The 104,803-nt window shown below is 46.3% G+C and overlaps 4 protein-coding genes and 2 long non-coding RNA genes across 9 annotated transcripts; 2 read left to right on the top strand and 4 right to left on the bottom strand.

The window, feature by feature from the left end:
• Positions 1–5,883: 5,883 nt before the first annotated feature.
• Positions 5,884–6,953, bottom strand: LOC112947061. Its single transcript, XR_003249324.1, has 3 exons — positions 6,911–6,953; positions 6,556–6,745; positions 5,884–6,379 (listed from the first exon to the last, which is right to left on the bottom strand). It is a non-coding gene; the product is annotated as an uncharacterized LOC112947061 (long non-coding RNA).
• A 2,903-nt stretch (positions 6,954–9,856) lies between these two features.
• LOC112946952 (wiskott-Aldrich syndrome protein family member 3-like) lies at positions 9,857–22,669 on the top strand. The gene is made up of 8 exons (XM_026038924.1): positions 9,857–10,005; positions 11,158–11,288; positions 11,665–11,818; positions 12,386–12,503; positions 13,539–13,714; positions 14,227–14,490; positions 15,137–15,528; positions 16,167–22,669. Exons 1-8 carry the CDS (start codon positions 9,869–9,871, stop codon positions 16,322–16,324), a joined length of 1,530 nt encoding a protein of 509 aa, XP_025894709.1. The 5' UTR covers positions 9,857–9,868; the 3' UTR covers positions 16,325–22,669.
• A 9,221-nt stretch (positions 22,670–31,890) lies between these two features.
• On the bottom strand, positions 31,891–33,018 carry LOC112947102 (G-protein coupled receptor 12-like). Its single transcript, XM_026039115.1, has one exon. It carries the CDS (start codon positions 33,016–33,018, stop codon positions 32,017–32,019), a length of 1,002 nt encoding a protein of 333 aa, XP_025894900.1. The 3' UTR covers positions 31,891–32,016.
• Positions 33,019–37,781: 4,763 nt separating this feature from the next.
• On the bottom strand, positions 37,782–74,300 carry LOC112947098 (ubiquitin carboxyl-terminal hydrolase 12-like). Of its 4 annotated transcripts, none has more exons than XM_026039112.1 (9): positions 74,284–74,300; positions 52,865–52,945; positions 49,402–49,475; positions 48,241–48,467; positions 46,971–47,047; positions 45,996–46,079; positions 45,177–45,374; positions 43,469–43,547; positions 37,782–39,295 (listed from the first exon to the last, which is right to left on the bottom strand). In XM_026039112.1, the coding sequence occupies exons 2-9, from the start codon at positions 52,888–52,890 to the stop codon at positions 39,194–39,196; spliced, it is 867 nt and encodes a 288-aa protein (XP_025894897.1). In that variant the 5' UTR covers positions 52,891–52,945; positions 74,284–74,300; the 3' UTR covers positions 37,782–39,193. The 4 variants fall into 4 exon arrangements, with proteins under 4 accessions (XP_025894897.1, XP_025894896.1, XP_025894895.1 ...); XM_026039111.1 differs by lacking the exon at positions 74,284–74,300 and adding an exon at positions 63,503–63,595; XM_026039110.1 differs by lacking the exon at positions 74,284–74,300 and adding an exon at positions 63,503–63,555 and having other exon boundaries at positions 49,402–49,615.
• On the top strand, positions 66,673–75,114 carry LOC112947099 (ras-like protein family member 11A-like). The gene is made up of 4 exons (XM_026039114.1): positions 66,673–67,002; positions 68,356–68,412; positions 70,353–70,435; positions 74,026–75,114. The coding sequence occupies exons 1-4, from the start codon at positions 66,858–66,860 to the stop codon at positions 74,491–74,493; spliced, it is 753 nt and encodes a 250-aa protein (XP_025894899.1). The 5' UTR covers positions 66,673–66,857; the 3' UTR covers positions 74,494–75,114.
• A 1,290-nt stretch (positions 75,115–76,404) lies between these two features.
• Positions 76,405–82,388, bottom strand: LOC112947101. The gene is made up of 3 exons (XR_003249337.1): positions 82,335–82,388; positions 81,853–82,039; positions 76,405–77,216 (listed from the first exon to the last, which is right to left on the bottom strand). It is a non-coding gene; the product is annotated as an uncharacterized LOC112947101 (long non-coding RNA).
• Between the last annotated feature and the right edge of the window lie 22,415 nt (positions 82,389–104,803).

Here is a 104,803-nt window from a genome sequence, read left to right as displayed (position 1 = left end):
GGGGGGGGCTGCGGAGAGGGGGGCGCGCCGGGGTGTGTGTGTGTGTGGGGGGGGGGTCACCGCTGCCTGGCACCTGGGCATCGGGTCGTCTCCCCCCCCCAGCTTTACACTCTTGCATCGGGGGGGGCTCCCCTGCCCCTATGCAACCTTGCATGGGGGGTGGCCCCCGCTGCTTTGCACCTGTGCATCCGGGGGTGCCCCCCCCACACTATGCAGTCTTGCATGGGGGTGGCCCCCTCCGCTTTGCACACTTGCATCGGGGTCCCCTCCACTGGGGTCCCCCCCACACCTCTGCATTCTTGCACCGGGGTGGGGGGGCTGCCTCCCACTGCTTTGGACCTTTGCATCGGTGGGGGGGAGCACCGCTTACGGTGCTTGCAGGGAGGGGGTGTCTCCCACCACCTCAGAGGAACCCCTGCCCCTTGGCACCCTCATATAGGGGGGTGTCCCCCACTTGGCATCTTGCTTGTGAGGGGAGGGTCTCCTGGGGCTTTGCATCAGGGGGGATTTCTGCCCCTCTGCACCCACGCATTGGGGGCTAAGGGGGGCACTGTTTGACATCTTGCATGGCAGTGATGGGGGGGGGTCTCCCTTCACTTTTCACTTTTGTACTAGGGGGTCCCCACCACTTGGTACCCTTGCATGCAAGGGAGGGTCTCCCACTACTTTGCACAGGGGACACTTGCTGCATGGCACCTTTGCACATGGTGTGAGGGGTGCATCCAGTGGCATCTGGCTGGGGTGGGGTCCCTCCCACCACTTTTTTTTTTACTTAGCATCAAGGCAGAAGTCTCCTTTGCTTTATGCTTTTGCATCAAAAGGGAGCCCCCCCTCTCCAAGCACCCTTTGTAGCCTTGCACAGGGCGTTCCTCCTACCACTTCCCAGCTTTACATCAGGCCCCCCTCACCACTTGGCCCCCTCATATGTTGGGGTCCCCACTACTTGGCATCATGCCTGTAGGCAGGGGCCTTCCCCACCACTGTCCAGCTCTGCACAGCCCTCCATCCCCCCCTATCCCTCCACCCCAGCATCCTTGCAGAGAGCGGTCCCCAGTGCTGGGTGTTGCGTTTGCAGGGGTGGCTCCTTTGCCTCAGGGGGACCCTCACTCCTTGGCAACCTCATATGGGGGGTTCCCTACCGCCCAACAGCTTTGGGGGTTTGGGGGGGAAGTGTGGGTCTACCATCACTGCCATTTGCAGGGGAAATTCCCACTGTTTATGCTCCTGCGTGGGGAGGGGATGCATCTCCAACCACTTTGTACCTTTGCATGAGGGGTAGGTGTCTCTGCCACTCTACATCCTCATGTAAGGAGCATCACCCACCTGCCCCAAACTCCCCACCCCAGGGCACCCCCCAGGCCGTGCACACCAGCACCCCAGGTGTGGAGCCCAGTCCCACGCAATGTGATTGAGCTACTTGCCAGAGCTTTAATTCCATCGCTTAAAAGCCTCCCGAGCTCTGCCTGCCTTGTGGTTGTGTCGGTGCCGTAAAATTCTTGTGGATTAAGAGCCAGGAACGGTGCAGTTGAGCGTAGTTTGTGCCTGCGTCGCGTGCGGCTGCCTCACATCTGGCAGCTCCACTAGCTGCTCCTCGGCCGGACACAACCCCTAGATAGAGGAGCAGGATGAGTAACTCATCTCCTAAACTTTGGGATGCCAAGGCACAGCCCCCCTTTACTCACTTGCTGCTGGTGGCTTCCTTCAGGCTGAAATCGAAGTGTTGGGGCAGTATCTCTGGATCTTCTTGATGTGCAGATCTGGACCAGCAACTGGATGCTTAGGGCAGGTTGAAGAGGGCATGGGCCCAGCAAAGCTCCACATGGCATCTGGAGGGTTAACATGTTCAGTGCTTTTCTATAAAAAACCCAGGGCACATGGAGCTGGGCTCACCTACAGCTTGTGGAGGGGCTGAGTCTCCCCATAGCTGCTTCTTCCTCAGGGAGCTGAGGAAGAGGAAGCTCAAGCTGGAGCACATTTCCCTTGGAGCCATCACCTCCCTTAGCCGAGTTCTGAGCTGGAGATGCTCAGCCTCCATTTTAGGGGAGCCAACACATGAGCAGGGCACACCAAGATCCTCACAAGTTACAGACAGGCTCACAGCCCCCCCAAAACAAGGATTTTGTTTTAGCTGTTCCTCCAGATAAGGACAGCTGGAAGCTTGACCCTCCCAGGTGCCTCCCCACGAGCTGTGGCACCGGGCAGGGAGCAGCTGGCTCAGGAGATGCCACTGAGGGGTCCCACCAGCCCATGGCAGGGGCAGCCAGGCTGCATGTGCAGGTAATACAAGCCTCAGGAGACCCCCATGACTCACCTGCTCTTGTGGTGGCCCTGCTGCGACACTGGTGGGGAAACCCATCCACAAACCCCATCCTGCAAGGCCAGACCAGCTTTCCCGAAACACACTGAATTTGCTCCGCTGCTTTCACCGCCCATCCTATAGCTCCTTTCATGTACTTGAAGATTAAGGAAGATGTAATTCTTCTCCAGGGCATTTGTAGGAAAAAAAAGGCAGGCATGGAGAAAATAAGAGACAGAGAAGATAGATCACAGCACCAAGTTCCATCCACCTCCACGCACGGTAGTTCAGACCTGGGGCCACAGACCTGAGGCATCACCGACACTGGATGCTCCCCATTTCTAAGGGCCCAGATAGCAGAACAAGAAAATCAAAATAAATCAAAATCATTGGAAATTAGCTGCTGGGAAGCCCCTTGCTAATTATTGCATAGCTTCTGATAGTCACCTCTCTGTTCAAAAACATATAGTTTAGAAAAAGAAACATATTAAGGTCTCCATTTTGAAACACAGGAACAGCAAGGCTGGCTTTTTATACTAACCATAAGGTTAAGAGGCAGTTGCATTTATGGCAGCCTCCTAGGAGCAGAGCTTTTGGCAAAGGTTTCTGTTGCAGAGTCTTCAAAGGTATCCATGATTTAGAGGCAATTTAGTCAAGTGCTGATACATTTTGCAGTGGAAGGGAGGGAGGAAAAAAAAAGGTACCATGGCATTTATTAATAAAACTCTTTGGGAATATTTTTAGCCACGATTTAATGTTATGTTGCGCTTCACAAGAAGATTTTTCCACTTGCTGCAGCCTGCTCTCAGTTCTCAGCAAGGGGAGAGCTGCTGTTGCTGAAGCGGGGAGGAGAGGTGCAGATGGCCCGTGGGAGAGCTGCGGGAGCGTCGCTCCGCGCCGGGGCGGCCACGCGGCCCCGCTCGCTCCAGCTGGGCCCTCTCACCCCTTTGGCTGCAAACCCTGAGCTTTTTACCCTTGGATCAGCCTGGTCAGCCCGCACTGACAGCGAGCAGGACAGGAGCTGAGACATCTCGGCATGTTTCGTACGTGCTGCAGAAGCAGCGACTCCCCATCGCGCCTGGGCCAGTAGCCTTTAAATCGGAGACTGAGAAGCAGCACCTCTGCGTCCTGTAGCTCCTCACCTTGGCTTTTTAGTCCACCATAGCATCTTGCCGCCTGACACGCTGCCAGAAAATGTGTTAAGGTTTCTCCTGCAGCCTGGGAAGCTTCTCCACAGCCTGCAGCGAGCAGCAGGCCCTTGTAGACAAGGACACAGCAACAGCGGGAGGAAGGCAGGCCATCATCACCACTTCTGCATCCATCACCTCTCCACTTTATTTTAAGCAAGGAGAAGGGGGGCATTTGCAATCCGGCAGTATTTAATTAACCTTTGGACAGCAGTTCTGGATTATCGGCTTTACATGAAGCAACGGCACGTGTTGTTAATGTTCATGGCCATCTCTGCCAGCAACACATTAAGCTATCACAGATGCATTTCATAAATAAGACCAAGGCCCCCTGTGTGGATCACACTCCATTTTGTGTGAAATCAGTCGATCTGGGTCTGGCTCCTTGCAAGCAAGTTCCCCTGCACTGCAGAGCGGCCTCCACGCTTGGTACCAGCTGGTGCTTCGGTCCCCATGGGACAGACTCCGCTCCTGCGTGTGGTCCTGACAGCCCAAACTTGAGACTGAGACCCATGAGGCCAGGCCTAGTTGAGCCACGTTACCTCTCTGCCACCAGATGCTGCTGAACTTGTTCACCATGAATTCATCTTGTCCCTTCTTGAACCCTCCTGAACTCATGATTTCCACAACATCCAAGGGAGGCAGTTCTACTTTTTTTGGGGGGGAAGCTATACATTGCTCCTTATGTTTGATAGTTATTTCATTGGCTGCGTTTAATCCTTGCGTAATTATGAATAACCATCCCCTGCTCATGTTCTTGGCACCATTCATGGCTTTAAATCCTCTCGGGTTGCTGCTCTCTACCAGTTGCCCCCATCTTAAGTAAAATGCCCTATTTAGTGTCTGCTTGAGCTCACAGATCAGCACCTCAGAAGTCTGATCTTGTTACACTGCTTCCCTTGACTCTTCTTGATGAGAAGCATGCTGAAAGGCTGTTGGGCAGGTTTGGTTCCCACCTCTGCTGCAGCTGAAGCACTTGGACACTTCACCCCACCAGGATCCATCCTGGCCTGTTCCTCAATGCATCACCTTCCCTGCCACCTGCCTTAAGATGAGTTCCTCCAGGCACCTCAGAGCCCAGCTGAGTCTCATCCCCACCTCTTGTACTTTTCCCAGTTCTTGGGTCTGCTTCTTTAAATATGTAAGGACTGCCTTGTGTTTCCTCTGATCCCACGAGCCCTTCTCACTTGTTTGTTCCCAGGATGTCTGCACCCAAAGGGCTTTTGACCTGAGCAGAGATTCCAGCATATTTTGTTCCCTTGATATTCACTTGCAAATATTTTTGTCTTTTGCCATTCAAGGATTATAGATTTTCAGTATACTACTTTAATAATTTTTTGTACTACTTTGGCTTCTGGCATCCATCCAATGCTTTCGTTTCCTTGCAAAATACTCTGACTCTGCCAGGAACTGGAGTAGTGAGTGCTGCCAGGAACCAGGGAGTCAGCAGGACTCTGGTGAGTTTGTGTCGGACACTCATCTAGGGGGCTGAGCAAAAGGATTGAAGTGAGTCCTGCTGAATGGACCCAACTAGGAAGTTGTATAAGTTGCGAGCAGAAACAAGATCAGTGCTTTATAGAGAGGCTAGCACTGGATGAAAGTGTCCCAGCGGGGCAAGGCAGGAAAGGTTCTCTGAGAAGTTTTGTTTGATGCTCAGGGCTTTACTCAAGATGTAGGTCACCAAAAGTGATGGTTGGTGAGATGAAGGCAGGCAGCCCAACATCTCCTTGTCAGCACCAACAGCTGGAAGGAGCCAGAAGAGAGTCACCTCTGTGCTGTACCCCTGCAGAAACCACTGTGCTCATGGCCAAGCCTGGTCTGCAGGGGCCACAGGGTGGCAGTTGTTGGGCATTCCTTATTCCGTGCCTCCTGTGGTGCTTTCCTGTATGGCCTAGGGAAGCAAGGGCAGGTCCTTCAGCAGCATCCATTGACAAGGGTTACTGCAGATAAGCTTCCTAGTTTTCCTTTGGGATAAGGCAGCCTTCTGGGCAGAACTTAAAGCTGTTGCTCATTTTCTGTGTTATGCTCTTCCCTGCCCAGGCATCACTGACTTGCAGCCAGTCTTTGCTTGGGCAGCAGTGAAGTAGATGCAGTTTTCCAAGCTCTTTAGCACTGTTTGGAAGGCAGCTGATAGAGAGGAGATGCAGGAGTCAATGCTACCTTGTCTGCAAGCTGGTGCCCAACCTAAGTGCAGGTGTGGTAGGCACTGGCATATCCATGGCCCTGAAGAATGCCAAGGTGCCCTGTATCCTTAGAGGAAGGCCCAAATCCAGTAAAGGGGCTGGCATTTGCAGCAGTGAGCACACTAGATTTAGCAAATGCAGCGAACTGGGCTGAGACAAACCAATTCATCTCCAGAACATACACAGCCTGGGGAGGTCAACACAAGTGCCACAGCCAAAATGCCAAGGATGTTTGACAGATGTAGTTTGGAAACTGAAACGCGCTACCGGAGGAGGCAGTGATGCACTGCTGAGCAGCAGACGGTTTCCAGTCAGCATCAGCAGCAATGAGTCTCTTCTCACGTTGACAGCTCCACAAGGGTTGTCACAGCGCCTTTCACCAGGGAGACTTTCCAATATGGCAAGTTTTAGTATTATTCATTCTAATGTTATCCCACAATCAGCAGAGAAGAGACAGTTGATGAGACCTCAGTGTGGAGATGGCCCCACACAGCAGCTGCTCCCCCAAAAGTCCATCTTTTCTCTCTCAAAAAATTGCTCCCAAGATCATTTTGAGTCTCATCCTCCAATTTGACACCAGTTATTCCACCAAGGACTCTGAATCTGCACTGAAAGATAAACCTCGTAGATTTTAATCCTCATGAGTGATACCAGAATCTGCCTCAGCTTCACATAGCCATTAAAAGAGGTTAACCCTGCAGTGTCCCACAGACCTGCAGAGGAAGCAGAAGGCTCTGTACAACACCTGAGGAGGAAAGCAAGAGCCCTGAAGGGGGACACTTCCTCTCCACCTCCCTCTCCCCACAAAATGCATCCCCAGGCAAGGGCATACCCTTGGGAGCTGCTGCACCAAGAGGCAGAAGTTTTAAAAGCTCCTTTTCCCACCTACCATTCTCCAGAAAACGGATACCAGGCAAGTACTGCTTGCAGGGTACTCGCCCAGCAATTCCTTTTCACATCCTTGTCCACATCAACAGGGCTGGAGCACAGCAGGCAGGAACAGGTGCTGGTAACAAGATCCATCACTGGTCCCAGGCAAGGCAAATATCCACAGCCCATTGATCAGGGCCAGCATCCACCTAGAGATTCCAAACAGGAGTGAAAGGAGATGGAGCCAAAGACAGGGCTGTAGAAAAGGCTGCAACACAAATTCAAAGTCCACCCAAAAGATGGGACTTGAAGCAGAGCTCAAGCCAATCTACAACACCCTTCAAAGGGGTCTATCCCAGAGAGAAACCACCTACAGTGTAGATCCAAGGTTTGTCCAGGAAACAGGACCAGGGCTTAGGACAGGCTTCCTCACAACATGGTTCAGGAAAGGCCTAACAGCTCTGGGCTGAGCTTAAATAGAGCCCTTGAGCAGGGTGTGGGAGGAAACCCCAGGTGAAGTTAATCAGAGCTGTGTCACTGTTGATTAGTGCCATCAGGGGCTAGAAGAAGAGCAACTCCATGAAGGGACTCAGGTCCCTTCCCTATGTGTCAGTTCCCAGATGGATTCAATTAGGTGTTAAAAAGCAACAAAAAAAAAAAAAAAAAAAAAAAAAAAAAAAAAAAAAAAAACCACAAAAACCATTTTGACTCCTCTTAGTCCTGCAGCACTGAGGCAGCTGTGGGAATGGGGGCAAGTCCTGCTCATGCACAGCGTGCAGCAGCGCTCGGGAGGGGGGAGCAGGCTGGTTTTCATGAGCAGCAGCAGGATCTGCATGCAGCATCTTCATGTGCATGAGCATGATGTGCCTGCAAGGACAGAGTGACGCTGGCACCAGTGCGGTCATGCACAGCTCATCCCTTGGGCAAATGCGTTTTACATCAGAAGTCAAGCTTTAAGCCCCAGAATCAGAGGCCCGAGTCATGATGCCTTGCATGCACTAGGGATGTTACACTACAAACACGCTTATATTGCACTTAGGACAAGAGATAAGCAATTGTGTTCTTTTAAAAAATATTACCCCATTCCCTCAAGTTTCCCTTTGTGACCAAGTGACCGTCAGAAAAGTAGGGAGGAACCTGGAAACTGCTCCCATGTCCGTAGAGCCTCCGCTCACTGGGCGCAGACTGCACGTACTGCTGGGCAAACGCTGCGAATCGCTCTTTGTGCCCAGTTCTAATTGCTGGGCCCTGACAGCTCGTTAGCTGCTCCCCTGCTTGGCCTGCCTGTCCCCTGGCTGGCCACCGGCCCAGCCAGGCCACTGGACAACGGGAACTGAAGGGCCTGTGTTGACCATGGTGAATTATGCAACCCCCAGTGAGTTTTGAGTGACAGCCTTGGCCGGCGCAGTCGTTTCCAGGGATTCTCCCTGGGCTCCAGGCGCCATTTTCAGGGATGTCACATAAGGGCAATTGTATTTCCCTGCAGGTCGGTGGGAGCGTATGAACAGAGTGAGCGAGGAAGCTGGGGAAGTTACATCGCTTAGATCAGTTATCTGAATTATCCATGGCATTTGCGTGGTCCTCCAAGCAGGAAGTGGAGCATAGCAAAATTCCATGGAGCTCTCCACCCCTTTCCCCTGCAAATGCCGTGGAGATGGCTCCAGGTGGGAAGGGCTCTGACCCCCTTGCCACGAGCGGAGGGATGCCACGTAGCTTCAGGACACATGCACAGGCCTGCTGGTCTCTGAGCACTCACAGGGGGTTGCCAGGGCATGTAGGCTGGCCTGGGTGGGAAGAGGAATGTCTGGAAGGAGTACTGGTATCTGGCAAAACAGACATCTGGGTACAGGTAGCAAGAGACTCCACTGGAATCGGCTTCCCAAGGCCTCATCTCTGTACGCTTGCAGCTCTGGGAGGAGCTGGAGGAAATTTGTGTTTACAGAGGCCACAACGGGCCCTCTGGAAGCTCCGCTTAGGAGTTAGGGACAATATTGTGCTGCTTGGTTGCCCTCGGCCTGGATTTGCATTTGAAAAGCGGAGGGCGCACTGCAGAGCACAGCCGGATTTTGGACAGCGCTGGGCTGTATCAATAGGAAACTGTTCTGCTCCACCATGGCCAGGCGAAAAACATCTGATGTCTGCAGCTCTCTGCACCCGCGGGAGCCGGGCCGGCGGCTCCGGGCCGGTGCCCGGCTGCCCCGGCGTCACTGCCCTAAGCTGGTTTTCCTTGGCGGCCAGAGCGTAACAGGATTGTGTTAAAGCCAGGGTGGACGGGGGGAGCAGGGATTGCCGGGCAGGCAAAGAAGGGAGATTTAGCTGCCGCTTCGTAGCCAGGGCAATCCTATTGACAGGCCCCGTGTAACGGAGGAGGGAATTTGGGCCATATGCTGGAGGCGGCTAAGCTGCCCGCGGAGTGTTAATCACCGCTCACGCGGCTCCCGCCTGCTGCTGGGCTCCTCTCCGGGCACACGTCTCCTCCGGCCCCTTTGAGCAGCCTCATGCTCCTTGAGATCCAGTTTCCTGCTGAAAGGAAAGGAAGGCCTGGAAAATATGGAAAGCAGCAGTCCTCAGCCCACGGCACGCGCCAACTGCGCGTGCAGAGCAGCCCCACGTCACGCTCGGCTGCGTCGACTCCGCACGGTGCTGCCCGGTCCCGCGGCCTGGGTCTGCTTCAGCAACCACTTCTGTGTCCTTTCTGCTCACTGGGGTGTACATATAGATATATAACACGTATATCACAGCCTTGGGGACCTCAGCCGTGACCCGTACCACCTCGTGGGCTGCCCAGTGCAGGTGGCCATGGGGAGCATCGCCCTGCAAAGCCAAGGGGAATGTGGTGGTGCTAGGCGGCGTGGGGGCTGCACGGGCACACGCCGGCGGGAGAAGAAAACCCGGCGCGCTCTGCGTTCAGCTGGAAATAATGGGATTACAAGCGGCTGCGGGTTTCCGCCTGCTATTTTGGGTGCACGGGGCTTTTTGTGAGCGCCGACCGGCCGAGCGGCCAGGGAGACGCAGGGGGCTCGACACGGAGGCTGCCTTCAGGCCCGGGGAAGGTAAGTGGCAAACGTGTCCCCGTGCGCATGGCTCCGGCTGCTCGGGTGGCCCCGGGCGGCTGTGCGTGCGGCCGATGCGAGGCCGCCATGAAAAGCGCCCTTGTTCGGCAGCGTCCCGGCGCCGGGCTGCCGGCGGGAGGGCGGCCGCGGGATGGATCCGTGGGGCTGTGGATTTCCCGGGAGAAAGGAGGGCAGGGGATCCTCCCCCCCGCCCCGGCTGCGGGCGCTGACCGCTGTCTCTCGCCGCGCACAGGGGCACCGTGAGGGCTCGCCGCCGCGATGCCGCTCGTGAAGAGGAGCATCGAGCCCCGGCACCTGTGCCGGGGGGCTCTGCCCGAGGGGGTGACGAGCGAGCTCGAGTGCGTCACCAACAGCACGCTGGCCGCCATCATCAAGCAGCTGGGCAGCCTCAGTAAGTGCGGCGGCGCGGCGAGCCCGGCCAGCTCGCTCCCCGGCGGCGCCGGAGCATCCAGCATGGGAGCGGGATGCGGCGGCGTGGGATGAGCCGGCGCGCCTGGTCTGTCCTGGACAGCTCTGTGCTGCCGGGCTCGAGGCTTTGGGAAATAGGCAGGTCCAGGTGCTTGCTAAGAGAAAACCCCTTCCCAGGGCGATCTTGCAGCCAAACCCCTCTTTTCCATGGGAAATATCAATCCCTAGAAAGAGCAGGAAAGCTTGGGCAGTAATTTTTGTAATTCTGTAAAAATCCTCCCACAAGAGGAAGGAAATGTTAATTATGGGGAGGAGGGGGGGAGTCAGCGTCTGCTGACCTGAGTCTTGATTAAACATAAGAAGCAGTGAAGCCGCTTGCATGCAGGAAAGGAAAGGCGGGAGAGTGACGTGTTGGGGCAGCCCTGGCCAAGGTGACATCCTTAGTGCATCTTCAGAACCGCTTTGAATGGGATAATCCAAGATCTCATGAGTCACCTGGAGTCTTTAATAGGAAACCTCCTTGTGGGTTTATGCCCTGCCCTTCCCAGGCCCCAGCTAAGTTCACTGCTCTGGTGGTCAAAATGTCCAGGGAGCTCTGGGGAGGCATGTGGGATCAGGGAGGCTTCACCCCCCAAAGGGCTGAGGCTCCAGAAGAAGAGAACATGGCTGGAGAGGTGACATCCAAGGGGAAAGGAAATCAAACCCATGCCAGATGAGCAGGCAACAGGCCATGTGCCCCTGTTCCTCCTCTGTCTGCTTGTCCGGGCATGTGCAGCAACCATGTCCACCTGTATCCAAAGCACCTTGATCTTGGGAACATTTCGATATAATGTTTTGGAGGAAACCCCTAATAGCTCCAGTAGCACCGTTGTGCTAAAGCCGTTTCTTGGTGAAGCAGAGCTCAGCACACACGGCTGTAGCCTGCAGGTGTCAGCAATGCAAAGGGAAGCGCTGTTATCCGCCCTTCCCACGGGGAAAAGCAGTGATGAAATGCACTGTGATCTGCAGGAAATATCTGGGAAATGCAACTGGGAAGAGATGGGGAGGTTGGGCCCCTCCTGGAACGTGCTCATGTGGGCTCTGCGGGCTCTGCGGCTTTGCTGATGCCGCGTCCCCTTCGCGCTCGGCCCGGCAGGCAGGCATGCTGAGGACATCTTTGGGGAGCTCTTCAATGAAGCCAACAGTTTCTACATGCGGATGAACTCGCTGCAGGAGAGGGTGGACCTGCTGGTGATCAAGGTGACACAGCTGGACTCCACCGTGGAGGAAGGTGAGGAGCCGCTGAGCGGATCTTGGCCAGGCGGGTAAGGCCGTGCTGGGCAGCAGTTGCATTTTAACTTTGCCCTGCGGAGGCAGAGGAGGACGTGGTGAAAAGCACATTCCCGTTTACACGGGCAGTGTGAGTCCTGCATGGTGCTTGGTTCTGTTTTGAGAGGACACTTTTGGGTTAGAAATAATGGGTATTGGCCTTGGCTCTGCGTGGTGAGAGGGAGGACACTGTGCACCCAGGCTTCCAGCGGTGTGTGGGTGCTGTGGGCTCAGCTGGGGTCAGGGGTTGGTGCTACACCCATGAGCGGTGCCCAGACGTGGCACCGTGTTAAAGCCACGGTGCACCTGTTGACCAGGTCTCCTTCCCATGTCCCCAGTTTCGCTGCAAGACATCAACATGCGCAAAGCATTCAAGAGCTCCACGGTGCAGAACCAGCAGGTCGTGTCCCGCAACTCCATCCCCAACCCAGTGATGGAGATGTACCAGAGGTGTGACAAGCCCCCGCCGCTCAACATCCTCACGCCTTACAGGTAAGGGCAGGCCACAGCACTGCTCAGCCTCCCCACGCTCCCCTGGCTGTGCTTGCTCCAGCAAGGTGGTGACAGGGAGCCGTGGGGCATCTGCAGAGCCATTTCTAGGAGAGACATTTTCACCTTGGTTTCATGTTGCTGTGTCACAGCCTCTGCTGTATAACAAGTGACCCTGCATTCGTGGGTGCCTCACAGCTTATAGTCCTGATTGTATCCAAACCTTGCTCCTCAGGGTTCTCCAGGAAACGATGGGGTCTTCTTGGTTACTGGATCAGCTGGTGAGCCTATAATGCCCAGTAATCCTCTCTGATGTCCCTCCGGTGGCCTGTGTGTAAAGCCTGGGCTCGGCCACGTTGCAGGAGAGGAAATGAGTGTAGTGTACAGGGGGAAGAGCTAGTGGCGTGGGCTGTGGTTGACAGTGGTAACAACTGGGGAGGGCAAGGAACTGGGCTGCTGAATTTCCCAAATACTGGATCTATTGTGCATCTCTATAGATAGCACTGAAATTCCCCTGAGATTTCCTCCTGTGGCTAATAACTCCCTCTGTCCCTCCTTAAATACCTCCAGAGATGACAAGAAGGATGGCCTCAAATTCTATACTGATCCCTCCTATTTCTTCAACTTATGGAAAGAGAAGATGCTGCAGGCAACTGAGGATAAGAGAAAGGAGAAGCGCAGACAGAAGGTAAAGGGCACAGAGGGTCCTCACAATGACTGGAAATTAGGCTAACCATGAATTAGTTTATTCTACTTGGAGTTTCTCCTGTGCTCTCCCAGCTGCTGAGGTGGGTCCATCTCCATGGTGCCTCTGTCACTACAAACCCTGTGCTGCCAGACTGGCTCTGAAGGGTCATTTACTAGTGCTGAGGGTTGCAACCCCTGCATTAGTCATGGTCTGAAGGAGCTGAATGGAGGTGGAGCTCCAAAAATGCTGTTTGTGATTTCCCTAATGACCAGTCCAGGCCTGAAGGTTTCTATGAAGTGTTTCCTGGTTTATTCCTACCACCTGTTTCTCATAGTGCTGAATCTCATGATATCCCACTGACACCTGCAGTGCTCCTCCTTCTTGGATTTATGCCCACTGCCTGGCATACCCCTGACTAAAGGAGTCAGAAGGACTTGGGCCCTGAGCAGACATGAGGGAGGAAATCTGAAGTTTCTGTTCAAACTATCAAGGTCCTCTCATACACAGGTATATTGCAGGGTGTTTAAGGAGCCCAGGGATGTGTTCAAAGATACTTTCCTTCTGAACAGTTTCCCCACATGTGATGTTCCTACTTCTTGTCCCATTTTGCCTGGTTAGGGCCCACCTGAGGTCCCTATGGGTGAGGTGTAGGCTCAAGTCTGCAGACAAGAAATAGCATGGCAGCAGTATAACCCAAGCTCCCAAATCTGCAGGTGGGTTTGACCCCTGCGTGGGCTGTAGTAGGTCTCTGGGTGTATCCAGAGCAACAAATCCATCACAGCGTGTAAGGCCGATGAGATATCTACTTGATCTTTGCCAACTCCCAGATATCTGTGGTTCCAGCTTTCCCATGCCAGCTTTACAGCTCTGCTCCTGCCCCATCCCATCTAGAGAACACATTCTGAGCAGATGCTGGTGGTGCCCATGGGCTCAGTGTCTGGTCAAGGAGCATTCCTGATGCTCTTTGTCATGTCCAGTGACCAGCTTGGCCTGCGTGGCTGCAGGTATGCTAATGGACTTGTTGTCTGCTTCCAGGAACAGCGGTTAGTAGAAGACTCCACCCGGGAGGTGAAGAAAGTGAGGAAAGCCCGTAACCGGCGCCTGGAGTGGAACATGATGGCGTATGATAAAGAGTTTCGACCGGATAACAGGTTCTCACCATCCCCATATCACATGGCCTCATCGGAAGGATCACTGTCCCCAGATAATAGGCAGGTTTTACCTATTACACATTTAGCTCACTGGATTTTCTTTGCTTTTCTTCACTTTTCTTTTTTCTTCTCAGTCTTTGGGTGGTCATGGAGTCCAGATCAGGGAAGGGCTCATAGGTTAGCAAACAAGGCTAGGGCAATAAGCCTTAGGTCCATGCAGTTGCATATCCAGCACCCTGACTCCCAGGACGGTGTCCTGGCCTCAGGAGCCAGCCTTGGTGCTGAGATCTCCATGGAGAGAAGGTCAAAGCACTTTTCATTTAGGAGCATGGGAAGATGTCAACCCAGATTCGCAACAGCGAGAGACTAGTCCAGCTCTGTTGGTGTGCTCCTGCCCTCTGCTCTCTCAGTGCTTTCTTGCATGTCTGTATTTCTGTGGCCTCCCCCTGTGTTTCACTGCCCTGGTCCCAGATGCCAGCTGGTGCCATCATGTCACCCCGTGCTCTCCACACCTCTCCTCCCAGCCAACCTTCCCTCCAGGGAACAACCCGTGGTGTTTCTGTGTGCTGCAGATCTTACGCGTCCGACGCTGCTGATCACTCCTATCCCGCCAGCCCTAACCACCCCGCGCAGCAGATGCTCGCCCCGGCCTCCCACCTGGCGGCGGACACCAAGGAGGCCGCGCTCGTGGCTAACCAGGCCCAGGAGCACGTCTACAGGCCCTCGGCGGCGGGAAGCCGCCAGAACAGCCTCAACCGTGTCCAGCAGCCGAGCGTGCCGCCGCCTCCGGAGGCTATATTAAATGGACCAAGGCCTCACTTAGTCAAGGATTACGGGTATGGACATTTACCTCTTTTGTTCTGAGCCTTGTCCTTCCGCTTTCAGTGGTCTGCAGAGCTAATGGGTTGGCAGGCTAGAGAGGCAGCAGTGCCCATCTCAGCCCTCCTGCAGAAGACAAGCAGGCTGAATCCTCCCAGTCCCACCAGTGCTCCGTGCACCATGCCCAGCAAACCCAGCGGCCACCCCAGAGGGGCAAGGCGGGAGGGGGCCCATTCCTTGTAGGGCACCCAAAGAGTTTGGCTCATGGCAGCAATAGGACTCGCCCAGTGCAGGTCCCAGCAGCTGCTCGAGGCCTGATCTGCAGCTGGCACCGTCTGAAACTGTTGGTAGGGTGAGGCAGAGCGGTGGGAGTGGGGGCAGATCGGTGGGCATTGCTCTCTTGGGTGGCTGCATGTCTGGGGCAGAGCCAAGGGGAGCGCTTCACCCGGATAAGATGAGGGCAAGGCAGGTAGCAGGGAGTGTTTTTCTCCGGGACATTGGTGTCCACATGGTGTCCCATAGCCCTGTGTGCTGGCATGTCCCCTCCCAGGGTTCAGATACAATCCATGGCAGCAGGAGGGCCTGTGCAGGTGCATAGCACTTGCTTCTGGCCACCATTAGCAGAAGCCACCGCTGATGCTCCCGCTGCCCCTTCCCTTGCAGGCAGCAGCAGGCGCCGATGGCCGAATACTTCGTGCCACCAGCGCCGCCGCCCCCGCCGCCCGTCATCCCCTCCGCCCAGACCGCCTTCGACAGCCCCATCTCTGCGCCCCCCGCGCTGGCCGCTGGCGCGGCTGCCTCGGCGCCTCATGCCGCCTACGCGCCCTCGCCGCCCCCCGCGCCGCCCTGCCCCTACTCCGCCTCCCCGCCGCACGCCGGTCCCATGGGGCCCCCCGTGGCGCCCCCGCCGCCGCCGCCGGGCCCCCCTGCCGTGGCCGCCTCGCCAGCGCACTCGGCTTCACCCCCGGCTGTCACCGTGGAGCCCCGGAAAGCCCAGATCCCGCTGATCCCCATGAGTGACGCCAGGAGCGACCTGCTGGCTGCCATCCGCAGGGGTGAGTTGTGGCCACAGGGCCGGCAGGGTTGGGTGACAGGTAGCATGTGAAGACAGGGACACACGGGTGGGACTCTGTGTAGGAAAAGAGGTATTAGGAGGGTGAAAACAGTGCTAGGATGGGCTCTCCAGGGAGACAGGAGTTATCTGAAGACACGAGAAGCAGCAGAGAGAGGCTGCACTGGGCTAATGTGAATGTCAGGAAACACCGCACTGAAGTGCGTTCATTTATCATTATTACAGACTCTTCATAGAATCGTAGAATCATTATGGTTGGAAAAGACCTTCAAGGTCATCGAGTCCAACCACAAGCCATTCACCACCATGTCTGCTAAAGCATGTACCTAAGTGCCTCCTCTATGCATTACTTGAACACTGCCAAGGATGGAGACTCCACCACTTCCTTGGGCAGCCTATTCCAATGTTTGGCCACTCTTTCTATGTAGAAATTTTACCTAATATCTAACCTGAACCTCCCCAGCACAACTTGAGGCCATTTCCTCTTGTCCTCCAAATTTCTGGGAATATGGAGAAATTTACCACTGGAGACCCTTTTATCTTAACGGGCTGCCAGTTCAGTATGGTTGCATGCGTGATAGATGTGCTAGCCCTAAAAATTTCCCACATTTTCTCATGCAGGAATTCAGCTCCGGAAAGTCCAGGAGCAGTGGGAGCAAGAGGCCAAGAAAGAGCCTGTGGGCAATGACGTGGCAACGATCCTCTCCCGACGGATCGCGGTGGAGTACAGTGAGTCCGATGATGACTCAGAACTGGACGATAACGAGTGGTCTGATTGAGAGAGCCTGGGATGCTGTGTTGGATGGTAGCTCCTCCACTCTATGCACCACTTTTCCACACCAGGTGCGTATAGACGCCTTCCTCAAAACTCAATGCCAACCATGGTCTGCAGTTAGCCCCACTTATTCAGGAGCTTTGCTTTTACACTATGTCAAAAAAAATTCTGGCAGCATTACCGCTGGAGGGTATGCATTGGTAGGATACACCTCTGAAGCAATGATAATAATTAGCAATTAGCAGCACCTTCATGTTTAGCAACGTCGAAAACACTATGAAGCCCCAGTAAATAGAATTACTCAGATTTACACCTGTGTAAACAAGATCAGAGACTGGCCTGCAATATATTTTTTAGAGAAAATTGAGACACAACAGTGCTTTTTCAGCTAGATGTTAAATTTGTAATGAGAATCTACTGGAAAAGAAACCTTTTTTGGTAGCTGATATCACCAGCTGATCATCGGCATTTAGACCGTCAGGCACTTGTTTGCGTTTTGCTCTAGTGTCCAAAGTTGTGGCTTGGGGCTGCATGAGCCAGGGCCAGTCCCGTTTGCTGCTCTGAAAGTTGCACATAGGCACATACTCCTTTTCCCTTGGAGTTAAGCACCGTGTTTCACAGCAGTGGGACAGTGGGAGGCTGTCACTGTGTGCTGGTGTCACTCGCTGGTGGACTCCAGGAGAAGATCAAGACCTTTCTGATGTGTTTCCATCCTTGGGACCACTTTTCTCGGGGAAAAGAGTGTGAGGCAAGGGCAGCAAAAACCACCTTGAGAGCTGCTCTTTCACAACTAGCAAGAAACAAGGCATTTGTCACTCCTTGGAGAGGTGCCATGCGTGGTCTCCTTGGAGTGGGGAAGTGGGCTACCTACAAGGAGCAGGAGGGCTGCATTGCCTAGGGTGTTTTCCTCGAGCCCAACTATTATTGGCCTTAGCACTATATGATTTTATTTTTGTTTGAAAATATATTAACTAGATGAAATGCTGCTTGTAGGTAAACTTAAACCCGGGAGAGGAAGTGAGAACAAAGTTTATTCTTGTTCTCTTGATTTGCACTTTGTAGTTCCACAAGCTGTGCTGGTACGGTTGAGATTAACTCCGATCTGGAGCACTGATTCCTGCAGGCCTGATTCTCCCGCTTCCTCTTCCTCCCAGAGGGTCCTGGGGGTGGCCTGCAGCAAAGCAAGGCACTGACGGGGGAGCCTGGCAGAATCAGGCCTCAGCCACGATGCTGAAAATACCAGCGCGTGTTCGGTGGTTGGTTCTTCAAAATAGAGAGTGTGATTCATAGAAGCGTCTCCATGCAGCTATTATAGGAGAATTCATGGGAAGCCGGAATGAATGGGTGTGAAACACCGAAAATATCACAGTCAGGAGTAAGAATTTGCAGAGAACTGGAAATGCTTTCTGAACAGCCGAAAATGGGCCAGTGTCATCCGTAAACCTGTCCGGCTGACACGTCTGGCCATGCAAGGGCCCACCCCAGCAGGAGACCTATGCAGCTCACCAGCTGAAGTATTCCTATTTACTGTGAGCCCCTGAATGGGAGGAAACTGCATCTCCACATCGTGTCTCTTCTGGTGAGGGTTTTGCCTTTGGCCCATCTCCCTGGCTTTCGCAAAGGCCAGGTAGGTGAGCATCAAAGAGCCAAGGGATGCAAAATGTGTTTTCAATACCTAGAAGTGAATAGACCTAGAAAAGAGATGGAAGGAATTGTCTAGGACTCAAAAGATTCATAAAGACATCATTTGGCTGATGTTTCAGTTCACCCTGAGAAATATTTGTATTGAATGATGCCTCCGAGTATCTATTTGTTTTCCCGTTAGAAAGAAACCTTTCTTGGTGAGGTGAACTGAACACAACCCTCCTCTTCCTTCCCCTCCTTGTGCTGAAAGCAAATATCACCATAAGCCATCATTTACCCTGACTAAAGCAAAATATTCTCCATCCTTTAGATTTGACACTTCCCATATCTCTGCATCCCACTGACTCCTTCAGGTGAGATATGGGCAGTTCTTAGAAGCACACAACATTTCTCCCCACCCACGGCAAGCCTCTGAGTCAGTCTTGGGAGTGATATATTTGGCAGTGGTGGGCAGCCTGAGTGGATGCTGCCATGTGAATGTGCGTGGAAGTGGGAGTGAGGGATAAATAAATCTCAGGAGGGTCTAGGGGAGAAGGATGCTCTCCTGCAAGCAGGGCACAGGATTTTGTCTGAGTTGCAGGGCTGAGTTTGGGAGCTTGAACTAGGAAGTAGCACTGAATATGGGAGAGAATAAAGGTGAGTTTGAAAAGGATTTAGGGTGGGAAGCAAAGCTTGCTACGCTGTCAATGAATCTTCAGTTCTCTGCACTGTCTTTGGCCTTCTCCCTGTGGCATTACTAGGTCTGATTTTCCCTTTACTTAGGTAAAATTCACATTGACTTCAATGTGGCTAATAGCCAGCGTAGTAAGTGTACAGAAAATCCTTAATTTAACCTCAGAATTTATTATTTTAGTAGTTCTGCTGCCTCCTTGAGTGTTCATTGACTCAGCTTATAAAAAGATGGGCACTTTGAACTTCAGAGAAAGACCTTAGAATATGAGATTGGCCAGAGCAGGTCAAACCCAACTTCTGCTTCAGCCTGCACAGATGAAGCCTCTTGCTTCTGGCATCAACCCTCTCTTCAGAGCTAGAGGAGACCCAGAAGTGACAACATAAACTCTTGGCCAAGGCCTGATGTCTTTAATCAGGCAAATAGCCACTGCAATGCCCGTGAGGGGCTTTTCTCATCAAAGCAGATGGGGTTTGACCTGGTGCAAGTTCAAAAGAGAAACTTGTAAAAGTTCAGAATAACATCCAACTGGTAACTTCCTCATATGTATGGTGAAATATTGTTAATATAGATGTGACTGCGATGTGGTGTGTGTATGGTAAAAAAAAAAAAAAAAAGTGGTTTTGTTTGGAAAATTTGGGAAAAGTAATAATGCTTTGTGCACTTGTGAGAGAGAGAAGACTAGTGAAGGACATAGCATGAGCTATGGCTGTAGTAGGGCTTCCCACATTGGAACACGGTGAGTCAGGATTGACCCTGTAGCCTCCCACTTCCCTGTAGTGAACTTGGCTCTGTTTGGGATTGACAGCAGTCAGTCAGATCATTTAACCCTGTTGTTGTCAGGGTCAGTGCCAATTACATGGCAAAGTGCTCGACAATCACACAAATCAAACCTTGTCTGCCTGGGTCACGTCTGCAGAGCAGAGGTGAAGCCAGGAACCGTGTGACTGCAGGAGGAGCAGAGTGCACCGTCATTCCCTGGCTCATTTATGCTCTCACACCACTTTCTCCTCCCTCTGGCCTTCCAGCACATCAATGCTATTTGCACTCTGCTTAAGGGAATTCCCTCTACCTAATAAAGAGCCCGTTTCATAGGCCAAACTCCAAAGCAAGTCAGCAGGATCATAACCTCCCTATGTTGCCCACTGCATGTGACGATTCAGTTCTTCCAGTGATATAGTCTGCCTTTGGTCCTTTGACTTCATCAGACGTAGACACCTGATGAGCTGACCCCATTCCTGTAAGGCCAGCTCTGCTAACAGGCTTGAACACCCTCATTTCTCTTTGGTTGAGGGACTTGGTCACCTTTGAGGCTGACCATCTTTAATTTAGGAGCATTCATCGTTCTTGCCCGAGTCACTTACAAAATCAAATGTGAGTAACATCAGCTCCTTGGGTCATCTGGATCAGGCTAGCTCTGATGCAGTCGGTTGTGTTATCCTAATTAACACTGGCTGAGTATTTGACCCATATGCTGCATGCTTGGTATTTTGTACATATGTGCCTATTTCCGTATACTCTTCCAAAAGTAGGCCACGCTCTGTTATACAACCTGAAACACTCAAATCCCCATGTGTGCTGATATAAAAGTGAATATTTAAATATTTTATCTAGCCTGGCAGCCATTAAAAATACAATTCAGGTCACAGATGATTGAATTGCTCCTCTCTCTCAAGTGTACCAAAAGTAGGCTGAGGAGATTCTCCTCTACATTAAAGTATCATGTTCCACGTTAAAATATAGCAACAGCCTTTTATTGCCAGAAGATAATCACAGAGTGCCAAACATTTAATGAGCCCAACCTCTCTCTTGAGAGATCCCCTTCCATTTTATCTGCCTTTCCCTACTTGCCAATTTATGGGCGTAGATTAAAAATAATAAATAAAAGATTGCCGACAGTGGGAAGTGTATTCTACGTGCATACAAATGAATTAGGCCAGAGTCAGTGACAAAATAAATAAGCTATTTTGATTCTGCTTGTAGATAGCTAGGGAAGCCTCTACTCTGTGAGGTCCATCAGAGATCTCTTACGCACATCCAATTTACCTGGACAGGTAAATCTCTAGGGAAGAGTGACCATCACCTCCTGTGATGTCTCCTGCTTTTGCAGCTATTTTGTCCTCTGAAGGTTTCATACTGCTGATAAACATTATGCTGAACATGGGGTAACTTCTGAGCGTAAACACCCTCAAACTTCCTCCCTGCAGCTCATCTGCCTCTATCTCTTAACACACTCAGTCTAAACTATGTGTTTTAGCAAAGAGACAACTTCTCCTATTTTAGGTCTTCTCTCGCTTTTCCACTTGGATGCAGTAATTTCTGTAACACAGGTGACAATTCGGGTCACTGGGGACGAAGCGCTGTGCAGTGGTGGCTCAGGCTCTGCAGACCTCACAGCGATCCCTGGCCACAGAGCCCCAACTAATACTTTAGCTTTAACAGTGAATGCCCCACAGCTTCACAGTTTGTAGTTTTGGAGATGAACATTCTGGCAGGTATTTTTCAGAGCTCTATCTCTCACCATGATGTGTCCCTGAACACTGAGCATGGGGAGCCCAGGGAGGACTGTCCGGTCATGGTGTGCCATGGGAAGAGACTTACTCATTACCAGGCCTCTTCTGAGGAAAGCTCTCCCACGGGAAAGTCCCAGCAAAGAGGTCAATGTCCTTTGGCACTAGATGTTGGCAAGGGCATCGTATGTTGTTGTTCTCACCACGTTTACTGCTTTTCTGTAGTTGTTGTTGTTGTCTTTAGGGGTAAGGTATTATAGGTTGGCATGTCACTTTACAGACAAAAATAAAAGTAAGGGCAAGGACTCTGTCCTGAGGAGCTTACAGTTTACAGCAAAGACCATTTAACCTGCACTGCACTTTAGAAGACACAACTGCTCAATCACTTACATACCCATGAACTTACCCTCCCCGTGATGGTCATTGCAGGAGAGACTTGCTGGGGCAATGGGACCTTGAAGACGGTGCCCCTGCGGTAGCAATGGCAGCCCCTAGATGGGTGCCCCCCATCAGCACCATGCCTGTGTTCCCACTGATGTCCTCCTGCCCCTACACTTTATGCAGAAGTGCCTGAGCAAAGCACAGGAGCAGCAGGGCCACCCAGCTGCCCATCACCAAGGTGAAGTTGGTGGCCCACGTTGCTGTAAGACTGGGTTCCCCAGGGAGACGTGCTGAATTTTTCTTCAAAAGGGCAGCTATTCCCTAGGATGGTCCTTTCCCCACTTACCTGCATGCAGGATGGGGCAGTTCTGATTCGTGGTGACCATAGTACGTCATGTATGAGAGGAAACATACCCAGGAATGCTATTGTGATTATGTGCTAGGAATTGAAATTGCTCCGTGCAATTTGTGTGGTGCCCTGTAAGCTTATAGAACTAGTTTTCCTGCAGGCATTTGCACAAAGCCTAGGCTTTGATACACTTCAGTCTTTTTGAGACCTGGAAGGTGAATCTGATGATCCTTTATCAAGCCCCAGTTTTTTTTTAGGATCACTTGCTCAGGCTTTGCTTTCTGTAGGTGAAAATTGTACCTGAGGACAAGTGGTCATGGAGTTCAGTGGATGATTTGCCCCAAAGACTTCAGGCTAGCACGCTCACAAACTGCACAGGGGCAGGCACGCTGTGGTCCACCCTCATGGGGTTCTTCTTTGGTGGGAAAAGTTCTGGCTTGGTCACAGGCACCCAAGACTAAAGGGGACTGTGCAGCAGCAGGAGCGAGAGGATGCACCGTCCCTGCAGGAACCGTGCAGTTAACACCCACATGGCCCCTGCTTGGCCAAGGTGTCCTTGAAGACAATGTAGCCTCAAATACAACAAAGGTTATAGTTACTGCAGAATAAACCTGAGAGGGAAAGATGTGAAACTGCTGCAGGGAAGTGAGGCTGTGGGGCTGCTCCTAGAGTGTCTCAATAGCAACAAGTTCCAGGTCTCAGGCAGCCTGTTCCTCACAGGCCCTTCTTTGATGGTTCATAGTTTGCAAACTGCTCTTCTTTCAGCTTAAGGCCAATATCTTTGAAAATTATCCACTGATTAGCTCCACTGTCCCTAAAGTTTACACATAATCTCCAGAAGGACCGAGCTGTTTGATCTCCTTCAACTACTGCTAAGAGTCTCCACCCAGAAGAAAAACCTGACCCAATGGTATTGCCCAGGCAGCCACTGAAAAATAGAGCAGCTTTCACCATAACCCCTTTCAAAAACTGGTTTACAAGCATCAGGGAAATAAGACTCGAGCAAGCAGCACATCAGACCATAATTCAGCAGGTAGATTGGCCTCCTGCCATCTTAGGAGGTGCTTTTTCTCGGAAGACCCATCCCACCTCACTGTCTTCAACCCCCCTTGCTTTTCACCCATTACCTGTGTCTGCATTGTGCTGGTACTTCAGGTCGGAGCACCTGTGAAAGCAAATCACTTACCGTGAAAAAAGAAAAAAAAATCTCAAAAATCTTCTTCTAAATCAAAGTGGACTTGGAGCCTGCTGAAGCTACCGTATTGCACCCTGAGGACTTATTGATTTCAATTGAGGTGAGACTTGAGGGTGAAAGGTGCTATTGCTCTAAATCAGAGGTTGGAAATAAGGAGTGTGTCAGCATTTCTCCTTATACAGAGGGGAGCCTTTATCTACATGTGTATTTCCCTCCTTTTGTGCTACAGGGGTTTTCTTACACTGCAGGGAAGATATTTCCGGAGCACTTTACATGCAATTAGTTTTCTACTGATTGCAGGGACAAGCATTAAAAATTACTTGAAGAGCCAAAAAAAAAAAAAAAAGAAATCATCTTTTCTGGGTGGATGAGACTCTTCCCAAGGTCTGAGCAGCTGCTGCCTTGGAGAGGCTGGTGAGGGGCAGCGAGAGGGAAAGCAGGGAGAGCAGAAGTCAGACAGATCCTTGTGTTATGTTGCTCCTCAAAACAGGGCTCACTCGAGGCAGGAGTAACGGTCAGGCTTGTGCTGGCTCTGCTCTGCTTAGTACCTGTCCTGGGCTCCCTGAAAACAGCTCCTGGGGGAGCCCCAGGCTTCCCAGAGGTTCATTTCCTTGCTTGGAAAGCGGATGGGAAGGAAGCCGGTGAGCACGTGCGAGTAGAGGGGATCGCAGGGGTGGGCAGCAGGACGTGTGAACGCTGTGTCGCGCTACATCACCTGTGCTCCCAGCCCTGCCGAACGGGAGAACATCCCTGGTGGTGGGTAGCACCTACACAGGCTCCTCTTGCCCTTGCTGCATCTCCTTGGGTTGCTGCTGGGCCACACGTGGAGCCACCCAGCATGTTTGTCCGGAGCAGGAGCCCACGGGGACACTTCTGTATCCCCAGTAGCTGCAAGGGAACAAAAGCCAGGGTGAAAATGTGCCAAGGGGAGAAATCTGGTGCTCCCAGCAAGACCAGGGCACTACTGGTTCTCCCTAGCTCAAGCTTTGCAGATATGGTGGTGCTGGGAGAGGTGACTTCAGCAAGTCCCTCCATGTCTCCAAAGATCACACTGTTACAAGCATTGATCCCTCCTCCTCTAAAATATTTTTACACCGAAACATTTCAGACCTACATTTTGTTCCAGCCAGTTTCTTGCAAATGAGCCTCTCTTTGCGCTGCCTTTCATCCCAGATTGGAGCAGATCAAATCAAACGAGCAAACCAACAAACCGAGCATGCCAACAAGAAAGCGCTCACTCCGAGATGCTCTTGTGGGAGGGTTTCAAGTCTGATAGCTCTTAATAGAGCCAAATTAATAGGCTCCCTTCGTTTTTAGGCGGCTTGACGTGCCCAGGGAAATCTGAAACAAAGTATTCCCACAGCGTGCGTTTGAGTTGATTATGAAACATCATTCTTGGAATTTGTTGGGTTTTTTTCTCCCTCGTGACAAGAGGCTGCTCTGTGTCACACGCGCGGGGGCTCAGCTCCTGTGTCTCAGCAGGAAGGAGGGTGGAAACGCAGCTGTATTGGAATCCAGGATTGATACAAGTGCCTTTTACAGACATCTCCATTGCATCCCCAAGGAGCACAAGCTCCTCCGGCCAGTGCAGACGTGCCTGGTGCTGCTGCGTTTCTCTGTGAGGGCTGGCCTGGGTGGAGAAGGGAGAGGGGCAGCGATCTGAGCATTTCAGATACAATTTTGGGGTGCCCTCACCTAGGGGAAGAGGCACCCCTCTGCACCCCCAAGCTGGTACCACTCAGGTATCAATGGGGTTCATCCTTTGCTGCAGGCTGCGACTGCACAGCGACGGCGTGGCCAGTGGCCACCACTGAGCTTGGCCCAAGAAAAACCTGCTTTGGCAGCTGTACATCTTAAGGCAAATATTTACACCTGTGTAGGGCAGGTGCGGTGTGCTGGAGGTGCCCTTTTTGGCAGGAGAGCCTTGCTCCACCTCGTCTTCCTCCTCTCAAGACCACAGGGGTGATGCTAAACACCGTAACGGGACAGGGTGTCCTCAGGCTGCTCTGTGCTACTGGGTTATCATCTCCTGTCCATGTCAACACTGCTGCCTCTGCACAAAGCAGGGAGCTATGAGAGCCTTAATTTGGGGGGATAGTAAAGCCAGATGAGGGTCCTCTCAGGGTCCCTGCTGCCTGCGGCTAGCCCAGGCTGGGCAGGGAGCCAGTCAGGCACCCCAAAAAGCAGTTTGTGCACCCAAACTCACCCGCCACGAGCTGGGGGCTCTGGTCCCAAAGACAGGGCAGGGAAAGAGGGGCCAGGTCGGCCTCCCCCCCCAAAAAAAAAGGGGGGATTCATCCCCCTGTAGCCAGGTCCGGAGCTGGGAGAGGTTCAGCAGCTCCATCACCTTGAGCTGCCCTCCCCAAGGGTACGAGCCACACGCTCCTCTACTCGCACGACATACTCATCTGCTCACACCAAATGAGAGATTATCCCAATTCCCATTGACTTGTCATTCGGGAGAAGCAACTGACAGGAGGGAGAGGCGTCTCTCCCACACAAGGGAGCACACGTCACATGATACGACTCAGTTTCCATTATTATATAGTTGATATTAAAAGAAAAAAGTTAAAAGTGTTCACTGTCTAATGGGGTCTTTTAACCATGTGCACTTAGTCAATAGGTGAGTATATGTTGCTGCTTGTATCTATCTACTGTACACAGTTGCTAAATGTGAAGAAGTGTTATTTCTCCCCGGTGTTGTGGGTTCTGCCTGTCTTGACACTAGGAAAGCAAGGTAGGAACAGTTTTGGTGGCCAAGTGAACTTCCTTCTGTACAGGGTAGAGAGGAAGCCTGAAAAGGTCAGAAACACTGCTCGTAACTACATTTGTTGAAAAATGTTATACAACATAATCCCAAACTGTTGACACTTTATGCATGTGCTAAGAAAAAGAAAAATAAAGATTTTAAGAGGTTAACGTATATTACATTTTGGCTTGCTGTCAGTTTGCTCTTGGTGAGTCCATTTGCGTTGAGTAAAAACAGAAGAATTGACAGCCCTGTGCTACCCAATTATTGCTCCCAGAAGAGAGAGAGAGGAGGTTGTAAAACCCTGATCCCTATAACCCTGATCCCTATAACCCTGAGCTCATTGAAACAGCTCTCCAAGAGCAGTTAACTTCCACATGCATCTAATCCCTGCCTATTGGGGCAATTAGGTAGCAGAGGATTGCTTTTGGGGAGAAAAACTGCTGCCCTGGACATTTTGCATGAAGGCTCCAGACTGATCCATGACCAACCAAGCCTGGGGACACCCTGAGCCTGCTCACACACCTGTGAACCCTTTGTAATTGCCCCAACCTGCCAGAGTTTTACTTTCCTCTTCAAGCAAGTTGCTTGGGTAGACTAGTCCCTCCAGGCTACACTTTCTCCTCCAAGATCAACCTTACCAGGAGCCTGAAAGCATGAAAGCAGACTCAACACCAAGCTGCAGCAGTGGGGGAAGCCAGGTCCAAGCCAGCACCAACCTCAGGTCAGGGGAAAACCACAGGCAACGGGCCAGGCAGATGCATTAGCGACCTCTCCCACTTCCTTTGCCTGGGGATTGGTTTCCTCCCCATCTCCTGGGGATTTGCTCTGTCACCAAGCTTTTCTCCCCTTTCCTGCTGAACTGATTGGGGCTGTCCAATATCTGGTTTTCCCTCCTCTTCCTCCCTCTGGTAGATAGAAGAAGATCTCCAGGCTACTAAAAGCATGTCTAAGCATCACAGTAACATACCTGTGTGGCCACACGGCACAGTAGAAGTGCTCCTCATGCCCAGCATCCAGTTGGGGAGCAGGAGGCTGCATGGTGAGTACTCATTCACAACAGGACACACCAACAGAGCTGCCAAGAAGCCCATTCCTGGCTCTAGGCCACACAGAGGCCCCATAGCCAGGAATCAGTGACACAGGAGTGCCCACAAGGCATAAGGGAGCAACCTGGGACTCCTGCCACCATCATCCTCACAGAAAGGCTCAGCCAAGCAAGTCCCAACTAAATCCTCCTCCAAAAGCAGCTGGATTCAGTCATCCTATAAGCTCCCATCAAGAAACCTTCTTCCAGCTGAGGGTTATAAATCCCTCAGGTTCCCCTCATCACCTGTGATTCCTGTGGGTCTTTCTCCAGGAACAAGCACCACCCACCTCCTCTCCAGATCCCAGTTACCAGCTCTTGCTCAAGGGTATCAGGGGTGACACCTTTTTCTTAGTCTCAAATCCAAGGTTTCCCCCTTGCCTCCACCTCAGGGTGGTCACCAGGGCCTGGTCTATCTTAGGCCCTTCCTCATGACCATGAGCTCATCACGGAGGAATGTTGCCCCCAAAGCCACCACCACACACCATGGACATGTAGGCAGGGACACACAGAAAGCCACTGGCCAGGGCTGGCAATGAGCCCCGTGGGAGGCCATGGGGAGTAGGTGACTGCTCCAGTGTCCCCTGCTCGCGCGGCCTCAGCTGGAAGAAAACCACAGACACAGAGAGGATGGCACATACCTGGGACGAGCGCCCAGATCTTCAAAGGTTTTAATTTTAACCCCTTCTCCCCCCATTTTTTGGATATTCTCTTGACAAATCACTTGAACAGTTTTATTTACAGTAATAAAAATAAATTACTCTTACAGATGAATGTATAATATTATACACAATAGAGTTACAGTGCAATAACAGCATTGATTTGTTTTCACTTGTTCATAAAGTGCATTGTAGGGGCTTTATTTAACCATAACAGAGCAGTAACTGTACATTGTACATCTACCTTTGAGAGCAACTCACCCGGGCAAGTTAGAAGGCTAATGAAAACAGTTACATCGGAATAATTTGCCATCCTGATAATGCTGAGAGCTCCTCGTTCCCAGGGAAGCAGCTAGGGATAAGGCAGGTGGGCTCAGCCCGCCGAGCCTCTCCGTACGCGGCTCCGTTCTTGCCTTGGAGGGGGTTTCTGCACAAAACGCTGCACAGAAAGCTTGTGCCTGTGAAGGAGTGCCCTGTTTTCCCATGGCATCACTCAGCATGGCTCGGGGCTGCGCTACCCAGGGCACGCGCTGCTGGAAGGCCGGGGCAGCGCGGAGGTCCCTGTCGTGTCCCTCGCGTCAGCAGCGCCCTGTGCCCCTTGCCATGCACATGGAAGGGCTGGTGTTTGGGACCGGGCAACCTGAGAGCTCCGCGGGTCCCCCAAAGCCTCACACAGGCTGCGATAGCGCCCGGTCCCCACGGGAATACCCAGTGGACGTCCCCCACGAAGCATCTGGGTGTCTGCAGGGCCCCCCGAGCCCCGGCGCCGAGGCGGGCAAGCCGGCGAGGCAGAGCAGAGCTGGAGGCCGGGCTGCAGCAACCTGCCAGGGACGCTTTTTCTAGGACAACACAGATGTTTTCCAACTCCCTGATCCTGCAATAAAGTCATAAAACTGTGTCTGTGATTTTGGTGCCTATTGATATGGTAATCGCTGCGTGGCAGCCGCGTCCGGCCGCGGTGGGATGCTCACACCGGGAGGCAGGAACCCTCGCTTGGACAAAACCGCGCTTGACACGGAGCAGAATTTATGAACGCAGCAACTGTTTCCCTCAGCCTTTCCAGCTAGAGAGATCACCGAGCTCCACCTCCTATTTTATCCTGTGTAGTTTCACTTTTAACATTTTTTCAGCTGATCTGAAGATCATTTCCCATATTTTCTCTGCTTCTAAGCTACCATCATCGTGCCCTAGAGGGAACATTCGGCAAGTGACTCTGGATAGACTTTGTTTTGCAGCTCCACTGGTGGGCTTGGAGCCAGAGACAGGCCCAGTCACTCCCCTTGAAGTCAGGGATGGAGAAGCTGGAGCACAGTTAGCAGGTTGGAAAAGCGACTTCCCCACCAAGAGAAAAGGTCGAGCAGGGACAAAAGGCGTTACAAGGAAACTCCATTGAACAGCTATTCCTGACAATTCAAAGTGAACTGTTAATTATTTGCTAATGACCAAGTGCTGGTAAGTATACATCCATACAAACAGTTATCAAGATCAAAGGCTTTTTAAACACTACCCTCTTCCCCCCAGAATCAGGTGTTTCTACAAGAAAGATGTATTTTACTCCCTATTGAGGACAGTAATTGTTTCTTTTTTTTTTTTTTAATTCTAAATTCAGTTAAAACTTTTTGTTTGAGATGAGCAAATTGTGACCGCCACATTTGGACTGAGACCCTTGAGATATTTAAGTGCTGGTTACTGAGATGAGCTGGGCTACAAGAGCAAACCTAGCGGCTGTGCCTGCACTCACCGAAAATCAAAGCTGAGCAAGGTGGAGGGGAAAAACAAACCTAGGCCACTTTGTTGGTAGAATTTACACACTTGACTGTTATTTAATTCCTCTGCCTAAGCAGTCTAGGAGAGGACAAAAGCACAAGCCAACATCGTGCCAGCTCAGAAGGCATTTCATCAGGAAAGCAAAAGGCAGACAGAAAACTTGAAAAAAAATAACCCAGTCAACTGACAGGAAGCAGATTCATGTTTCTCTGGCTATGCTGAATGCTGACACAGGCTCAGGTCTGGGTAGAAACTAAGTGTAATTGCTTGGGATCAAGTCTAATTGCTTGGGACCAATGCTCCATTTTTTTTCCCAATGTGTAAAAACGATGGATGTTGCTTGGCCACCTGCACCATGGTTCTAGATCCTCAGAATGGCACAAAGGGGGGTTTCTGTGCTGGAGAAGCCACCTGGTGTCTGCAGGTCTCCCTGGAGAGCGGGTGCCCCGTACATGGAACCTCATGGGTACCATGATGTCCAGGGCAGCTGCTCCCCTCCAACCTCCCCACGTGCAACATCAGGGCCCGTATTTGGTACCTAAACGTGCCCCAAAGGCGGCATTGAAAGAGCCCGAACACCAGGGATTTCCCACCCCGCACACAGCGTTGCTGAGAGGGTAAAGATCTTAAGGGATGACAACTCTCCTTATCGACCGCAGATCTGTGGGATTTGATTGAATGTTTTTTCATTTAAAAATTCTCTTTGATGTAAAATGTTCTTTAAAGAAACAAACAAATCAACTTCCCCACAACTGAGTTGCAGTAAAATGGTCAGAAATTTTCTTAATGCTGAACACCACAGATGAGCTCCTTTCATCTCCCTCTTCACTTCTCCTCATTTTCCCTCTTTCCACTCATGAAAATGGGAGAGAAAGCTGAATAAAATCAAAAAATGCATATCAGAAAAACTAGGAATTGAGTGGAAATGCAATAAAATACAAGACTCTATGCCAAGGTTTATCTAGAGCTCATTGGTTAATGCTACATCTCATTTAAAAATACAAAATGAGCTGCCCGGAGAAATAAATTCCTGCCTTCTAGATCAGGTTGTATAAAAACATTGCAAAAATGTTCAAGATGGTTTAAAAATGGCTTAAATTAACTCTCCATTGAGTTTTCACACTGAGCAACTGCAGGGACCTAGCTGCAGTTAAGGAAGTCAAAAGAAATGAATGGGGAAAAGGTATTTATACATATATGTATATAAATATATATATGTAAAATCTATATATAATTCTCTTGTATGTGTATATATATTTATAAATATATATATCTATATACTTGTGTGTATACACTGACTCAACATTGTGCCTGTCTGAGGTTTTCGGGGAGCAAGGAAATGAGGAAGGAGGGACTGGCCGCCTTGGGAAGCAGAGGACGGTGCTTGGAGGCCAGCGGCTCCCCCGGGCGCGCTCGGCTCCGCGGAGGCAGCGACGCTCCGTGCGCGGAGAGGAACCGCGGTCGCTCCTGGATCCGTGTGCACGGAGCCGCTCTGCATCCGCCAGAGCCCCCCAGCAGGAGCCCCTGGGTGGCAGTGCCGTTGGGTTGTGCTCCCGGGAATCTGGGTCTGCTTTGCCCAAGGTACTGCAGAATGGAGCAGAACCAGGCGCTTTGGGCACTGGAGAGCACAGTGTCACCTCCAAAGCAGAGCTACGTGCCTGGCTCGTCTCCGTGGAGGACCACCGGCCTCTGTCCCTCCCCAGCCTCCCTGAGCCCTCCCCTGGCTTCTCTGAGGGCTGGGTTTATTTTAATGCATTATTCCACTTCTTCACCAAAAAAAAAAAAAAAAAAAAAAAAAAGCACAAGATCAAGGACACTTCGTCACGGTCTCACTAACGTCACCCAGCATAGGATTCATCGGGGAACGCGAGGCAATTGTAGCTTCTATAATGAAACAAGTTAAACCAGGAGCGTCCGGAATAATCCGTGTCTTTCCATCGACTTCCCTCCAGGGACCCAAGTGAGCCCGGATCTGTCTTTGGATCAAAATCCCACCCCCTGTAAACAACCAGCGTGGGAGGCGGCGCCACCGGGGCCGCCCATCGTCCCCACGCCAAGGAGAGCCCCGCGCGGGGCACCCAGCCACACGCGGGACCCCCCGCCCGCACACCCTGCCACTGTCACCCGTGGGGAACGGCAACCCCCACCGCCACCCCCATGGCAGCCAGGAGCCAGAGCGGGGCCTTAAAGTGCCTTTCAGCTTCTCAAAGTGCTTCCCAAAGAAACGTGGAGGCAGCGACACCCCCGGGACCCCCATCCACCCGCGCCGGGTGCGGAGCTCCCCCCGGGCTGCGCAGCCGAGCGAGACCCGAGCGCGGGGGCCGGGGCAGCCCTGCTCCTTACCCGACACGAGACCGCCGCCGCCGCACGTACCGACATCCTCTCCTCTCCCTTTTTCTTTTTTTTTTTTCTTTTTTTTTGGTGTTTTGTGTTTTTAAATAAAAAATAAAATGTGTAAGAAAATAACCTTTCTAAAGGAAATCATTACCATTCTACTCTCTCTCTCTCGCTCTCTTTCCCCCTTTTTTCCCTCTTGTTTTTCCTTCCTTATGGATATCTTCCCATGGAACGAGATGTGCTGGCTGGGGGGGCTCCTCCCAGGAGGAAGCAGTAACAACGAAGGGGAAAAGGAGGAGGAGGAGGAGGAGGTGAGCGCCGGAGTGGGTCCCGCCGCGCGCTCAGTCCTCACACATCGCTGGATGTCCTTGGTCTGGCCGAGAACGTGGAGGGGACGCAGCCGCAGCACGCGAGCCACAGCGACTTCTGGATGTCGGGGTTTCGGAACGCGTAGATGATGGGGTTGATGAGGGAGTTGCAGGTGGCCGGCAGCGCCAGCGAGTAGGTGTAGACCGCCGGGTAGCTGGAATCGGCCACCAGGGAGTAGATGGCGAAGGGGATCCAGCACAGGGCGAAGGTGCCCAGGATGAGCGAGAGGGTGGAGAGGCCTTTGCGCGTGGAGGTGGCCTGCGCCGTGGCGATGAACTGGTGCTGCACGGCAATCTGCTGCGCGTGCCGGAAGGCGATCTTGCAGATCTGCAGGTAGAGCTGCATCATGAGGGCGAAGAGGAGCAGGAAGGTGACGGCCAGCACGGCCGCGTTGTCCTTGGTGACGGGCCGCAGGATGCTGCAGGCGCTCGGCTCCCGCAGGCAGTTCCAGCCCAGCAGCGGCAGCAGCCCCACGCCGAGGCACAGCAGCCACATGAGCAGCACCATGGCGCACGTGAAGCCCAGCGTGCGCTCGCTGTGGTACGTGAGCGCGTTGTACAGCGACAGGTAGCGGTCCACGGTGATGGCCAGCAGGCTGCACACGGAGGCGGAGAAGGCGGCGAGGAGCAGCCCGGCGGCGCCCAGCTCCGCGGCCTCGCTGGGCGGCCGCAGCAGGTAGCGCACGGCGAAGTTGGCCACGAGCCCCAGCCCGGCGAGCAGGTCGGCCAGCGCCAGGCTGCCGATGAGCAGGAACATGGGCGCCCGCAGGCTCGGCGTGTAGAAGAGCACGGCCAGCACGAGCGCGTTCTCGCCCGCCACCGCCGTGCCCGTGGCGCAGAGCGCGATGTCCCAGGGGCTCACGGCCACGCCGCCGTCGCCGCCCGGCGCCACCGAGGGCCCCGCGCTGGGCGCCGACGCGTTGCCGGGTGCCGCGAGCCGCTGCGCCTGCGGCTCCCCCATGGCGGCGGCGCCGCGCAGCATCGCTGCGGAGAGAGGAGCGAGGCCGCGATGAGGGGCGCCCCCCGGCCCGCCCCGCGCCCCGCACCGGGCTCCGCACCGGCCGCGTCCCCATCCGCCTCCCCCCGCCCGGCTGCAGCTTCCCCGGGTGCCCCCCGCCTCGCGCCGCTCCCTACCCCCCACGCCCACCTCGGGGTGCGTTTTTACCCGCCCTCCCCAAAGAAACACCCTGGGGAGCCCCGTCCGATGCGAACGGCGGTGCCCGTGCCCATCGCGGCTGCCTGGCCCGCGCCGTCCCGCGCTCCCGCAGCCCGGCTCCCCCCGCCCGCGCCCGCCGCGCCACCTTGCTGCCTATTTATAGCACCGAGGCGGCAGCCCCCACCCCGAGCCCTTTGCTGTGGCCTTCTTCCCTTCCTCTCTCTTCTCCCCCTTTTTTATTTTTTTCTTTCTTTTCCTTTTTTTTTTTTTTTTTTCCATGCATAAAAATAAATTCTATTAATAGCCCCGGATGCTGCGGGAGGCAAGGAGAGGGCAGCAGCTGCAGCCCGGCTAAGGGCAACTTTCTCCCTGCTCCCTCCTCCTGCACGCCGGTGCAGGCTGCTCGTTGCCGGCTGCCGAGCGCTGCGAGGTGCCGCAAGCAGCAGCCCCGGCCCCGCTCGCATCCGCGCCCCTCCGTGCCCTACCTTGCTTTAATGCCCGTGGATCAGCTTGCGTCCTCCGTTGTGCTGCCTGTTTTTTCCCCCGCTCCGTCCTCGTCCTTTCAGAGCAGGGCACTGAGCCTCATTCCTCGCCGAGCATCCCTAACACGGCTGCCAGAGCGCTGGCACCGACTTGCACTTAATATTCCTGCCCCATTGGATCTGCTGATAAATCTCCACTCTGACGTCAAAGTCTTCACTTATATTCATGATCCAAGGCTGTGAATCAGAGACGCTGTGATCAGAATAACAACGAGGCTGCTCGCGGCTCCCCGTCCACACGCGGGGCTGCGCGCTCGCGGCTCGGGCGCGCTCCCGCCGCCGCTCATTCATGCGCTCGGCGCCCGCCGGAGCGCCCCAAGGTCGGCGTCCTTCGCACCTGCGCTCGGCGGCTGCGGCGCTGGGCGCCAGCCAGGCCCCGCGGCTCGCGCAGCACCCGGTTTATTTTTACCGCCTGCACTGAGGGAGCTGGTGATGGGAAGCGGGGTGGGGGGGAGGCGCTCGGATGCGCTGCCGCAGCATCCACGGCTTCCTATGCCTGAGGAGGAGGCTGCTCCTTCCCTATTCCAGGCACTCAGAGAAGGATTGAGCTCCGATGAAATCCCAAAGGCACCGCTATTTTCGTGGCTGCAAACGGTTCAGCGACTCGTGGAGGATGCTCGATTTTCTGAGCAAGGATGCTCAGCCTGCGGACTGGGGCTGTTTCGGACACAACCTCTCCCCCTTCCGCGCTGCAACACTCCAGCTTTACCCCTTCATCCCCGCTGGAGCTCTGGGGCTGCTAGGCAGGGTTTTCAGCACTGATCCAGCAAAGCCATTTGGGGCTGTGTCGGTGCTCCCCTTGGAATCCCAGTGCCCCACTCAGGAGCGGGTGGCTGCTGACGGCGGCTGCTGCCCGAGGGGAATTGAATCATCATCCACCTGGTGCGCGAGGCCGCGTGGCCGGGCCAGGCCAGCGCGCGACACACGGCAGCGCTGCACGGGGGGCGGCGGCGGCCCCCGGCACCTCAATGAACCGGCTCCGCGCTCGCACTCGCCGCGCACCACGCGGGCAGCGCGGCAGGCGGGCGAGCGCTTCCCGTTGACTCCCGTGAGCAGCTCCCCCAGCCAGCAGGTCTCCCGGCAGAGCTGTTTGATTTAGCTCCGTGGCTGCTGCATACGGAGGGGAGGGAGTCAACGGCCAGGCAAGGGGCTCCGCAGGGACACCTGAGGGATGAAGCGGGGGCCCGGCCCCCCTCCAGCCTCTGTCACATCAAGCCCTGCTCCAATGGTGGAGCTTTGGTTTGGGAAGATTTCAAGTGCAGATTTTCTAGAAAGTGCCTGTTCTGTGGAGGGCTGGAAACGGAATTTGAGGATATTTGTGTGATGGCCGGCGGTGACGGAGCGCGGCCGTAGCGAGCGCAGAGGGACGGGCGAGCGGCACAGCCTGCGAGCTTGCGCTGATGGAGCTTCTCAAGGAAAACCCAAAACAAACATCAAAAAAGGGTCCTTTACTTTTCCCCCTGGGAGCAGAGCTAGGCTCTGGCCCCACTCAATACGCAGGGCTAAGTAGAGTCCGGGGCCGCCAGCCACAGAGCCACGCTTCCGAAACATGAGCCCTGGCTCTCTGGACGTTTTCCCAATCCTTGGGCAAAGCACATTACAAATTGCCCATTGCTTAGAGGCGAAGGAACGGCCTTCGTGGTGCTCATCTGACTTGAACCGCAGGAGATACAGCAGAGGCAAGACAAACTCTCCAAAAGCTTCCCCAGGAAATCCAAGCCTTGGGGTCAAGCTGCTTTGTGAGTGATTCCGGTGCCTACTCCCTTCTTCGGAGCATCCCGTTTTTTCTGCATTACTCCCTCCTCTGGAGCATCCTGTCTTTTCTGCTCAGGGAAGATCAGGCAACACGGATCATAGCCACCCCGTCCCCGTTTTCAGCTCTACGGTGCTGCTGACTCACCGCGTATGTAGGCTACTTCTCACGAAAGGAAACACACGCACGACTCGAGTGCTAATTAGGCCACTTAATTACAGTGGAAGTTGTTTAACTCCTACTGAAAACTACCTCCTATTTTCCTCTGTGCCCATAGCCATGGGAAGGAGAAGAAAAGGCTCCTTCACCTCCACCTGGCACCATGGTCCTGTCTTCAGGCGAGTCTCTTCATTTAGGGCCAGGATGGCCACGTTACACATCAGCGCAGCGCCACCCACCAGGAGCTCCTTCCTCGGTGTCCCCGAGCGACTGACGCCCTTTCTAGGGAAGCCCCGTAACCGCTGCCCTTTCAGCCTTACATGCTCAGGACTATCTCCCACAGGCATCCGTGCCCGCTCTGCAGCTGCTGGGGGGAACTGAACGGGAGAGGGAGGCAGACACACATCGCCTATGGGTAAATGTACGCCGCAAAGGCCAGCAGGCTCCACAGGTGGGGAATGAGCTGTTTCAGAGGCTGGTTTCCTTCGGATGGAGGATGGGAAAGGCCTTCCTTGTCTCAGGAGCTCTTTCTGGTACCAATCAAACACGATTTGTTCTGAATGTTTTGACGTTAAACGCTCCTGCTGGTGCCCGCAAGAGGCCGGACACCAGTGCACAAACCAGCCCGCTCCTGCAGCGCGCAGGGCAGCAGCTCTCCGCAAAGGGCAGGATCTGCTGGGAAGGGAAGCGGCAGAAGGGGGTCAGTCTGAGCCTGCTGCTCGGGAGGCTCCTCAGCCGCTCCGCTCCACGCGCTGGGAGACACCAAGGCCACCGAGAAAGCCACGAGCGCACAGCAGTGCCAAGCGACCGGCCACCGTCCGGCCACAGAAACGAAGACCTACCCCGCAATGAACCGAAAAAGCTCCAAACATACAGCCCTATTTGCGGTTTAATGTTTTTGTTCCAAATCAAACAGAACCAAACTTACAGAGTCCAACAAGAAGAGGTAAAGAAGGGAAAAGGAAATAGGAAATAATAACGAAGAGAAAGAGCAGAGCAACGGGGCTGGGGCCACGGGTGGCGGGAAGGAGCCGGGTCAGGGTGCCGGGCAAGCGCTTCTCGGCTTCCCAGCACTTCCCTTCCCCTGTGCAGTGCTGAATTATTTATCTTTAACGGCTTACGCAGAGGTTTTACGCACAAAAAGTCTACTAGTCAGAAGCACTCAGCCAGCCAACATGCCGAGAGGAACTGGGGAGAGCTGGTGACTAACCACTTACTTCTACTTCTGCTCCTGATTGAAACTCAAGGAGAAGCAGGTGGGCCACGTGCTTTTGACCATACATGACCTTTATTGGAGACAGGTGGGGTCATTTATTATACAGAAGTAACATCACACCATTCTCTTCCAATTTAATTCCTTTTAGTTTCCTTATAAATCTGTAGCAAAAGTGCACTTTTAACAGTTTTTTAATCTATAGTATATATCTTTCAATATTCTCTCTCAATCAAGTATTTTATTTGTAAAAATGTAACGCCAGATATACAAAATACATGTCTAGTGTACTACATTAATTTTTTGTATTTACTGTTTAGCTGATTTTTAACTCAGTGCTCTTTTTTATTTTTTGCTAGACTTACTGATGACAGACTTCTGTTGGCGCCACCAAGGGAGGACTTATGACTTGTGCACAAACATGGAGAGAGGACTCGTAGCCAAGAACAATTTTCACACAGTAGGAACAAGATGACAAAAAGGGTTGCTGTTATTGAATATGCCTCTTCAGACGACAGTACTCTGTGTAATTAAAACAAATCTCCGCGTTGTATCTGCTGGAGGAGGAGATGTGCAGCGAGAACAGGACCTGCACCCTACAGGAACATGGCAATGACGACTGATTTGCATTTTAAAGAGAGGAGTTACTTGCTAACAGGATGTTTCTGGTCACAGCAAGGAAAAACAGGTACGTAGAGACACCACAAGAAGCTGTTTGTGAGCCGCTGTTTTCCTGAGGACAATATTTTGGTATAATATTCTATATCCTGTACAAGCCACAGAATTGCATAAGTTAAACGTCCTCAGGAGCAAGAAGCACTAGTGTGTGTAGGGACACAGCTGGAGTAGGCACAACCACACGGAAGACAGCTCTTGTGACCTCTAACAAGACCGAAGAAAGGGGGAAAAAAAAAAAAAAAAAAAAAAAGGGCATTTTCCACTGGAAGTCTAGAGCCGGCTGCGACAAGCTTTGGCACAGTAATAGGACGTTTCATAAAAAGAAAATTAGGTAAAGTTTTCAGAGATTTCCTACAAACTCCCTTAGTCTTTTTGTTCTAGTTATCCTTGAGGTTATAATATGTACACGTAAAACGGATAATTACCTAAATTCAGTCTTCAAAAGACTAACATACTCTCCTCTAAAGCAAGGCCTGTAGAGGTAAAACAATCAGAAGCATTTTCAGGAGGTTACGATTCCCAGGTCAACACGAACATTACCAAGAGAGGATGAGCAACATTTAGCAAGGTAATGTCAAGGCTTGCTTTTGTTTTTCCTTCTTTGACATCATTCTCTTGAAGACTAAGAACAACTGGATTAGTTATGTAAATAATACTTCCCTTGGTTAAGCCTTCACAATTAGTGCTGTTGCTGTGTGTTAGCACAGATTCAATTGCTAGTTGCATCAGTTGTATGGAGTGAAATGTTGAAAAGATTCTGTTTCAGAAAGAGGGCACTTTTGGTTTATGCAATAGCTCCAACAAATGCTGTAACTTCAAACTTTCTACAGCAACTGGTTGCCAAACGTATTCTTCAAAACATAATTAATTTTCTGCCTTTCTTGAATCTGCAGCAATGTAGCTCTGTGTCTAAACTTCTGCTATGAAAGAAAAAGATACAATAGATCAGGCTGAATATGGATTAAGTTCTATACCTCCTGAAGAAGAAATAGAACAGTGAAAAATAAAATATAAAAAGAAACAGTGCTATTAGTGTTATCTAAAACCAAGATAATGCATAATGGAGAATTTACAATGCTGCAGAGAGAGTTTTTTGTCTTTTTTCTTTTTAAATCACAGACTTGACATTTCCAATATGTCTTAGCTTTGTACTGATTCTCAAGTCTGAGTCACCAAAAATATCCAGCAACCAGCTGCTGTTCATATCCTAAAATATGCCTTCAGCTGACACTGAATATTGAAGTCATTCTGCTAAAATACAGAAAAACGATGATGATAGAAACCAAGGTATAGCCTCAGGCCAACATTAAATGGTAAAAATTCTACAATGCTACTTTTAAAACTCTTCTTCAGTTCGTGAACAAATAAGCAGCCAGGTTTCAAGTAGAGGTAACACAGATTTTGGAAGATAGCACGTAAGAAAAGCCCAGAAAGGAAACTGGAGCAAAAGCTCTTCTTGTTACGGCAGTCAGCACTAATCCTCCAAGAAATGGCAGAGGGAAAACTTTATTCACCCTGCTGGATCTGTCCTGGTCCTACAACAACATTGAGGAACTGCTTCTGCTGTCACAAATATGTTCCATTCGGACATATCTTGATCCCTTTTTTTTTTTTCTTCTTTTTTTTCTTTTTATTAATAGGCATTTATCTTTTTTCTTAGTCTCTTGATTGGTAGAAGAGAATATATCCAGATTCTGAGTTTTTGGAAATGTCTGATGTTAACCCATAGAATTCTTCAATGGCTTGGGCATCGATTTTCTGAAAATTAATGAGAGTTAGAATTAGGCTCAGCGAAAATATCACTTTAAGGATCCCCTTCCCAAACATCATTTTCATTCTTTTGGGGGTGATGCTATAAAGCCACACAGTATTAATATAGTGATAGAACAAACATTTTTCTCCACTTTAAAGTTCTTGAGGTCCTCTTATCTGGAAAAGTCCTGCAAGAGCAGCCAGTGACTACACCACAAAATGTGTAGACCATATCTGACAACCATCCAGCTTTACGAGTGCCTTCCTTGCATCAGGATTTGCCAATCAGATTGCTAAGACAAGGTTTGCAGTTTAAGATAAATAAATTGCTCTCCATATTAACAGAAGTAAATGCCTTTATATTTAAAGTGCAGAAAAGCAGGCTTCCTTCCGTACTCCAAGCAGCCAGGCCCATAGGGCATTAGGTTTTAGAGACACCAGTTGCATGGTCTTGATCCAACTCCTGAGAACAATTGGTTTCACATTACGGAATTTGATTCTGTGATCAAGCAAGAGCAAGCACAGAGATTGCAGCACTGAAATAAAACACTCCCCATGACCTGTATTACTCAGCAGTCCCCTGTGTTTTAAAACACCTTTAGACTCTATATCCACAGAGACAACACACCGAAATAGCAAGACTTTGATGCATAGGACCAACGGGAGACTGGCCTGGAAATAACAGATGATCTTTTCTTTTTTTCTCCAAAGAATAAAACAGAGGAAATAACAACAAAATATACAGAATATCTAATTATCTCAACATCTCTCTTGTAACTCCTCTGCTTAAGTTTTCAAAGGAAAGGACTGTGCTCCAGCTGAGAGAGGCACGGGGCCCCGTGCTGAACTGCTGCTTGAAGCTGCTCTAAGATGCATCAATTCCAAGACATAACAGCAGAAATTTCTCCCTGGAAGAGTTTTGGTTTTGGCAGTAGGTAGGCAGGTGATGTGGGGAATCGGACACTGTCGTTTTCTCTTTCCCTTTGAGCACTTTATTGAAACTGCACTACTAGTGTAGTTTAGTGGTAATTTACAGCCTAAGGATTTCCACACGATTTATTAACATAATGAATGCTCATGACAAACTCTTAGAAACACATTTTAATAGAAAAATAGGAAAAAAAATACTTTTAGTATTTGTGATTTATTTAGATGACAATTCAAATCTTTTACTAATTTGACATGCAATCAATTCTATTTCCGCTACCATTTCCACTCATTCTGAATACAACTCAAATATTTTATATAGATGAATTCATTCTACAGGTATTCTATCATGGCAAACTGACTCCCTTTTTGAATATCATTATCCACACAATGGAAGTGAAAGAAGATGATACAGATTTTGTTCTTTCGCTGTCCTTAGTTTGCTCTCTGCAACATACGTAGACCAGCTTTACCCAGCTGCAGTTTAAGTGACAAGCAGTCAGTCATTTCACAGCTACTTTTAGGAGTGCACAGCCTCACTTGACATTAAGATGATTTTTCATGTCACCAAGTTTTAATTTCCTTGGCTCATTTCTACACAATTACTTGGGCTTCCCAAACCAAACATCTTCCTTGTGTACCGTTCACAATACTCAACTTAAAAACTGTTCGGAGATTTGCAGCATTCAGCTAAGCCCCTACAATCATTTTTGCCTTTTCCTCAATTTGAAGAACACCTTGACTAGACACTTCTCCCCATTTCAGGTAAACATAGTCACTGTGATGTATCACTCAGCTACTCTGATGACAACTTACAAACCTAACCAGAGATCAGTTATTCAGATTTCTCGATTCCTTTGCTTGGCACACTACCACCTTTAATCCGATCTGTCTCCTGAATTTGGTGCAATTGCTTTTCACATGCACTGAAGCATGTTTCATTATCATCTATCTTCAATTTTAATTCAAGATCGGCCTTTCAAGCAAGCCCAAACAGATAAATGTGACTTTAGTACTTCCATGGCACTAATAAGTAAGTAGTAAGAGCAAGAGTGAGACTTCCAGGTTAGTACAACGCTTCCTGTTGACACCTCAGAGCTATTTCTATCACTCACAACAAAACTCTTCACTGTAAGGAAGGGGAAAACAAATGTTTTTTCCTGTGGTGCGGTTCACTTTCAGTATCTCTACCCCTGAGCTATGGGAGCTTTGGAATTGACTTCTCCAGTCTGCTGACTGATACTTGCTTCACCATATGCCAGTTTATAGATAAGTGTCCACAGCTTTATAGGCAGAAAGTGTTTGCATGTTCTTGTCTCTGACGAGCAAGAGGCTTCCTGGTGAACCCCCAGACATCTGCAGAATGCACATTTTAGGGGGGGTTGGAGTCACCCAACTGCTGAGAACAACTAACGTGACACCGAGCTACCCACTTCCAAAACATTCTGAAAACAGTCCTTGGTCATCTTCAGAATACTTCCATCTCCATGGGCAGCAGATGGAAGTGGCAACAGTAGCTGCAGCTTCACTTCATTTTTTCAGTAAAAGCCAGAACAGTGAAAGGGAACTAAGTCTCAGAGCTCAGGATAAGTGGGGAGAGAAAAAACAGATGAGGAAAACTGCAGCTACTTCTCCGAGGAGCTGGTATGATGGGCAGAAAAGAAGCTGCCTCTGCTATTCTCTTCCCCTTGATCACTGAACTGACAGAAATTCCGGTGAGTTCTAGAGAGCCTAGGGAAGAGAAAGGGCGACGCTGCCTACGCAGAGGAAGGCGAGAGCTTCACGTCTATCAAATGCCTAGAAAGCAGATGGGATACGATGGACAGTTTGTGAAAAGATCCCCTGGGACTAACCCAGTAGGAATCCTTACGCGACACTCTTTGCAGCAGTTCAAAGAGCAACTCTGTTCCTACCTAAGGCCCCATGATCTTGGAAGACTCATGCAAAACTCGCCTGCAATAAGGAAGAGAAACAAAGCCCAAATATTATAGAAAACAAACAACTTGAGCACACAGTAGCCAGGGAAGCTTCTAGCTGCAAAATGAACCTGCAGCTTCCAGAGCTGCATTGCTCCATAGCTATATAACTGAGGGGGGGGGGCAAAGGAGAAACACTAAAACACAAGTAGAAGAAAATTCAGATGAAAGAGCTTCATTTCTACGGCATTTTAAGTGAACTATGTAAAAGAAAACTGAAACTGGAAGAAAAGCCATGACTGAAGTTAGAAAAGCAACTTCAGAAAAAAGCATCCCTTCAAGAGAGAAAAACTGCATCCTATCTTCCTTATGACAGCTCCTTGAATTTATTATCCAATACTAGACAGCACATATGTAAAAAATCTATAATGATGCATCTATAAAACTGCCAAGAGTGTTTGCAGATAAAAAGAAATTTTGTTTTGACCTATAAGCTAAGACACAACATAGAAGTGATTGACAGAAAACAAATATAGAACAGCAGGGCTTTTTTTACAGCTACTTTTAAAATGTCAGGCTTATTTCCTGGATGGAAAATACAGTACATATTTACATTTACAATATTAAAGTGAACATTATTTTCAAAATTACATGACACAATCATGTACTTCAGCCATGACAGAGGAAATTAACACTAAGAATTTAATAGCTGGGGAAAGGGAACTTGCCATAGTCATACAAGTTGTCCAAATCACCAGGTAAGCACCCCCGATGCTCAAAAACTAGCTAAGTACTTTAGAAAGGGGAGATGGCTGTAACATCTCTTTTCAGAACAATCAAGACTTCAGCACAAGCAAGGATTTTGCTGTACCCATTTAGATCCTTTGCATCAGGCCTTGAATCTGATAAGGAAATCTCAGAGGCAAACAGTACATTTTCATCCTTACAATGAGCAGTTCAATTGTGGTACGTGACATCTGGTAAATAACTATGTGGAACATATGGATGTGTAAATATTTTGGACATTAGTACTTACAGATAAGTTAATAGAAAAGTCAAGGAAAAGCTTGTCTGAGCAGACGTAAGTTGAAAGATCTTACTGTAGCAATGGAATATAACCATCACAAAGCAGGTTAAATAACAAAACGAAGCCCAGAGGAAGGCCAGAATTTAAAGATTTGATGTGGTCAACAAGGTCCCTGCAGTATTTTATACTGAGCAGCTGCACATCACCCTAGGTCCTAGCTGTCACTGGAGCCCTGGGGTTGCTTTGCCGGCCATGGAGCTGAGGACGATGCTGTCTGCACTGTTCTCACCAAAGAAAAGCAATACCCACCTCTACAATGTCATCATCAAACAGCAACCAAAAGCCATGGCTCTTCACAATGGTGATATAATGTCCACGGTTCGGACCACTGCCAGAGAAAGGATTGAAGATGCATTAATCTTGTGCCTGCAAAGGCAGGACCCACTGCTCTCCCCAAATATTCCAGGTCCTACTGGCAAAGTGAGACTTCCCAGATTTGAACACTGTCTCCTATTACCCGTAAGACTGTTTAGTTTCTTAGACAACTTAGTTTCTTAGATCTACTTACACTTTGCCAAACTGCTCAAAATAAAACTAGGTGGTTTTTTTTTCCCCATCGCTAAATATCTTCTACTCAAAATACACAGTTTTGTAAATATTTCAGGGAGTATTTATGTATTTCAAAAGACGAAATTAAAATGCAGTTACTTCAATCACTGTTTTGTCACACTCACAACTGTTCAGTATTTTGACTACAGTTCCAAAATTTTAATAACTGCCTGAAATACTTTATTTGCAAATGCAAGATTTGTCTGGAAAAAAATAAAATAAAAAAACCCCACACATGAAAAATACATTATTTTTTTCAATGTTTCTGGATTTACTTCTCATTTAGGAGGTAAATAATATTTTAAGAAAACAAGCTACGCTAATCCAGGCTTTATGCAAAAGAAACTACTTCTCCAGTCCCCTAGACTTATTGCTATACTTAAACATAATACCTGTCACAGAACAGAACTGGTTCAGAGCCAAAAAATGAAAAGCCAAATTTCAGAAGCAAAATACTTAAAACAAGTTCTGAAAGTCAACTATTTAGAAAATATAATCTATCTTAAGTCTTTGGTAAGTTCTTTGTAAGAATTAAAAATAGAGGTCACACGGAACACCTAAAAGCTTCATAGAAGAACAGCTTTGAGGACAAGAAGCCAAGCCGTTGAAGCACATTTAACATTATTAATCACCACTTCTTTACATTGTTAAAGCATAAAAGCATAGTTACAGGTATAGCAAATTAAGAATCTACACAAAATACATAGATGCTTCACACAGGAAAAATAAATTCAAAAATAGCACAACTGCACACAACAAATCAGAACTGCACAGCTTTCTTGTGCTAAATCTATGCAACATCCATGTGTTGATTCTAATGCCTCGTTTCTCACAACACAGATGTTTCCAAACACTTTTGCATGCTGTTGTAACTCGCTGTAGCTTGAAAATTCACTGTTCCAAACAGGAGCTCTCAGTACTACTTCTGACTCTCATGACTGCTTTTTTCTTAAAAATGCTTATTGTTTGCCCTTTGATATTAAAACAGAATTAAAATCACAATACTAGAAAAAAAAAATTTAATCAAGCCCTACACAGGGCATAAAGTTATTTAAAAAAAAATAAGTAGTATGCAGTTTAATCCACTTGGTGGCACCAGCTTCTAAGGAAACCTTTAACAGTTCAGCAAGCGGAAACAAGGGATCTAGAAGTTAATTCTATTTTAGTAAATGCTTTTCTAAGATTTGCTTTTATTTCATTTAGCTTTCCTGGAAAGTAAGCTCTTTTTAAGCCTGCTCTTACTTTCCAAAGTCTCATAGACACAACTTACCTGAATTGCTAGCATATGAGAGCTGTTAAAAGCAAGCCTGAGACTATGTACTCCAAGAACAATTTTAAAAGTTGTTAGTAAAACAGGAGTTAGTTTCAAGGAAATGTATTTAAGGAGCTAGAGAGCACAGAGACATACCTGCCACAGTGAACAACTACAGCCACAAGGTCATACATTCTGTCAGGGTTTGTAGCGTCTCCTGAAGTGTTAAAGAGCCGCAGCTCCAAGGGAAAGACTACGCGGTAGGAGAGTTTGGTATATCGATGCAGCTGGTCCATGTATTTGAACCTTTTTAGGTGCAGGGCTAGAATCATGGGCAACTTTTTCACTCTCATTCTGAACCACAAAAATATGTTAAACAAAGAACAAGGTATTAGCAGATCACTTAAAACAGAGTTTTGTTCTAAAATCATTTCAATATGTTTGGGAGAAGCTCCCCAAAACAAGTTAACAAGTGTGATGAATATGCGTTAAAGGCTGCTTTCTCAGGTATACTTTGGTGAGAACACGTAACATTTATTTGGAAATATTAAGAATATTTCTGACACTTGACTGCAAGACAGCTGTTTGTCTATAACAATATATCATATTTTTCATATTTTCATCATATCAAGGGAATGAAAGGGATATAATAAATCTCTGGTTGGGTGCTCTAGCTACTGCCAAGAATTAAGTGACAATAAACACTTTTTATATAGTAGAAACAGAGATGATTAATGCAAACAGAGGAGAAAAAATGCATCCAGAAGCACCACTCAAGCTCCTCAGAGAGGAGCAGAGAATTAACCCTTCATGAAGTTGCTATAAAGTTACCTGCTTTCTTCACAGAGGTAATTTTCCTTACCCCGATTCCCCACAGACCCAAGTAGTCTTTCAGTTTCTTTCTACTGATTTCATTTGGTTCACAGCTGTTCATGCTAGAGAACATTGACATTAGCCCACACACTTAACCCTTACCTCTTCTGTGCTTCCTGTTTACTGCGGCACTGTTCACAATAGTATTTATATTCACTGCATAGAGTTTCAGTATTACTAAAGCCTCTGTAAAAATAAAGTTGAAAGAAAAGTCAAACAGGCAGTGATACTCAGTCAGACTCTCCAGTTTAAAGCTACTCCCACTTCTGCTAAGAAAACAGTGTACACAGAGAATGAAGTTTCCCCTTCTCACGTGCCTCAAATACTGCCTAAACCCCAAATACTTTTTTAGATATATTTGTCCCAGTCTTGGTCTGTGGTATTAGTGCTCCAGCAGAAAAATCTGGAAATGACACCCTCCAGAATATCAACTGCATGCTTTCTGCACAGGAGTCAAACACAGCAAGGAGGTAACTGGGTTTTGCTTCCAGAAGAAGTAATTTCATCTTTTAATTTGGTGTTAGATGTTAAGTTTTGAACCTAAAGCCATCAGCTACTGACTGGCCAAAGTCTGGATCATCTTTCGGCTCCTAGTAATCACACACGAGTTATCAGCTATTACAATGCCAGCTGCTACAAGCAACCTGCAGTATCCCAACAGCTGATAAGCCCGGGATCTGGCTGTCTGCTACACACAGCAAACTATGTCAGCAAAAAAAGTAGGACCAGACAACTGAAATGCAGTAATAGTATGAAAATAAACAAAACTACAGTATGAATCCACACATACCATATTTAGTTTTGACAAAACCTATGTGATATAACATATTAAATTCCCCATAAAAAAAAGTGAAATCTGTTCTTAACCTGCCCCTAGGAAATCACACTGACTACCAAAATGCACCAAGAAAATAGCAGATGGAATAAGCAGGATAACAAAACAAACAACACTCTGAACAGAATATAGTTTATCATAAGCTTAAACCCTAAAGCTGTTGCACAACACAGCAACTAACTCAGACGCTTCCCTTGAAGCAAGTGCAGGTTTTTTCTCCATCCCAAAATATTTCCATTTACCTTAGGCAGTGTGTAATTGATGTATTTTGTTCCACATCAACCGATAGATCCAGAAAGTCTTCATCTTTGCTACTAACCTTGAAAAACATAAAAATAAATATTTCATAACAGCTGGGTATCTGGCAGGTTTTAGAGTTGCTTTAAGTTTCTGGAATGGTGAAGTGTCCTGCCCACAAGCAGAGAGATTTGTAATTTTACAAGTACACAGAGGCCTTTCTTGAAGTTAACTAAAAACGAAAAATAATCTGATGTATAGTTCTCCAAATCCAAAAGGGAATAATTAAAAAAAAAGGGAGGGAAGAAAATAAGACCTTCCTTGCAAAACATCTCTCCCCTTTGAGCCTTCAAGACACATCTGCTTACTTGATCAGCAAAAACAAGTTTCCACCACTGAGAGCTCTCAGCTGGAGAAGCTTTAACTGTACTCTACTGTTTTGCAGACTAATGCAGCTTTCTGCTCCATTCTGGAGTCTAACAGTAGATACTTATATACAATGCAGAAACAGGCAGCTGGATTTTCATCTAACTCCTGTGATGGGATATCAGTTACAGACACCATCTTGCTGTTTGTGGAAAAGTCACACTTAATCTCAAAATTGAGGCAGAATCTTACTAATCCCATTTTTAGAGTTTCTACTCACCATATTGCTATTATTTCAGATTCAAAATGCCAAGAGTAATCTCTGCATTTGTAATAATTTCTCTTTTTTTTTGTCTATCTGCTCTTTTTTTAATGGGGGTTATTATTTAATCAAAACAGCAGGTGAGTAACTGCAAATTTCTGGTCTAAAGGTGCTCTGGTTCTTCCAATTTTAGACTTTCTGGCACTTCTTTTGCTATCAAATAGAGTGGCTATGGATCAGCACTGAGAAGCACAGACTTTCATTTCAAGGCTGCTAAATTCAGTTAATCCCAGAGTTAAATAAATTGCAAGTATCTCTCATGTATAAACAAAACATAAACTATCAATCACTGACACAAGAAATAACATGAAGACAAAAAGGCAGCTCGTATCAGCCAGGGGCAGACTGCCTTGATGGAAACAGGGAGAAGGAATAGAAAACAACACTACGCTTTTTCTGAGAAACATACCTTAATGAGTATTGGTTTGAACATAGAGGTGATACAGTCTTAAAATACGCTACGCTCCATATTTTAATAGAGTGCAATTTCATCTATCCTAATAAATGAAAAAGTGTGCTTAGTATTAGAGAAAATGATCCAGAACCTCTGAAAAAATCTAAGAGATTTTGTTTTGTTTTAAACGTACAGCCTCACAGTTAAGACATCTGGTTTCATTGGTTAGTGTTCCTTGGAAGATTTCATGGACCCACGTCAGATCAGTCTTCTCTCCTTCCTCACTGTCGATGCTGCCATTCTGGAGTTTGCCATTCTGTTTCTCCTGCTTTTTCTCTTCCTGCAGTAAATCCGCAATAGTGTTAAGCAGGTAGTTTAGGAATTCATGTGCATCCTGCTGCATATAATTATCAAACAATTCTGGGAAGAAACAGAAGAGGGAAAATGAAAAAAAATGTACAGATACCTAAAAATACCAAATTACTGTGCATGTCCTTCCCCCTCCTCTAATTATTATATGACTGTAAGTTATTTTGGGGTACACTGTTGTTGTCCTAGCAATAGATATTAGATTGCCCTTATCTATTCTGCAGGTTGCACTACACAAGCAGACAGCTGGAAGATTATACAACGGAAACTCTGGGCATTGCTTGCAATCAAAGAAAACGATGGCTTTTTTTTCCCCCCCTCCTTTGTGAGAGGAAGAGAAATAAAAGAAATATTCTTATGTGTTGCCTTGGGCCACCAGTTCATTAAGTCCAGCATCAAGGGGCAAAAATTCCCCTGCTATCATAAGTCGGTTATCTTTTCAAGTCCGAACAGAGAGAATAAATCAAAGAGAACTTTTCTTCACACACTATCACTGGGAAATAACCACCAATTCTCATTGTAAGGAATTCATCCTACCACAAATGTAAGAAAAGAGGTTAAAAGTAGTTAAGTCTCCTTGGAGTCATTCATTTTGACCAACTGTGCAAGGTCTATTTAGCACGTGACAACTTCTGGCACAGCCCAAAGTGGGCAGACCTGCAGCAGAGCTTTAGAGTTCACTGTGCACAACACAGTAACCGGAGTGCTGAGATTTCTGTACACGCACTGTACTTGGTCTAAGTACAGAAACAAAGATATCCAGATAATCCTCTTACGACAGAGTACAGTTAATTCTGATATAATCTCTCTTCCTACGCTCTAAAGGTGGTGAAATTCACACCATTAGCTGGAGTTCAAAAAAATTTCTCAAATCTGTTCGAACTTGACAATTTGGACTCGCTTAAAAAGAGAATTGTGGTTACGCTTTAATGTGCTTAAATAGCCAATGTTTACATCTGCATAAGGATTTCATTTACTCATTTACCATTTTCTTTCCTCAATCGGGAAATAAATTTCTTGGGTGGGATGACTCCCACCTTCTTCTTTTGCGTAGCAATACTGTTGAAGAGATCAGAGAGGCATGTCAGGAGGCTTTCCTTCTTTCGGGGCTGCACTTTGTATGCCAAAACTTTTTCCCGAAATGGACGGCAAAAATAAAGTGCCTGTAAGACTGAGTTGCAGTAGCAGGTATTGCCGAACTGGTTAAAACAGAACAAAAGGAAAACAAACATTTTCATATTAGCTCTGTTAAAAGGTAACAAAAAAAAGAGGTCTCAGTTCCATTACGGCATGTTGAGCTCAACACATGAACTTGTGTTTTAGGGTTGTCTGTGTCAAATAAAATTAGTCTTTCGAGATAGCAAGTTATATGTTAAATATTTCCTGTTTACAACGCAATCTTATGAAGAGTACATGATGCAGGCAAATGCAAAGAGCAGCTGTTTTGCATCTGCCCTATCTGAAGGCAGTGTCATTTTACAGAGAGGAGGACAGTGATAACACGGCTTCCAGAGGCAACGTTCCAGACTGCTTAACAAGGACTAACACTTAAACCACAGAAAATCATCCAAAGCAGCGTATCATCTAAAGGAAATAGAGCATGCTCAAGTTTCTTCTCTGTAATTTATTCTGCCGTTGCACTGTACAAAAAAAAAAAAAAAAAAAAAAAAAAAAAAAAAAAAAAAAGAGAAATTTGCAAATCTGCCAGTCCCCAGATATTCTGGTAATGGATCTCAAGAGCATCATGAGCAAAATATTTTAAATAAACAAAATGAACCTACAAATAATTTGATTACACAACATGGATAATCATATTAAGTGGTACTCAGAGAATATGGCCAGTAGTGTTCACCAGATTTTGGTATAATTACTGTAGTAGAATAATTGCAAGTTAATAAACAGTTTGCTGACTGAGAGAAACAGAAAATTAATTCACACAGCATAAAAGGTTACAGCCCGACACATATATTAACATTAATTTATACCGTATGCAAACAACACAGAACAACTGTCAAACTTATTTACATGAGCAAAACAAATATACAGGCTGAGCATTTGAATTAGGATAGATCCTAACTCCTCTGTTTTTAGTGACCTAAAAAACAGAATAAACATTACAGCAAGTAAATCTGCATGCAAGACAAAATAAGCAAGAGAAGTACCAAAATCAATGAAGATCTCCTGTGATTAAGTACTTTGGCTTGGAGCAATCCTATCTAATATATTTGTCTATAATAAGTCCAGAAGATATTTTTTGAGAGACAGAAGAAACTAGGAAGTAACCCTGTTAACAAAATGGGAGGTCGAGGTGCACCCTAAGCCAGTACACAGAGTTGGTGAGAGTTAGGGCTGCATTTGGTGGGAAAATGTGTCAAATACATGAAGTCCATCAGCTGAGCGTGCACAGCTTTGGTGACAGCCAGGCTGGCGTGGCAGTGCTCCATGGGCTGCTGGATATTTGCAATCCTGCAGTGGCAGACACAGATCATATAGACAATTCATGCAGGCTAAGGAGGCCTAAAGTACAGAGGAAAACGCAGGTACAAACACGTAAGATCTAAGAACTCTTTTTGTCATGGTTTCTCTATGTAAATACATTTTTCAAATAGATGCCAAAATTATATTGGATAAAACTGATTGTATTTAGAAGCAATAATCTAATTCCAAAGATTTTACACCTGCAATGTGAAATTCAAGTCAAGAAGATACACTCTAAGACACAGGCTTTTTAAAATGAGAAGCGTGACAAAAGTTTCAAGATAAAGCATTGCTCCAGCCCTCACATGCCACCTTACACATAACCCATTTTAGCAACAGGATGGCAAAAGAAGAAGTCAGACCCTTTGCCCCCCCAGCCACTGCGGTGGCTCTAGCAAACGTCTGACGTCAGGGCCAGCTCACTCATCCAAAGAGAAATTCAAGCTTTAAAAAAAAAAAACCCCAATGTCCATGAGTTCAGCACCTTTCATGTGTCCTGCATGGTTCCTAGGATTGATGAAACAAGACTGGTAATACCCAAGCAATGGGAAAAGCACCCGCTTTGTGCTGCAGGGTTGCAGTGCATGACACAAAACTACCTAGCACTACTAAAGTGCTCCCATTTATTTTGTCTCATTAGGGAACCAGGAATAACTCAGGAAAAAGGTCTCCAGAACAGAAGCATGAAAACAATTATCCCCAAGAAGCTGATTGCAAGAAATAAAGCACAACAGTATTAGTCATGTTTTGTCCTTCTGAACAGAGTATGGATGGGAGTAAAGCCACTCTGGATATTTTTAGAACTCTATTTTTTTCTTCACAGTATTCATCACTCTGCTATTTATGTTACAACTGGAGATGCCTTCCATTTTTCTCATTAGAGGGCAAACCTCAGAGGCTTCGGAACGGCCATTAACACCATTCCTGAGAAACATAATTCAATATCTTCAGATAGTTTGGTGTTCAAGAAAACAAACTGCTAGAAAGGCAGGCAGAAATCAATTAAATGAATTCTAATGCACTGCAGTAAAGAACACTTTGGTAGCTATCTTAACCTTCCTTGGTGCGTCAAAAGGTAGATCATTTTGTTCTTTGGTTTTCTGTGAAATGTGCCTACATAACCACTAAACAGGAACATATCTGAGTTTGCAGTGAGCTCTGTCAAAACTGTATATTCACATCATAAACAGGACGATACAGAACCACAGCTTCCATATCTAATTTCTTATAAAGCAATAGGATCACTGGTAACAAAAGCAACAGCTGCCTTTCTCCTCCAAAACACATGCTCCATTCTTTCCATAGTTAATGTGGACACACATCTCCTATTGCCCAGCAGATCCTAGTCAAGGCAGATGTATGCAAACTGACAGATTAAAAAAAAAAAAATCATTTTAAAAGGACTTGCTGGTATACAAGACAGTCAAACAGGGAGTATTGTTACATGTTAGAAAATTACCAGCCAAGTAAACTCAGTTTATCCCTCGGCTATGTCCTCACATAGCAGAACGACCACAAATCCCACGAGTGGTATAAACCAAAATACACTTATTCCTTTAAAAACATCAAGGCTTACATATATTATAGTATCAGCGTAGCATCACATATTTTTGCTCTAAAAGGAGCAGAAAACATGCCCTAACAGCATCTGCACTTTATTATTTAATGTTCAATACAATATTACAATCCTATAATTAGAAATGTGTCTAAGTAGGAAAGTTTTTCTCAAAGGCTTTTAAATTAATAAATATTCTTACAGTGTTTGAGCTTTCTATCTTGGTTATAAACAACAAGGCATTGCATCATATGGCAGGATGTGATGTCTACGCAGATTACCACTGTGCATCACAAGTGCCCAAAGTCCTGAAAGAGAATCCTGTTAATTTGAAAATGCAAGGTTTTGAATTTATTTAAAATTTATTATCATTAAGATAGGACAACAGCATTTAAAGCAAAGAAAATTCACTTACATTGACCAAGCCGAAGTAATGCTCATTCACTGGGAATTGTTCAGGACCAATCTCTTTCTCCAAAGCAGAGGCATTGGCGCCCTGCAAAGAAAAAGTAAGCTTTACGTTAGAAGAAGAAAATCTTCCCCAAAACATCCAAGAGAATCCATACTGTTCCCATAAAAACAAAGGAGGGGGGAAAAAATGTTACTTGCATGCAGAATTAGCATTTAAAGTGTTATCTGTGTTCTTGAAAATGTAATCAGAGACTTAATTTACTATTACAAAACATACCATAGTTTCACTTAAAAAAAAAAAAAAAAAAAAAAAAAAAAAAAAAAAAAAAAAAAAAAAAAAAAAAAAAAAAAAAAAAAAAAAAAAAAAAAAAAAAAAAAAAANAAAAAAAAAAAAAAAAAAAAAAAAAAAAAAAAAAAAAAAAAAGACTTTATCAGCTTCAATTACACCAGAGCACTATAAATTTCATTTCATCAGGAGAGGTTTTTGCATTGGAATTTATTTGAAAATTATCAGTAAGAACATTGTTCTCATTTAAGGTTTCAAGTTCCTCACAGTGAGAGACAAAACCAACACAAAGAAGAAATGCATTAGACCCTACTGAAATTTGGCTTTGCTACCTTTATGACCTATTAAGCCTAGTGTATTTCTGAATACAAGCTTGAGTCTCCAGCAGTATCCCAAAGACAGAGAGCAGGATATGACTGGGGAACACCACTGACATCCATTTTGTTTCATTTATCCCAGAGAAGAGGAACTGAACCACATCAGCACTCCTACTTTAACTCTGCCCACCTCAAATTTGAAATCTCTGTGCATTTATTTCCATTTTTAATCCTCTCAGTCTGGCAAATTCCATTCACCTACTTCCCTGGAGCTCATAAACATTTACTATCAAAATCATTAAGTAAATGTTTTGATCATTTCCATGGGCACTCTACTATTAGAATAAAACACAGACAGTAGAGGCCCTGTATTTAGTCTGCTAAAGTCAAATGAGATATATCAGAAAAAAAGAACATGGCAATTTCCTACGACACAAAAACTCCCCAAAAGTCACTTGATTTAACAAAAAGGATGGAAACTCTGCAGTCACATCTCCTGCATCAGATTTATAGGGAATAACATTCATCAAAAGGACAGAAAACAAGGAAAGCTTGCAATTATCTAGTATAAAAACACAAAACCATTGAGTGCTGATATATTTACAAGCAAAGCTCTACACGAGCAGCAATTCCACAGATATTTTTGAGGCCTCAGTGCCAGGTCAAGCAGCTCCTCTCATCTGTTTCCCCACACTCCTTCCTCATTCTCAACTACTCATGTTTTCCCTCCAGGATGTCTGAAAAAAAAAAAATACCCAAAGCTAAATCTAGACATAGGATTAGCTCTCTTCAGAATAAATATCTGACTAATTAAATTAATAAACAATTCTAATTTTTAAAAAAGATAATGCTGGAATAATCTACCAACCTAAAATAAACCAATAATACAACTCAACTAAGCCACTGACTTGTCCCCTCCAACGGCTTAACCCTACCTGCTGCCCAGGATTTCTTAATGTGGATAAACCAAGTGCAGGGGCAGATGCAAATTAAAGTTTGCTTAATAAATTAAATGCTTAAGTCACTCAGCCACAGAAGCTAAACTGACCTAATGGTTTCAATTCTTCCTATTGTTTATCAGAAAGCCTTTGAAACCATCACGGCAGAATCACGCAGCACACAAGGGCTCCAATAGTCAGCACTTTAGGAACTGCAAGGAAGGAAACACACGCTGCAGGTCGGCGGGCAAGGGCGCCTCGCTGCAGCTGGGCCCGTGATCTTTGCACCTGAACTCACAGAGAGCAAATGCAGCAAAGGGAGATGGAGCCGGGCAGGGCACGATGCGTCCACGCCGTGGTGAAGCCCAGCAAGCAGCTCTCTCTGCAGTCCCACGCTATATAGGTTTTCCCATTGCTGCTAAAACGTTTCTCCAGCTCGGTAAATATTTCAGCCCCAGATCAGGCAATATCTGCATGTGGAAACACTGTGCACTTGGCTATTTTGCTAACACCAACATTTCACTTCTCAACTAGAAATAAAATCTGACTAAATTCTCCAACATATGAGAATTTGTATCTGATTATTCAGTGAACTGAGAGGTGTATTGCTGTTGGGGAAAAGAAATTAGTCTGCACCATACAGTATATAACACTTTCATAACTATAAGAAAATCAAAATGTAGGAACAGTAAATAATGACCAAAAAAAAAAAGTTACAAAGCAATAGAGTTTGCTCAGCATACAAGAGCCAAGCAAATAACACACAATACAACATACCTAAATGGGTAAAAGATGTATAAGATGTATAAAATAAATACATCTTTCTGAGTGGAAAATTTGCAAGCACTTCCACAAGGATTCCCGGAGGTCCGTGAAACGCTCTCACAGGATTGTGCTGCCACTGTGATCCAGAGCGTTAGTCGCCTGGCCCAGCTGAACTATCCCCGTTTGGGGTTCAGGAGAATCTGTGTTGCTGTCAGGCTTTACCCAATTTTACAGGATGGAACTCTTGCAAGGAAAATATGTGCACTTTAATCATTGCTTTTGTTTGCTTTTCATCAAAAAAATGCTGCTAACAATGACCAAGGCAATCCCAGCAGTGCACAGAGGATGACACATTTCCTGTCTTGGCTACATCAGTTATTTTTGTTTTTGTGCATAATAGCATTCACAAGGAAGAGAATTTCTCAAAGAACATTCCTGGTATTCACTGGTTTCCATGAAAAAAGATCCTGAAGAACACCCTAAAAAACCCTCAAATGCTCAGTTACAGCAGAGTATGAAGTACAAGCACAGGGAGCTGACAACATTCAAGGGTTTTTTTTTTCCAGTTTTCAGAAGAACTCAGCAAGGACATCACATCTGATGCACATGAGATGCTGGGAAGACAGAAGTAACTAAATAAAACTGTTGTTTATCCCAAGAACTCAAAAATCTTTTTGTTTTTGTGACAAGTTTTGTTGAGTTTGGTAAAGTAAAAAGGGAAATGAGAAGTCCAGTGTCAAAAACTCTTGCCTGAGGTAGCTGTTTAAGGAAGCCATCACAAGTGAAAGACACCAGAGCGTAGCTAAAATTTTAGTTGGATAACCCATCAAAAACACAACAGAGATCTAACGTGTCTGTAATGGAAGCTGCAAATCTTCTCTGCTCGGTAGAGAAGTCTTAAAGATTTACTTCCAGTCCAATACACCATGCAAGGGGAAAATAAAACATAGTAGACGTTATTTCTCAAATTACACCACTAACTTACTGCCTGGCTGAAGCAAGGCAAGGAGGAAGGTTGCTCGAGCATTACGGACCCTTATCTCCTCAATCAGCACCTGACTATTCCTGCAAAGCACATGAAGAGTTTCCCTGACCTATATTAAATACACTGCAGGAACTGGAGGAACGCACACACTTTCCTGGGGGTTAGACCCTTGGATGCCTTTAAACCTATTTGCACTTAGAGGTATTTTAAGAGAGGTGGATGGCAGAATGCATCACTAGTCTCACAAGAACCATCAAGGGAAATGACTGCTGGAAGGTGAATATAAGTTAAGGCTTTTCTCTCCATCGAGTATGAGCAGCTTTACAGTAGGAATTACAAGAGGGTCCAGACCCAAGGAGTTCTGATGCCTTGACGAACAGCTGGCAGCAACTGAAGACAACAGTGCAGCGCAGGGTGTGAACTCCAGTCTGCTGGTGAGACCCATTCACATGTCCAGCATCCACACGGGTCTAGCTTAAAATTACAGCTCCCTCTTCCTTTTTCAGCACCACAAAGTTTCAGCAAATTTTAGAGGATTCCGTGCCCACCACAAAACTTGGACAAGAATGAACAAGTATTATTAGTGAATAACCATTTTGTCAAAATTAACATTCCTACTCTGACAAATCCCAGCTTCCACTGATAATCCCTACATTTTGTGGCTACGGAGACGAGGAGGGTTGTAGAAGCAGAGCTGAGCTCTCTTTGTCAGCTGCCAGCAGCGCACAAGCAGCTGCTGCCATAGCTGCACTGAGAAAAGGGATCAAAATCAGCGCACGGCTGGGTCGCTATCGCTGCTGCTACTCTGAACCCTTGTCAAAAACAATCAGGTCAACTCGGTCCTGCTGCTCGAGTGCAGAAGCACTGAAGCTATGAAATGAGGGGGGAAAAAAATAAAAATAATCCACGCATGACCTGCAACCAGGGAAAGGATATGAGTGGGAAGACCCCACAGGCACCTTTGCCAGAGCCCCGAGGTTTGGGCCAGGAACAGGTTGCCGCACTTCCTTGTGCTAAGGGAGTCCCTAACTAAGCACACAGGAAGTTGGAACCAGCAGCCCCGCACGTTTTGGAGGGTGCCAACTTCACACCAGCTCTGCCTGCATGCTGGAGCGTCTCGGGTTATTAGCACAGCCTGCTCACTATTAGAAATTGGATATATCTTCTAAATTATACAAATGGACACATGGCAGATGTATGGGACAGGTCGGAAAAGTCCTTTAATAAAACAACAAGAAACTACAGCAAAAGAAATAGAACAGCAAGCAAAGAAAAATATACCCACTGAGAAACTCATTAAATGCTGCTCCAGTGCAGGAATTATTTCTGGCATGCTCTAATTACATAGTGTTCTTGAAATTGTACAAGCAAATCTGTGTAAGAGCAGATTATCAATGGATTTATAGACAGCTCCATTACTAGCTCAGCAGAATAGGATAAAATCCTAATGATCTGTCTACTTCATTAAAAAGCATGTGGCAAGTTACAGATACCTAAACGTTACTAGAGATTTTTACAGCAAGGAGGCAGTTGCTGAAGAACAAGAGGCTTGAAGAACATGGAAAGAAAAGAAGGAGAACTGCGAAGCCCTTCTCCTATTTTGCAAAATTACAACCTGGAACTTGCTATTTGCTTCATTTTTAATATTAATGAAGCTAACAAAATCTATGACAAATTTGGTTAAGTCACTGTGTTTATTTTGGGGATGCCATCATTTTATATACTCCATTTACAGTTTATTTATAGATAGGATATTTTCAGAGAATAAATTATTGAAACCATCAGTTCATATATCACTGCTTTAGTTTCAAAAAAAACTTAAATGAATACTGTATAAAGTGTTGTTTCCTTTAGTCTTATCTAAAATATATGCAAGATTAATTTTGTCATCAGACTACTTTTAAAGAACTAAAGATAAATTAGTTAAGTTAAAATGCTCTCCCTTCCCAACTCCATATAGTCCATGGAAATCTCACACCGCAGCCTTTCTGCAAAGGGAAATGACTTGCCAGTTTTTAGCTCAGTGCAAAGTATTTGTTTCAGCATTACAAGCTTTTTCTCCAAGCCTTGTATCCTGCTCCCATTACAATTAATACAGTTCAGCTCCAATAAAGTAATTAAGGCATTGCAACTTAGGATATTTCTAAACTTTTATTACAGCTGCATGCACACTCAGAGGCTCGCAGCGTGACTGCTGGTGTAATAGCCTGGTGAAATAAAAGCACCTGATAATACCTTAGGTTAAGCACAGCTCTAAACCACCTCAGCTTTTGGACTGGAACCAGTTTATTCCCACTGAGACACTTCCCTAAGGAACAACGTTGTTCTGCAAAAATAGGAATGAGGTCTAGGAGAGATTTCAGCATACATCATGTACCAGGTGTACAAGTTTTCCTGGAGTCTCTCTCTAGCTATTCATTTGGCTTTTTATTTTTTAAAATAAATGAGAAAGAAAAAAGAGAAAAGATTGAGCATTTGAAAAGAAGCTGGAAAATGGCTTTCCAGTTGGGCAGAGAGGCCCAATGACACTATCATGCAGTGCCTGCAAATACAAAAACTGGTTAAATATCCAGCCTGCCTAAATAATGGTTGCAAAAAGCCAACAACAACATAATCAAACCAAATAGGGCAAGCCAGGGCTACTTCAAACCTGTCGGGGAAGAAACCTGAATCAGGTCTGCCTACATTTGCTTCACTACAGGAGCTGTGATAATTGGCCCCGGTTCAGCAACATTAAGATGACCATGTGGCAGAGCGTGAAAGGGAGCAGAACAGGGGTTGTATTTCTAAAATAGTTTATAAAACACACAGCCAAGATTTTTTAAACCTCAGAATTAGATGCTAAATTCCTATCTTTTAAAATGTCTTAGTTGTGCACAGCACTGCAGGCCGATAAAAAGCTCTGTCATCTTGGCAATCCCACCCTATGACTTAGGCTTTGAAATGATTCCTTTGCAGGGATCCAGGCGGGCTGTGACTCCAGGCAGAGCAAATTATGGTAAATTGAACTTTGGATTCCTGCACTCCGTGTGCTTATGCAGGCAGAACAAACATAATCTTGAGAGGAGCAGGCAGTGCGATGTCATGGACTTCCCAAGACTCCACGCTTTTAAATACTAGAAAATCTGCCCAATTTGCACTGCATGTTCTGTGTGCAGGAACGACCATGTCTGCTGACTCTTCAACAGAGAGGAAAGTGCACAGAGCGCTCAGGTTGCTACCAACACCACAGGGACTGCAGTGATGCAACACAACAGCATTTCAAAATAAAGTCAGTACCACCGAGTATTTCAAATCTGAAATACAGTTCCAATTAAAGCATTTTTAAATGCAGAATGCTTTATAAACTGTTGCATGCAAATGCTTATTCAATGAGGAGCTAGCCGTGCCAGGTCCACGAGACCTAGGCCTTATTTACCGCAGCACAGGAGGAAATACACATTTGGGGAAATCTGTAATTTTCTGCTCTTTGAAATTAGACTATGCAGGTAGGCTTGAGGTCATATAGGAAGGATGCTGGATTAAGGGTAGGGAGAACAGAACTACTGATTAGAATCTTGACTTTTGAAATGTGGTGCTATCTTGGTCTTCTCGGCCAATCTCTCCAAAATTTCGTAACCACTTCTACCTGAGAAGAGCCCTGCAAGGCTTCTCCCCACCCTTGGTATCTCTCATTTGATCCTGTGACACTGCACATATCTAAGCATAGACAGAGCTGTGACAGACACACAGATGTGAGAGGCCAAGTGGACAAATTACCGGAGGAGGAGCTGAAAATATAAAACACAATACAGGGAACAAAACATGACGATGTACAGTGCAGTCCTGACTCTGGCAACAAGTCTAGGTAACTCCCAAATTGACACCTGTAAGAGTAAATACTGAAACCTACTTATTTTATTTAATAGAAATCCATGTACAAGATGTACATAATAGCTATTTTCAAAAAAATTAATCATTTATGTCTTATAGTTGCCTCAGTATTCCCTGACACAAGAACTACATGAAGGTATGAACTCTTCAACTTTACTGATAACTTCAGATCCAAAGAGAGACAACCCAAAAACTGAGTCAGGTGGTAGCTTGAAAATCCTGCATAATATTAAAAAAAAAAAATAGAAAAAATAGAAAAAAGCTCAAGAGACTTGCCTGCTGTTCATCCAATGTTATTTTACTAGCGAAGCTTAAACAAAGTTCTAAAAAGGTAGGTGAAACAACAGTGAAGATAAACATACTACACCAGTGACATGAAAGTCCTGCTGGAACTGAATAATGTAAATGATTCAACTAGCAAATGGAAATGTATTAGGTACAAATGATTCCGTCATCTCTTTGCTACCACTGAAGTTAATAATTATATCCACGCTGCCCTGAATCAGAGCAGCAGAATAGGACTACCACTAATTTGTAGACTGGATTGGAGCTCTTTAGGCATGTCTTGCTGGTTTAGCAAACGAGACAGGGATCTGATGGGAAGTGTCCCTAATTAGTTCATCAAGAAATACGAGCAGTTCTGCAAACACCTTTCTGCCAACTTCTCACCAAATGAGCAGTCTGAGGAAGGAAAACACCAGCTCTACATTTTTCAATTCCTTCTACACAAGTGTTCGTTTTGCTTCCTTAAATGTGAAAAAAAGTTATTGTTAATGCAACAACAACAAGATGACTCTGGACTCAGACTTCTGGATTCAAGCTCAGTCCTACAACTGGCTGTCACAGCCCAGAGGGCTCCAGGTCTGCAGCACCTCCGGGTTCACACAACAGAGCAGGGATCTCTCCGGACCAGCACAAGCCGCAGAACGAAAGAGCTACTGGGTTTTACACATTTTTTGCAATGGAGCTAAGCGCTCATCATGAAGCTAAAGGGGCAGGGGTAAATAAAACAGCCTCAAGACTTCTTCCCACTTCAGCCTCTAGTTAATTTTGTAGTTGCTTCCAGAAAGAAAAGGAAAGCTCCTGGCCAACAAGATAAACACAAGGGGAGCAAAATTAAGCCAGAGGGACACAGCAAAGAAGCAAACTCCAGTTGCTAGCTTTTGGCTATGGACATGCCTTGTCACACAGGGCCAGTCTCCTCACACTCACAATGTGAGGAGGATTCATTCACAATGAATCACATTCAAATTAACATGTATTTTCCTACGAGCTCCCAACCATCGCAACACTATGGCTGCCACATGGATGTTGAGCAATTGCAAACAAAAATAAAAGGGATGGTGCTGGCAGACAGGAAATGCAACAATCGCAAGGCCCGGGAGGAATGATCCACACTACAAAAACCTGGAAGTTATCCTAGCGAGAGGATCTCATAGAAGTTTGAATTCGTTACTAAGCAGTAATGTAGTAACAGCGTTGAATTTAATTTTTAGGGAAACAATGCAGAATATGGGAGTAACTGGGAGATGGAAAGGCAGGAACCCCAGTCCTTTCACTGCTGACTTGACCAACATAGGAGTCGGGCAGTGTCATTACCTTGTGTTTCAATTTCCCAGTTTGAAACGCAGATGATGACTAGAAAAATTAAAATTGTGTATTTTACTAAAGATATGCAAAGTACTGTGCAAGCATTACGTATTAGTATAACTCTGAAGAAAACAGTTTCCCAAGTAGACTTAGAAAGCTTAGCTTTTTCACATTATGACAAAGTAAACAATATTTTTATTCTAGATGCTAACTCAAGTAGATACAAACAAGCTGATCCAATTTTTCAAAAATAACACCTAGCATCTTAAATTTCCTGTGCTGGCTGAAGAAAAAAACAGAGTGAACTTGCCTGTGTGTTTAGCCAACCTGTACATACAGCTGCAACGCCGATCCTGACAAATTCCCTAGCATCTGATGAAGGGGACGCACGATGCAGCTGGAAGCAAGGTTCTCCGGGAGAGAGAGGCACAGTTATCTCCTGTTAGCAGCACTGCATGACACTTTCTCTCTGCAGGGAAATGAAACAATAGCTTCTCTTGAAGAGAGAGCAGGAGGCACATTCTGCCTCCCAAAGCTGCAGCATGCTGAGAATATAATTGTTAAAACCTCCTCTTGGAGAAAATAGTACTTCAGAATGGACAGTAATTTGGTACAAGTATCTCCTTGGCTTCCAGCTTCCCAAACCAAATTAAGATAAGCACAAGAGTGGAAATTAACTTAATACAGAATAAGCCTAAGGTTTCTAAAAACAATCAATGAAACACTGGAATGACTGCATTCAAATTCGGCGATGCACCCGTAGGAAAAAGCACTGCCTGATGTTTGCCCTCTTAATCCAAGGCTCAGTCAGCTGATGTCAGGAATGCATCCAAAATATTACATGGGATTGAGTCAATCGCCTGCCCCTGGGGTAGGGAACTCCAAGTCATGCTCCAGATCCTTCTCGTGACCTTAATTTCACCTGTATTGATCATGGTGGATTAAAGATATTTCATTTGAAAAATCTAGGGAGATCAGTGAATTCTGTAGCTCCAAAGAGTTTTCTGCAGTATTTGACTCGATCCTGTAACACCAGCTATCATTTCTGTAACAAGAAATACCTGTTTTAAAGAAGTATTACTATGAAACTCCAAACACTCAGCTTTGTACAGCACCAGCGCAGCTCTTTCTGTCTGGATGTCAAGTGGATCAAAACCAGCAGTCAGTCCCCAGTACCTAAATGTATTTAAACACATATAACAAGGCACAAAGCCGCACACCCGCACACAGACCTGCAAGCTGGTACCCAAGGGACACTTGGGACACTGCTGCCTCCCACCTGGCTCCCACAGGATTCCTCAGATGAGGTGGGAACTTCACTCTGGCCACGCAGAGAAGGGTTATCAAGATACTTGGCTACCGAGCACTAGGGCTGAACACCCTGAACGCCTCCGCCGGGTCCCAGGGAGGGCTCTGGAAATGCAGCTCTCATTCCTGCTCCGATGCGGTACTAAGCGTCCCCGTGAAGCGTCACAAGCCACCCCGGCGCCACGGGAGGAGAGATTTTATCCCCCGCCGTGCTGCGGCGTGGACGGGGCGCCGTGCTCCTCACCGGGCCACGTAGCGTCGTTAAAACCCGGCGGTTACGGGGCACGCAGAGGCGGGGCGGCCGGTACCGGTGCCACGGGAGCCCGTGGGGACACCGCGGCGCATTTACACACCAGCCTGAGTGCAACACGGCTCGAGCACCACCGCAACCACAGCAAACTGCGCTGGAAAGCGCGCACAAGTGCTTACACACACACGGTTATATATGTAAGGATAGCGACGGTTCCAACGCTCTCCTCCCCCCACACACCCCAGTGTCCCGCCGGTGCCGTGTCGGGCGCGGTGCCCCCGCGGTTCCCGGCGCTGGCAGCGGCCCCGGGCCCGCGGCCGCGCTGCTCACCATGGTACAGATGGAGGCGAGCCTGCGCACCGTCATGAGCACGTCCATGGCGCCGCCGCGCCGCCCGCCGCCGCCGCCGCCGCCATGTTGCGAGCAACTGACAGCGCCAGCCGCGCAGCCGCCTCACGGCGCCGCGCCGCGCCGGTGCGGCGCCCAAACGGCGCCGGCTGCGCCCCGCGCCGCGCCGCACCGGGCCGCCCCGCCGCCCGGCCCCCCCCGCCCCCCCGGGCTCCGGGGGCCCCCCCCCCGGCCCCCGGCGCCGCCCGGCCCCCCCGCCGCCAGCCCGCCCCGGTTTGGGGCAGAAACGCGGGGTTTGGGGTGGCGTGAGGGGCAGGGAGCGAGGCAGCGCCGGCCCCGCGCCCGGGGGTGTCTTGGGGGGACCCTGCCAGCTCCCTGCGAAGTGCACGAGTTGCAACTCCCTCAAACGCCGCTTGACATTCTCATAGGAAAACCTCTAGTGCCTGCAAAAATTTGTTATTTTCAGAGCACTTCAACCTCCAAGAGCAATAAAAATAGAAAATCTAAAAGCCATTTAGCTTTTTTCTTTTTTAAGCAAAAAAATAACTCAGACTCATAAATAAATGTGTAAGAAATTTGGTGTGGACGTAGCATCATTCCCCTGGCACGCGCACAGGGATATATCTTAGCATAGGGCAACCCAACGAAGCCACCAGCATTATCCAAATGTTTTCCAACTTGCTCTCGAGTTCTACAAACATTCATCCTTTTAATTTAAGCTATTGTTTTTCCAAGAGCATTTGAATTAAAAACATGCTCTCTTTTTACATCTAAATATAAGTCCATTGTACACAAACAATAAAAATCTCTTTTAAAAACAATTCTTATTCTTCACGCCAAGGATTATACAGCCCCAAATAGTGTGAATCCTTCTGCACGGTTTTACTCAGTGGAAAGATAATTAGATGATTTAGAAAATCAGATAAAGATCAGATTAGAGAGCCGCTGGCTTTTATTGTGCATCTGAAAAGAATTCCTTCAGAGTCATGACTCTTGAGAAGGAAAAATAAAAAGACAAGACCCTGGAGAACTTATTTAAAACTTCTGCAGAATATACTGGGGTGGAAGGTGTTTTCTAGTATTAAAAAACATTCTCTCTGGGAAGAGATTTCTGTAGCTAGTGGAAAAACTCTGGTTAGGTTACACAAGAAGACTGGGCCTGTGTGAGAGAAATTTAGATTGAAGAAATTCAGATGGAAGAGGAATGAGCACTGAGTGCTCAGCTTCCAGGATTCAGTCCAAGCCGGAGCCCTCACAGTTGCCTTAAGCAACCAGCAGCCCTCCCAGCTGCCAAAAGCAGCAGTTGGAGGTTTCCTCCACGGCGAGTCCTTCATTCCTGCCCCCACACTTCTCCTCTCCTGCATCGGCACCAGCATCCGTGCAGGCACACGGCGAAGAGCTCATGGAGCCTCCCCTTGCGGAGCGAATCCTCAATCCGCTCGATGAATTTAGTTGCCCCGCTCCGTACCTTCTCACAGTGCATCATGTCCAAGCAGAAGGACACCCTCTGTCCTGCTCTCCACACGATGGAGACGATACCCAACATTTAGTTGGCTCTTCTGGTGCTGCTGCGTGTTGAGCTGATAATTTTTACTAATGATGACCTCAAGATCTCTTTGGCAAACTACAGCACCACTGCCAAATTGAGCATCACTGTAAATTATTTCTCTCTAGCAGCTTTACCTTCCATTTCTCTATATCCAAGCTCATCTGCAAGCTTCCTTGACATCCTTCTGGTGTTCCTCAGCAAGGGTAAAACATGGTAAAACATATGGCTGCCAAAAGGACTTTTACTCCTGCTTCTGTCAAGCGCATTGGCTCTCATTGGAACAAGTCAGGAAATCAGCATCCTTTCGGGAATATCTTTGCTTGTATAGAATATTTTTATTTTCGAGCCTCTGGGCTCGAAAACCTCCACGGGAGAACTCATGGACCATGCAATGAGTAAAAGCAGCTGCATGGAAGCAGCTGAGCAGAAAAAGCCTTTTTGGAGCAGCCGGGCACCTGGTGGGAGCGTGCGGAAGACAGGAAGAGGCTGCCCAGCCAGGTCTCCATCGTCCACGGGCAGATTAGCTGTGGTGGCACTTGCCCTTGGTGTCCCCGCTCTGTGTTTTCCTGGCACAGTCGCTCATTCTGCAGCCCGTGTCTCACTTGCACCACGGGAGGGATAGTGAGTCCTTCCTGAGTCTGTCACCAGCACTAAATTTACTTTTCCATGTTAAGAGGACCAAGAGCGCCCCAACCTGCTGCTGTCTCTTGCTCCGGTGGCCTGTTAAGATGACGAACACATCTAAAAGAAGGCACAAAATGTATCTCAGAGGGCATAAAGTGCTCAGTTTGGGATCATTCACAGCTGTGTGAGAATTGGGGGGAAACTATGTGTGTGTTTTCATGCAGGGTCCCATGGGCTGCAGGAGCTACAGGTCAGCATTATCCAAGCAGTGCCAGAGCAGGGCCCTGGACGAGTGCAAAGCCTCCTGTGACAAGGGTCGAGCAAAGAGCCTGTGAATGAGGCGGCGGGGCGGGTAAAGCGGGGAGCGCTGCAGGGAAAGCGGGGAGCGCTGTGGATGAAGCAGGGAGCGCTGCGGATGAAGCGGGGAGCGCTGTGGGGAAAGCGGGGAGCGCTGCGGATGAAGCAGGGAGCACTGCGGGGAAAGCGGGGAGCGCTGCGGATGAAGCGGGGAGCACTGCGGGGAAAGCGGGGAGCGCTGCGGATGAAGCGGGGAGCACTGCGGGGAAAGCGGGGAGCACTGCGGATGAAGCGGGGAGCACTGCGGGGAAAGCGGGGAGCGCTGCGGGTAAAGCGGGGAGCGTTGCGGGTAAAGCGGGGAGCACTGTGGATGAAGCGGGGAGCACTGTGGATGAAGCAGGGAGCGCTGCGGGGAAAGCGGGGAGCGCTGCGGATGAAGCGGGGAGCGTTGCGGGGGAAGCGGGGAGCGTTGCGGGTAAAGCGGGGAGCACTGTGGATGAAGCGGGGAGCGTTGCGGGGAAAGCGGGGAGCACTGTGGATGAAGCGGGGAGCGCGGCGCAGGAGGCACCCGCGCCGTGCCCAGCCGGAGGAATGTCCTGGCTTCCCTCGTGATTGGCTGCCGAACCGAGGAGTCAGTTTTCACGGGGGTTGATCAAAAAGTCTCCCTGCGCTTTGCAAAGCTGCTCTCCGACCAGAGGCTTCGGGAAGGGGAGGCCCGTCGCTCCGGCATTCCCCAGAAATGCTACACGCATGAAATGAGAAGGCTCCTCTATCCCAGGATTCGCAGCCAAGAGAAGGCGCGGAGAGGCCGTTCTCCTGCTTTTCTCCCGCAGCCCGCGCGGCGGTCGCTCGGCTCTCGCTTCTGGCATGCGTCTCATCCCTCAGGATACTATGTCACAGTACTCCACTAACTTCCTCCTGCTTCCCATACCCGAGTACCCCGTGCTGGACTGTGCGCCCAACAAGATCATCAAGCTCGTGGTGCTGGGCGGCAGCAGCGTTGGCAAGACCGGTAAGTGCCCAGGTGAACTCCCATGCCCTTGGCTGCTAGCTCCCAGCTCCGACTCTGCACACTCCTCACGGCAGCAGCTGAAATGTTTGGAGTTGCCCTGGATAACGTGGGAATCCAGTCGGCTGCTCCTACAGCCTCAGCTCTAATGCGAGGTCGCGGTTACGCCGGCACCGCGCTGGGGGCTTGGGAGTTACAAGTGATTCTCTGCACTTTGGGCAAATCATTTAACATCCCCAAATGGGAGGGGTGGTTTGTATTCTCTGTAGTAAATGCTTTGTGCTCTGTGGACAAATAAGAGTGTGCAAAATGTGTTTTTCTTTATTATTCCCTAAAGCAGAGGCGAAGAAAGGAGGCTAAAGGATAAAGTGAGCGCTTCCTCTTTTGGTTTGTATTTCAGAAATGATTAAGGCCAGATTTTATTTTACTTCATCTCAGGTTCCACTCAGGAAAACGCTTTGTTGTCTGCGGCTGCATTTTCACATCAGTTTTAAGCAACTTGTTGAAGATACCTACACTGCCTACTTCCTCTAAGGATACCAAAGGGAGGCTGTGAACCTATCAGGAGAAAAAATATTTTTACAAAAGCAGCCTATGCTAGAGCTGTTCGCAGAAGAAAGCTCTTTTATTCAGATATTAACTGCGTTGCTTTGCAGGACATTACAGGATCTGCTGAGATGAGAACACTGTAGAAAATATAAGTTCCTATTGCCAGGAAGGGATTTCAAGTCTTATAAGAAATCAAGAATAAGGACAATATTCTAATCCCATAGTGTCTGAAAGCACCACTGGTTTAGATGAAAAAAGAAGGCACGGAGCACTGCAGCGTGACCCCTGTGCGTGCAGCACGCAGCTTGTTTGGGGCTGTGATTAGATATCCCTTACATGCTTCACGAGGACGACTGGGGATTTTTAAGCCTGGGAAGAGCCATTAGATCCATCAATCTTATTTCTTATGTGACACAGACATCTAAAATTTGGTGTTGGGATTAGTGTCAGGATTTTAAGAGTTTGCTTTGTTATTTTTTCCTGAATGATCTCATACCAAAGGTCAGGCTGTTGTATCTGCAACCACAACAAACAGTTCTCCATGACCCACACTGAGTAGCCTAACTGAATCTAAGAGACCTTTTATAACACAACTTGCCAAAAACTCTGCATTAGGAGGTTGCAGCCTGGCCCCAAATCTGTTTTCTTTGAGTGCAGAGAGAGGCGTTTGCAGAATAACATGTGAGCAACAGCAAGATTAACTTGATTTCCGAATATCCTAAGTCTTCCAGTAAGGTATTACATGCGTTCTTCAAAGATTGATTCTGGTTCACATTACAGACCCATATTTTTTTCATTGTTTTACAGCCCTGGTTGTACGCTTTCTCACAAAAAGATTTATTGGGGACTACGAAGCCAACACTGGTGAGTCTGCTTTGTACCGCGCTGCTGCAGAGCTTGAAAGGCTCCAATCTGCTCTGCTTTGTGATTGCTGCATATTACAGGGAAGCCAAGCAGTGCAAGATGTCCATAAGGTGCATATTTTCAGTTAATAGCCTCGAGCTGCAAAAGCAATAAATCAAGGGCTCATTATTTATGATCCTTTCGACCATTTTTTTTTTCCTCCAACGTGATGGAAAAGGATCTGAGAAAAAGGGCTGCTTGGAGACATACCTATCCTAAAAGGCAGGCTCAGGGAACTTCATATGGATACCCTTTGTGTATGGGACGTACAAGGCAGCTCGGGACCTTTTCTGTGTACTTCCTTTTTTTCAGTGGCTTTTTGGCCAAGGGAGATTGCCAAACTTGAGGCTTTTTTTCCATGACATCAGCAAAGCGGCCATACAAACTCCTTCTACTTCTGTTTCTTGTTTAATCCTGACCTGTAGGGACACCTCAAAGTCTATGTTCATGTCAAGTGTGTAATTCATAGCCTTTGTTCCATGCAAAGTGCCAGCTGTGCGGGCCAGTGTTATAAAAAGGACCTTCATATGCAGAACTCATGCCCACTAGCACCTCCCACACGTAGGTCGTCTTGCCGTTTTGGGGCCAGGAAGGACTAGATTCAAGGCAGTGATTGCTTTGGATATTACTTTGGAGATATTGCTGCATTTAGAATGACGACTTAGGGACGGAGACGGTAGTACAGGACGCCTTTGATCTCAGTCTGATGAAATACGGCCTGGAAGCTTCTCCTTACAGCTCCCTCTTGCCGACCCGATGCAAGCTGGAAGTTTGCCTGCACTATTTCTTTCTTCTTGCCTCACCTTTTCTATGGGAGACAGTACATCAAGTGAGGCTTCAGAGCTCTGCAGTGGGTTGTTGCCAGAGACACCACGGAAAACCAGAGTTTTCCCTTGAGCTACAAGCCCAAGCTACAAAGAAAGAAAAAAAAAATACAGGAATATGAAGCAGCTGGTGGTATTTATGATCATTCAACCCTGCTCTGCCTTAAGTTTGGTGTAAGGCAGAGCTAAGGCAGTGAGTGGAGGCACCTGTTCTTTTTTTCTATGATGCATTACAGAGGAGGAATACTATGTTGCCTGGGCTTGGTTCAGGGGTACAGTATCTTCCCAATAAAACAGTACTGTCCTTCCAGCTTAAGCGCTGGTGTGTTTTAAAAAAGAAAAAAAAATGCCAGAAGGGCTAGATCACCCCACAGAGTCACTACCAAATAACATTTGGTACTGGATTCAGATGCAGCAAACTTTGCCATAATAAATTTCCTTATATTGTGAAAGTTTCTAGGAGCTCAGCTTCTTTTCCATTGAAATACAAACACCTGCTTCCTTCAACCAAATTTTATGGGGTTAATTTTTCAAAGGGATGGCCTTGTTGTCACTAGCGATGTGAATTCCTCGCTCTCCAGCAGACATTTTTACTGCAGGCCTGAGTCAAAGCGCTTTGTTTTAGTAGTAGCAGGGACAATTGTATTTGGACAACATTAAAAGGTCACATGCAACAGCTGTGGATTGAGCGTTTCTTTGTAGATCCATGTGACTTGTACTAAGCTCTGAAGAAAAATGGTTAGGACACGAAGCTCTGCATTTATCCTTACTACAATACCCATTTCCTAAGATTAAAACTTCAGTTTTCTTTGACACTTGGCCTGCACTCCAGTAACAAAATAATACTCCAACTCAGAACAGTGAGGAGTTTGCAAAAACTGGGGCGATCCTAGACATTTTGAAGCAGCACTTGGACCCTGAATATCCTTCGGATCATCAAGAACTCAGATTCAATCTAGCCAACCTTTGGGGGTTTCAACACCCAAATGTGTAGACTGCAGCACTTCCACCTTGACTTTTTTCACTCTTTCTTCTCTGTTACAGCCTCTGACTCTAATAATCTTACTCTCCCATCAGGTGCTTTGTATTCAAGGAAGTTCACCATAGATGGGGAACAGATCTCCCTACAGGTGCAGGATACACCTTTTGTTTCACTGGAGGTAAAATATCTGATTAATGCATCAGTACTTTAAAACACAATTTGTTTTTTTGCCAACGCTTTCATCTGTAAGCAACTCCTTATCAGCAGAAATAAGTGTGAGCTTAAGCCCAAATGAAGCCAAAGGCGGGTATTTAAGGCTCTGCCAAACTGAGTATTTGAAGGGGTTAAATCAGGCTTCTTTAAGAGCAGCACAGAATTAAAAGGAATATATTTCAAATACATGACTGTACCCCAAGCCTAAACAGCAGTAAAACCATAGGCTGGCTTGCTCCTGCCAACTCCTTGCTTGTTTTATTTCCTGTCAAATGGTTTCTGGCTCCACGTGGCAGAAAACTCGCACCTGCCCAGAGTCCCAGCTGGCTCCTTTGAGACCATCCTATGCACCCGGATGGCTGCTCTAGAAAGATGTTCTTTTCAGGAGGGCGTTTATGGGGTGCTTTTTGGCACTTCATTATTATTATTATTATTATTATTATTATTATTATTATTATTATTATTATTATTTTACTCGTTCCTTATTTCTCAGGTACCAGCACTTAACCATATGCCTCTTTCAATTGTTGCTAAGGTATTCTAAATTTTACAGCTGGCTAGAAACCTCTCTGCAAGTATTATTTGAAGCAAGATCCAAAGTTAAGAGATCTCTTTTAAAGACCTAATTTACATGCCGAACCACTTCCATTGTTTTTGATGACCAGAAGTGGGTTTAAGTGGAAGGCAGGAAGCTCTGACCCTGCTGCCGAGGGTGCGCAGGGCAGAACGAGGACCCCTCATTCATTCAGGACACTGAAAAGCAAACAAAGGCAGCCATGGAAGCCCTCCAAATATTCCAGAGGGATTTACTAGCACAAAGGCTTTATGCCAGCCTGCTTAGAGAGGACAGGGCAAGAGAAGCTGTTGACGGTGATTAGGCACAATTGGGAATGGCAGATACACACAGAGCAAAGGGAATCCCCTTTCTGTTCCAGCCCACGGAGGAAGGAGGGAGGGGACGAATTCAATGCCCTCTTTCACTCCAAATATAATTCTATTTTCCTGTTTCCTTGTTTTGATTAGACTGTGCCCTGAAGTGCCATGGCTGTTGCTGGAGCTCTGCAAAATTCAATAATGCCATCAGCTGAGGTTTTTCATAGTCAGAAACTATTTTTAATTTAGCTAGGAGGAGCTTCAGTCTCTCTGTCCCAGTCAAAGGTCTGCACTGTATCAGCACATCCCACAGCTGTGCTTATCTTATCTCACATCTCTGTTCGCAACAACTGCTGGGTCTTCCACCACTGGAAGGGATTGTTGCTGCACAGAGCTCAGAGAAGACTGAGAATGGGTTGGATTTTGTGCTAGGATCCTTATGGGGGAGAGAGCTGTTTGCCATCCGCAGGCCGAGGACAGTGGTTTCTGGAGGAAGTCATGTGGAAGCACTCGGGAGCCTCGCCACACCAGAAATGTACATGTTTAAGAGAGAAACAGAAGCCAAGAGAGAACTGGTTTCGTCAGGCGATTCACTGCCGCTTGAGCTCTACATGGCAAGCGACTGTGTGCTCCCAGATTCGCTCTCCAGTGGAGATTTCCATTTAAAATGTAGCCCATTATCCTTTGATTGTCCCGAATAAAGCATTCCGATGGGGATTATCCATCCATGGCTCTGCTGGGTGGGCCTAGCAGAGTAAGGGAGAATTCCTGCTCATTAGGCCTCTCTAAATGGACATCTTCTCTAAAAATATTTTTAAATGCTTGCCAGAGCAATTAGCTCCTTTTACCCATAAAAGAAGTTTGTGGGTGAAAAGAGGCTAGCGGGACACCAAGGGTGGCTAATTAGCTACAGATTGGATACAGCCTAGTCAGCAGCAGTGCAGAGGGCCCTTCCTCTCTCTCTGTTCCCCGGCTCCAGCTCACGCTCATCACCCTTGTAAGCAGGGCTGCAGGGGGGCTCCCTCCTTGCTCCATGCGTGATTTGGATCATTTTTTTGGAAGGCAGGAGGAGGAATGAACTGTTAAGGAACTTCACTAATATATTTTACACATTTTAAATGTACATAAATATGCATATATATGTTTATCATACATACCTAGATACTGGAATATATGTTTTACTATTTTAACTTTCCCTAGCTAACACTGAACAATGGTTAGCTTTTTACCAAACCTTATTTTTCTGCTCTTGCCTATGATAAACTATGATAAAATAAACATTATAAAATCTCTTAATGCTTTCCCAGGTGTTCTCTTCCTTAGGAATAAGTGGTTACCTGGCATCAGGCATGCATGATAGAACACTGTTTTAATGATGGTGAAGCATCTGAGAAGCTGCTGGTTTTATTTTAGGAAGACGCTCACCAGCCTGTTACGCTGGAGCTGTTCTACAGGCTCCAGTTTTCTCTTGTCAATTAGCTGACTAACTTGTTTACTGAACAAATGAGCTAAGATGGCAAATAATAATTTGATTAAACATAAATGAATATTAGTGGGCTTTCGAGAGGATTTAAAATGCCTGTCCTAAGTCCAGCTGAAGTAGACAAAGTTTTCTAGAACAGAATTTATCAATGCTACTACTAGCAGTAATAACAAAATTTGGGGCTCTGTATTCGTGATGTCAAAGTCCCCTGAGAAGCTCAGCAGCCTCTAATTCCCTCTGACTTCCCCAAGAAGTGTCTTGGTGGATCTGGAAAGAATTACAAGGCTCCAGAGAGCCTGTGCTATTGACAGAACCGTCAGTTCTCTATCAAACCCAGCAAACTGGCACTAACTGCAGCAGCGATCTCCCTGTCTGGTTGGGTAGCAGGCCAGCATGAACAACAAGGAGTGAAGGAATAACTGAAAGCAGCCTCATCTTGCAAAGACATGTCTTTTCAAGCCCAGCATTGCTGTGTTCAGTTTTATGTTCCCCACGCTGGCAAGTAAGAGGACTGATTCGCAGCCGTGAGGAACTGATCAAATATGTGACAAGCAAAACATTAACACAAGCCCCTTCCAGCTCCACAAATCAACATGGAGATTTCACTGCACTTTCAGGTCTAGTAATTGCTTTTTTTTTTTTTTTTTGTAATAAATTGCTTTTTCAAAGTATTTTTACTCTGAATAGCTGGAGAATTACAGAGCAATAAAACCTGCCGGGCTTCCCCTAACAGTCAGTGAGAATCCCTGGACAGGGAGACACTGAACAATGTATTGGCAAGCCCTAAGAAAAATGCTTTGGAGGGGCAATCCTTCACTTGCAGTAGCTTGAGGGGCCTGCTCAAGTTGGCAGGTTTTTTAATGTTCTTATCACTTCAGTCATGATTTTATCCACAGTAAAAAGATAGCTTACTGTCACACCGATCCATTGCAACAGAATGCAAAGCTAACCCATGCAAAGTTATCGATATTTGGGCTGTTCTTTTAGTTTTGATCACTTGGCTTTAACCCCTCGCCCTTCCCGTACCGCTTACCTTTCATACGCACTCAACACACAGGGGACCTTGGTGCTGTCCCTGATGCATCTCCCAGCAATCAGGGAGGTGTCTGTCTCTAGCTCAGATTAGTTGTATGACTGTTTGTTCTGCCTGCTCCCCATTCTCAGATGTCTAATCTCGCTGCTCTTGGTTTTGATGGCAGGATGACACGGACAGCATTTGCTGCCAAGAGCAGATAAACCGCTCAATCTACTGGGCAGATGGCTTCGTGTTCGTCTACTCCATCACAGACTACGAGAGCTACCGAGTCATCCGGCCGCTGCACCAGCACATCCGCAAGATCCACCCGAATGCCAACATCCCCCTGCTCCTGATGGCCAACAAAGGAGACCTCCTGCGAGCCAGGCAGGTGTCCTCCAAAGAAGGACTCCAGCTGGCCAGTGAGCTGGGGGGCACTTACTATGAGGTGTCAGCCCGGGAGAACTGTGAGGGCGTCCACGAAGCCTTCCAGCAGCTGTGCCAGGAGGTCAGCAGGATTATCGGGAGCTGCAACGGAGAGAAGCGAAGGGGCCTCCACCTCGTCCGCCCCAAGTCTCCGAATATGCAGGACTTGAAGAGACGTTTGAAACAAGCTCTGTCTTCCAAAGGGAAATCTGCCACTACACTTTGATGGGACCGACATAAATTGTTTCCTATAGCTCTGAGAAAAAAAGCAAGAAAATAAGCTGGTATTAAGGAGTATCTCCAAAATTCAACAGTCAGGTTGTGCAAGAGGGTCTTTCATTCTGTCTTTGCCTCTGCCTTAAAAAATCTCTATTCATTCAACAAAAGGGACTTACTGAATGGGCTCTTTGAGGCAAGAGCTTGTCCCAGCCTATTTCCTCTCCAGAGGGGACATGGTCAAATAGCTTAGGCCTAAAATGTAGATTTTATTAATAAAAACAATGAAATCTTACTATTAAGAGAAATGACTTCTCTTGGGGATGGAAATATTCCCAAACATAGGTAATGAGTCATGGCAAGAGGCCAGGAGAATGACATGAGCTATCCTGAGCAAGCCAAGCTTTGTAAGATCTGCTTAGTAGGCTCAAGACTGGAAAAAAATAAAGGCAAAAAGAAAATTAATAGGATACACAGTGAAAACTAATAATTAAAAGACAACTTTTAAGCTGTAGTTTAGAAAGGCTTCTTAGCAATGTGGGGAGAGATTTGTTTATGTGGAAGCTTTAGCCCTGCAGTATCTCTAAAGGTAGATTTAAAACAATCACTGTTTGCTTACATTATTTTTCCTTCAACCGCTATGAACTACACTGAAAATGACTCGAGGGTGAGACACATAAAATAGCAGCATTTTGTAGGCAGTTTCTTTATGGTCTACTTCTCATTTTTGTGTAGGTTTCCTACATGGCAATGAAAGAGGGAAAAACAGAACAGTGTCACTGTAAACCTTGCAAAAAAATAGACTGTTTGATCAAGAGCAGAGAGATAGCCTGAAAGGATTTTTTTCTCCAAACTAACTAGACTTCAAGTAAAAGATGCTGTGTGTAAGAAATAACACCTTCACACAGAGTCCATTTAACTCATTGGGTCTTTCTTTTTAAAGAAGGAAGGGTTTTATGGTGCCTGAAATTCTTACCTTCAAGAATATATCATTTTATTTGCCCCAAGACGAGGCTTTACTCAATACGTCGCAATTCAACCAAATCACCTGTCTGTCAATACGCATTTCCCTGGCAGTGTCTTGCAGCGCTGGGTCCCAGCACGTACAAACACTGGCATTTGAAGCCATATCCTGTGATCTGCCAATTTTATGGCAGCAATAACATCACCACGACACATCTGTCACTGACTTAATGAGAGCGGAAGGGAGCTAGGCTGGACCATGCTAAAGCCCATCATTTTTTTTTTTTAAACAGACCATCCCAGAGGTTCACAGGAGCATGGAATAAAGCAAAGCTCCGTGATTTATGCTGAGGAACACAGCAGGGAAAATCCCAGTTTGACGGATACAGAAACCCCCCTCAGCTGTGGTTTCAGAGAGCAACACAGAGCTAAATCAACCTGTCACGCGTCATGAGCAGCAAATATGTAAACTGAGTCTGATAAGTATTTATACAACTCAGGGCTTGACTTTTTATTTTATTTTATTTTATTTTTCTTGTCCCTGCTTTAGACCAGTCTTTTCAGGATTTTCCTTATCACCTGGGTTTACTTTATCTACAGCTCACTTTCTGTTTTATTTATTGTTTTCCACAGCTAGTCATCTGAGAAAATCTTGTTTTCTGGATATTTTTCAGTTCTTTTGTACCCCCTCCTTCCGCGCACACACACAAAAAGGACATTTATAAAAGTTATTTTAAAATGGCAATAACGGGCAAAGAAAGAAATAGATCATCCACATCAGAACTATAAACAGTACCACAGGATTTCTTTAGACTATGGTTTATTAGCAATTTTATATTTGAGTTGTGTCATTATTCATTGCTGGCACTTCAGTATTGCATTTGCTCACACAGAATTACAGTACTTTGAATAACCAATAGCCTGCCTTGAATACTGAATTTTTAACATGAAATAGAGCAAACAATTCAAAAGAGACACACAATTGTCTGAAATTGATTTATATCAGAAAAGTTATCAGGAATTTTTAATAGCAACTAAATATTTTTCCATTCTATTACCATACAATAAAGGCTAAATTTCCTGAAGACAATTTGCTGGCAGCATTTTTCAAAGGAGCCTAAGAGAACTGGGTGCTCAATCCTGCTAAATATGGTTGCAACTTAACTCTTTCAGCTCTAAACCTTTCCCATGGGAGAAAAAAAAATCATTTAAAAGGTGCCAATGTTTTATTTTCAGTACTGATTAATAAAAAAAAATGCAAGGCCTTTGCTGATCAGTAGGTAAAATAGCTCCCTTAAGTCTCACATCTTTGAACGTTTCTTTAAAATCCTTTTTTCTTTTTCCTTCCTATAGCCTAGTAACCTGCTTTGGAAGTATAGACAGATAGTTCTACACTTGTATTCCCATGAAAGTAAACCTTCCCACATTCCTACTTTGGAAAAAATCTACATTTTAGTTCAGGCCAAAGAGGATTGAAACGTTTAAGTCTTCTCCTAAAAAAAGACATGTGGTAAACATTTATTCTACCACAGGAACTTGGGGATTGTATCTCCTTTGTTCACTGACCAGCAATATAAGCCCCCTAATAGCTTTGGTACTGGTTTTAAGCCAGACATACCAGTCCAGAACATGAGAGCAGCGCAGTTTTAATAGCAGAGTTGTCCTCATGCACCAGAAAGCACCGCTGTGGCCACTGGAGCTCAGCAAGGCTGGAGGGGGACAGCAGTGCCGTGAAAAGCAGGGAAGAGAGTCCAATGTGGAATTAAGTGCCTAAAAATAATCACACAAAATATCAAAGATTCATCACGTACAACTCGACCATGAATTAGTGTCGTCAAGTTGCCAGGGGAAAGTGTATTGTATGGAAGGCTTAAAATTAAGCCTGCAGAGGGAAGGTGCTTGACATAAAGTTGTGAGAGGAAAGGGAAAAAGATTTGAGCTTTTATTGTGGGTATCAAGGCAAATTTTCTTCTCAGTTGTACTGATTAAGTCCAGATTAACTCTATTTGTAGCAACAGCGAGAGCAATGAGCTGTAGAATTCTCTTCTTTTTTTTAATGCCTCTTTTTCATTATCCCGCACAGTTTAAATCTTGGGCAGCATCTGGTTTTCAAGACAGTTTACAGCTGGGTTTCCCTGGGCACAAAGCAGTTGAGTGATTTGCCCCAAGGTGACACAGCTGAGCAAGTACTTCAGAGGAGCTCAAGAACTGGCCTTTGTAATTAATTCCCAACTTTTCACAACGACTACCAGACCATAGCACCTCCCTCAAGGTATGCACAAAGCACAGCGCGTTGCACTACACAGGAATGTAATTAAAAGTTGGAAAAAGTTACTTAAATCACAAGCTATGCTAGGAATGGACAGAGCAAAATATTGCTATTCTGCTGGCACAGTGCACAGTTATAGAAATACTGGAGCTGGTTTGTGGGTTACTGAGGTAAATTATTATTTTCTGCAGTACTTCTCTGTTGTGTTTCTCACACATCATTCTAGAGATCTCCCATGGAAATACAGTGGGACTTGGGAGACAGGAAAATTGAGCTCTATTTTTAGCTCTTCTTGACTTGCTTGGTGATCTTGGCCAAACTCACTTAATCTAAGTTGCCATGTCCATAGCTAAGAATAAGGATATTTATGCATCTTTCCAATGTGCTTTAGCACCCACAGGAAAGAATGACCAAGCACTACGAACAACAGAAAGAGCCAGCATTTGCAGCAGGGATGGCTCAAGTCCTAGCATCTGAATGCAGAGCCTGGGTCCAGATTCCTCCAATTCAGAGTTGTTTGGCTCTCATATTAATACCCGATGTATGCTGAGCATATGGCCAATCTGGACAATTCAGCTTAGCCTGGACTGTAGGATAGCTAATGCTTTCAAAAGGTTAATTGAAAGCTGTCAACTTACTGTTAAAACTGGATTTTCTTATGCCCAAGCTAGAAGACTTCAGGTCAAAATCACATTGACTCTGTTGGAGTCGCGGCTGTGTTTGCAGAGGGAGGACGTGACCCTGACGCTGCAGAACATAGTGACATTTTTGTTAGCTTTCAGTTGCTCCTGTATTGTCCAGGTGTTCTTAGCAGTTGTCCATGTCTTGTTTGTGGCACGCATGAGACAGCCACACTATTAACAGTGAAAAACGAGCTCAAGATTCACTCTAAAAGCTCAGAAGCAGAGACGGTGGCCCTAGGTAAGTCTTTCCACTCTATCCCCTCTGGAGATAATGCAAGCCTGTTCCTCTGATGCTTTCTCAACCTCTGCTCACACTGCAGTTTCTCTCTGCAATCCTTCTTCCTTGGGTTTAGAAGCATATTTTCGGCTGTTCAGCTAAAATCTATTTCCAAGACTTGAACTCCAAGCAGACATGGTTTATATCAAAAGAAGAGTGTCTGCTTAGCCTTTTGACCTTCTTTACCTAAATCATTTTAAATTACATCTAAATCAAATCAGTGCAACACTGTTTTTAGACAAACCTTTGGATTCATCCCATTTTCCCCCAGACACTCTTGTCGGCTTAGCCTAGGAGATCCATCCACTGCTGTGTGCATACAGCATTAACCTCATTTGTGTGGCTTGGTCATTGTTTATTTAAACCTGCTTAGTTCTTGTAAAGTTTGATAATTTGCTGCTCTTCTCTGAAATCTCTTCAGTTTAATCAAGCGAGTTCTCTTTCCTAAGCAGCTGTGCAAGCTACGGATGCGCTCAGAACAGCTGCTGATTTTCTGCTCTGTCAGATTTTTGCCTGTTCTTGAAAACTTCGGATTAACTGGGAACATGGGGAGAGATGCAGCAAACTTAGTTCTCATCTCCTTTCATCTTTCAGTCTCCTTCAGGGATATTAATTTAAACAATCCATCGCAAAGTGGACAAAAGTTTATCTTAAGTGATAGTGTATCAGCGTGGCTTCCTACAGATGGAAAAAAACATGAGGTCTGGAGCAGATAGATGAGTTGGTAGGCTTCTGTAAACCCACAGATCCAATTCATTAGGAGCTGTCATACCAATCCTCTTTCCTTTAGAAGATACATTTTTTACATTTTCCATTTTACCCAAACGGGTTTCACGGTGCAGCCTCTGGATCTCGTCACACAGACACTTACTGTCTCCTCTGTGGCAGGTCGAGGGGAAGCGCACATTTTCCAAGTGTGATGGGTGAGAGCAATGCACGCCTTGTGCTGCTGTTATGCATGGCCATGGAGACTGTTCCTAAGAACAATGTTTTTCTTCTTTCTGGGCAATAATGTGGAACGCCAGCAAGCAGTAACTGGTCATTTCAAAAAGATGTGAGTTTTGTTCAATGAGTCTGGAAACAAACTGTACTTTCTCTGCTGGTGAGAAAGCTCAGCAGATAAACGGGGCTTGGACCTGTTCTGATGCAGCCTTTGAACTTCCACGACGAGAGCTGAATTATGTCACTTTTTGATTGTAAGCCAGGTTTCCAGATGCTCTCAGGAGTCTCCACTCTTCACACTCTGTTCTGTATTGTATCTTACTTTAAAACTCATAGTATTTCCCTCTGCCATCATGAAAAAGAGAAACAACTTTGGACTATCACACTGAAACTCAACAGCTCATTCCCTTACCCCTCATTTGTGATGAAGACCATGGGTACTGGAGCTGTTTTTTCTGTTGGGTGGGGACTCCGGGACCAGAACTCATATCCATGCTTTATAAGCAAAGACGTTATCATTTCAAATGAACAAGACTCTTCATTATTTAATTAGCAAAGCGAGGTATAATATGGTACAGCTCGGTTGTTCTGTGACTGTCAGTAAGGAGCTTTGGGAAGGGAAATGAGAGAGAGACATAAAATCTCTAAATTATGGTCCTGTGTGTATTTGCTTTTTCGAGGAGACAAATATAGACCGACTTTCCCTCAAGCACTTGGAAAGATAATAAGCTGGTGGCAGTGCTGAAAACAAAGCGAGTGGTGATGGCAAGTCAAGTTCCCAGGGCGTGTGGGGAGGCAGCCTGGTAAGGAAAACCTCCCCAGTGCAAAACAGGTGCTCACTGGGAAGAGAGGAGCTCTCTGAGTCGGATCGGAGCTGCGTGTTTGAGCTGCGTGTCTGGAGGTGCGCGCTGATGGAAAATCAGGGCTCGGGCCTCGGAGAGCCGTTAGCGTTTCCCAGGGCTATCTGCTCGGTGCAGTGGTGAAAACCTCATGTCTTTGTCACGTTCCAGCCCACATGGTTACTTTATGCTCATGTCAAAGTCACTTCTCCTAAAGGGCAACAGTCCTATTGCTGGTCTCAACGTAGATGTTGGTGCTGCTCCAGCAATGCGCCGAGAGCTTCCGCCCCTCTATCTGGCACCCACCTACTAGGGCTCCAGGGGCTCATTCCAAACCTGACTCGTGTTCCTCAGGTTGTGCTGGAGACCAGGAACCGGCTCTCGGGACAGCTGTGATCTGCCAAAGGAGCAGCCTTTCAAAGTGACCAAGACATATCTGGAAAATGGGGCGCTGTAAACACACATGCTATTCTGCTAGCACTACTGGCAGCTTTTTGATATTTTTAATTTTAGCCATTTGCACTTGTGACCCTTGCACTGGGCACGGAAGCAGAAAGAAGAGAGCTAAAGGTTCATCTCCTCACACACTTGGCACCCCACATTTCCTCCCCGCTGCAAATATGGCTCAGGGCTGGCCTGCAAGAACCAAGAATCATGCACAGGGTTGAGAAATCCACACAATTCCCACAGCGTGGACACTCCTACATCCCTGTGCAGTTCTTGGTAAGAGCAAATCAGGTCTTCACAGGGGTTCAAAACCTACTTACATGGCATTTGCAAGGAGCAGTGAAACGGAGGCTTCGGTGGCAAGGGGAGAAGGTTGCTGAAGGGTTAAACGCTTCCTGTCCGGGCCCTTTAATCAAGAATCACGTAATGTGGAATGAATGTTTCAGCTCAAAATGTTTCCTCACTCTGACAGCTCCGTGGTGTGAGGTCAAAGTGGGGAGGAGGACAGCAGGAAAAGCGGGGGAGCGGCAGGCTCGGAAGCCCAGAGAAAGGCGCGGGGATGCAAGGGCCGCTTCCCAGGCGCTCCAGCCCCACTGGAAGGGGCTGCAGGGAGCGCGTGGAGCCCGCGGAACTTTAAGGACTTCCTGCTCTCCATTGCTCCCATGTGTGCGCGCCCCGGCGCCGGGCACCGTTCCCACGCTACATTGCAAAATACGCCTCGAGTTTCTCACAGCCTCTCTCCCGGATGCAAACTGTAGCTTCGCTCCTTCCTGCGCCCTGCAAACTGGGGATGCGGGGGCTCCTCAGGGGCGGTTTATTTTTCCTGCACATGCGGAGTTTTTGCTACGCTACAGAGCTGCTCCTCACACCCCAGGGCTCCTTGCAGGGCAATACACTCAAATCGAAAAAAGGCATCAAATTTCAAATTAATTTGATTTTTCAGACCAACCTGATCCTAAACCATTTCTTCTTGCACTAAGAGAGACGGGTGTAGTTTGATTGTGTCTGCAGGCATTCCAAGAAGCACGAAGCAATCGGTCAGCCAGGACAGCCAGAGTCAGCTGCGGTGTCGGGGCGCCTTCCTGCCGGGCAGCACATCACACGTCTGTCCGCCTGCCCCACGGTCTCCACCTCCTCTGTCATGGAGAAAAACACTGGAGTAATTTTTCCTTATTTAATTGATTGCCATTTAACACAAACATCTAATCACCAGCCCCTGGCAGCGTCCCTGCCCTCGCATGGCTGTAAGGTAACAAAACACATTCCTCAATCAAGGCAGGGATGCAGAGAGATTTGGTAGCTCTCTGCCTCCCTCCGAGATGATTAAATTCTGCATCTTCCCACCAAACGACAGCAAATGTCAGGAGAGAATCAGCTGACAAACCCTCTTGCTCAACACCACTTGCCCCTAAGCCACATGCGAAAACAAACCATTTTCAGGGCAGGAAATCCTCAGGCCTCCTCGTCCCTGGGATCAGCCGAGCTGCTAATGTGGGATATTGACTGGTGAGTGCAACGGGCAGTGATACTGCGGGCCGGCAGGCAGCAAAGCCGCTGCAAGGGCCTCGGGCAAACGCTGTCAGGGGAAAGACTGCGGTCTGCCAAGAATCTCTGCTCAAGTGCTAGGGCTTTTCAACAGCTCTGTGTGAAAACAGCTTCTTACAAACTAGGAAAAGGTCAAACTCGAGCCCAGAGCTCCAAATATTTTATTTCTAAAATGGGCCACTGCAAAATTTTCTAGGTCTGAGCTCTTCATTTTCAGCACAAAGTTCCAGCCTTCAAGCTCAATGGAAAGATCCAAATTTAAGCCTTTTTTTTTTTTTTTTCCCTGCCACAACGTGCATTTTGAGTTTTCCTTTGTGGGCCATTGCCAGTTTCATATCCAGTTCCATATCCTCACACTCTCCATCTTTCAGGCATGTTTTCCAGTTACTGCAGGAGGTAATGTCACCTAACGGACTCAGAGACACTGCTGGGTGTTGCTCATGTTGTCCCACCCGTCTGCTTGGGTTCCCATTAAATCAAAATGAGAAATCCTTCCTTTGTGAAGTGTTTTGAGACCTATTGATTAAATCTGCCACCTATGAGCCAGGTGTCACACGGTTTTAAACACTCTCTGGGCGCTCCCTTGCGGGGAGGAGACTGATGGTTTGTTATTAATAGAGCAGGAAGCGGGGCTTAAACTTTCCTCCCTAATCACAAACAAAAGCGACGAGAGCCCTGCTGCTTCTGGGCAAACCTAGGAACGAGCAACTGTGTCTAAGGAAAGTGAATCCCCAAAGTAGAAACCCAGATTGCTGTCTCGCAGGGACATGAAAACAAGGTCGGGCTTGGCAGGCTGCCTCCTCTGCACCTTGTGAATATTCTCTGAGGGGCTGATCTGGGACATAATTGTTTTGACACAGGGTTTCCTGTTGCAAACGCGCTGTGCAGGCTCCACATCAAGCAGCTGGGGTGTTAGATGGGTCTAAGGCACATTTCCAAGCAGGGTCAAGTGCCCAAGCTCCATGTGCGGCTTGCGCATCAGCAGGGACCACTTGCAGATTTTACTGGCTACGGATGCCCTAGAAATCACCTGCCACAAAACCCGAATCTGAGGGCAGGCAGGTAGCTTCCCAGCTACAGGGAAAGTAGGTCAGGCATCTTTTCAAAGCCTGGGTTACTGCTGCAACAGCAGGGAAAGCTTTGTAGCCACTGAGCCTTTTTGTCTAAGGGTGGTCTCTGTCAGGCGACATGGGCAAAGTTTTGAGAGCTGCATAAACACTGAAACAAAAGCTCTAAATGTTCGGCGTCCCTTTGGTTTGCTGAAACTCCTCCATCAAGTATTGCATTCACTTTCCAGGAATAGCTGAGGGAGATTCTTCCCAGCAGCAGAGCTCCTAGCAGCTGGGATGGATGTTTCCAGCGTGCCAATGACCATGTGTGCAATGCACAGGAGCCCTGACCCATCTGTGCACTATTGCTGCCCCAAAACACAGGTGCTACTACAGTGACAGCAGAGAGAGGCTCTGCATGTGCTCCTATACCATACAGTCTGGTATACATGCTTCACTGGCCCTGTGGGGACATCCAGCTAGGACAGCATCACTCTGCAGTGACACCAGACCAAACGGCTCCGAATTGGCCAAGTGCTGCCCGTGCAGCCAGAGCTGATGCAGCAGGGAAACGCGCTGCTAAAAGAACCACCTTCTTTGCAAACAAGCAAGCAAGTAAAGAGGAGAGGGAATAATCTTACCACAAGCACAATAAAATCGACTTTGAGCAGCAGTATCCTCGCCCTACCTTTAAAGTTCAACTGGTGTTTCAGAAAAGCTCTATGGCATGGGCAGCCTTCACAATTCCTAGGCACTTACCACCCTGGGAACTGGAGAAGTGGCAGATGTGGCGCGCTGTTAACATCTAAACTCACCAGAGCAGATTCATTTATTATAACACCCGTGGTGGCAGCAGCTACGCTGCTGTCGCGCATGCCCAGGAACCCTCGTCGAAGAAAGGACCTATCACATAAAAATAAACAGGACTCTACAGTCCAGTTATTTAACAAGGGCATAAAAGCAGTTAAAGAGATACTAAGGAAACCAGTCATGGAAAATTTAGGTCATATTATTTAAGCTCAGGCCTAAGGTTACGTTCTTTCTTTAGCATATGCTTCCTTCCCCATGCTTCACTGTTGTTTCTCAGGATGCTGGCAGCTACATAAACATCAAGATCTTTGAGTGTCTTTCTCCTGGCTACTGAACGCCCAACGTGACCTTTAATCTTTCAGTAACTCCACCTGCTCCAGTGAAGGTATCCCTACTATCTGCAAGGAAAGCTCTAGGAAAAAACAGAACTACAAGGAGACATTTGACCTAGGTCCATAATAGGAGTTTCATAAAGTATCAGATTAAAACAAACAAACAAACAAAAAACTGAAAAATACCACCAGTATAACAAAACCAATGAAGTATTCCAAGCAGCCTTGCCACTGTCTACGATATAAACTCTTTTCAGCCAGTGCTCTACTCTTTTTTCCATATACCTCTTTAAACCTGTTTCTCTCCTACCAGTACTTCAAGCAATCTCCTGTGTGCACGAGATTTTTCTTCACTTGATCTCAGCGGATCAGGTTGCAGAATAACCACTTTTCCTTTCAATTCTAGCCTTATTTTAGGCGGGCACTTCAAACACAATTCCACAAAGCAGGGCAAATGAGTTCTAACATTGTCCAGCGGTGCAGCTGTGATTCCCTGATCCCTGATGATTTACAAGACCATGAGGAAAAAACTGCAGTTGGCCTCCAGAGTCACATTGTCCCCATAAAGCTTTCAGCTGAAACTGTTGGCAGGTGCACGACAATCTGCAATCATTTCCTTACGGCTGACAGCAGCCTATAACCCAAGCTTGGGAACTGGGAGTTTAGGGCTCACATAAAGGCCAACATTTTCCATTGCAGAAATCCCAAGCCATGTGCTTGAACTGCCACTCAGGCATCCAAGAAAGCACCTGTGGATTTAATGAAAGCGTATGGCTGTTCACCAGATGTCCACGGAGATGTAATACATCCAGGCTATAGGCCTGCAGAACCTGGCAGAGCACCAGATGGGAAATCAGAAGTTAAACTACACACAGCAACACTTGGTATAAGGATTTTACTGTAGGTAGAGAATGTGTTAAAAGAGAATTGGTAACATATTGGACTGAAAAGGGTCGAACCAGTGTGGGCCAACCAGCAGAACTTCTGAAATATTGGACTTGGAACTGATCTTGTTAAATATTTTCATGAACGGCCCTGGCACAAATTTCAGATCGTGTTAGCAGAATTTACCCATGATGTAAAGTTGGGAGGCCCCATCGAGGTCCAGGAGGATCGAAATGTCCTGCAGGAAGAATGGCATTCCTCTGGGGAACTGAATCATAGCAACAGGATGCAAGAGCAAACGCCTCGGGGCTGAGAACAAGAATTTCTGCTGGAACCAGTCAGTGAGATTACACACTGAGTGTGTTACAGTAGCATGTATGAAGATCAGTGTGGCACAGCTATGAGGCAGGGAACGGGATCTGAGGACGTATCAGGCAACACAGTTAGAGCAAAAGCAGGGAGTATCAGTGGCCCATACATGGGCTTGCCGAGATGGTGCTCCAAGGGCTGCACTCAGCGCTCCCATTTTCCCACTCACCTATTTTCCTGGTATGCAGGTGCAGCAGAAGGATGACCGAGGGGCTGGAAACTTGTGGTATTGGAGGAGGTAGAGGCCATACATATATTAAGTCCTTAACCTCCAAAGATCCAGTTCTTACATCCACATGGTATAGTACCTTACATATGGAAACATTACCCCAGAGGATGATCAGATATTTGGTGGTAAAGCTGCACACAGAATTCCTACCCTGCACTGGAGCCTCTGTCTCCTGGTGTGTGCCCCCAGGCCGCTGCTCTCCGTTGTGATGACACAAGCATTTGTGCAGTCACCTGGGAAAGGAGTCAGAGAATTGATCCAGCTGAAGAACAATGCAGCAACAACAGCAACAAAAAGGTCTTCTTTCAAGGTCAAGTCTCTAGGCAGGTCAATAACTCTGGATTATTTTGAAATCCAAGACCTCAGTCAGTGGTAACTTGGATATCTTTGTATTGCTTCTCATTGTATGGATGGGCCTTCATAAAGTGGGTGGAAATACTTGAGCCATGAATTCCCAGTAGACCAGGAATTAGAAGCTGGTTTCTAACCATAGGAGCAATTGAGAGCTTCCAGTGGGGCACAAATGCTTCAACTGGTTTTCAAATGAGGCTTTCCCCCTAGGGACTGCTCAAGACAGCTGTTTGCAATAGCTGGAAATGTCCTCTGCATCGAAGGAGGTCCCTTCCAGCAATCTGACACATACAGAGCCTATTAACTACTCCCCACTATTAGTCTTGGTCATAGGACACAGTAAAATGTGTGGCAGGGCATACCACGCTTCTCTGCAAAAATAATTAAAAAAAAGACTTGGCAGTTTCTCTCCACTTTGTTCTTTTTTTTTTTTTTTTTTTAATACAGTGCAAACTCCATAGCTATGACAGCTATGGTTTATCAGCACCTTTCACTCAAATTTCACAAGACAAGTGACCACACAAGTGGCAAGACTGACTCTCCAAGTGCTTTAAATGTATATCAAAGAGCAACTGCCCATTATGGCTCAGAAGAAATGACTGTCATTAGGAGGACAGTGATCCTAGACAGGAAAATAACTACTTAAAATGATACCTGAGGAACAAACTAGGTTTTTCTTTTGCACCAACCTAAAGCTGTAGGACGAACCGGAGAAGCCGTGGCTGTTCTTTAGTGCATGTCTTTTCCCAAGGAGCAAGGTCATGGCCTGGGTGCACATCAGTGTTTTGATCCCCAGTGAATTCCCATTGTCTGCAAACCTGCAATGACACCTACTGGTAACCAACGGATAATCAAATGCAGATGTTCCTACTTAAAAAAACTGTGAATATACCTGTTTCCAAAGGTAAAAGAGATTTATTTTTACAACTTGACTTTCCACCATTCAGGTTCTCCACAGACAGTATTTCTGCACACCCTTGTGTGGGAAGCTGGGCTCTGCTTAGCACAGCTGATGTGCAAACCATTCGCAAACCACTTCAGTCTCTGGTTCCAAGGAGCCCGATACCTGTAGCTCCCTCTGGATAAGGTCGAGGGGCTGGAATACATATGGACCTAATATATGTAGGCTTTGGGACTCATTACTCCTCTTACCTAGAGCCACGTCAGTTGGGTCAGTAAAGCATGGAGCTTGCTTATGATTCCACATGAGCAGTTCTCTCATCCTATATAGGACTGGGGTTGCTTTTATATTGCAGCCCTCTGCACCCAGTGCCAAACTGCTCTGTGACGACCCAGGAGGACGATTCTCTTCATCTGCAGTCGCCAGCAACCTGGAGAAACAAAGCAACCATCACTTAAATAAATTAGTCCCACTACACTCCTATTAAACAGGATTCAACAGAAGTTTAATTTTAGAATCCAACTGTTTCTGAGACAGTGACCTTGTGTTTCCTTCAAAAAACTTTGTTTTCCAGCCTTAGGACAAACACTTGGCAAAATACATCCACCAGATCAGTGGAGAACTGACTTCACTGACTAGAAGGTGGCAAGAAACGTGATGGAGCTATGAAAAGTCTCACACCTCGGCCCAGGGTGAGGACAAAGCTTTCTAATTCCATAGAAAAACATGGAAAGAAAGAGAAGAGTGAGTATGAGGCAGTAACTGCAAATATCCTGCAAGCTGAAAGGGTTTTAATGTGTGTTCTGTCTGTCCTACAGCACCGCTGCAGGAGTAACCCTTGCGTCATTAATTATAGCTAAAAATATAAGCAAAGTAATTAGGCTTTATGGGTCCTACAGGAGATTTTCCTACCAAATTGCATGAATCTGTCCCAAATTTTAAACTGTCTCTTTTGTCCTTTTCAGACACATTTCTGGGTGGCACTACAGCCAAGCATAAATAATGAAGGCTTCTTAAATTATTCCTAAGATTATAATAGTTGACTGAAACTAGTCCCTCCCATTAAAGCAAGACTATTCTAGGTCTGTAAATAGGTATGGAGCCAAATAGAGGGATTATCCGTTGACATCCCTGAAGAATACAGGGCCTAGATTAATCTCATTAGCTTTGGACAGGTACAGAGTAGAGCTAAACACCTGAGGGCTACGTTTTCAGCCTCTCTCTGCAACCACGAGAAATGAGTCCTTGTAGGGCACAATTCATCTCATCCCAGACATTGGAAAAGATCTGTGTCAGGATGAGAGGAATACTACCTGGTGTTCCTTATAGAGAGACAACATATGTATCAACTTTATATAATAGATATAAAAACTTACACGGAAGATCCTATAAAGAAACACATCAGAGAATGGAGAACATCATTTGAGCCTCTAATTTGGGCACAAATAAGAGTTTGCTCATCCCAAACTTTCTATGGTGCAGTAACACGTAGAACAAAGTATCTTTTTATACGACTCCAGAAAATATTTTATCTTCTAAATAGACTCATTTGTCCATGGCTGCAACAGACTGAGAGCAAATCCACTATTTACTTAGTTTGGCAAAATTTGAAATCTTCCTTCAATTAGAGCTAAATACAGTCTGTTCTTGAAATTCATTTATTTATACTGCCCTGATATAATGGAATGAGAATTCTCCTGTCTCCCATTTTTGCAAACATGTTGTTCCTTCTGCGCTTCGAGCACATGGAATTCCGCAACACTTTGAGGCCAACGTCTGTGACTTAAAGAGAGCCAGTTCTTTGGCAGGAGCCACTTTTGCAAAAATATTTTTGGCCTAGAATGACACAGCTTATGTAGCATTGCACAGTTCCCTATCACTAAAATACCACAAAGTATTATGGAATGAAAGGGAGTCAGAGGGTTAAGTCAATGTCCTCTGGATCTCTGCAAAACCCAGAAGCTGACCCAATTTATCAGCTTGTGCTTAAAAAACATGGATTTTTTTCTCTCCAAATCATGCTATCTTTAAAACTTGTCCAACCATTGAACACTACAGCATCTCCAAGGGTTAAAGAGTGTGAAGGGTTCACCTGCCCGAATAGCCAGCACGCAAATGCATGTCTTCATAGCAACAAATAGGTTGCAAAAGAGCAGACACACCACCAAAAAACACTCAAAATGCACAGTGTGGTTTGATTAGTTTGATTTCTGTACAGAAAAATGGGATTAGCAGCCCTGCCAGATTAGCAACTGAGGAGCTATTACTCATATTAGTCAACTGAGCTACTGCATGCCCTGCACTGCACACAGCCTTTGAACTTGACCTATCCTCTCCAACAGCCTCGTTGGGCAAGTTTGAAGGATCGACTGGACTGGACTGAAGGATTAATGTGGGGACAGGGCATGGGTGAGCCCTGCAGCTGGCTCGGGCACCTGCACGCCCTGCAACTGTTACATCAGGGATTACCTGGATTAACATGATGAAATGAGATGTTGATCAGATCAAAGGTATCTTCCATCAAGAGTAATTTCATCAACTTCATCATTCTTGAAGAGGACAGAAGGATGGTCCTGCTGGATGCTGCTGTCCACAAAGAAAACACGTGGTTTCTGGGCTTCCTTCGCATGCAAGACTTGACCCAGAAAAACCTAATGTGTACAAGTCCCTTCTCCTGCACCTTTTATAGTCATTTCTTTCTCTATAAAGAAAGGCAAAACAAAACAAAACATAAAATTTCACCAGTCCAGCATTGAGGCATTTTACATCCTTTTTGTACTGATGTAAGTAGCAACAGAAAGTTTTGGAAAATAGCATCAAACATTTTGGATGCCAAAAAGCAATTAATCTGTTTTCTTTTGTTCTTTCAAATTTTATTAATACACCAGAATAAAAGTCGGGATCAGAGCCGAGCCAAATCCTTCACACCATTAAAGTTTCTCAATTTTTTTCAGAAATCTTGTTATTTTAGAACCATAACACAATAGCAACTAAATGTCTCCATTAGGATTAGGCCATGAGCCACCCACAAGAAAAAAACATTGCCAAATATAAACCGTCCCAATTCTTTTTTTCCTGTCAGCAAACAAATACCATCAGCTTGTTTACACAGAGCAGTAACCAACTTTGCAGCACGTAAGGCAAAAATTCAATGACTAATTTCCATGATTTACCATGCAAATGGAGCATCTTGCAAAGCCAGCAGAAAGGCAGGAGCAGCCGATTGCCTCCGAGGAGCAACGCACGGGTTGGATCGTGTTGCTTGTTGATGTGTAGAAAGGAACCACAAAAAAAGAGCAAGGCAGTAGGAAGGACCAAACGTTTCCTTTCTGCTCTGAACAGCTCTCAGTGTGAACTACAAATTGTTCATGCCTGTGATGTGTGGGTGCAGGATACACAAAGCAACATCACTGTGTGAGCGAGAGCCTTTCTCTGTGCATTGATGGGTTTATTAAAAAATTAGCTCCTTACCCAGCAAAAGTAGTTGCTTTACACATAGCTGACCCTGTTATCAGCCCTGGTAATGCACAGGGACTTTCCCCTTTAAGCTGCCAGCTCCTGAAGGCAGAGGCTGTCTTGATCTACATCTCACTACACATCAAGCACAGTGTTGCTGCCTGTATTAGTAGAGAAGAATGATGAAAATTCCAGGAAATTGCTCTAAACAGCAAGAAACCCCATCTACTGTCAGGACAACTTGGTGCTCTGTCAAAGGTAGATCAGCCGATGTGGGAAATGCCGGCTCTGGACCACGGTCTCCTTCTTTCTGAACATTTCCAAATACGATGAAGCAGAGATCTGAGCACACACCAGTGTTGGACCAGATGTGTCACAATTATTTACAGCCATCTTCTCATAAAGCCTCGCTTCTGTGGGTGTTTGTTTCTGTCTAATTTTACTCATAATCAGGACCAATTTAAGAGCGTGCCATGCAGCTCCGCTTTGTGGATCTGCATTAATTCCCCTGGCTTACACCAATGCTTGCTCACTCATTAAAAAAAAAAAATACAACCCTAAGTAAATCACTAAGTAAAGGCTAAAAAAAACCCTACATTTGCACATGAAGAGACTATGTAACCTGGACTTTCCTCTCCACTATTTGCAGGGGGCAGGCAGAACTCTTGCAGTTGTGCTTTTCCACAGACTTCATGCATTTAGTCAGAAATCTCTGTTTCTGGAATCTTTCTCTGTTGTCATGGAAATTATCACCATGTCCCTAACAGTAGGATAACAATTTCATGACAAATCACAGGAGATAGGGAAGGAGAAGATTTTGGCATGAGATGATACTCGCAAAGGAAGAAGGAAAAATCCCCATAACATTTTTGAACCCTTAAAAGGCATCCAATTAAAGGTTTTACTCTCTCATCTCTGCCCCTTCTTTACAAGTAGGCAAGCAGTCAACTCAGCAATCTGCACAAAGGCTATTTTTTGTGCAGGATTTGATACAGAGCAGCCCAGGGAATTCAGGAAAAGTTGGTCAGGCCATTTTGCCTTGGATGTCACCAACCATCCATCCTAAGCATCAAGGACCAAAATTTACCAGCAAAGCACATAAAAGCATAAAAAGCTCATTAATGCTGCAGACCATTTGAATACCTGAATCTTGCAGACTATGTCTCTCCTAGGCACCCTATGTCATCAGCAGGTCTCTTTATAAAACTGTTCCTACACGGAAATCATCTGGCTAAGACTCAGCATAAATTTTTAACTCACTGACTAGAATACTGAAGTGTCCAAAATTTCTACTACTTTTCACTTAGGGCATAATTAACGGAGCAAGAAACAAAAAGAAGCTCTGCAGCCGTGTGGAAAATAGAACATTCAAAACACTTCAGATGAACAGAACTAGTATTTCTGTTAAAAAGTGCCAAACAAAATTTTAGAAGACTTGAATGAGCAGAATAAGCAGTGTTTTGAATTACGTGTCTGAGTTGCTTTTCATATAGTTCTTGGAAAATCTATAAACAGACTCAATGAACGAGGGTCCTGGAGAAACAAACTCTTAAAAATCAACAGAAACCATTTGTGGGGTTTTTTTTCCGTAATATTGATACCATACTTCAAGAACTTGGAGTTTCAAAATTTGATGCTTTACTCTACTTTGTACTTGGCAAAGTGATTTTTCCTCATTTCCAATGTAAAGATTTCTCACATAAAAAGCCAGGGTAAAGAAAGAAAACAGCAAAAATCCAAGGTGCTTTGAAGACTTTTTCCTTTAAGATGATGTAATGTGTTTAAGTAATAATTTCAAACATTTACCTGTAGAGGGCAGAATCAGACAATAAATGGGGATTATCACCATAAAAATCACAGCTTTAAATTAATTAAGTGCTAACAAAAAGTGTGAATGATGCATTTTAAGACCAGCGCTTCCTAATGCATAAATATGGCTAAAGCTCTCAAAATAGCAATTAGAGCTGCTGAGGGCTGAAACCTGTTCAAGAAACAAAACACATCCCTCCTTCCTGTTCTTCCTGTCCAACAGTAAGTGATTTGGGCCAAATTATTAATTTCAAAGGAAGGAAGCAACTTGCATGCCCAAAAACTGCCCAGCAAAGCGGTTCAACACGAACCAGCCCCGAGCTGGGGAAGAGGGTGGTTCAGAGAAGCTGCAGCTCTGGGGCCAGAAGGACTTTGAAGATTGGAAGGGCTGGTTAAAGCCCTGTGCGGAAGGACCAGGGAAACACAAACAAGCCTCAAAGGCCCCGGACCTGATAGCATCCTTCAGCCACATCAAAAGGGTGCAGGTCTGTTTGATATTCACTTTTCCTCCTCGCGTTTGGAAACGTGTAAACAGAGAGTCGCCTCGAGACGTGTGCGAGGGAAGAGGGGACGGTCTGGCCGCTCTCAGACTCCATGGCCTGCCACGGATCAGCCCTTGAAGATCAAACAACAACAACAAAAAAAGATACATTTGAGAATATACAACTATCTACTGCCAAATCTTCCCAATTCAGCCTCGGGTTACTGAGCAGGATTTCACAGGAGCCCCGTCTGCAGCTGCCAGGAGCTTGTCACAACCCTTGAACGTTGACCTCATTGCTGGCATCTGCAGTGCACCCACAGCGCTCGCTTTCACACTTAGGGAACACACTTTTAATAGTTGTAGCGGAAAAACTAAAAATAGTGACTCTAAAGGATGCAAATCCAGGAAGAAAGCAAAGCCAGCCCAGTGTTTATTGTTGTTAGGTAGTGAGGATTTTATAAAACATCTCGTAGTTTGGTGTCTGACTCACAGTACTTGAAAGCTTGAGGATGTCAAGCCTATAATTATTTACCTCTGGAAAATCAAAGGGAAATCCAAATTTTCATAAACCTCAAGCTTCAGAACAGGAGCCAATCTCTGCTAGCCCAGGAAGCTTCTTTTTGAAGTAGGTTATTTCAGAGTGGCTCTTGATGGACACTCCTTTGGAATACCTTGTCCTGATGTCTGCAGGAGACGGCAAACAACAGCAAATGAACCACCGGTCATCTGCTGTTAGCAATTCCAACAGCTCAGTAATTCCCACAGCAGGAAGGTGCCTGCAGACCAAAACATATCGTCATCAAAATATTCGGAATGCTTCTTACTTAAAGTCACCCCTCAATGCTGCCGCGTCAACAATTTTGGTGCTACTCTAAGAAAGTGAGGGGAAAAATCCTTCTGCCTTGTCTGTGAGTTAACACGTCTCTCGAGCCAGCCTCTCTCTGAGCCAGCCACTCTGTCTCCCAGCCCTCACTTGGCCTGCCAGCCTTCCTTAAAAATACCTTTTAGAGGTCTCACAAAATCTTTGCACCAGTCTTTGCTCTGCAGCAGAAATTCTCCCACATTGGATCCCATCACCTCTCCTTCCTTTTTCCTTAAAACTCTCTTCACTTGTCCCATCTCCTGATGCTAACCTTGCAGAGCAGGACTTGTCAGTCCCATCACCGCTACCCAAACCAGCTCCTGGGACCAGAAACCTGGGGAAAAGCATCTTTGATTTGTGGAAAAGTTACAAAGATGAGTTGTAAAGAGAAACTTTGCTCTTCTCCCAACTTCTGACACTTAGGTGGGATTGCTTTCATGTTTCTGGGCTCATGTCAGAATGTGGGCACTTGTGCAAATAGTGGTGAAGAAACAGGATGGGAACAAGAGCCCTGCATGTGCCCGGACCTCTCTCTGCTTCAGCCCTTCCCTTGCCCGGCAGCCAAAGGCATTGCGCACTGTAACGGGGCGCCAGGCAGCTGCGAGGGATGGAGGGGCTGCGACACAGCCCTCGGTGGCTCCTGCAGCGCTTCGGCGGCCTCCTCCACCGCGGGCTGCTCTGCTCTGCTCTGCTTTCATGTTTTGGACTTCAGAGGCGCCCGGCTTCGCGCCAGGGTCAGCACAGGGGCAGCTCTCGGGACAGGAGGTTAATGTAGTTGTTAAGTAACAACATGGGTCTTTTCAGTGGCATGAATATTCCTGGCCCACCCTCTTGTAGACACACACACGCTCTGCGCTCAGGTCTGCGGCTCCCGGCAAACACTTCTTTAATGTAACGGCGACTGCACAAGGCTCCAGGACAATATGCAGCCCCACTGCCTATTTTTCAGTCATCACATACACAACAGACGCTTAATATTTAGCACTGCCACATTTCAAATCACTGAAACAACCTGGGTGATAAACGTGATCCCCTTTGGTCAGCTGGAAATAAGGGATAAATATTGACTGTATTGGTGAATAAGAAGAAAATGCAGGTTGCTCAAGTTTGCTGAATAACTACAGTATTCATTTACTTTAAGTATCTGCTTAACAAACAACCCAGGAGCTCTGGATGAGACTTCTGGAACTGGACATGCTGTGAAAATGGTGGAATTGTATTTCATCTTTGCAAAGTACTTTGATGTGAGTGTTGACATTTGGGGAGGGGGGTGAGACAAAAGAGGGAGATGAAAGAAAAATTTAAAAAGTGTCAAGTCGAGATACAAAGTCTTCTGCAAAACTGCTGCCGTGCAGCGAGACAGCAGGTCTTTCCCACTGCTGGTTTTTGCAGCTCGAAAGGGTCCAACTTAAACATCACGGGGATCCTGAAGCCGCTATTAGCATCATAACGGGGTACAAGGGACCTATTTGATATCCACTTGCAAGTGTGAAAGGGGCAGTGGTTAGGGCTGGAGAAGAGAAATCACAGCGACTGTCTGCTTTGCTAATGACAGCGCTTTGTCTGTGTCGCTGAGCTCTCCGAGGGGGTCTCCGAATCGCTATTTACCCACCTTGCTAATCCGATGGGAACCCTTTGATCCCTGCTGGAGCCAACCACTCCGTTTACAAAGTACAATTAAAGGCAGATAAAGCCTCTGGAAAAAAAACCATTCAAATAAAAAGACTCCAGAGGGAAAAAAAAAAAAAAAAAAAAAAAAAAAAAAAAAAAAAAAAAAAGATCTTAAAGTCAGAAATGTGCAACTTTGATGCCTAAGACTTTGAATCGAAGCTCACTTCTGAAAGAGGGAAGGGGCTGATGGAAACTGCATTAGATGTCTGGCTCTGAATACAAATAAGAGCTACCACACTAACAAACCAAGTATAGCAAATGCATGCAAAGGCAATATAGCTTCCCCACGCAGGCAGGGGAAAGTCAAACATATCAGTTCAATAGACCTCTCTATCTACAATAATCACCCAACTCCAGACTTGGAATTTTTCACTCCTGCATCAGCTTAGCAAAGCATATAGTATTTCACAGCTACATTACAGTCTGACAGAGCTATCAGGAAAAGAACTCAGATCTCACCTCTCCAGAAACACATATGTCAAAGAATTTTGCAATAGTTTTTATAGTCAAAATAGGAACGACACATAAACACAGGCTGGAGTGTAAGCTGTAAAGCTATTCTTTAGCATCCATAGGCAACACTAAGCAGGAGAAACTCAGACTTTCAGAATCAAAATCCTTTTTGATGTAGCTCCCTCTGGAGTGTGTTCTTCTCGAGAGCTGCCTCACAACATGACACATGCAAGCAGGGCCATGCTTGTCATCAGGGATCCCCAGATGTCAAGGACAGGAAAGGAAAGCAAGTGGTGTTGTTTTTCCCTTCAGTTCCGTGGTTCTGCAACGGAAGGGTGAAGTGATGAAGCTATGGAATGACCTCCAAAGGATGGGCACCTATCAAGCCCATCACACCTCCAAAGGACTATGTGAAGAGGTGAAAACACAAGATAAATGCATTGACTTACTACTCTCTGCACAATCTAAGGTGACACTTTGGAATCACTTCTGTGGTGTCGTTCTGTAAAAGCTTTACCCTTCCAGGTGGCTCTGATGGTTTGTGGAACACAGAGGCATCACGTTTTGCCTGCGACAACTGTCACTAAAGCAGCTTTCAAAGCAGCTGTCATGGTTTTGTGTGGGTTGCTATGAAGCTACAACAGCTGTCCAGTTATAAAGCAGCCTTCCAAACATCTGCGAGAGGCCCCGGAGAAGGCAGCTGGTTCCCATATGCTGCAAGTGCCTAGAGAGCAGGCGAGGGAGACACAGCAGGGCAATTAGGGATGCAGGAGAACTCAGCCTTTCTTTTCTGAAGATGTAGCATGCTGTTCATGAAAGAGGATGGTGCAAACCACAGTCAACACAATTTTTGTCTCCTTATGCAGGGGATTTCTAGTCTTGATTTGCTGCTGCTCCTTCCTTCCAGTCACTGCTTTTCCCTGTATTGAAGACTTTTCTCTCAAAAGAGTGCAGATCCTAGAGGCTCCCATTTGAATCTCACCTAAGAGGGACTAAGCAAAAGCTGGGTCTATTAGCCAATACTAGCCCATGACAATTTTTTCTTCTCAGTCTTTTCTCTAGGATATCCATTATTTCTTTGCTATTTAGGTACTCTTGGTAGAAAGTACTGCTCGTCCCATCCCCTCCTATATTTCTATTGCCAGATTCTTCATGGAGATTCTCACAGTTGACCTGTGATCCCTGCAACTATCAGTGTTGCATATAACACGCACCGTGTCAAGTACCAGTACTTAGAAACAAAGGATAATACATTTTGTCCAAATGCTTATTGTTGGAGAAGATATTTATATCGAGGACCTAAATGCTAAGCAGGAAAAGAAATGATCTACAATGACCTATGTGGATAAAAAACACATTACAAAGAAGCAAAGAAAATCTAGGTAGAATGGTAAAAGGTTTTGAACTGTGAAAAATGCCTCCAAAGAGACATCTATCCCAACCATGACACCAGGTCTGAACACTCCTCCTGTTCTCAGTGGCATATAACAAAACCTCATTAAGCTTTTGAGCTAATACCATGAAATACTTTCTTTTTAATGAGGACATGGAAATAGGGATACAACCGGATGAAGAGCAGCAGAGGACAGGGCCTGCTACAAGAACAGGCCAGCAGAGGGTACTCACACATTGAACATCTGCAGCCCTGGTGTTCCCCGGGACAGTGCTGGAGAAGAGCAGGGGACTCTCAGGAATAAGTAAAGTCCTGAAGTAAGTGAATGAGACACTGCCCATAGACACTCATGACTTTCCTGTCACTGAACAGCTTCATCAGAAGAAGCCGTTGAGTAATGCTGTAAGGAAAAGAACATAAATCAAACTGACACTGAAAATGTTGGTAAAGGCAGTGTTTTACATAGGTTGTTTCCAAACAGCTACTCTTAAATTCTCAGTCTTCTAAGACAAGCAATAGGGCCACAACTACTACTACATAGCAGCCAGACCGGCAAACCTACCTAAACACTTAGGTTATATTTGTGTGGCCAAAATGTTGCAGCTAAGGGGATACAAGCCCACCTTGACGTGCCATCATCAGCGTGTACGTGCTCATACCAGCACAGGTTTTTCTCACATGCGTTGGGAAATGATCCCACACAGTAACAGTGCGCGGTTCCCTCACAGTGAGGAAGTTCTTCCTCACATGCAGATGAAACCTCCTGCATTTTAATTTGTACCTATTACCCCTTGTTCTGTCAGAACTGGTAAAAGAGTGTTATCTTATTGGATCCAAAATGCTACAAGTTTCTCCCTCCTTTTTTTTTTTTGCTTTGGATAGGAAAAAACATCATAGAAATTCACTGCTCTGTGCCAAGGTACATGGAAACAATATCTTGGCACAAAGGATTTCCAGAAGTTTTCTTGAGCTTTCTTAAAAGACAACTTTTAAGGAACTGAAAAGTCATAACTGATATCTTATGATTCAAACTTAGATTACTAAATTGCCTTTATTTTGAGCCCTAATCACCAAATTAACTGCTAGTGTAACATCACTCGTGTAACTTTAGGCTCATATCTAATAACTTACAGTTATCTCTAGTTACTAGTGTCATATCTAGTAAGTCATGCCTCGTTACTAGAATAACTTTAGAGCCATATCAGAGCTGAACATGGCAGGTCTGTCTGTCAAACTCTTCAAACACTTCCCCACCTAAGCCTTTCTATTCTGAGCAGAAATTAAATGATTCAGCAAGTCTTCCTTTTTGTAGAAAGCATGAAGATTGCTGAATTGATTTGCATAATTATCAAAAGAATAAAAGAAATAAAGAAGCACACAAGCTGATGTAAACAAGACTCGAAACAACTCTTTGAGTTCTATTAAATACCTTGCCATCGACCTTCTTTGTTGTGCTACAGTGACCAAGGTGCGTGACTCAATTTCTAAATCCGTAATATGAACTGTAAACAGGGAGACTGCCAGGGGCTAAATCTGCAAAATAACATCCGCAAACGGCTTTCTGATGATCAGGTGAAAAGAAATGAAGAAGTATTATGAGCACAGGAGGCAAACTCACTGGCGAACTCGTCAGTAGGATGGAACTTCCCTGGAAGACAAGGAATGTAGCTAGACCAGACAGCAAAAACACCACAGGAGCTGCAAAAGCGAAAGAAAAGCATCCTCACTCACAGGAGAGGAGCTGCTGTACCCGTGAGATGGAGCTGCTGCTGAAAAATCTCTTTTCTGGCACTTTATTTGCTAATATATACTTCAGTGTAGCAATTGAAGAAATTATTTTCAGTGTCAAAGTTATATCCCCTAATATCACTGAACACAGTGCTACTCTTGCTTAAATCAAACATGTATAAGATGGATGCCTCTCACGTGAGCATAGATGCACTGTTTATTATTATTAATATACAAGGATCACTACTTTGACCACTGCAGCTTCTGAAAACATAAGGATAGCAGCGCCAGCAGTACTATTCAGTTGCACCTGAACTTAAGGCATCCCTTAAGCTTATAATACGATGATTATTGAAGTTATTTCTTGATTATAGGCAGGAAAATACCTGACCGCAGCCAGAGACATGCTGTATTTCATAACGTAACTGCTCCCTATCAAAGTAGGATCTTTCTGGTAAACATGTTTCTATTCCTGAGTATACTTTGAAGTATGGATGACTGAGCTGGAATCCAGCCTCACCAAAACTGCTGATTGTGTTCAATGGCAGAATCTTAATAATTTGAGCCAAGTGAATTATTCACAGTAAAAAAAAAAAAAAAGTTAGCTTTTTGCTAAGGTTATATGAATATCTTTTTATGTTAACTCAATCTTTGAATATATTTAACATTGTTCTATTTCTCACGTCTTAAACAGCTGAAATTCAAGCGAGGCTAAAACTGGTCAGAACAGCCTCAAAGAGCTGCTTACACCATTTGAGAAGGTGAGTGCCCAAAATATAAGTTGATAATCTTTTATTCAGAAACACAAAAAGGCCAATTTCTGCAAATGATGATTTGAGCATTCAGGAATTGAAACAAATTTGCAAAGACTTGTAATCGTGGTTAAGGAATTTGTGTACCATCTCCATATTCCTTTCTTCGTATTTCTGGCTCAGGAGTTAAAGAAGCCAGAGGGTTCAAACGTTGGAGATCTGAGAGAATATGTGAAAACTCTGTGAAAATCTGAAGCATTTGCTCCATAATTAAGGTGGCACCACTGCAGAATCCCATTTCTCCAGAAAAGAGTCTGGCAATGTGCATTACAGAAGCATGTGGGATGTAACTGGACCTACTAAAAACAACCTGTGACAGCCCCCAGTTGTGCCAGAATTAATTTAAAAATTAAAGCATTCCTAGGAAAGGTTTGTATTATATCTCTAACTCTCTTATTGCTGTGCCACATTAGGTTTCTGTTTTACAGTCCATCTAAAACCCTGGAAGTGCTCTACATGCACAGAGATAACAGAACGCTCTGCAGTCAAGGTTAGCGTGTCCTTTCCTGTGGCACAACCAGGGATGTCGTGTGTGCTCCTCTCGAGTCTCTCCTTCTCATGCTGTCTCTAGTGGAGCTGCAAGGAGAAGGTATCAGCGAAAGCTGCAGGTTCCCGGGAGTGTTCAGAGAGTTCCTAATCACCATCTAAAAAAAAAATTAACCTCATGTTTTGGGTATGGAGTAACTTGGTTTAGGAATGTGGGAGAGAGCTCCCACCAGTTGCCACAACAGCATTTTCTGTACTTCTAATAGTGTAATTGTATTTTACAGCTACATTGCTTATTTCTCTGCTCCCTGTCTCAGTGCTGTGGCAGAATGATTTTTTTCTTCAAATTACCTTTGTTAAAAAGTAATCCTATTCAGCGGGTATCTTTGCTGCAAGGCAATCTTGGCTTCCCACCCATTCAGTTAGGAATGTTTTTATCTAGCTACTTTTCTGGAAACAGAGCTCCAGCTGCAGCACATACCAATTACTTTGAGTGGATCCTGTTTTTCCTCGGGACATGCCTTTTCCTTGTTGCAAACTGAAGACTCTTACTACTTACATTTGCCTGAACAGCGTTTTGAAGAGCAAGTATGTGTAACCTGCATGGGTCCAGGTAGGTGTTAGATCTTTTCTTGATGAGACTTGCAGCCATTCCACATTCTTCTTTTCAAGCCTTTCTGGTGCCTATTGCTGTCATTAAAAATTGATTGCTGTATAATATTGGGAGTATTCTGAGGCAAATTTAGTAACAAATTCTGAGGTGGATCAGCATATTTGCATCTCTGTGAAGTTGAGATGCAACTCCAAGGTCTTGCATGATGCTGCCATATACTATTAAATAGATGAACATTCTCAGCTTCCATTCCAGAGGTTGGTGCAAGTCGATGAACAGCAGAGTAATTACTACAAAGTTATTTTCTAAATACATATTTAAATAGTTTTGGTGCCTGCTGTGCTGAAGGGCTTTCCTAGCACTTTCAGCAGACAGACAAGAAAGCTGATCAATATAACCTGCTAATTTTTATGGGTTTTAGGACACTGTATTTCTGAAGTCCCATTCGAAATGCTGAAAAAGAACATGATAGTAAGAAGAAACATATTTTGGTTAAACAGCAGTTGCAACATTTCAGAGGTATCACTTCAAAACTATGAAAAACAGCCATCAACATTATTCATCACAGCAAACAAGAAAAACAATTTGTGCACCTTACATGTTTGTTTTAATATTATCAGATCTCCTCCACTCTCAAAATACAGATGAGAAATCAAGATTCTTATGCTATATTTCTTAAAATTAAAATAAATTTCTTTAAATACATTTCAAACAGGAGAATTCAACTACTTCCTATACATAGAAAGTATGCAATGCATACACAGGGACAATTTGCAGCAAGCCTCCTGTACTAAAATAATGCAAAATGAACAAAAGTACTACAGAATCTGGGGGAATGAATGCAACCAATGTGCTTGGGGTCCTGGATTCCTCAGAAGTCCACGTGTGCCTCCCTGCACATGTGCTGCTTTCCACAAAAGGGAGATTCCATGCCATTTAATCACAAATTCCTGGGATGACTCTCTCTACTTGTTTGTGGGATTTTTTTTTAAGTGTGTTTACATTCTTATGTGTGGGTTGGGAATTTAGGTTTGCTTGTGATGAAACATCAAAGTTGGGTCCCAAATTAATACTGTGTAGTCGTATATTCCTTGTACCTTCCCACAAGAGAATGGTAGAAACACACAAGGTTACCAAGCTTTACACAACATTAATGGGGTTAATTTGCAAAACTCTGTGTGACCTGATTTTGTTTCTCTATTTAATTTTCCTACTGTTATTTTTCCAATTGCTTGCTTTTCAAATGCTTTTTTTTTTCAGATTTTATAAAAAATTGTTTCATGAATCTTCATGTGAAATGAAGGATTATTGAACATTCTTAGCCTTGCAAATTATATTTAGTTGTTATATCTGATTTTGTTATCATAAAGTGTCATTGTCACTCTGATGATTACACTGAGCATGAATCTGGCCCATAATCTTTCTGCACATAGTGCAGACAGTGGTTCTTGTACAAATTATGCCATCGCGGACAGGAAATTATCAGCAGATAGAGGAGATAAAAAACATGAGCTGAGATTGCTCTATCTTTTCATTGAGAATCTTTTCAGTTATCAAAGTAAATTAACATAACTGCTAATACATAGAAAGTCCTTGAGTTTTACAGAAGCAGTATTTTTTTGATTGTTGAGAATATGTATGTTTTTAATAACAGTAGGAGAGAGCACAGAATAATAGACGGTGGGGATTGCAAGCGATGCCATAGAAGAGACAGTAGATTGAGCTTCTCTTCAACTGCAGGCTTACCCAAGTTATAATTTTAATGCTACCAAAGAAACTATTTCTCCTAAATGTTGTGATGTTTTTAATGCAAACTGTTTACAGTGAAATAGTATGAACTGCTATTCAAATTTGCACAACACATTAGCTGCTAGCACAACAATACGGTACAGCAATCCACTTGCTCCTTGCAGACAGAGTATTAACCTGTGGTTGGAAGTACAAAGCCTTCTCCTCCACGTGCAGTTTCATATTTTGCCACTTCTCTCCACCATTGCTTGTACCTCTATCAATGCTAGAGAACATCACTCATCTGTAATTTTCAAACTATAAAACAGATTTGGGAAGCAATCTAGTTTTAAAATATGTGTCTACTTAAAATATGTTTATGCTTTTAAATAAAATGCACTTGTGTATAATTTTTTCCTGGATTATTCCTCAGATGGATCAGTACCCTGATCTGGTTCACAGCTCAGCCACATGTAGAGCTGCACAGAAGCAGCCTAAGGGTGTTGTGCTGTGCTGCAGGACCAAGAAACAGATAGGAACCAGTAATACAACAAGGATTTCGTGACATCAAGCCAGTCTTATTTGCAGTGCGGCTGCCTTTACCTGGACGAAGGAAGGAATTAATTCAGTTCCCTACGTTTGCGTGAGCTCTAGAGAAGAGACCTGCGGCCTCCATGTGTCCATACATTAACTGTGACTCAGAGGGACTCCTCTACTGCAGAGCCAAACCAGAATTCCAGCACACTTATACAATAAACTTTCACCATACCCTAATTACACCGTGTCCACTCAGGAAAACAGGTCATCATCCATGATAAAAATCTCTAGCAAGTGCTAACTAGATGAAGTTCCTAATTTTAAAGGTTTGCATCTATTTGTAATTTCCCTGGGGTTGGCCTTCCTGCTACCCAAGTTCACCCACATATTTCCTGTCTTCCCGGACCCAGTCGCAGGTTGCTCGGAGGAGAGACAGGTTTTCTGCGACGGCTCTGACCTCTCCGCCGAGGAACACCCTACCTGCTTTAGACTAAGTCTTTGCCCGTGCACACGTAGGCCAGCGCTCGACACAAACGAGGCTTTGAGGCCTCTACATGAACAAAGTATTTCTTTGTTCAGGATGGTGTGAGGACATGATACCTGCCACCTCTCCCCAGCACCCCAACCTTGGTGCTTCAGAAGAAATCCTATCACAAAATTATCTAATGAAAACATGTGATTTTGCAAAACCAGATCACAGTTCTCAAACAATTTCTACAAAATACCCTATCTATCTTACAGTTTCTGTGCTGGCGTGCCTTGGTGCCACTGGGTTTCCAGGGACAACTTGGACGAGGAGCAGGCGCCTCTCCCATGTCTCACCTTTGTAGCATGGAGGACTTCTAAGGTGCTCACAGGCAAAGGTCACAACCTTTTCAGGAAAGGTTTCTGTGGATCAAAAGTGGGGACATAAAGGGATCAGGCAAGCTGGCAAGGAGCTCTTGAGGAATGTCAATCCCTAGTGAGGGGGACACGACATTTTGGGGAGGGGGTTGCCGTTCTTACCCTTGGAATCGCACTAGGGCAGCCATGGGACAAGCCAGTATGGTCAACACTGACCATCCACCCAGAGAAGCTTGCTGGGCCCACCGTGCTGGCCAGGCCTCGGTGCCCACAGGTGTCCCTGCACCTGTGGAGCCCTCCTCCAGGGCCGCCACATTGGCCAAAGGGCCGTTGAAGCAGCCTGCTGCTCTGCGTTACCCGCTTTAGCAGAAACCCCGCGAGGAGCCACCCAAAGAAACGACACCCGGGTGAACGGGGTGATCTTCCCCGCGCCTGAGGTAAGTGTGGGTCCCCGCGCGCGCTTTAAAGCCACGGCAGCAGCAGGGACCGGGCTGGTTCCTGCTCCGGGGCTGCCGCCTCCCTCGCGGCCCCGCGGGCGCCCCCGGCGCGGCGCG

The sequence above is a fragment of the Nothoprocta perdicaria genome, unplaced genomic scaffold (assembly GCF_003342845.1).
Source record: "Nothoprocta perdicaria isolate Ctin4 unplaced genomic scaffold, notPer1 scaffold_22, whole genome shotgun sequence".
In the NCBI taxonomy this organism is placed as follows: Eukaryota; Metazoa; Chordata; class Aves; order Tinamiformes; family Tinamidae; genus Nothoprocta; species Nothoprocta perdicaria.
Note: the sequence above shows the minus strand (reverse complement) of the source record. Positions and strands in the feature narration are given on the sequence as shown.

What these genes read in the sequence shown, in the direction of transcription:
- LOC112946952 (XM_026038924.1), top strand. Translation starts at nt 9,869, where the DNA reads ATGCCGCTCGTGAAGAGGAGCATCGAGCCCCGGCACCTGTGCCGGGGG. An exon ending in TCACTGTCCCCAGATAATAG is followed by an intron (nt 13,715 to 14,226) that starts GCAGGTTTTACC and finishes TGTGTGCTGCAG; the next exon opens with ATCTTACGCGTCCGACGCTG. An exon ending in GCTGGCTGCCATCCGCAGGG is followed by an intron (nt 15,529 to 16,166) that starts GTGAGTTGTGGC and finishes TTTCTCATGCAG; the next exon opens with GAATTCAGCTCCGGAAAGTC.
- LOC112947102 (XM_026039115.1), bottom strand. Translation starts at nt 33,018, where the DNA reads ATGCTGCGCGGCGCCGCCGCCATGGGGGAGCCGCAGGCGCAGCGGCTC.
- LOC112947098 (XM_026039110.1), bottom strand. Translation starts at nt 63,550, where the DNA reads ATGGACGTGCTCATGACGGTGCGCAGGCTCGCCTCCATCTGTACCATG. An exon ending in GTAGTTGTTCACTGTGGCAG is followed by an intron (nt 43,548 to 45,176) that starts GTATGTCTCTGT and finishes TTTCTCTGGCAG; the next exon opens with TGGTCCGAACCGTGGACATT. An exon ending in TTGATGATGACATTGTAGAG is followed by an intron (nt 39,296 to 43,468) that starts GTGGGTATTGCT and finishes ATTAATTTTCAG; the next exon opens with AAAATCGATGCCCAAGCCAT.
- LOC112947099 (XM_026039114.1), top strand. Translation starts at nt 66,858, where the DNA reads ATGCGTCTCATCCCTCAGGATACTATGTCACAGTACTCCACTAACTTC. An exon ending in CAGCAGCGTTGGCAAGACCG is followed by an intron (nt 67,003 to 68,355) that starts GTAAGTGCCCAG and finishes ATTGTTTTACAG; the next exon opens with CCCTGGTTGTACGCTTTCTC. An exon ending in GGACTACGAAGCCAACACTG is followed by an intron (nt 68,413 to 70,352) that starts GTGAGTCTGCTT and finishes CTCTCCCATCAG; the next exon opens with GTGCTTTGTATTCAAGGAAG.